Below are 140,850 nucleotides of genomic sequence, written 5' to 3' on the forward strand. Positions count from 1 at the left end.
CAGCATGAAGCTTCTTTCCCCAGCAACACCATGAAGAATGAAAGCCAAGGAACAAATGAATTGGTTCATCATTTACTTTTTAAAATATATATTTTATTGATTATTATTTTTTTTTACAGAGAGGAAGGGAGAGGGATAGAGAGTCAGAAACATCAATGAGAGAGAAACATTGATCAGCTGGATGTGCTGCAACCAAGGTACAAGCCCTTGACGGAATCGAACCTGGGACCTTTCAGTCCAAAGGCCAATGCTCTATCCACTGAGCCATCATTAAGCTGGTTCATCGTTTAAAGGCAAGATGCCTTCTCTTGATCATAATTTTCCTGACACACCCAGGAGAACAGCTAAGTTTCCAAAAGCAGTCTTTCCAGGAAGACCTTAAAAATATTTTTCCAGCCGAAACCGGTTTGGCTCAATGGATAGAGCGTCAGCTTGGGGACTGAAAGGTCCCGGGTTCGATTCCGGTCAAGGGCATGTACCTTGGTTGCGGGCATATCCCCAGAAGGGGGTGTGCAAGAGGCAGCTGATCGATGACTCTCTCTCATCGATGTTTCTAACTCTCTATTTCTTTCCCTTCCTCTCTGTACAAAATCAATAATATATCTATCTATCTATCTATATATATATATATAGCATAATACTTAGAAATATATATTTTTTTTTCCAGGGTCTCAGAAACAGATCATGAACAAACCCTTTCATGGCAAGCCCTGGGGGACAGTCAGTTTATTGACCAGCTCGTCAGCTGAGGAAAGCAAAGTTATATATTGGCTAAAATCTAAGCAATTAGTGGCAGAGACTGGGGAAGGAACTCAATTTTAAAATTACAAATCCCTACACCACAGCACCCGTGTCATTAATGTGGAAACTGTGTAGCAGTGGGGCTGTTTCAGTGCTTGGTATCATTAGGCATACTTCTGAAGAAGCAAATGGCCAACTCTACTCCCTGATTCAGGCTCTGAACCTGATCTCAGTTCTGCCGAGTCTTGGGGCACAATGGCCCTAGATCAGCGATTTTCAGCTGCTGTGCTGCAAGAGGAACACTGGTGTGAGCACGGATTTTTAACACATGCAATAACAGACTATTTAGTGAGGGGCACTGACCTCTTTTCCGTTAGACTTTTAAATAAAAAAATGACAACAGCCAATACAATAGCTGTGAATGAATCAAAGTTATAACCTTTTTATTATCAGATCGGCAAAAAATATATTGTGTGTGTGCCAGAATTTTAGTAATTACTTTATGTGTGCCATGAGATGAAAAAGGCTGATAATCGCTGCCCTAGATTAAATCGACTAGCAACCAGGCCTAAGCAGATCTGAATGAACTTTGTCCACACGAAGACAACCCCCTCTGCTACATTCCACTCCGATACATTCCACCTGGTTACATTCCACGTACCCACAGCCCAAGACACAGACTAAGCTCAGGCCAGGACTAGGACCAGCACTCCAGGCTACTCATTCACCTCCCGCGGGCAGGACCCAAGTATTGGGACCACTGCCGGATGGACCTAACTCTCAGTATCGATAATCTTTCAGGTTCCAGAGTCTCCTTGTCTTCTTGCTTGCTTCCTGCCTGAAACATTACAAATCTGGGGAGTCACCCTAAGTTGGCTACATTTCAAGGTGCCATCCTGCACGGAGCTCACCAAGGAGACCCAGGCAGCGGAACCGGAAATACTTGCTTGGAAACCCGGAAAAAACTACATCTCCCAGCATGCCCGGTGAGCCATTGGTCTGGCGTTACTGGTCAACACTGGAAAACTGGCCTGGCACTGATTGGCCGAGTTGTTCAGGTGGTTGGAGCATCTTCCCAGACACCAAGAGGGCGGCAGCTTCCATTCCCGGTCTTGTCGTGTAGGGGAGGCAGCGGATAAATGTTTCTCACACCCATGTTTCTCCCCTCCTTCCTCCCCGCCTGCCTGCCTGTCTGTCTGTCTGTCTCTCCTCCCCCACCCCCACCACCACACACACTTCCTCCAGTCCTCTGTCCTCGGGTAAGGATTTTTTTTTTTTTTTTTTTTTTTTAAGAGAAAACTGGCCCCTCCGTCCTGGCTGGGTTCGCTCAGTGGATAGAGCTTAGGCTTGTTGACCAAGGGTCCCGGTTAGATTCCGGTCAAGGGCAGTACCTGGGTTTCAGGCTCCCCGTGCCCTAGTCAGGGCTGTGCAGGAGGCAACCAATTAATGTGCTTCTCTCACATCGATATTTCTCTGTCTTTCCCTCTCCCCATTCTCTCTAAAAACCAATGGAAAACTACCCTAGCGTGAGAAAACACACACACACACACACACACACACACACACACACACACTGGCCCCTCCATGGTCACACTGGCCAACCACTTCTGGCAGCTTTGGGGAAGTTGGGAAGAATGGGAGCGTGGGAGACACAGTGGCTGGGACGTGTGGTCTCAGATATTAATGGGTCGCATTCTGCTGTTTCTGCCTGGGTAGCGGGAGGTTTTGCAAAATTATTAGTTCCAGAGCAGTAAGTGGAGCCCAGGAGAAAGCCCTTGGGTGCGGTGCGTAAAGGAGCTTTGCAGAGAAATTGGACCTCTCAGGACTAATTTCACCCCTCCCAGTCCTGACCTGAAGTCCCGGAGGAGTCTTGAAAAAGACACTCCCAAACGGTGGTGGTGTCTGCGCTCCCGACAGACAACCGGGTCGCGGGTGAGATCAGGTCCCTTCTCCCAATATTTTAGAAGAAGGTACGCCCTGTGTAACAGAGGTGTTGTTGGTGGGATGGGCTTATCTCCAAATAGCCCTTCACCTAGATGTCTCCCCCTAGGAGAAACGGCTTACCAGATTCTTGCTTTCAGAATCACCACCTGGGAGCAGGCCACATTGGAGTAGGCTATAACAGAGTACCTCAAAGTGTCTTTCTGAAATGCTGCCCAAATTACAGATTTCCAGGCTTCATTACACACCTGTTGAATAAACACAAGCAAAACTTTTACGTTGCCTGCCTGTGTGGCTCAGTGGTTGAGCTTCACTGATGAACGGTTGAATTTCTGGTCAGAGCACATGCCCTGGTTGCAGGCTAGATCTCCTGTAGGAGGCATCCAATGGATGATACTCTCTCATCATTGATGTTTCTACCTCTCTCTCCCTACCCCTTCCTCTCTACAATAAATAAATGCAAAACATGCAAAATATTTTATTTTGGACTCAGAGCTTGCAAACCACCAGAAGAGCTACACAGGAGAGGAACCTTTTAAATGTATCACATATGGCCCCTGGCCAGTGTCACTCAGTAGTTAGAGAGTCAATCCATGAACTGAAGGGTGCCGGGTTTGATTCCCAGTAATGGGCATGTTCCTGGGTTGCAGGTTCCATCCCTGGCCAGGTTGGGGTGTGTTCCGGGGTCAACCAATCAATGTGTTTCTCTGACATCGATGTTACTCTTTCACATAGAGGTTTCTTTCTCTCCCTCCCCTTACCCTTCCTTACACTCTCTAAAAATCAATGGAGCCCTAGCTGGTTTGGCTCAGTGGATAGAGCATCAGCCTGTGGATGCTCCATCCCAGGTTCCATTCTAGTCAAGGGTCAAGGGCACATGCCTGGGTTGTGGGCTTAATCCCCAGTGGGGGGCGTGCAGGAGGCAGCCGGTCAAATGATTCTCATCATTGATGTTTTTCTCTCTCTTTCTCTCTCCCTCTCCCTTCCTCTCTGAAATCAATAAAAAATATTTTTTAAAGTCAATAGAAAAAATATCCTCAGGTGAGGATTAACAATAAATAAATAAATGTACCATGTGTAGGAAATTTTTCAGGTTAAATTGCATCTCATTATTCATCAGCAAACCTATAAAAAAATCATGTAAATATAGCAAATTTTCATTATTGCTTGTGCTTCTCAATATCTATACTGAAAATTGAGAAATGATTACCCTATTTGTCCCAGGCATCGGACTAAGCATTGTATACACATTCCATGTAATATATCATTTAATTTTTACCACAACCTTCATCTAGGCACTATGATTTCTATTTCACAATCAAGGAAATATAAACAATGTCACAGCTGGTGAATGAAGCCAGGATCCTAACTCAGTAACTCAATTACTGTTCAAATTCCATTTGTATGAGCTGGAGCACGACACAAACTTTTTTAAATTTAGTTTTCATTAAAGTAAAGGTTATTGCTATAGTTCTTTTAATTTTGCTTACATGGTTTTTAAGGAAGTTTTAGAAGGAAGATATTTATTTTTATTTTTTTACTTTTTGCCCATTCTGCAGACATTACATCTAGGAAAGTAAAAACGATTGTTTAGTGAGCATGCTAGATACTTTCCATATATTACATAATTTAATCTTCAGAATAAATCTATATAATAGTTATTCTTAAAGGAGTTGGGTTTAAAAGTTTTATTTAGAGCTTTGTTGCAATAGGTAATGAATAATCTACTCACATCTCCCCATTTAACATAGAAAAGTTAAAACTAAAAACAAGTGACACTTTGCAGTAAATGCTGTTTTAAGTTTTTGATTCCTGAGATTTCATATAATTAAGTGGTATTGTTTTTTTCTTTTTAAATTTTTTTAAATTAATTTCAGAGAGGAAGGGAGAGAGAGGGAGATGGAAACATCAATGGAGAGAATCATTGATTGGCTGCCTCCTGCACACTGGGGATCCAGCCCACAACCCTGGGGCATGTGCCCTGACTGAGAATCGAACAGTGACCTCATACTTCATAGGTCAACACTCAACCACTGAGCACTGGCCAGGCAAGTGGTATTGTTTTGATAAGTCATACAACCTGAGACTACAGATTTTGCTCAAAGTAATCTGCCAATTTAACACATGTGTGCAAAGTAGGTTATAGTTTGTCTGAAGAGTCTGTTTTGAATTATTCATTAAACTTATTTCTATAGCATTTCAGTAGGAAAGTGTCTACTTTGACCATCTGTTTAAAAAGTAACTGAATGTCTTCATTAGAAATGTGTGTATGCATTCATCTGTTTTAATTTTGTAGCCTGAGAGAGCTATTGAGCTGATAACAGTATGACCGTTATCCATCTTTTCAGGCCCATCGGACTACAGGTGATTTGACTTTTATTTATTTATTTATTTATTTACTTACTTACTTATGTTACTTACTTACTAGAGGCCCAGTACATAAAATTTGTGCATGAGTGCATTCCCTAGGCCTGGCTGCATGATTGAAGTGGGAGTGTCTGGCGTGGAAGGGCAGGTCATAGCTGACCTCTGGGTCCTGGGCAGCACCTGGGCCCTTGGGCCCCGGGCCCCACCCCCCCCCCCCTCCACCTGAGTCATGGTGCTGGAGTCCCCGCACGGAGATACAGTGAGTGCGGCCAGAATCTGTGGGCAGGGGTGCAGCGTGGGCCTCTGGGCCGCCCAGCAGGGCTGCACAGAAGCCAGGCAGCTCGCTCTCTTCCAGCTGGCCTCGCAGACCAGTTTTGCTGTAGGCTGGCCTTGCCTGAGCCAGCGTTGCCCACTGGTCCACACTTCCAGTAATATCTCCACCAGACCCCTGACAGCCACCCTGAGGGGGGACCAGGCCTCTTAAGGAATGAGGCATTTATGCTCCATGGAGCCTTTGCCTTTGCTAGGGTACTCATGCTGAGAGACATAACTCAGATTTCCTTATTTAAACCTTAAGTTGAAGAAACAGATTTGAAAGGGGAACTAGAGCCAGGGTTAGATCTAGGTCTGTCCAAAGCCAAAGTTCATTCATACTTGGTGCATGGTATGAATGTTTGTGTGCCCCCAACCCTGCCACAATTCATATGTTGAAATCCTAACCCCCAAGGATGATGATATTAGGAGGCAGGAATCTTTTAGACATACTTAGTTCTTGGTGGCGGGGAGGTGGGAGAGATCCTCTCATGAATGGGACTCTTTTAAACTGTAGTTGTTTTTTTTTTGGTTTTTTTTTTTTTAATAAATTTTTATTGTTCATATTTTTACAAATGTTCCTTCCCCCCCACCACCATTGCTCTCCTCCACCAGGTTCCCACCCCACCCTCTGCCCTTTCGCCACTCCCCATTGTCCTCATCCATAGGTGCACAGTTTATGTTCAGTCTCTTCCCACATCCCCCTCTCCCCTTTTCCCCAAGAATCGTCAGTTCACTCCCATACCTCTGATTCTATTATATTTAACAGTTAATATTGTTCATCAGATTTTTTTTTATTTCCTTTGTTTTTAGATTCACTTGTTGATAGTTACATATTTGTTCATAATTTTTATCTTGATTTACTTTCTCTTCTGAAAGAACCCCCTTCAGCAATTCATATAATTCTGGTTTGGTGGTAATGAACTCCTTTAGCTTTTTTTTATTAGTGAAGCTCTTTATCTGACCTTCAATTCTGAGTGATAGCTTTGCTGGATAGATTATCTTTGGCTGTAGGTTCTTACTATTTGTCACCTTGAATATTTCTTGCCATTCCCGTCTGGCCTGCATGGTTTCTGTTGAAAAATCAGCTGACAATCGTATAGGTGCTCCTTTATAGGTAACTACCTTCTTTGCTCTTGCTTCTTTTAATATTCTCTCTTTGTCTTTTGCTCTTGGGATTTTAATTATGATTTGTCTTGGTGTGGTCCTCTTTGGATTCCTTTTGTTTGGAGTTCTGTGCGCTTCCTGGACTTGTAAGTCTAATTCTTTCACCAAGTGGGGGAAGTTTTCTGTCACTATTTCTTTCAGTATGTTTTCAATATCTTGCTCTCTCTCATCTTCTGGGACCCCCATAATTCTGATGTTGGTTCGCTTGAAGTTGTCCCAGAGGTTTCTTACATTATCATCAATTTTCTGGATTCTCTTGCCTTCTAGCTTCTGCGGAGGAGTGTCTTCTGGCTCTTTATGTTCCAACTCTTTGACTTGATTCTTGCGATCTTCTATTCTGTTTTTAGGACTCTGTATAATATTTTTTATTTCAGACAATGTATTCTTTATTTCTTGTTGATCCCTTATCATTTCTTGTTGATTCCTTATTAATTCTAGTTGATCCCTTTTCATATCCTCGTAGGTCTTATCGATCTTTTCTAGGAAATTCTTGAAAAACCTTATAAGCATAGATTTGAACTCTATATCCAGTAGTTTTTTGTCCTCCATTTCTTTCGTTTGTAGTCTATTTTGTCTCGGCATTTTCGAAGCTTCCCTGATGGGGCGGGGTTTCAGGGTGGAGCCTACAGCTTTGGCTTCCGTCAGCCCCGCCCTATGCGGCTCCTGAGTCTCAGGGTCCTTCAGTACTCGTTGCAAGTGCCTCTGAGAGAAAGGTGCCCTCGATTTTCGCCTGCTACTAAACAGTCTAGGCTCTCCGCCAATGAGCCCAGAACTGGGGTTCAGTTCAGTTGGAAGTGGAGTTGGAGGTGGTGTTCAGAGCAGTCTGGAACCCCTGTCTCCTTCCCGCTAGGCAATCCCGCGGCACAGCCAACCGTCTTTTCTCTGCGCACAATGTGCGCGCCTCCGGGACTTCCTTTCGCCGCTCCCCTGGGGTTCCGCCTTACAGCCCAGCTTCCTCTGTTTGAGTCTCGTCCCCGGGGTCTGGCCTAGAACTGGGGTTCAGAGCAGTCGGAACTGGGGCCCAGCATAGTCGGAGCTTTTATCTCCTTCCTGCTAGGGAACGCTAGCCAGGCACTCAGCTGCCCCTCCTCTCCGGCTCCATCCTCTCTGCGCGTGCTGCTTGTCTCCGTACCTTAGGCTTTTACAGCTCCTCCACTCTTCCTTCTGTTTTTTTCCTTGCTTCTCGTTGTAGAATTTCCAGTCAGTCGACTTTCCTGTAGTTCTGGGTAATGTCCATTTTATATTTTAGTTATATTTTATTGAAATTGTTGTGTGCGGCTGCGGCTAGGTGTTTACCTGTGCAGCCATCTTGGATTCTCAGTAATGTACTTTGAAGAGGATAGAGCATCGGCCTAAGGAGTGAAGGGTCCCAGGTTTGATTTCGGTCAAGCGCACATGCCTCAGTTGCAGATTCAGTCCCTGGTCTGGGGCGTGAACGCGTGCAGAAAGTGGCCAGTCTCTCCCATCATTGATGTTTCTCTCTCTCTCTCTCCCTTTCCCGTCCTCTCTGGAATCAATAAAAAGTATTTTTTTAAAATGTTAAAAACAAAAAAGATGGAGGAAGGGACCACAAGCCAAGGAATACAAGCAGCCACTAGAAACTAAAAAACACAAGGAAACAAGATTCACCTCTCAGAGACCCCAGAAGGATTCAGGGCTACTTACACCTTGATTTCAGCTCAACACAACTGATTTTGGACTTCTGACCTCTGGAACTCTGAAATGTTTGTGCTGTTCATCCATAAGAAATACAGATATAAGTAAGATTAAGAAAGTTAAGAAACACAATGAAATTGGCATGGAAAAAGGAGGTGGGGAGGTAGGAACAGAATGAGGAACCAACGAGGCCCTGACCAGTGAGAGGCAGCAGACTAGAGTACCTGAGGTATGGTCTAGGCCAGCAGTTGCTAACCTTTCAAACCTCATGGACCACCAGTGGTCCACAAACCATCAGTTAGCGACCACTACTCCAAAGGTTTCCTTAAACTAGTGTTCACCAACCTTTCAGACCTCACTGACCACCAGTGATCCACGGACCACCAGGGACGACCACTGGTCTAGGCCTAATAATGAAGATGAATTTTAATATCTAACCTAAAGTATTTGTTGGGAAAGGGACTGTGGATTAGAATCTAAAGGGTCACCAAGCATGATGAAGGCCACTGGGCTTCCATTAAGTCCACTTCTGCCCCAAAGACAAAAGGTTTCATCTACTGCATTCAACAGATTGTCACTAGAATCTCTGATTTAGACAGAAATGGGCCCCGAGGAGCCCCTGGCTCTTCAATTACTGACACTTATTTCTCTATTTCTCCTGGTGGCATATGTGCTAAGTCCAACAGCTAAAATGGTGGTACAACAGGTTCTTGCTCTTAAAGACCCTTTATCTTGTATGATACAGTTCCCCAACCCTGGAACTATTTACATTTTGGATCAGATAATTCTGTTGGGGCCATCCTGTGCACTGTTGGATGTTTAGCCGTACGCTTGGTCTCTACCCACTAGGGGCCAGGAGCTATCCCTCCTTCCTCAACAATGTTTCCACACATTGCCAAACCTCCTCTTGGGGGCAAAATGTACTCCAGTTTGAGCACCACTGGTGAGCAGAGTGATACAGAGAATGACATGCCATTAAGTCTAAGTATGCTTAGAACTTGTCAGAGAAGGATTTGCAGAGCAGGCAACTCTTGTGAAGTGAGAGAGGATGGAAGGGGGGCATGTTGCAGGCTCTAAAGGCAAATGAAACTGTATACAAATATCTGGAAGGCAGGAATGTAAGTGTGTGCACTTGACCCTTTGCTGTAAGGAAGAATGACAGCACAAGCCACAGTCCTGAGGTGACTGGCAGAGGCTTTAGGATACTGATGCTTTAGGAAGAATGCTACCTACCAGTTTTCTGTTTGAGAGTGCACCCATCGACCAAAAGTTTCCTCTCAACTGGGGGATCAGCTGGCTTGCCCAGGGTAACTAAAAACTGTATAATAATTGCATTTTAATTTCCACTATGAGAGAATAAAGGAATGGGATTAGGTAATCTCTCAGGCATAGTTCCAGGACTTTAACATCTTAAATAAGTATATTTTGTCATTTTTAGAAACCTCATTTTGGCTTAATTACATATATAATTAACCCATTTCAATAATTCTCAGTAAACATATTGAAATAATCCAGTTTTAGAACATTTTCATTTTCCCAATTATTCTGTTATTCCTAAAGCTACTGGCAAGAGAGGAAGGAGAGTCGTAAGGATTCCCTTTGACATCTGCTTAGTGATCGACATCCACTACTTGCTCCTGATTATAGCTTTTCCCTATCCCTTGGACAGGATTGAAGCAGCTGTGTAGATTTTCTTTTCCTAAATCAAGGGTGCTTTGATATAAAAAGATCCCTCAATATGTGTGTGTGGTAAGAGCATGGAAACCCTCTCCTCAAACAAGTATGTTCATATTCTCCCTTCATGTGTCCTTTGTTATGAACAGCCAGGAATTACAGAAAGAATACTAGGGTGTTTATATTCCAATGAACTTTTTGCTTTAAAATTCTTGTGCATCACCCATCTTTATTAAAGAAGTGTGTACATGAAAAAGATTGCCTGGTATAACAGCAAACGTATAACTATATATAGAATATACCTTTGAGGATAAATAAAGCAGTGCAGAAAAGATTTAACATGGGACAGGAACACCTGTAGGATCATCCTGATGCTCCTTCAGTAGTTATGCCCCACTCTCCAGCAGAGACCCTAGTTCCCTTTCAACCAATGCTCAAACCTGCCATTTCTTTACCCTGTCACCATGCAGGGTCATGTCCCCAACAGCTTCTTCTGAGATCCCTCACCAGAGAAATGTACACTATCATTCTCCAGGGACCTCTTGCGTTCCTTGTAAGTCCCGCAGACAGTCTTTATAATTTATATATAAATAAGGGAAAGGAGAAACACAAATACCTTCCTTCTGAACAAATTGGCCAAAGCTTTGCTGTCAGTCCCCATGGTGAAGTCTGTGATGCTGGTGAAGGTTTGAACTCTGGCGAAAGCTTTTCCCACACTGGCCACACTGGTATGGCTTCTCTCCAGTGTGGATCCGCTGGTGCAGTTTCAGAGTTGATTGCCGCCCAAAACAGTTGCCACATTCTCCACAGGTATAGGGTCTCTCCCCTGTGTGGACTCGCTTGTGCCTTTTCAGCTCTGAATTCCAGGTGAAGCTTTTCCCACAGTCATCGCATTTGTAAGGTTTCTTCACTGAGTGGGTCATCTGGTGACTAAGATGTTGTAAATGACTGCTCCGGCTTCTTTTACTTCCTTTACTTTTCTTCAGCTCTCTCAGTAGATGGTTTTTTAGGGGGCTACTCATATATTCCAGTTCCCTGTAATGTCTCTGGAAGTGAGTGAATGGCTTTTGAGCATTTGGGGGGCTGACTTGCCTTCGTGACAACCAGGATTCACTCATATTTGCCCCTCTTGGTTCAGGACTCTGCAGACAATTCCCTTTGAGTCTGCTGGGTGACACTGCACATGGCTTTGCTCCTTTAGCCCCTTCCTGTTGTGGATTCTCCTTGTTCTCACTTTTCATTCTGGGGGCCTCTATAATTAGAAAGATCTGTTTCATATTTTGGGCTTCAAAGAAAGAACCTTAGCAAAAGAATTATGAAATATACTGTAAGGTTTCTCAATCTGTGGCCCTCTACTGGCAACCTGCATTAGACTCAACTGGGGCACTTAGCAAACAAGCAGACTGCTGTGTCAGAATCTTTGGGGGGTGGTACCTGGAAATTTATGTTAAAGTTAGGAACCAACTTTAGGAAAGGAGAAATAGGGAAAATAAAACCCAAAGGCCTGAGTATCTACTAAGGAATAAAAGGAAAAAAGAGAGTTGGAATTTCAACTTTGCAATTTCACTCTCTCTTCATGGACATTGAATAACCACCACTTTCTCTTCAAATAATGGTAAATCCAATGAATGTGGATTTCCTTTTCTTATAAAATTGACAGCATTTGTGTTTGGAACCTGGAATATGGGTTAGATATGCATCCTATTCACAGAATCTACCGAACTTCTAACAGGATTGAGAATGAGGATGGAAATTAGCTGGAATAGCCTCTGGGCTAGTCAGAGGATCCAGAGCTGTGTTATCCCATAGAATTCTTGACATGTAGGCAATATGTGTGTTTGTGCATGTGTGCAAGTGCTATTCAATACAGCAGCCACTAGCCACATGCAGCTACTGAGTACATGAAATGTGACTAGTATGACTGAAAAACTGGATTTTATACTTTTAATTAATTTAAATAAGCAGCCCATGCAATTATAATCAATTGCTCTTTAACAAAGTTGACAAAACAATTCAATGGGGAAAGAATAGTCTTTTCAATAAATGGTACTGGGCCGAAACTGGTTTGGCTCAGTGGACAGAGCATCAGCCTGTGGACTTAAGGGTCCCGGGTTCGATTCCAGTCAAGGGCATGTACCCTGGTTGCGGGCACATCCCCAGTAGGGAGTGTGCAGGAGGCAGCTGATTGATGTTTCTAACTCTCTATCCCTCTCCCTTCCTCTCTCTAAAAAATCAATAAAATATATTAAAATAAATAAATAAATAAATAAATGGTACTGGGACAACTGGATTTCCAGATGCAAAAGAAGGAAGTTGGATCCCCACCTCATAACATATATAAAAATTAACTTAAAATGGATCAAAAACCTAAATGTAGGAACTAAACCAATCTCTCTAAATAAAACATAGAGCCAAAACCGGTTTGGCTCAGTGGATAGAGCATCGGCCTGTGGACTGAAAGGTCCCAGGTTCGATTCCGGTCAAGGGCATGTATCTTGGTTGTGGGCACATCCCCAGTGGAGGGTGTGCAGGAGGCAGCTGGTCGGTGATTCTCTCTCATCGATGTTTCTAACTCTCTATCCCTCTCTCTTCCTCTCTGTAAAAAATGAATAAAATATATTTTAAAAAATAAAAAGAAAACATAGATGTAAATCCTTATGCCTTCAAATTAGGCAATGGTAATTTATATAAGTGACCAAACCACAAACAGATATAGAAAAACAAAAACAAAAACAGATAAACTGGACTAAATTAAAATAAAAAACATTTATGCTTCAAAGAATACTACCAAGAAAATAAAAAAGATCCCTGGCCAGTGTGCTTAGTACTTAGAGCATCAGGCCAAGCACTGAAGAATCACAGGTTCAACTCCTAATCAAGGGCACCTACTTGGGTTGTAGGTTCCATCCCCAGCCCTGGTCAGGGCTTGAGTGGGAGGCAACCAATCAATGTGTTTCTCTCGCATCAATGTCTCTCTCTCTCTCTTCAATGTCTCTCTCTCTCTCTCTCTCTCTCTCTCTCTCTCTCTCTCTCTCTCTCTCCCCCCCCCCCCCTTCCATTCTCTCTAAAAATCAACAGAGAAAACGATCCTCAGGTGAGGATTAACAACAAAAAGTAAGAAGTAAAAAGACAACCCACAGAATAGGAAAAACACTTGCAAACTCTATATTAGGTTCTAGTATCCAGAATATGTAAAGATCTCTTTCAACAATAAAAAGATTAACTCAATTTAAAAATGAGCAAAGGATCTGAACAGACATGTCTCCAAAGAATATATAAGTGGCCAATAAACATATGGACAGATGCTCACTTCATTAGTTATTAGGGAAATAACTCAAAACATCCACGAGATACCACTTCCCACCTAATAGGATGGCTGTTACAAAAAAGACAACAGTACAAATGTTAGCAAGGATGTAAAGAAAGTGGAATCCCCATAGACTGTTAGTGGGAATGTAAAATTGAACAGCCTCTTTAGAAAACAGTCTGGTATTTCCTCCAAAAGCTAAACATAGTTACCATATCACCCAGTAATTCCACTCCAAACCAAGAGCAATGAAAACATGTTCACTTGTAAACAAATATTCACAGTAGCATTATTCATAATACCCAAAAGTGGAAACCCACATGTCCCATCAACTGATAAACAAAATTTCCATTAATATAATACCATTTAGCCTTAAAAAGGAATAAAGTACTGACACATGCTACAATATGGATTAACCTTGAAAATATGTTAAGTGAAAGAAGCCAATCACAAAAAAGCACATTTTACATGATGCTGGACAATGAAATGTCCAGAATAGGTAAATCTAGAGACAGAAAGTAGACAGTGGTTGTTAGGGATTAGAAAGGGAGGGATTGAGAGTGACTGCTAATAGGTATGGGTTTCTTTTTTGAGGTTATGAAAATATTCAGAAATTAGTGGTGATGTTTGCACAACTGTGTAATTATACTAAAAGACAATGTAATTATATTAAAATTCACACTCTAAAAGGGTGAATTTTATAATATGTGAATAATATTTCAATAAATAACATCTACATAGTTGCATGTGGCTAGTGGCAACTATATTGCACAGTGCAGCTCTGAAGGAAGACGCTGTTGGATCTTAGGAATGAGAAGCATGAGAATATACAAATGAAGGAAGATAGTACACACAGCCAGGTGCCTCTGCTGAGCCAGGGGAAGGGAGTGTGTGTGGTCCACTTTATTCAGGTCTACGAAGGCCATAGATTATGGGGCAGGACCTCAGCCACAGTCACAATGATTTCTATTGGATGCCCCAGTTCTTCTCCATTCTTGAGTTCTGAGAATAATCAAATCAAAGTATTCCACTGACTGTAGCAAATCTGAAGGTATCAAGGCTCTAGTTTTCTTGTAACTCTCTAACTTGCTGACTGTAACCTCTATTTACTTCACCAAGACTGGCTAATGTCAATGTCACTGCCATTCAGTTTTAGCAGTCACAGGGCTGGGTGGCGTAGGGCTGGGGAGTTATACTGGCATTGTACCAGAGATAGGTAAGGAAGTGGACACAGAAGTTTAAAGCACAGAAAATGTATTGGAGAAGGAGGCAGAAAATAATATGGAGTGGGCTTTTTCTCTAGGCCCCTTCTAAATAATAGTATAGGACCATTTTAAGTGATAAAACTTAGCTTGCATGGAAGCTCATCAGTGGTAATATTTGGATCTGTCTATGCTATATAGGAAGCTCTAAAAGGGACAGAAAAGCACTAGAACAGTCCTATTATGTACTGCATTGTCCAATAGTCATTAACAGAAAATAAAAACATAATTCTTATGTATAGTATCACTACTATTTTTTAAAAAAATATATTTTTGTTGATTTCAGAGAGGAAGGGAGAAGGAGAGAGTAATAGAAACATCAATGATGAGAGAGAATCATTGACTGGCTGCCTCCTGCATGCCCCCCACTGGGGATCAAGCCTGTAACCCGGGCATGTGCCCTGTCTGGAAACTGAACTGTGACCTTCTGGTTCATAGGTTGATGTTCAACCTTTGAGCAACACCGGCTGGGCATATCACTACCATTCTAATTAGTGAAATTTTTTCAGGCATAAAGATCTACTATTACACATAACATTTTAAAAAAATATCATCATCTCATCTATGGCTTTTCAGAACCATGAATGCTTTGATGGAGATGAAGACTGTTGAGAGGGAGAGAGGAGGCACAGAGCATTTACCTGTCCCAGCCAATTTGGTGGCTGGCTCCAGAAGGAGTGGGGATTTTTCCCACTGATGGGGGCTAAACTGGTCCAGAAGTCCTGCCTGGAAAGGCTCCTCCAAACAGTTCTCCCTAGGGTATCTCCTAGGAGTTTGCAGTTGAAAGTCTGGCAGTTCCTGTTCTCCAAGCTGAGATCCAGTTCTCTCCAAGAGCACTTTCTGCCCCTGCATACAAACAGCCACCTAGGAACAAGCCCCATGCATTAGAGGGCAGCCAGAGGACTGACTCAGGCAGCTTGACTTCTCACTGCTCTAATGACCCTTTACCCTGGGAATTCCTGACAATGGACTGAAGGTCAACTTAGATAGAGACTGCTGAATCTCTCAAAGAAAACACAGGGAAGGACATCGGGAATGACCAGAATGAGGCTGCTTCAAATCAGTCAATACTTCTTGAGTGGAGAACTCTAAAGCTTGGGCCTTGCTCAAGACCTGGAATCAAAGTCATTAAAGAGCAGGCACAGACAACAGGGTCAGTCATGACAATGGTTCAGCAGATTCCCACCCTGTGCCCACCTGCCTCCCAACTGCTAAAAACAGGCTCTGTAGAATTGGGAAGCAGTGTAGTAAGGGCTATTAAAAGCCATCTTTACCTAATAAATAGTTCTGCTCAAGGCTCTCAGAGGACTGCCCCACTCCTGTTCCCTAACCGCTTCCATTCCCCAAAGCAAATGGTTGTTTGCTTCCTGCTGAGGCTCTTGGTCTGACTTTGAGGGTGAAGGTTGAAAGGAATACTAGCCAACTGAGCTGTGACTTCCTGATCTAAAGGAAATATGCAAGACACTTGACTGGAAGGAGGTTCAATGAAGTTACTCATAAACCAAAGTCCTACCCAACAGGATTACGCTGTCTGCTAAGAATCCTGATTGTAGGAAACCTTCAAAAGGAATGGAGGGGAGATCTGTCAGCAAAGATTCGATGACCTTACTGATCCTCCACTTTGTCATGGAAGGGCCCCTGGGTGGGTTTTCTGAAAACCTGGTACATCTGGGGGTACGGGAATGTTTCCAAAACAGAGGCCAGAAAACATGTTGGAAGCCAACCTGGTCCATTCCTGGGCTCTAATTAGAGAGAGCCCAAAAACCAAACACTATCCAGATGGGGGCGGGGAGAATCCTGTGGACCAATAGAGAAGACCCGCCTTACCCATTGCTTTGGTCTCTTGGCTCCTCTGTGAAAATCTTCCACCAGAGTCACCATCTCCTTGCTGCTCATTGGACATCGATGCCTGACCTGAGCCTGGATCTCGGGGGGCAGGATGTTCAGGAACTGCTCCAGCACAAGCAGCTCCAAGATCTGCTCTTTGGTGTGCACCTCGGGCTGCAGCCACTGCCGGCAAAGCTGTCGGAGCTGGGAGAGTGCTTCTTGGGGTCCAGACACCTCTTGATAACAAAGCCGTCTAAAGCTCTGGCGACAGGCTTCGGGATTGGGGCCGTCTTTTTGCAGAACCGCCCCCCGCTTCTCTTCTAGCTTTGTTATGACATGTCTCTCTGGCTTGGAAGAAGCCTGAATGTGGGACTGACCACTCAAAGTTATTTCCATCTTAGCTGCCATTTTGGGGCTCAGGAGACAGCTTTCTTCTCCTCGTAAACAGCTCAAGCCTGAGGGATCATAACCCTGGAGAAGTCTTCCTAAATACCAGAAGCGAAGTTCTTCTGAAGATGTTGAGGACAGGATGCAGACAGGCCCTTCTTATTCACTGGCCTTGACTCCAAACTCCTGAAGACAACACAGTCCCTGGGAGTGGAAAGAGTCTGTCTTTCCGATAGTTTCTAGAACTATCCTGTGAAGGAGAAAAGTCAGAAAGTCCTCAAAGGAAACTGTAGGGGAATTACTGCTTTTATTTCACCGATGAGCGCACGAAGTCTCAGAAGAAGAAATGCGCAACAAGACCTAGGAGAAGTTCAAGTTGTCAGACAGCCGCCACCAGCTGCCTGTGTTCTGGTTGGGCAGACTCCGGCCTCTCACCGCGGGGTGGTGCCAGCAGACCGCGGCGCCCGCCGGGGCTGGGAGTTAGCGGAGGCCTCGGAGACAGGGTGGCCGCTCGTTCCAAGGGTCCGAAGGCCCAGCCGTTCCGGCCTCCGAAAGAGCCCGGCTCGGGCTCCGCGCCTCAGCTAGCCCCGGGCCTGACGAAGCTCCGGCGCTCCTGGCGCGGTTCAGCTTGGTGTCCGCGTATCAGCCCGGGCTGGCCCGGGGAAAGCAGCGCCGCCGACTGGCTGCACCCCGCGCCCACCGGCGGCGGACTCACCTCACTGAGTAACGGGAGCCAGGGCGGGGGCGGGGCAGAGCCTCTGGCCGCAGACACGCCCACAGTGCGGAGGAACCACGCTACGGGAGAGCCCCCTTCCTCGCAGCGGGATTGGATCTTCTAGGGCATGTTCTCCTGCCTATTGGCTGGTATATCTGTCGATGCTGACGAATAACGGCGTCCAGCCGTCGTAGTGCACACTGGGAGTTGTAGTCCGGTGGCACGACCCGAGAGACCCGCGAGCGTTCGCCCAGGGCAGTTAACGCCCCGCTGGAGACCTGACGTCGGCCGGCGGCTTTGAAGAGGAGGGTGCGGACGTCAGGTGAGTGCTCCGCTTGCTCCTGGCTGGGGGCCCGGGGAGTGCCCGCAGCTGGGCACCCTGTCGGCCTGGGTACCTTTTGCCTCTCAAGTCGTTTCAGAGCGGTGGAGCCAGGCCGGGGCACCTCTCGCATGCCCGGTGGTCACCTTCCTAAGTCTTGGTGCCCTGGGTGCAGCTGAGAGGACCAGGCCGGGTTCCCATCTCTGTGCCCGCGCCCTGACTCCTCCTGGCCGGTGGCCGTGACCTCCGTCTCCCTGCAGCGCGAGCCTGCGGATGTTTTCCCACTCCACGCCAGCCACAGTGCAGAACCGCTTTAGCAGCAGGTGCTCTAGGGGCTCTTAGTGCATCCTTGACAAGTGAGAGTGAATCAGTCCGTCCCCATTCTCACCCTACTTTCTGCTGAGTGGATCATCGCCAGAGGGAAACAGGTTTTTGAGAGACCAGAATTTTAAAATTTATATGAATGATGTCAGCATGTGAGGGGAGTGCCAGCTCCGCCTTCTGCATGAAATTAGAATAGCATTTGTTAAATTATTCTTTCAGATAAAGTACGAAAATGTGTTAGACAAGGAGGTGGGGGTTGGGGGGACAGGGACGGATGGCTGCAGGTTCTAGTCCCAGCCTTGCTGCTGAGGAGATATGATACTCCATTTATTTATTTATTTATTTATTTATTTATTTATTTTGTTAAAAATGACTATTAACAGCAATGCTTTTGATTCCTCTAGCTCTAGCCCAGACTGCCACATTAAAATGGAAAGACAATATAAATGAAGGCAGTTCAAGTTCTCTGGAAGAAAGGCAACCTAACCACCCCCCCCCTTTTAAGTCTTTATTGTTGAAAGTATTACATACCCCCCTGCTCCCCGCTCCCCATTTACCTCTTCTAGCCCACCCCTGCCCCCTACTCCAGGCCTTCACTATCCTATTGTCAGTGTCCATGGGTTGTGCATGTATGCATACAAGTTCTTTGGTTGACCTCTTTCCATCCACTCACCCTCCCCCACCTTCCCTTTGAGATTCCACAGTTTGTTCCATGCTTCTATGTCTGTTTTGTTCATTACTTTATTTTGTTCATTAGATTCTACATGAGTGAGATCATGTGATACTTATCTTTCTCTGACTGGCTTATTTTACTTAGCATAATTCTCTGCACGTCCCTCCATGCTGTTGCAAATGGTAAGAGTTCTTTGCTTTTTACAGTAGCATTCCATTGTGTAAATGCACTACAACTTTTTTATTCACACATCTGCTGCATTTGGGCTGTTTCCAAATCTTAGCTATTATAAACTGTGCGGCTATGAACATAGGGGGTGCATATATTCTTTCTGATTGGTGTTTCTGATTTCTTGGATTATATTCCTAGAAGTGGAATCACTGGGTCAAATGAGAGTTCCATTTTTAGTTTTTTGAGGAAATGCAATACTGCTTTCCATAATCGCTGCAGCAGTCTGCATTCACACTAGCATTGTGCTAGGTTTCTCTTCACATTGTAGCCAACAGTTGTAGTTTGTTGATGATAGCCATTCTGACAGGTGTGAGGTGATACCTCATTGTCTTTAAATTTGCATCTCCGGATGATTAGTGACTTTGAGCATTTTTTCATTATGTCTCTTGGCCATCTGTTTGTCCACTTTGGAGAAGTATCTATTTAGGCTCTTTGCCTATTTTTTAATTGGATTGTCTTCCTTTTGTTAAGTTGTATGAGTTCCCTATATATTTTGGAAATTAACCCCTTATTGGATGTATCATTGGCAAATATGTTCTCCCATGCAGTGGGCTCCCTTTTCGTGTTGTTGATGGTTTCTTTTGCTTTGCAGAAGCTTTTTATTTTTATATAGTCCCATTTGTTTGTTTTCTCCTTAGTTTCCTTTGCCCTAGAAGTATCTATAAACATATTGCTATGATAAATATCTGAGATTTTGCTGCCTATGGATTCTTCTAAGATTTTTATGGTTTCACGACTTCATTTAAGTTTCTTATCCATTTTGAGTTTATTCTTGTGTGAGTTGGTGGCCTAGTTTCTTTTTCTTTCTTTTTCTTTTTTTTTTTTTTTTTTTTTTTTTTTTTTTTTTTGCATTTATCCAATTTTCCCAACACCATTTATTTAAGAGACTGTCTTTACTCCATGTATGCTCTTGCTTCCTTTGTCAAATATTGAGCATAATGGCTTGGATCAATTTCTGGGTGTTCTATTCTGTTCCATTAATCTATATGCTTGTTCTTGTGCCAGTACCAGGCTATTTTGGTTAGAGTGGCTTTGTAGTATAACTTTATATTTGGTATCGTGATCCTTCCAACTTTGTTCCTCTTTCTCAAGATTGCTTTGGCTATTAGGCTCTTTTTTAGTTCCATATAAACTTTTTGAGTATTTGTTCTAGATCTGTGGAATATGGTGGTGTATTTTAATAGGGATTAAATTGAATCTATAGATTGCTTTGGGTAGTATGGACATTTTAATGATGTTGATTCTACCAATCCATGAACACAGTATATTCTTCCATTTGTTTGTGTCTTCCTCTATTTCTCTTTTCAATGTCTTGCAGTTTTCCTAGTACAGGCCTTTTACCACCTTGGTTAAGTGTATACCTAAGTTTATTAAATTTTTTTGTTGCAATGAAAAATGGGATTTTTTTTTTTTAGTTTCTCTTTCTGAGAGTTCATTATTTTTTTAAAATATATTTTATTGATTTTTCACAGAGAGGAAGGGAGAGGGAGAGAGAGCCAGAAACATCGATGAGAGAAACATCCATCAGCTGCCTCCTGCACATCTCCCACTGGGGATGTGCCCTCAACCAAGGCACATGCCCCTGACCGGAATCAAACCCGAGACCCTTCAGTCCGTAGGCTGATGCTTCATCCACCAAGCCAAACCAGTTTGGCGAGAGTTCATTATTGGTGTAAAAAAAAAAAAATGCCGTAGATTTCTGGGTGTTAATTTTGTATTTTGCTACATTGCCGAATTTATTTATTAAATCTAGTAGTTTTTTGAGATATTGATTGGAGGTTCTAGCAGGGGAGTGCAGCTACTCATATATCTTGACCAAAGACAGCTCCTTTCCTCTGGGCAAAGGTCATTCTCTTCAACTGAGCAAGTCCTTTTCGACTGAGCATGCAGCTTCAGGAGGGACGCACATGGATTGGTGAGGGTGGAGGGGTCACCCACCTAGTCAGCCAGATCAGCCAAATCAATCCTGGTGATCAATGGGGTGATAGATGTCGCAGCCAGATAGCCCTCACATCCAAATCTAGCAGGTTTTTTTTTTTAAGTATATTTTTATTGATTTCAAAGAAGAAGGGAGAGATAGAGAGAAACATCAATGATGAGAGAATCACTGATCATTTTGCCTCTTGCACACACCCCCATTGGGGATTGAGCCCACAACCCAGGCATGTGTCCTGACTAGGAATCGAACCTGGGACCCTTCAGTCTACAGGCTGATTCTCTATCCACTGAGCCAAATTAGCTAGGGCAAATCTAGTAGTTTTTTTTACGGAGTCTTTAGGGTTTTCTATGTACAACATCATGTCATCTGCATTTAATGACAGTTTTACTTCCTCCTTTCCAATTTGGATGCCTTTTATTTTTTTCTTCTTGTCTGATTGCTATGGCTAGGACTTCCAGTACTATGTTGAACAACAGTGGCTGATCATGTGATTTTTGTCTTGCAATTTGTTTATGTGATGTATCACATTTATTGGCTTGTGAATATAGTGCCAGCTTTTCATCCCTGGAATAAATCCCACTTAGTCATGGTGTATGATCTTTTTAATGTATTGCTAGATCCAATTTGCTAATATTTTGTTGAGTATTTTAGTATGTTCATAAGGGATATAGTTTACTTATCTAGTTTTGGAATTAGGGTAATGTGGGCTCATAAAAAGAGCTTAGAAGTATTCCTTCCTCTTGAATTTTTTGAAATAGTTTGAGGAGGATAAGTGTTAGTTCTTCTTTGACTATTTGGTAAAACTCCCTGTGAAGCCTTTGAGACCAGGGCTTTTGTTGCTGGGAGTTTTTAAATTACTGCTCAATTTTATCAGTCTATTCAGGTTGGTTTGTTTTTATTCTTCCTGGTTGAATTTTGGAAGACTGTATTTTTCTAGGAATATGTCCAGATTTCCAGTTTGTTGGAATGTAGTCATTGATAATATTTTTTAACTACTCTCTCCTTAAGAGAAAGTGACAATTGGAAAGGTGGTCCAGTTCTTGAGGGTGGAGAAGGAAAGGGACAAGACCCAGACATGAGAATGGACAGCTGGACTGCACTGTGAGTAGTTTGAAGAATTCATTAATAGAGAGAAATCTGGCTGGGAGAAAACTATATGTTTTTTTTCATATCTCTATAACGTTTTGTGCCCTTGACTTAGATTATGAAGGGAGTAAAGATAAAGGATAGAAATAAATCACAAGAAGCAGAGGGAAAGAATACAGGACAGTTTAATGTTGTATTTTTGCATTCTCCCTTCAAAGTTGAGCCCTTTCCTTTTTTAAACACACACACACTTGTTTTATTGATTCTTTTTAAAAAATCTCCTTAGAAGAATATTATAAGGATTGGAGATTTTATTTTTATTTAATTGTTTAAAATATATTTTATTGATTTTTTTTTTTTTTACAGAGAGGAAGGGAAAGAGACAGAAAGCCAGAAACATCGATGAGAAAGAAACATCGATCAGCTTCCTCTTGAACAGCCCCCACCGAGGACATGCCCACAACCAATGTACATGCCCTTGACCGGAATCGAACCCAGGACCTTTCAGTCCGCAGACCGATGCTCCATCCACTGAGCCAAACTGGTTTCGGCTTATTAATTTTTAGAGAGAGGGAGAAAGAAACATCGATTTATTATTCCACTTATTTATTGGTTGATTCTTATATGTCCCCTGACAGGGGATGGAACTTGCAACCTTGGTGTATTGGGACGATGCTCTAACCAAGTGAGCTATCTGGCCAGGGAGGCCCTTTTCAACTATGATTCTGCACATCTATGTCACTCTCACATCTCTGATTCTCTTTCATTGGTATCCAGGAGAACCACTTCCCAGTGATATGAAAAGAATGGAATCTGATCTTGCGTGGAAGTGGCAACCAGTGAGCCAGTTCCAAGCGAATGATGGCTGCAACAAAGAGTCCCCAGGCACACTCATCCCCAAGCAAGGAATCCACAGAGACAGAATCAGCCCTTCACAACAGCCTTGACTATGAAACTTCCCACCAGCTTTTCAGGCAGTTCTGCTACCAGGAGGTAGCTGGCCCCCGTGAAGCCTTCAGCACTCTCTGGGACTCTATTGACAGAGGCTGAGGCCTAAGACACTCAAAAGAGAAAATCCTGGAGCTGCTGATTTTGGAGCAGTTTCTCACAATCCTGCTGGAGGAGCTCCAGGCCTGGGTGAAGAAACAGCGACCAGAAAATGAGGAAGCTGTAGCTCTGGTTGAGGATGTACAGGGAGTACCTGGGCAACAGGTGAGAAAAGGAACCCGGAACCTTGTGGTCTTGATTATAAGAATCTGGGCTGAGGAGCACAGTATCTATTACTAGAGAGGTGCTTAGTTGAGAAATGTATACTAGCCCTCTGCCACCCACCAAAATACTAACTTTAGTTGGTCCTATGCCCTTAGTCTATGGGAAGAATTTCTCATTTGCTGAAATATCTTAGACATTCATATATTCAGTGAATGTTTAGAGACCCTAATTAAAGTGGTAAAAATACTAAGAACAGTTCTCTAAAACAAGATCAGGGAAAGAACAACTGTCCTAGTCTAAGATCAGGAAAATTAGAGAAATTGGTGAATTAAAATCTAATCTCTCTTGCTAGAAGGTACACTGAGGACACAGTGCCATGGGTAGTACACCCAACAAAGTTGTATTGGAGTTAGTCTTTCCTGTCTGGATTAACAGGGTCAGTCAGGGACAGAGTGACAAGTTTCACACAATATCCTCATGTGGAGGTAGGGACAGGTCTGAGATCCAATTAGTGTAACCACCTTGTACACTTTGGGAGGAGGGAGGTGTAAAAGGCTCAGGGGAAGGAAAAGTAAAATGAGGGTTAGGTTATGAGAGACTTGGTGGAAAAAGGCAACTGAAATCTGGATCAGAAGTCTGGGAGAGGCATAGAGTAATGGAGGATTGTGGGTCAGTGTGGTCTGAGCGGGAAGCAGCTAGCTGGGTGCTGAGTCTACATGGCTGGAATGGGAAGTAGTTATGTTTTCCAGGGAGAAGGTGGGATATAAATGAAACTTTGTAGTCTATTATGTTGGAATCGGTTGTATTAAGGTGAACATGTTTACTGTGCATAGTAGTTCTTCATGTACTTAAAGACATTAAACCCTGCCTCATCCAGCTTAATCTCCTTCAGAATACTTATTTTTATTTTTATTTCAAAGTTCTAGTTTTTGTTTTGTCTCAATTATTTTAGAAAAAATTAATTAAAAATTTTCTTGCCAAAACCAGTTTAGCTCAGTGGATAGAGCGTTGGCCTGCGGACTGAAAGGTCCCAGGTTCGATTCTGGTCAAGGGTATGTACCTTGGTTGCAGGCAAGATGCAGATTCTTTCTCATCGATGTTTCTAACTCTCTGTCCCTCTCTCTTCTTCTATGTAAAAAATCAATAAAATATATTTTAAAAAATTTTTTCTGGAGAGAATCCAAGATGGCTGCTCGGGTAGGCAACTAGCCGCAGCCGCACACAACAATTTCAATAAAATACAACTAAAATATAAAATGGACATTACCCAGAACTACAGGAAAGTCGACTGACTGGAAATCCTACAACAAGAAGCAAGGAGAAAACCAGAAGGAAGCGCGAAGGAGCTGTAAAAGCCTAAGGTGCGGAGACACGCGGCGCGCGGAGAGGACGGAGCCAGAGAGGAGGGAGGCCGAGTGCCTGGCTGGCGTTCCCAAGCGGGAAGCAGAGAAAAGCTCTGATTGTGCTGGGCCCCCAACTGCTCTGGACCCCAATTCTAGGCCAGACCCCGGGGACCCAGGCTCACCCATAGGGAGCTGGGCTGTAAGGCGGAACCCCAGGGAACGAGAGGAGGTCCCGGAGGCGTGCACAGTGCGCACAGAGAAGGGCCAGATGGCTGTGCCGCGGGATTGCCCTGACGGGAAGGAGACAGGGGCTCCAGACTGCTCTGAATGCCACCTCCAACTCCACTTCCAACTGAACTGAACCCCAATACCGGGCTCATTGGGGGAGAGCATAGACAGTTTGGCAACAGGCGAAAATCGAGGGCACCTTTCTCTCTGAGGCGCTTGCAACAAGTACTGAAGGTCCCTGAGTCTCAGGAGTCGCATAGGGCGGGGCTGACGGAAGCCAAGGCTGTAGGCTCCACCCTGAAACCCCGCCCCATCAGGAAAGCTGCCTGCGAAAATGCCTAAACCAAATAGATCACAAACGAAAGAAATGGAGGACAAAAAGCGACTGGATATAGAGTTCAAAACCATACTTATAAGGTTTTTCAAGAGTCTCCTAGAAAAGGCCGATAAAATAAATGAGACCTATGAGGATATGAAAAGGGATCAACAAGAAATGATAAGGGATCAACAAGAAATAAAGAATACATTGTCTGAAATAAAAAATATTTTACAGAGTCCTAAAAACAGAATAGAAGATCGCAAGAATCAAGTCAAAGATTTGGAACATAAAGAGCCAGAAGACACTCCTCTGCAGAAGCTAGAAGGCAAGAGAATCCAGAAAATTGAAGATGATGTAAGAAACCTCTGGGACAACTTCAAGCGAACCAACATCAGAATTATGGGGGTCCCAGAAGATGAAAGAGAGCAAGATATCGAAAACATACTGAAAGAAATAGTGACAGAAAACTTCCCCCACCTGGTGAAAGAATTGGACTTACAAGTCCAGGAAGCACACAGAACTCCAAATAAAAGGAATCCAAAGAGGACCACACCAAGACAAATCATAATTAAAATCCCAAGAGCAAAAGACAAAGAGAGAATATTAAAAGCAGCAAGAGCAAAGCAGGTGGTTACCTATAAAGGAGCACCTATACCATTGTCAGCTGACTTCTCAACAGAAACCATGCATGCCAGACGGGAATGGCAAGAAATATTCAAGGTGATGAATAGTAAGAACCTATAGCCAAAGATAATCTATCCAGCAAAGCTATCACTCAGATTCGAAGGTCAGATAAAGAGCTTCACTAATAAAAAAAAGCTAAAGGAGTTCATCACCACCAAACCAGAATTATATGAATTGCTGAAGAGGGTTCTTTCAGAAGAGAAAGTAAATAAAGATAAAAATTATGAACAACAAATACATAACTATCAACAAGTGAATCTAAAAACCAAGGAAACTAAAAAAAAATCTGATGAACAATATTAACTGTTGAATATAATAGAATCAGAGGTATGGAAGGGGAGTGAACTGATGATTCTTGGGGAAAAGGGGAGAGGGGGGCGTGGGAAGAGACTGAACATAAACTGTGCACCTATGGATGAGGACAATGGGGGGTGGGGAAAGGACAGAGGGTGGGGTGAGAAGGGGCGGGAAAGGAACATTTGTAATAATATGAACAATAAAAATTTATTAAAAAAATTTTTTTTCTTAATTTAGGTGAAATTCACATAACAAAATTAGCCATTTTCAAATGAACAATCAGTGGCATTTAGTTCATTAAAAATGTTATATAGCCTTGGCTGGTTTGACTTGGTGGATAGAGCATTGGACTGTGGATCAGAGAGTCCTGGGTTCGATTCCAGTTGGGGCCCAGGCTCTAGTTGGGGCACATGTAGGAGATCGTTCCCTCTCTTCCACTCTCTCTGAAAATTAATGGAGGAATATCCTTGGGTGAGGATTTAAAAATATAGATATTACACAATCACTACCTCTGTCTAGTTTTATTTAACACTGCATTCATTAAGCAGTTTCCGTTCATTCTGTCAATGAATTTGCCTGTTTGTTCTGGACTTTTCATAGAGATGGAATCCTATATGTGACATTTTGTGTCTGGCCTCTTTCACTTGGTATGTTTGCAGCATGTTTCACTTCATTCCTTTTAATGGCTAGCTGATATTCCATTACATGGACAGGCCAAGGCTCTATATTTATGTCTCTTTCCATTAAACACTTTAGCTTCATACATTTTTAGATAGCCTACAGACCACTGTTACCTTTTCCGCTTCATTGAAAGTTGCCCTTGCAAGTTGCTAAATAAGTTTTAAAAGCTAGCTCATCTTGCAGAAACCAGTTTTGCTCAGTGAACAGAGCGTCAGTCTGCGGACTGAAGGGTCCCAGGTTTGATTCTGGTCAAGGACATGTACATTGGCTGTGGGCACATCCCCGGTGGGGGGTACAGGTCTCTCTCTCATCAATGTTTCTAGCTCTCTATCCCTCTCCCTTCCTCTCTGTAGAAAATCAATAAAATATATTAAAAAAAAAAAAAAAAAAAAAGCTAGCTCATATTTATATAACTCAAATCCCAGAAGAGAGCATGGTGTCTTCATGCTATTGAAGACATGCTATTACCAATTTAAATTGGTAAGCTTCTGCTAATGAAAGGGGTAATTGTCTAAAAGATTTATTAACATTTGTATTTTTTGAGCAATATAAATACTCTATTAATATCTTTTTAAATGCTGCCATTTAGCATTTATGTTCTTTTAATCCTTGGGAACATCTGTGCTCTTGTGTGTGGTTTCTGAAGCTTTGGGGTCTGAGGAAAGGGGGTAGGACTCACTGTGTTCCAGTTCTGCCCCCGTCCCTCACCATGCCCACAGGTGGCTCAGATCCCAAGTGTTGTAACCGCCCCAAGTCCACAGACCTCTGAATGTCATTAAATGAACAATTTCTTTTGTAGAATTCTTGAAGGTGGGATCTGGGGAAGAATATATAATCTTGGTCTGGAAAAAAAAAATGAGGTTTGAGTTGTGGTATTTTTAAGAGTTTTTAGTTATCTCTAGTATTTGGCAGTGTGACACTCCCACCACCACCATTACTGTCTTAAAATTTTTCTATAATGTGCATGTATTTCTTTGGAATAATAATAATTTTTAAAAAGCTGTTTTGCGAATAGTAGTAATCATCCAGTAAATTAACTTCTCTACACGCATTGAGGCACTGGCTATGAAAGTCTTCCTCAGACTTGATTGTGCATCATACTCATCTGGAGACATGTTTAGATTCCCAGGTGTCATTTCCAGACTTTCTCAGTAGATCTGAGGTGGGTCCTAGGAATATGCATGTGTAACAGGTAGTGCTGATACTATTGGTCCAGGGATTCCACTTAGAATCTGTTATGTGGAAACTGCCTTCTAATAGTGGATATTTCTCCCCTAGCCTGGCTTACTCCACAGGCTACCAGGAACCATCTCCAGAAGAGGGGTCTTCAAAACCAGGAGATGTTGCTGAGCTCTGTACCACTGAGATCAGGTGAGCTGTGGTTATATCTTTTGTCTCTTAAAGTTCCCATTTCATTTTGTACAAACTCAATCTAAAACTCATTCTTTCTCAGAGATGTTAGAAAGAATTTTATGTGGTCTGTTGAGCTTTCCGTAGGTTTTTTTCTTATTCTGTCTACTCTGGCATCACATGGCTGCTTACCTACCCCCATCCTTCCCAAAGAGGCCATACCTCCCTTTCTTTTTTTCAAAAAAATATATTTTATTGATTTTTTACAGAGAGAAAGAAAGAGGGATAGAGAGTTAGAAACACCGATAAGAGAGAAACAACGATCAGCTGCCTCCTGCACACCCCCTACTGGGGATGTGCCCGCAACCAAGGTACATGCCCTTGTCTGGAATCGAACCTGGGACCTTTCAGTCCACAGACCGAGGCTCCATCCACTAAGCCAAACCGGTTTCAGCCATACCTCCCTTTCTTTGTTTTGCCTCTGACCTGATAACTATTGTCCTGACTCTGCCCCACCCCAGGCTAGAGCTGTGCTATTTTACTTAATTTTATTTATTTATTATTATGTTTTTTTAAATCCTCACCAATAAAAGTAGGGTGACCACAAATTTGGAGCTAAAAAGTGTTATAATTGGAAAATAAAATTTAGGCTTTTTATTAGCAGACTTAGTCACATGAAGAATTCAATTTAGGTATTTCATCTTCTTTTTTTTTTTTTTATAGCAAAGATGGAGATTTATTGAAGAACAAGGACAGACTCCCATGTGGGAAGAAGGAAAGAGTCCCACAGAATGGACTCCCATGTGGGGAGGGGGAAAAGTCCCCAGGTATTTCTTCTTTATGGTAGTTTAATTGTAATTCTTTCCATTGTTTTCCTTCTCTAGAGTCCAATGTAATTTTATTCTTTCAGGTTCTGAGATGAAGAATGGGATTACAAAAGACAATCTAAAATAGGATAATTCAGAAGTATTGGAAATGAATAAGGATTTACGGAGAAAGTTTAGTAGAAAACTTTTTTGGCACTTCGAATTCAAAACAGGCTAGGAGCTGAACCAATGACAAGAAAGCAACACAAACATTGACCAGGGAGAGTGAGGAGACAGCTCCATCCCAGGAGAGAATGAGTCACCAGAGATTTTGGAGTGAGAAGCCCTGGATACATCTCTTGTGTGGAAGAGAATACTCTCATAGTTCTCTCTTCTCTCATCATCAGCCAGCCACTGAACTGGAAAGAGCTTATAAATGTCATGAATGTGGGAAAAGCTTTGGCCGAGTTTTTACCTTGTTCGGCATCAGAATTCACACAGGAAAGAAGCATCACTAGTACTGTGAATATGGGAAAGGCTTCAGTGAACACTCCAACCCCACTGCCCACCTGAGGACTCACACAGGGAAGAGAGCGTACCAGTGTGGGGAATGTGGGAAAAGCTTCAACCAGAGCTCTAGCCTCATAGTTCACCAGAGGACCCACACCGGGGAGAAGCCTTATCAGTGCACTGTCTGTGGGAAGAGAGTCAACAAATTCCCATTTAGCCTCACTGGCAAGTCCCCATTGTGGAGGGCCTGTACCAGTGTGCCCAGTGTGGGAAAAGCTTCAAGAACAGCTCCCACTTCAGTGCCCTCCAGGAAACCCACACTGGGAAGAAGCCACATAAGTACTTCCAGTGTGAGAAAAGCTTCACTAAGAACTCTTCCCTCATCTGCCATCGGGATATACATAGAAGAGACACATTACAGGAAGCAAGAGATGTGACAAATATGTAGAAAACCTGATATCAACTCCTTAGGTCAACATGTGTTTCTGAGAACTTCCTTGTTCTGTGGATAGTTCTACTAGCCAATCCCTGACTCAGCAGGAAACTTGACAACTGGATCTCAAGAACCATGTCCAGGAATAGGAATCAGCCTAAGAATGCATGGGCCTATTTCTATTTCTGCTCAGAACTCCACAATCCTGTCTCACTGTGGATTTCCATTTTGCTTTGAAGGAGAGAATGATATAAAACCCATAATTCCTGCTGGGAAACTGCAGTACCCTTGTTCTGAACAAAGAACGTATAACTAGTGGCCTGAGAACTGTTTCTGAGCCATATCAGATAAGAAATACTGTCCCTTCCTGGGGAGTACATCTAGAATTTTAATAGGCTGGATCTGTTCTAAACCAATAATTGACCACTAGGTACTTACTGCTATATACAATATTCTGCAACAGAACCATGAACAAAGGAAAGAAAGGATAGGTTAAGCCATTGGGTAATATGAAATCAAAACAACCTAATCTTAAGCAAGTGTAATATCTAGGTTAATTTTGTAAGATTTCTCATCTCACCATCACTCCCAACCCAGTTTTTGTTTTTTGTTTTCTCTCATTGCATTTATACAAGTTTATATGCATTATTATCTTTGATGAAAATAAAGATATTTCTCCCTCCCCTTCCTTGGCCTATGGTTATAATTTTATCAGTTAGAAACTTTACACTCGTGTTGAAGCCTGCAGGGTTCTGAAGAGGATGTGTGTAGTATCTGCTTCAGAGCAGTAGGTCATGCAGGAAGAGTGTAAGGGGCAAGAAATAGGCACAGAAGGAATAGAATTTGGTGTGAAGGATTTGAGGTCACAGTGAAGGGAGATCAAGGGCACAAGGAAAATGTAGGGACTGTAGGAGACTGTGCCTGCAGGTGAAAGTAAGAGTAAATGTGAGGAACACTAGGAACCAAAACTATTATACAACTTACTGATACAGATCAAGGCATAGATATTCCAGCTTCTATGAACTCTCCATAGATAAAATGTAGTAAAAGATGGGTATGTTACAGGCATGATGTTAGTACCTTGGCAAAGGTATGTTGAAAAGTGAGCAAAATGTCTCTGAGTTGTTTTTTTTTGTTGTTGTTTGTTTGTTTTTCTGAGGAATTCAATATGAGCAAAACAGGCACAAATTTTTTTCTTTTTTTTTAATTTTGGGGAAGAGGAGGATGCAAAGGCAGGACAGAAGAACATTCTTCAGTATTTTCTCAGTTTGAGCCTTGCTGGAGCTACTCCAAGATTCCCTGCATACAGGGTCCTTAAGCATGGCCCTGATAACAAGCTATGTAGGTTAGTTCCCAAAGACACATAATTACATACTCTGCACAGAGGCAAAAATTAAATTTTCCAAAATCCTGGGCAAAGGCAATGAGTTAGGCTTGAATGTGACCTGCTTGGGACAGTCTGGCTTGGAATGGATATATTATTGAAGGGCTTTGGATATGAGCTTGAATGAAGTTAGATTTGATGACTGAGACAATTAAAATGCCAGGAAAGTGGAGATATTTAAGGAGGCCTCACCATCAGGGTTCTCCCACTCATGGGTTTGCAGTGGCGAGGGAAAACTGATGCAAGTGTTGCCCTCCTTGCAGTTATAGTTTGCCTCTACCCTCCAACGTACTTTATTCTCGAGTATGCTGAGCAGAAAAAGGAATACAGTACTAGACAGGTAAGAATTGGAGAATACATTCATTTAGGAAATATTTGATTGTCTTTAGTGTACCAGGTTTTATAGTAGGAGGTACACACAAAGCATTGAACAAAGACACTATCTTCTAGAACTATCCTCATTGGACACCTCAGAAATACCAGTGTCATGCCTGGCCAGTGTGGATCAGTGGTTGAGCGAGATGACCTATGAACCAGGAGGTCACAGTCTGATTTCCAGTTAAGGTGCAGGTCTATAGATAATTCTTATTATTGATGGTTCTCTTTCTCTTCCTTTCTAAAATCAATAAAAATATATTAAAAAGAAATATATTAAAAAGCACCACCTAGCCACCAACCCCCCAACATCTAAATGCCAGCTCTGCAGGGCCTCTCTTCCAAGCTTCCAATTTCTGATAAACACGGACTTTTTCTTGTATTCTCACAAACCCCTGTATGGTGCTTCCTATAGTTATGATCTCTATTAGCTTAGTGTTTATGTAGCATTGCCTAACATTGCCTCAGTGCACTACCCCACTGAGAATGAATTTGAAGTAGGTTGTATAAAAGGCAACACTCCCGTCTACAGAGTTCTTCAGACGTGTAACAATATCCTCTTGGTTTGATTCAGCCCTTCAGATGTTCATTAAGAAGCCAGGTTTCTTCCCTGTAAATTAACTACTAGGGCTCTTCATATGGTTTTTTAGTATCTCCATCACCGAAACATTTAACTAATTGGTTAAATTTTTCAACTGACACTATTCCTTTTTTTAAAAAAAAACCCACTTAAATATATGTATTTTTATTGATTTTAGAGAGAGTAAAGGAGAGGAATAGAGAGAAACACCGATGAGAAACACAGATTGGCTGCCTCCTGCATTCCCCTACTGGGGATAGAGCCCTCAACTTGGGCATGTGCCCTGACCTGGAATCGAACCATGACCTCCTGGTTTATAGGTCAACCACTGAGCCACACCCGGCAGGGCAACACTATTTCTTTTTTCCAAGAATTCCTAACCATTTCCCATAGACTAAATCAGATATGCTCACTATAACCCAGAGAAATGTAGAACAAAGCCTATTGATTGTTACCCTTTTTCCTCAGCCTAAGGTGGTGGATGGGTGGTCATAGCCAAAGCAGAGCTAGACCCCTGAAACCTCCTTACCCCTCTCTCCTTGGCTCTTGCTACCTCTTCTATGCTTCTTCTATAAAGGGGTTCTTTGCCGGTCAGTTTAAGAACAGCCCAGGACTTCCGGTATCTTGAACTAGAGTGCCCATTTTATTGCTCACAGATGAATCCTTGCTTTCATTGTTATTATTCTAGCCTCCTTGTAGTCCAGTTGCTCATCCTGGCTTGACTTCTGGGTAGAAATAAGAGAAAGACTGAGCATTCTTTTATTTTTTTTAAAAAAATTCTATTTTTAATATATTTTATTGATTTTTTTACAGAGAGGAAGGGAGAGATAGAGATAGAAACATCGATGAGAGAGAAACATTGACCAGCTGCCTCTTGCACACCCCCTACTAGGGATGTGCCCACAACTCAGGTACATGCCCTTGACCAGAATTGAACCTGGGACCTTTCAGTCCGCAAACTGATGCTCTACCACTGAGCCAAACCAGTTTCGGCAAGACTGAGCATTCTTTTAGTGCTTAATGCCAAAAGTGGGACTAAAACTCTTTTCTTAACTCAATGTTTTATCCTGTTATTAAAATTGAATAGGTACTGCAAAATATTCTCACCTAAAAATAAAGTCTCGTCATTTTTAAAATATATATATTTTATTGATTTTTTACAGAGAAGAAGGGAGAGGGAGAGAGAGGAACATCGATGAGAGAGAAACATCAATCAGCTGCCTCCTGCACACCCCCTACTGGGGATGTGCCCACAACCAACATACATGCCCTTGATTGGAATTGAACCTGGTACCTTTGAGTCCACAGGCCGACGCTCTATCCACTGAGCCAAACCAGTTAGGGCAGTCTCTTCATTTTCTTACCTCAAAAATTACACTCCTCAGAGGAAATGATTAGTACTGTGTAGAACTTTCTGGACCTTAATCTGTACTAGTATTTATACCTATGTACTATCTTTTTAAGTTTTTATTTCAATATATTGACCTCATCTTTAAAAAAAAATCACAAACTGCTGCATTTAAGTATGTACTGAAACATATTCAATCTTCAATCATTTCCCTTTGATATGACACTTTTCTTAATCATGTGTTATTCTAGATTGCAATATTCTGGATATATATTCAAGAGGGAGCTAATGAGTTGGGGTGTTTAGTGTAAGGGAAAAAATAGTGGCAGTTTAGACATGTTCTGCCTTTATTCTGTCCCCTTCATCCTTCAATCATTTCTAAATACTCGCTGCACAATGAAGGTGAGTAGTCCATCAGGATGTAAACGAAGGGAGGTGAAATGTGAAATAGACTGATACACCTCCTTAGGTTATATATCCCATTTTTGATTAAGCATAACACTGAGCAGTTTATTCTAAGCACACTTATCTACATTGATCCTTGCAACATATTTGCAAGCTATTATATTTATTTTGTAAGTGGTGAAACAGTATTAGAGAGATCCACTGACTACCATAACAGCAGGATATAACAAAATGCTCAAGTACCTTTGGCTCCGGTGTCATGAACTTTCTAGGGTACCTTGTCTCCCTATTCAGAGGGCAATGTATCTAGCTGGCTGCACTGACAGGAAAGAGCAGACTGGGAAAAGCAGCAGGGGCAGAACAGTGCTTCTCTGCAGCCCTTGTCATGTATCTTCTCAGCCACCTAGAAACATCCGCAGTGCACCCTCATGGTGTTCCTTAGGCTGCAGGTGAGAGTGGAGCATGGGTTTAATTATTGCTCCAGGGAAGGTATGGGAGGCAACAGATCATGTTTCTCAAATCGATGGGTTTTCTTTCTTCTTTCTCTAAAATCAATTTTTTTAAAAATCCCCTGGGAGGATTAAAATCAATCAGAATAAAGAGAAGGAACTTGATCTGATTAAGAAAGTAGCTCTTAGGGTAGATTTAGACAAGTGACTGCACTGAATAGTAGTCCACCACCACCACCTGAAAATTCAGGATCCAAAGCCTTTGCTTCTGTCGTTGGTTGCATTGACAGGAAAGAGCAGAGTCTGATTGTGAAACGAATCAGACTTGGTTAGCTTTGCCAAAACTGCCACAGGTGACAAGAGTCAGGCCCATGGAGATCAAGAAGATGACGTGTCACTAAGACCTTGAACTTTTTGAAACAGACCATGTTATGTAGTAGAAACACACAGCACTAATGTCTCTGTGGTTAAGCACAAGGGTTTATTCCTCATTCCCACAAAGCCCATTATAGGGCTGGGGACTCTCCAGAACAGCTGTCCTGCCATGTGAGAGACAGCATTCCAAACTGGTTTGATCTCATGGCTCCTCGCTGTATGTGTTTCCATGATTGAGGCAAGGAAAGGAGAGTACTAGAGTACCACACCAACAAATAAATGCTTCAGTCTAGAAATGAGGCTTCTGCTCATAACCCATGAACAACCTGATGAGCTAACTGCAAGGAGCAGAAAAGCATAACCATTATCCTTTTTACTCTTCACTAAAATACTAATTGCATAAGGATATGCATTCCCCCCCCCCTCCCCCCGTTTTGTTCACTACTATATCCTTGGCCTACAACAGTCCCTGCCTGGGCACATAACAGGCCCTCATCAAATTAAATGAATGAGCAGGGCTAGGAAGAAATCCACATGCATCTTGGGAGATGAGACAGAACCCCAGGGATCTAAGGCTGAGGCTGTTGGGTAAGAGCTATGCAGACTAGAGATTCAGAGCTGGCCTTGATTTAAAAATGCATGATACAGGTTTATCTTGGGAACAAAAAACAAACAAAAAAATCCCACTGAGAGCGCCAGACAGCTCAGGTGATTTACACAGAAAAGCACTGAAGACACAGATCAAACCAAGACAGCAGGCCCCTCACTACCAGGGCTCAGCTCCTGAAAGCTGCAAGAGCCACCAATGCACCCTGGCGAGTGTCACATACAACAATCAACTGTCATACCAACCAACCAAGGATTCATGAGTAAGTGGAACAATCAATTGATGTCTTTCTCTCCATCTCAAATCAATTTTTAAAAAGCCACAAATGTTCCTCTAATGTAGTCAGTCCACCCAACATGTTACTAGGGAGCAGGGAAAAAACACACACACACTGATTGAGCCAGGATGATAGGTGTTTTTTTTTTTTTCATCAACCCCTGTAATCCCCAGATCAACCCTGAGGTGTTATCTCTATTTTATTAAGAGACTTGAGAGTGTTTAGTAGCCAATCAAGAAACAGCAGTGTTTTATAAGCTAGAAATAGATACAATGTCGTTTAGGCTGATTCCATGGAGGTAACATACAAAGTCCTGATAATCCTGCCTTGATTGATCAGGTCTGACTGATGAAGATAAGTGACAGCCGACAGACCCACTAGCTATGGGGTCTTGAACAGACCAAATCCCTGAGTATTTGAGCCCTAACTTCGTTTGTGAAATAACACATTTGGAAGAGATATTTAACCTTTTTCCTAATACTACCTAAAAGCTCTTAAAGGAACAATCTGAGTCAAAGGTAAAGGAATATACTAATCTTGTCTTCCGTTCACCTACCCACGTAACACAGACCAGGTGCCCCAGTGGTTGTCATCAAGCTGGGCAATTTGGGGATCCTCCGGGGTGAATCGGACAGATCTGACTTTCCGTTGCTTGCACTGAGTGGAGGAGGTTTGTTGTAAACATCAATGACTACCTGGCAGAAGCAGCTGTGCAGAGGGAGCAGTCTGGATCTGTAATCAGAAGGCCCAGACCAGAGTCCTGCATTAGAAAACCCACAGACTAGCCATGGCCGGGTAGCTCAGTTGGTTAGAGCATTATCCTGATTTGCCAAAGTTCGGGTCCAATCCCCAGTCAGGGCATACACAAGAATAAGCCAGTAGGTGCAAGACTAAGTAGAACAACAAGTCGATATTTCTCTCTAAAACAAATTAAGAGCCTTAGTCGGTCTGGCTTAATGAATAGAGCGTCAGCCTGTGGACTGAAGGGTCCCAGGTTCAATTTCAGTCAAGGGCACATGCCCGAGTTGTGAGCTCCATTCCCAGTGGAGAGCATGCAGGAGGCAACCACTTGATTTTCTCTTCATTGATGTTTCTTTTTCCCTTTCCCTTCCTTTCTGAAATCAATAAAAATATACTTAAAATTAAAAAAGAAAACTCAAGTCTAGAGATGTTCAGCAGTCTATCAAACTCTCCCAAAGCTACTGCTAATTGTTGCACTGGAGAAAACAGACACTGGTGGACCATGCCTGTTTAATAGTTTACAGTGTAAGACAACCAACATGGGTGTGGATTTGTCCACCACTGAGCATGAGTCCTCAAGCATTTCTTTGGAAGCCTGGTCTTAGGCTGACTGAATTCCCATCATGACCATAGAACCCTGTCTACATCACACAGTCCTCTCAAACATAATTCCTTGTTCTTAAAAACAAAAGTCAGCCGAAACCGGTTTGGCTCAGTGGATAGAGCGTCGGCCTGCAGACTGAAAGGTCCCAGGTTTGATTCCGGTCAAGGGCATGTACCTTGGTTGCGGGCACATCCCTGGTGCGGGGTGTGCAAGAGGCAGCTGATCAATGATTCTCTCTCATCGATGTTTCTAACTCTCTATCCCTCTCTCTTCCCCTCTGTGAAAAATCAATAAAATATATATTAAAAAAAAAAAGTCAAATTAATGAGTAAACAAACAAAACCCTGAGAAGTTGACCATAAACTCCAATTAATTTTATTTTAGGCCTCAGGAAAGTGCTAATTTTTATAATTGTCTTGTCCTATTAACCTTGTGAGGGAAGGAAACAGTTTATTTTGCAGAAAATTCTTTTTTTACATCTAATACATATTCCATGACTAAAAATTTCAACTGTTTCCATATGATCTGCTAGAAATGTTTTATTTTCTCAAATACCACCAATGAGAGGCACAAGATATTAGTTATTTGGCAGATACTTTAGTGATGAAGTAAATCTGACTCCATCACAGAAAACTTGTGCTAATAGGATTGAAGAGCTAAAGTAGCTAAAAAGTTCAAGAGCAATCACATGATATCCAATGACGAGAGGAAGAAAGTCCAATTTGGTTCTTGGAAAACTTTACATTAGAATTCATTTCTACCCTATAGGGCTATTAAAATTATCCTATTACCCTAAAGTAATAGTATGCAATAAAACAAGGCTGTTATTGCTTTTGTTACAAAAGACCATGCTACAAATGTTTCTATCACATTTTTATGAGTAGTTGGGAAAACCAACAATATATCTGTGACCACAGATGATTGATTCATAGTTTCATGTACTATTTGAGGCTGAATTTGCTATACTGCCAGGTACAATCCCAAACAGATTTTTTCCCTCACTCAGACTGTTTTTCAAACACCTTTTGCTAAGAAGCTCCCCAAAGGCTAAGTAAAAACAGTAATAATATAACTACTACTATGTCCCCTTCAGCTTGATTCCTCTCTGTGAAAGTTTATATACCCAAATTTTCCAGATGAAAAAATTTTTATGCTTCATAAATTTGCATTTTCATGAACTTTAAGGTCAAGCTTCACTTGGTAAAATTCTTCAGACTGAAGATATTGAACAAGCTTCCCTTCATTGGTGGTTTCTGGTGCCTGAGAAGGCTTGACCACCTGCTGAAGTTTCTCACACATATGCTATAGGTGGGTTCTCTGGTGTTTAATAAGGTGGGATTTCTGAGTGAATTTTTTCCCACATTCATGGCATGTAAAGGGCTTCTCTCCAGTGTGAGTTCTTTGGTGTGTGTGTAGACTTGAAGTTTGACCAAAGCTCTTCCCACACCATGAGCATTTATATGGTTTTATCCCTTGGTGTGATTTGAAGTGCTTATTAAGATCTGAACTCCTCTTAAATCTCTTATCACACTGTGGGCATTTATACGGTTTCTCTTCAGTATGAATTCTTTGGTGCTTAATAAGGTCAGAGCTAACTCTGAAGCTTTTCCTGCATTCCTGGCATTTAAAAGACTTCTCTGCTGCACGTTCTTTCTTGTGACGATCTATAAGTTTCAGTAGCTCTTGTCTCCATGTTGAAAGTTTCTCTCTTTCCTTCACTGAAAAGTCTTGGTGACATTTCCCCACCCTGTGCATATCACCATGATTCTCTTTGACTGTTGTTTTCTGAGGAACTTTCACTCTGTCCGTTTTTGAAACTATGTCATCTGGTGTTGGCATTTCTAAGTCAGAAAGGCATATAGATCGATGATTTTCAATGTTATTTTTGAGGCTTAACCCTGTTGGAATAAACATAAAAATCAACCAACTAAATGGCAGAAAGAAACATCAAGAATAGAGACAAAAATTCAATGATCACTCAATATAGATAAGTAGAATCTTATAATGTTGTCTTTCAAATGTTCCTATTAGGGCACATTTCCTGTCTTCCCATGGTGTATTTATCTATATGCAGCACTCCAGGGCTGTTCTTGAACTCATGGCTCTTTCTCTTGCTCTAGACAGGAGATGACTTTAGGTTTGGAGAACACAAATATGGCTATGAAATGGAAAAACTGAGGTCAAGGACCGCTAACTTAACAATGTCTTAATTATAGACTATTTCAGGAACAACAAAACACACTTTTACAGTTTGTTACCCCAAATGGTTAAATGGATAGACTCTCATATCAGGTATCAGGTTGATACTACACTGCATTTGTGAATATTCAAAGTGGAGATTAAGAAAAAAAAAACTAGCTAGCTTGATTGATCAAAAGGACACAGTTCATGGGAATCTTGTGCATTTCCCCCTCTTCTGCCACCAATCATACCCCACACTTGACTGAGTTGGAATAAAACTCCAGGGTTGGAGGGAATGCAGGCTGTTTCTATCAACTCTTTAGGACTCACCCTGAATAACACCTGGTCTAGCGGGGTCAATGTAAAGGCCAGTGGGGTGGGAATCATATGCATAAGTGATTGCTGTCATAATCATACTTTTTATTTAGCAGCTGAACACCAGACACTAAACTGGTATTTCTACCACTCATATCTCATTGTTCACATCCCATTGAATGAAACAAACCAGAATTACTTAGTGGACTTTTTGTAACTATGTATTATCAAATATGAGATGTAGTCATCATTCAGTCTTTTAACATGTGTATCAAATGGCCATGGTGTGCCAGACACTCTCTATGAATGACAGACATAGTGATGCCTAAGCCAAAGTTCCCTAATCTCAGAGAATTTATCTGCTAGTGGGAGAGTGAGACAAACATGAATAATCAAATGAAATGCCAGGAAGTGATAAATGTTTTAAGAGAAGCAAAAGCAGGCAAGAAAGCATTTAAGGTTCTACTTCCCGCCCCACCAGTATGGCTCAGGGTTGAACGTCAACCATGAACCAAGAGGTCCCTGGTTTGATTCCCAGATCAGGTTGTGGGCTCGATCCCTGGTGGGGGACGATTGATGTTTCTCTCTCATTGATGTTTCTCCCCCTTCCTTTCTCTCTCTCTAAAATCAATGAAAACATTATTTTTAAAAAACACACACATTTAAAAAAAGATTCTGCTTCTATTAAGCTATTCGAGATAAGGCTGTGTGTCCTCTTTGAGAAAGTGATATTTGAACTGACCTAAAATTGAGAGTTTTGCCACATGGCAGGAAAGTGTGCTGGGTAGAGGGAAACCAAAGGTACAAATGAGCATGGTAAGTTCAAAAAACAGCATTAAGAATAGTGTGGCTAAAGAGAACTGAACAGGAGCTGAGGGCAAGGAAGTTATAGAGGCCAGCTTGAGAGAGTACTGTAAGCCTTGATAAGGAGGCTTTATTTTATTCTAAATGGATGAGAAGTCATCATAAGATTTTGAAATAAGAAAATGTCATAATCCGGTAAGGTTTTAAAAGACTCTGGTTGCTACATGGAAAACAGACTATGGGAGGGCGAGGCTGATGGTAGGAAGAGCTAATTAGAAAGTGAATGAGGTAGACCTGGTCAGAGATGGCTTAGACCCGATGTGAACAGCACAAGATGAGACATGGTTGGACTCACACGATATTGTGAATGTGGGCTCAAAAGGACTAGTGATGCCTTAGTAGTGGGATATCATGGCAAGATCGGAGTAAACGATGACTGTATTTTTCTTGCTCTGAGCAAACGGGGTGGATGAAGGTGCCCTTCACTGAGTAGAGAAAGATATGAAACAGGTTTGTGAGGGAAGAGGGAGCAGGATAAGGAATGTGTACTTAAAAAGAGCTCCGAAAAGATCTGCATTCACCTTTTCCCTGCCCACACCAAGCTAAGAACCAACTAGCTACTGGAACAGACACTCTCACAAGAGTGTGCATTCCCAGGAAGTTGAAAACATGACATATCACTCAACTTCTACACAGGGGAGAACCTTTACCTAGAGAGATGACAGTCTCATAGTTTTCCTGCATTACATCATTGTAGAGGGCCTTCTGACTGGGATCCAGTAACTCCCATTCCTCCGGGGAGAAAGACACGGCCACTTCTTCAAATGTCAACAAGCTCTAAAGAAAAGAATGGGCTTCAGCTCAGTACTGACCACTCCAGAAGCAGCTCTAACATCTGGCCCATGAACTGCATGGTAGGCTGAAGGCATTAACAGCACATGATTTTTTTGTTTTGTTTTGTTATTAAATTTTTTATTGATTGATTGGAGAAAAAAGAAAGTGAGAGAGAGGGAAAGAAACATTGATTTGCTGTTCTAGTTATTTATGCATTCACTGATTGCTTCTTGAATGTTGCCCTAACCAGAGAATTGTACCTGCAACGTTGGTATACTGGATGACACTCTAAACAACTGAGGAACCCCACCAGGGCCCAGCTCATATTTTGTTGTGTGTTTTTTTAAGTGATAACGCAGAAAGGAAGGAGGCAAGGGATCAGCAAACAGTCCATGAGGCGTCCAGTTCCCCAGGGAAAACATCTGGGCTAACATGCCCCTGGGCACCTGCTGGGCAGTGTAGGTCATGGGTAACAGAGAAAAGCTCAAAAGCATGGCTCACCTGGGACTCAGACAAGATGAACTCGGGTGCCATCGTCCAGTCTTTGGTGTCTGTCTGCTCAGGAAAGTCTAGGATCTGGTGAGCAGGCACAGCTATGGGTGGAAAAGAGCTATCAGAAATTTCTCTCACTTCTATGGGCATCCTGCACTCATTTCTAAAATAAAATCTTTTTAAAAAAAAAATATATTTTATTGATTTTTTACAGAGAGGAAGAGAGAGGGATAGAGAGCTAGAAACATCGATGAAAGAGAAATATCGACCAGCCGCCTCCTGGTGTGCCCACAACCAATGTACATGCCCTTGACTTGAATCGAACCTGGGACTCTCCAGTCCGCAGACCGACGCTCTATCCACTGAGCCAAACCGGTTTCAGCTAAAATAAAATCTTGATTCAGTAGATGGGAAACCTTTTCAAGTGTGTATGGTGACTGTAAGTGGTCTTATCATTGCTAATAAGAACCAAGTATCTATCAAATCCAGAACAGGTTGCCTAGTTTTCATGAAGTTAAAACAAAAAACCTTATTTTCCTCTTATGATAAACTAAAGGCCTGGTGCACAAATCAATGCAGATTGAAAGGAAATTAATTAGAAGAAATATTTTAATATCCCTATTTGCCCTTTCTCTATAATAGAAGTGTCAATCAAATTCACGATCAACAATGATAGATCGAAATACATGCGTGTGATTGGCGTGAAAAAGAGCTTTACATGTATTGTGCATGCGTGAGTCAACTTAGCCTTTTATATATATAGATAAGCTTGTTTATTTAGACCTACTTTCTGATTTAGCTACTTTTTACAGCCCAGTGAAGCACCCCAACTTCTCTTTCGGATAACTGTCAGCAACACTGGAATAAATATCAACACAAAGCAGATTATTGTAGATCCCATAGGGAGAACAAATGGTAAAATGTTTAACTGCAGCAGTGTTTGACTATATTCTGCACAGTGAGAAAACCTAAAGTAATTTTCAAGGTCTACCATTTCTTACTTCTTTTTAGTCGAGTTTCTAAATCTCTGTTTTCCAGCTAATAAATGGAAAATAGGATTCCACCAAGTCTCCTATTTACCTACTCCAGGACTTCTGTGAGGATCAAATGAGATGAGGCACAGGAAAAACACTTCACAGACATTTGGTTAAAGTGTAAAATGTTTGCACCTGGCTCTAAACCAAGTCATGTTCCTGAGCTGAAGAAACTCCAAGGAGGTTAGTTGCTAGGGAGAGGAAGCTGGGCGTTGCTACATTGAGTGATATCATTACCCAACACTTAACAGCCACCATTTCTGGGCTGGGTTGTGGACTGCATTTTGCACCATGGGGTCTTGGCAGTGTTGGCTTCAATTTGATGGGTTATTGCTTCAAGGTGGTGGCCAGGCCTGTGTCCCACTTGGGGGAAGCTAGTGTTGGTTTGTCAACACCAGGTTTGTGGTGCTATTTCTTTGTAAATGGCCAGTGTGCATCATGGCAGCTTCTATGTTAAGCATCTGCCTCATTGTGGTTAGTGTGTCATAGCGATCAGTCAGATGATCAGAGGGACACTTAGCATACTGGCTTTTTTTTTTCATATTAGCCTTTTTAAAAATATATATATCTTTTATTGATTTCAGAGAGGAATAGAAAGTTAGAAACATTGAAGAGAGAGAAACATTAATCAGCTGCCTCTTGCATACCCCGCAATGGGGATGTGCCTGCAACCAAGGTACATGCCCTTGACTGGAATCGAAACTGGGAACCTTTGGTCTGCAGGCTGAAGCTCTACCCATTGAGCCAAACCAGCCTGGGTGCATAATGGCCTTTTATATAGATAGATAGATAGATCCGAATTAAGAAAAATTTAATGGATTTGAAAATGAAATACTCAGGGACTCCAGTGTACAGTAGGAGATGTATTATTTATCATTTATTTATTTTCATGGTACACAATTACAGTTCACATACTGCCACTGACAGCACATTTGTGATCCCAATTTCTTCTGTGATTTGAGGATGGGATCCCAATCCGCCACTTTTCTAAGGAGCAGTGTTCATGGTGTTATTACCAGGGTCCTCTGGTTTGGATATTTCTGTACCTTAAGCCAATCCCCACCTTCACAACAGCTGGTCCATTCTAAGGCCATCTGTGAGGGGAGGGGGCAGGGGTAATCATAATTGCTAACATGACTACATCTGCACAGCCACAAAGCTGGGAACCCAGAAAGTGCCCACAATGTTCTGGCTGGACAAATTGCGAACACAGCTCCCAGCAAAGAAATTATCATGAAGCTCCTTACCCCTCTCACACATAGGCTCAGTTTCTTTATGAGTATTCCTGCTCAGCTGTTGTTCATTCCAAAATTCTTCATCCTGGGACCTGCCCACTGGCTGGGACTCTGCTGGCTTCAGTTTGAAGCCTGAGGTCTCTGCTGTTTCTCCCAAGAGCACTGCCTCCTTTCCCAGCACATGGACTGCAACCTGGAAATAATTCCCATCCATGTTACCAGAACTTACTTGAGGCTTGGGGCTTGTGGAAGAGGGAGAAGGCATACAGTCCAGATTGTGGGAAGTGGGAAAACACCCACCAATTTTCCAGAAAGTCTGTGAAATTTAAGATAAAAGGAAAAAGATGTGGCTACTGCCAGCCCTCCAAGAGTAGCCTCCACCCCTCTACATAAGGCGTAGTTCAGACCACTAGCAGGGTTGGGAGGGCCGCCTGTGTTCGTGTTGTCTTGACAGCCTCTCTCTTCTAATGCAGTGATTTATCTTATACTTTTCTCCAAAGATTAAAAATTTTAACTGTCCTATCAACTAGATTTTCTCTATAATCAGAGAATGTTGATAAAATGGAGAAGGGGGAAAAATGAACTTGGTTCCAACATCCTTCCAAATGATTTGACACCAAACATATGTTCTTCTGCCCTGTAGACTTTACATTTTTTCTTAATATACATGTATATTTTTTAAAACTTATTTGAGAGTGAGAGTGAGACCGGGATAGAAACATCAATGATGTATAAAGGCCTCTTACACAACCCCTACTGGGGATCGAGCCCATAACCCACCATGTGCTGAGTGGGAATCGAACCGTGACCTCCTGGTTCTAGGTTGAGTGTCAAGCTAGGCCTGTCCAGTTGGGCCTGTCCTGCATTCCTGACAGTAGACCGGAAGCCAGCTGATATGCTGCCACCTGCCTAAGGGCATTCCCTGGATTCCCACTCACCAGCTGAGCCAAGAAGTAACCACTAAGGAAGGGCAGTGGAGGGTTTGACTATGATATGGAAGACACTATCCCTCAACATCTTTCTTTCTTTTTTATATATTGATTTTTATTGATTTTTTACAGAGAGGAAGGGAGTGGAATAGAGAGTTAGAAACATTAATGAGAGAGAAACATCGATCAGCTGCCTCTTGCACACCCCATACTGCCGATGTGCCCGTAACCAAGGTACATGCCCTTGACCAGAATAGAACGTGAGAACTTTCAGTCCGCAGGCCGATGCTCTATCTACTGAGCCAAAGCAATTAGGGCCCTCAACAACTTTCTTATCTCAGCCACTCTTGGGATTTCCAAACCTTGATTTCCCTTTTTTCTTTTCCCTCTCTGTTATCTTCTCTCTTTTGTTCTCCAAGTATAATCCATTTTTTTTGTTCCCCACTTACTCTCCAACTCCTGTTGCACTTTGTCTTTAGAACTTAAGATCCACCCCATAGGTTAAGCCAGACTAAGTTTATTACCCTCAAACACACCCTGCTGTAAAGAGGGGGAAAAAACAATTCTTTTTCTAAGGCCATGGATTTCTCTGCCAGGGTCTGTGAAATCTGTGGAATGACTATTGCTGTATGCCTGTGGTCTCTGCTCCTGCCTTAAATGGCCCAAAGGAACAAGAGATCACTGACCTAACTCATCTTATTTCTCAATTAAATGCCCCTACGCCCCAAATATCTACTTTCTTCCTATTTCATTGTTATTTATCAGGAATTTTTCTTCTCACCCTTATCCCATTTGAGCAGATTCACTCTATGCAAGTGGTATACCAAGGCCACAGCTTCTTCAATGCTCTGTAGACGGTGCCTCTTTATGTGGGATTTGGTATCCCTGGTCAGGATGGGCAGGAACTGATAGCAGCTCCAAGATCTGCTTTTCGGAGTAGACCTCTGGCCTCAGTATAATTCCTGAAGTTGGCCAACAGCCACCTGCTTCATGACAGTGGAAGCTCTGGAAGTGCTCTCCAGCGGACTGTCCGTGTGTGCTCTACATTTCTTACTCGCTGTCACAGGTCCCTCAGCCTCCCCAGAGCTCTGGTTCTGATGCTCGGCCACCTTCAGACTTACCGTCATTATGCCCTGGAACAGTCTGCTCCTGTGCTGGACACACCACGAGCACTAACTTTGAGAACAGAGGCCCAGTCTGGTCTGGGACAAAAAAGGATCTTCTTCCTAAGTCACTGAGGGCAGGAAAAAGAACAGATAATAAGGTCACATGAACTTTACCAGTTGCTACTTATTATGAGAAAATGAAGAAAAAAACATCCTGCCTTGTCTTCTCTTTATCAATCAACTGCCAGGCTCTTTCTCTTCTTTTATTTAACTGAACTACAGCACAGCTCACTGAAGACAAATGCAGTGATGACTACTTTAAAAAGTAACTTTTCATGCCCAGCTGGCATAGTTCAGTGGTTGAGCATCAACCTATGGGCCAGGAAATCCTGGTTCTATTCCCAGTCAAGGCACATGCCTAGGTTCTGGGCTCAATCCCCAGTAGGGGGTGTGCAGGAGGCAGCCAATCTCTCACCACTGATGTTTTCATCTCTCTCTTCCTTCCTCTCTCAAATCAATAAAAATATATACAATAATAAAAGCACAATATGCTAATTAGACCAGACGCCCTTCCAGCTGTCCTTCCTTCTGGACAAAGCAGCAGCAGGTGGGGCAAGGCAGAGGCTGCAGAGGCTCCTGGCAACCAGCAGGCAGGGGCCAGGTCCAAGGCCTTTGCACACTTTCCTGCATCCGGCCTCTAATACTTTTATTTTTTAAACTTAGTCAATTTTATTTTCTTTAAACAACAAAATAGTCTTTGGTTGTACAAACATCACTAGTTACAGTCTTGCCAAGAGGTCCCGGCTGGGAAGGGAGCTGTTAAGTCAGTGGCCAGAACTTCTGAGGGGTCTCTAAACACCCAGGTTAAGACTTGGGGCCAGGGTGGCGTTGGTGCTTGCAGGGCCGCCACCCCAAGTCTGGGAAAGGGACCCGGCCGGTGGCTGCTACACAGGGCTCCATCCTCGGGCCCACGGCATCCAGTGAGGGCCTGCCCAGAAGCACCAGGGCCACCTTTCTGTCCTCCTCCTGCAGGCCAGGGCTGGGAGACGGCTCCAGGCATCTCAGTTCCTCAGCAAAATCTGGGGACAGACGTTCCTGGGGAGCTGCTGGCCAGGGGGCCAAGGTCTTCCAGGGGGTGGGTGATGGGATGGGCACTTGCTGAGAAGCATCTGTGCGCGAAGGGCGTCCTGCTCCAGGGACTTCATCCTAACGGCCCTCCACAGCACTCGCTTCTCAGCCTACAGTGAGCGGCACTCGGCAGGGGGCAGGGCCCGCTCAGGCACTGGCAGCTCTAGGCTCTGCACACACAGCCGCTCCTGATGGCGCTCAGCCGTGGCCATTCGCACCAGAGCGCTGCTTCCCAGGGGGAACAGGGACGCAGGACCAGCCCTGCAGCAGGAGCACCGGCCCAGGGAGGCAGGTCTTCGGGCTCCTCGCTGTCGGGGCCTTCCAGTCCACAAGCCCCGAGTCGGCCGCCGCCCGCAGCATCTGCACCCTCTTCTGCTGCAACTTCCTGGGCTTCTCCTCCTGGATCTTCTGCAGGTCATCGGTAGCCACCAAGGATGTGTGCTGGGGAGGGTGGGGGGGGGAGGCCTTGGCCTGGGGCACACGCACCTCCAACTCAAAGTACTTCTACCGCTCTGAGAAGGTCAGCTGCTCCGGGGAGGCAGTAGGGCCCGGCACAGCAGCGAAGGTGGAAGGTCCATAGGCTCCCTTCACATGGGAGATGGGAGGGCAGTTCGTAGGGGGAGGGGAGCTGCTGGTGGTCAGGGGAGCGAGGAGCGTACTGGTACTTTAAATACATTTCAAAACAAGTTGTTGGGTTAGCCCTGCTCAGGTAGCCAAGGTTATGGGTTCAATCCCTGGTCAGGCCACCTACAAGAATCAACCAATTAATTCACAAATAAGTGGAACAACAATGAAATGTTTTCCTCTAAAATCAATAATTTATTTATTTTTTAAGTTTGGTGGGTGTTAAATTTGGCAACCACTGGCTCCAAAGAGCTTGGGGATTAACAGAAGAGTTCATTGATGTGGCTTCTATCTCATCTTCCCAATGTCAAAAGATTTGAACATACTGAGTTCTTACATTTTAAATATGACCCTAGTCTTCTGCTTTTAGTATGAGGGTACAACTTCTATGACCCCATATCCTCTTGAGATAATGGAAGCCATCACTTCACAGAACATCGGAGATTCTCATGAACACTGACAGGAGAGTTGAGACAGTGAGACCAGAGTAGAAGGAAAATAATCAAGCAAAAAGTAGCTCTTCTTCTCAGAAAGCATACCCCAATTAAGTATTGCAATGCTCAACATTCTTATGAAGGGGCCCTAGCTGGTTTGGCTCAGTAGTTAGAGCAGGGTTGTGGGTTCGATTCCAATGTACCTTGGTTGCAGGCTCTTCTCCCCCCCTACACACACACACACACACACACACACACACACATCGAATGTTGCTCTCTCAGTCTCTCCCTTTAAAAAATCAATGGGCGAAAAGTTTCCTTGGGTGAGGATTTAAAAAATAAAAAAACATGAAGGGAACTATGCAGAAGATTTAAAACCTGTATTTTAAAATGTTTGTTTACTTCCACTAGGAAAAATTACAGCCGACCTTTCTTGACCCCATATACCAAGTCATAAAAAGGGGGAGGGTGGCAGTTGGTGATGATTAAGCTGACCCTTCTGCTGACTTTACGTTTCAAGGGCCTTTTAGATGCCGCAGAGACTGTACAGGATGCCAGGTATCCACAAACGAATGGCCGGCTCCTCGCCGTCCCCCGGCTCGGGAGGCCCGGGGACACGTCCTATGCTTCTGCGTCAGGAGAAAGTGACAAGTGACGCTCAACTAAGGTTCTCCGACTGTTAACATCAGCCCGCAACACACACACACACACACACACACACACACACACACACACGTGCACACACACAACCCCCCACAAACAAAAACAGCCAAACCAACCCAAACACGCCAGCAGAGGCGGCCCGGCCATTCCTGGCGGGCAGTGCGGCCCGGAGTTACCTGCGCCCCGGCGCCGGCGCCGGCCGCGCGGCCTGAGAAACGGCGTCTCGCCGCCACCGCCCGCAGCGGCTGCAGGCCTCCGGGACTCCGCAGCCGACTCCCCGGGGAAAGCGTCTCGGTTACCTGGGAAACTGGAGCGCGGTTTCTCAGAGGCCACTCTCTTCCTGCGGCTCAACCGCCAAACCCGCCGCGCGGCACTCGGGGGCCGCGAGGGCCGAGCTGGGCGGGCGGTCCGCTCAGGGTCGGGCGCAGGCCCACAAGCCCCCAGGGCCCGCCGGAGGCCGTTACCACTCCTGTCTAGGAACCGCCCCCCCTCCACGCTGCTACCGGAAGCGGAAGCCCAGTGCTTCCGGCCAGGCCCGGTGCAGCTCCGAGTCGACGTCCACGCCGCGACCCCAGGACCCGCTGGGAGAATCGGGCTCCACCCCCAGTTCGGCGCGGCTGCCCGGAATGAATGTCACCGAGTCTCCACGCCGCCGCGCCAGAGCGGCCTCCGTGCGGCTCGGCAGCGCGTGTCGCCCTCTCGCGGTGAGCCATTGGCGCCGCGCCGTTCACGGGGCCGCGAGGTAAGACACCGGCTCCTGATAGAAGTAGACAACGACCTCGGGGAGGCAGTAGTGGGGCGAAGACTTGTCGAGGAGACGTTTGTGCCCAGACGTTTGAGCTGGTTGTGCCAAGAGCTGTGCCCGCAGCCCCACTCTGACAGCCTCCGGTGGGAGAGGACTTTGCATGTTTGGAATAGGATGGAGGGTTTGTGGCTAGAGCTCCAGGATCAAGGAGAAGGGCCGTGGGAGAGAAAGTGAGAGAGGAAGGCAGGGCCCACGTTATGCTGGGCCTTTCAGGCTGGGAAGAGGAGTTTGGATTCTGTCCTGTGAGCAGTGGGAAGCCGCTTTAGAGTGTTAACAAGGATGGACATGATCTTGCATTTTTAAAAGTTCTACCGGATTCTGTGTAGATGAGCATGGGTTAGAGAGTTCAGCAGGTGGAGCAAAATTTCAAATTAGTTAATAGCATATTAATAGAGTGAAGAGCCGAGTAGGTGAGGAGGCGGGCTGAGAACGCAGCCTGGAGGCCCAGGAGACCTGTGACTACCCGGGGACACAGCGCGATGCCGTGGACTCCCAAGAAAGACCTGGACAGACATTTGGAGGATCAGGGAGAGTGTCCTCCATCAGCCGGCAGGGCAGAAAAATTAGTGAGGAATTGGAGAAAATCCTGGACAAATACGCAGATGGCCTGGAAAGGTCTCCTGTCGCAAAGAGAAGAAAACTATTCATGGAAGCCAATGCTTGCGTTGAAACCGTTTCCCAGAAGCTTGCAGACGGCTACAGGAAGCGGCAGGAGCAAAGGGAGAAGCTTTCCGAGGAATGTAATAATCAAGTAGAGACTGTTTCAAGAATGGAGTTGCTGTTAGAAGAGCTAAAACTGCAGGCGGACCTACACTGGGGAGAAACCTTGTCAGTGCACTGTCTGTGGGAAGAGAGTCAACAAATTCCCATTTAGCCTCATTGGCAAGTCCCCATTGTGGAGGGCCTGTACCAGTGTGCCCAGTGTGGGAAAAGCTTCAAGAACAGCTCCCACTTCAGTGCCCTCCAGGGAACCCACACTGGGGAAAAGCCACATAAGTGCTCCCAGTGTGAAAAAAGCTTCACTAAGAACTCTTCCCTCATCTGCCATCGGAATATACATAGAAGAGACACATTACAGAAAGCAAGAGATGTGACAAATATGTAGAAAACTTGATATCAACTCCTTAGGTCAACATGTGTTTCTGAGAACTTCCTTGTTCTGTGGATAGTTCTAATAGCCAATCCCTGGCTCAGCAGGAAATTTGACAACTGGATCTCAAGAACCATGTCCAGGAATAGGAATCAGCCTAAGAATGCATGGGCCTCTTTCTATTTCTGCTCAGAACTTCACAATCCTGTCTCACTGTGGATTTTGATTCTGCTTTGAAGGAGCGCAGGCTATAAAATACATAACTCCTGCCTGGCAGTGTGGTTCAGTGGGTTATCAACCTATGAACCAGAAGATTATGGTTTGATTCCTGGTCAGAGAACTGCCTGGGTTGTAGGCTCAATCCCGAGTGTGGGGCATGCAGGAGAAAGCCAGCCAATGATTCTGTCTCATCATAGATGTTTCTGTCTCCCTCTCCCTTTCTCTCTGAAATCAATAAAAGTAGATTTTTTAAAAACCTCCATAATTGCCCTGGCTGGTTTGGCTCAGTGAGTAGAGTGTAGCCTGAGGCCTGAAGAGTCCCTTGTTCAGTTCTGATCAATGGCACATGCCCGGGTTGTGGGCTTGATCCCCAGTAGGGGGCATACAGGAGGCAGCCGATCAATGGTTCTTTCTCATCATTGATACTTCTCCATCTCCCTTTCTGAAATCAATAAAAATATATATATTTTTAAAACCCACCATAATTCCTGCTGGGAAACTAGAGTATCCTTGCTCTGAACAAAGAATTCATGGCCAGTAGCCTGAGAACTTTCTGGGCCATATCAGGGAAGAAATTCTTCCCGTCTCCTGGGGACTACATCCAGAATTTTAACAGCCCAGATCTATTATAAACCAATAATTGACTTCTAGGCACTTACTGTTATGTACTGTGACCTTTAGGGAAGATCATTATTCTACAACACAGCCACCACCAAAAAAGGAACAACGGAAAGGAAGGATACATTAATCCATTGAGTAATACTAAATCTATGCAACCTAGTCTTTTAGCAAGCATAATACATAATTTTGTAAGATTTCTCATTTTACCACCATCCCCAACCCAGTTTATGGTTTCTTATCCCTTAAAAAGTTGTTTGGTTTTTTTTTGTTGTTGTTTTTTGTTTTTTTGTTTTTACAAATTTGTAAGTATTATTACTAAGACAATGGAGTTTCTCCCTCCACTTCCTTGGCCTTTGGTTGTAGTTTTCTCAATTAGAAACCTCACACTAATGTTGAAGCCTGCAGGGTCCTGATAAGGATTTAAGTATAGAACTTGCTTCAGGGCAGTAGGACATACAGAGACCAAATAAGGGACAGGAAATTGGGAGAGGAGGAATAGAATTGGGTTGGGACGGGTTTGAACTATCACCAAGAATGGAGATCATAGGTATAAGGAAAATGCAGGAACTGGGGGAGGCTCTGACTGCAGGTGAAAGGAAAGCTAGGTTTAAGGAGCAGTAGAACCAAATGGAAACTTACCAATCTACAACAAGGCAAAAAAATTTAAGCTTTTGTGAAATATCCATGTATATGAAGTGGCAGAAAGTTGTGCATTGTTCATTGTCCCTGCCCCCCATGCACATGAGCTATTAGTACCTTGGCTAAGCTATAGTGAAAAGCAAGTGACATGGTCCCTGCCTTTTTGAGGAATTAAATGAGCAAAAATAATGTACATTCTACCTCAAAAAAAATTTATTTTTTTTAATTTGGGGGCAGGAGAAGCCAAGGTAGGCCAGAAGAATATACTTTAGCCCTGACCAGATGTCTCAATCCCATATACCAAAAAATTGCAGGTTGTATCCTGAGGACTCAGAGGAGAGACTATACCAATGTGGGAAATGTGGGAAAAGCTTTAAAAAGTACTTAAGGTTTGTTCCCCAGCGGACCCACACAAGAAACTATACAAGTGACAAGTTGGAAAAGATTCAGTAATAATATGCTTGTGTACTTATTTGGAAAGAACACTACAACTATAGAGTGTGGGTAAAGCTTCAGCATTTCCTACTTGAGGATACTTCAGAGACTCCTTACAAGAGGGAACCCACAGAAAAAAATTGAGAACTTCAGCAAATAATCCGCTCTAGTACTAGAGGGAAAGGCCCTAAAAATTAACAGGTAGCCATGATCCATTAAACTGCAGATGCTCAGGAAGCACTTGTCAGTGGAGTGACTCAGTGAATGCTTAAAAATATTTTATGGAGTTCAAATATTTTGTTTTCCCAACTGTCCAGTTGGATGGAAAATGCTGCTTAGCATTCTTCTTCTCAAGCTCTCCAGAGGAATTAAAGTATTTTCACTTTTCCAAAAACGGATTGAAACCCCAGCAGTCTTAATTTTAGTTTGATTTCAAGTTCTCATTCCCCTCGTTAAGATAGCTGAGGTTCTTATGATCATCTGCAAGTTCCAGAGTCCACTTAATGGTGGGGAGAACTCTGGGTCTGGGATGTGCCCAGCACTTTGGCCACTTAGACTAGGGCAGAGGAGAGGATGAGGATTTGGGGGCTAGCCTTGGTCAATTGCAGTGTTCAAAACCAGCCTTGGAGCCATTGTGAGACTTATCTGAACAAACTAAAGCACCTTCTGGTTTATCTTAGAAATCTGGGTATGGAGGATATATTTGTGAGAATTGTGAGAACTTTAATACTAATATTGGAAACTGAATATAGGGTCATGTTTCAGATTTCATTTTTAAAATAAGCCTCAATATTTTATTTATTGATTTTAGAGGGAGGAGAGAGTGAGAGCAAGTGAGAATTGTTCTACTTATTCATACATCCATTAGTTGTTTCTGTATGTGCCCTGAGGATCAAACCCGTAACTCTGGCATACCAAGACAATGTTCTAACAACCCAGTGGTCAGCAAACTCATTAGTCAACAGAGTGGCAAACCATGTGGCTTGTGAGTCGCAGTTTGCCGACCACTGCTCTAACCAGCTGAGCTACTTAGCCAGAGCAATAAATTCAGTATTTAAGATTTATTTTATTTTTATTTTTTAGTTATCTGCTCTTATCCCAGTGACAAGGCTACAGAAGTTCTTTTAACAATTTCCACTCCTTTTGCTTGGAATTTGTCCACTCCAAATTCCAAGCATAAGGAGTTTTGAGACATTGTGTTGCTATTGGCTAAGCTAGGACATTTCCAGCAGAGACTTCTCACTCCCCAACTGGTGTCCTACTCCTGCTTTCCTACTCAAGCTTCTTCCCAACTGTCACCCCTTAGCTCAGAAAGAGCAACCACCTCCTTTATACACCAACAGGGGTGTAGGATTTGCCATATATATATATATATTTTTGGCACAACTCACAGATGGTTCCACAAGGGTACTTGCCATACCACTCCTTGAAATCTGTACTCACACGAGGAATGAAAGACAACCCCTATCTTCTCCCACCTCGTCGATCATTAGAAGCACATCTTGCGCACATGGGGCAGTGGTGTACAAAGGAACAAAGAACAAGGAAAGAGGAATGAGGCCAGAGGGAGAAGACTGCCTTGTCCACTTAAACTGACCTCCTAGGATATGTGCCCTGATAAACAGAGTCTTTTTTCAGTATCTTATTTAGTCCTTTTTGTTATTGTTTTATTTATATTTTTATTTTTACCTATAGTCTTGTAAGTTCCTAAGTGTTCCCATCAGTGTTATATCAGTTTAGTGGAGCATCCACCTAGAGGAAGCTAGATCTTTCCTGAGGGCCAAAGGCCAAATGGAATGGAAAACCAAAAATTTCAAAGCTCGAATATAAGAGCCACCTCTATTAAAAAAGGCCAGGTAATACTGCAGAAACACACAGCACACATCTCAATAGTTAAACACAAATGTTTATTTCTTGTTCTCACAAAGCCCATTATAGGCCTGGGGGACTCACAGAAGAGATGATCCACCATGTAAGGGACTCAGCATTCTAGACTGGTTTGATCTCATGGCATATGTGCTTACATGATTGAGGTAAGAAAGGAGAGCACTAGAGAGTCTTGTACCAACAAATAAATGCTTCAGCCCAGAAGTGAGACTTCTGCTAGCAACCCATTGAACAAAAATGACCTGATGACCTTGTCTAACTACAAGTAGAAAAGCATAGCCTTTCTCCTTTTTTATTGTTCACTAGAATGCAAGCTCCATGTGGGTATGCTTTTTTTTTTTCCTCTTGTTCACTATTATATCCTTGGTCTAGAACAGTGTCTAGGTGCATAACAGGCCATCATTAAATTAAGTAAATGTACTACCAACAAGAAACTCACATGTATCTTTGGAGAAGAGTCCCAGGGGTCTAAAGCTGAGGGTGTTGGGTAAAAACTACTCAACTAAAGCTTCAGAGCTGGCCATGCTTAAGAAATAATTCTTGGTGGCTTGGCCAGTCTAACTCAGTGGATAAGTGTGGACCTATGAGCCAGGAGGTTATGGTTCGATTCCTGGTCAGGGCGCATGCCTGGGTTGTAGCCTCAATCCCCAGTAAGGGGCATGTAGGAGGCAGCCAGTTGATGGTTTTCATCATTGATGTTTCTAGCTCTCTCCCTCTCCCTCTCTCTTCTGCTTTCTGAAGTCCATTAAAAATCATATTTTAAAAAAATGATTTAAAAAAATACTTGGTGTACTTCAACTTTTGGAAGAAATTCCCACTGAAGAAGCCAGACAAAAGCTAAGGTGATATATTCAAAAAAACACCAAAACCACAAACCAAATTAATTCAGCATAACTACCACAACCAGTGCTCAACTCCTGAAAGAAGCTGCAAGAGCTACAAATGCATCTACTCCTTAAATGTAATCAGTCCACCCAACACATCTGGGAAGCAGAAGAAAGGGAAAGAAATGCACATTAAGCATCTACTGTTGGCCAGGCTGGTAGGTGCTTTTCTTTCATCAATCCCTGTAATCCCCAGATCAACCCTGAGGTGAGTGTTTCTCTTTACATAGAGAACACGGAGACTGGCAGGTGCCTGAGAGGAGGGGGATGGAGCGACAGGATAAAGGTGAGAGGATTAGCTAAAGAACATATAAACATATTCCAAGATGTGGACAAAGTTTAGTGAAGGCCAAGAGATGGGGGAGGGAGGGGTGAGTGGAGGTGGGCAAATAAATGGTGGGGGAAAGGAGGACACCTGCAATTATGTCATCATTACAAATTTTTTTTAAAAGAAGAGAGAAAATGGAGACTTAAGAGTGTTTCAATAACCAATCAAGAAACAAAAATGTTTCAAAGCTGAAAATAGATATAATACAATGTTATCTAGGCTGGCTCCACAGGGGTAACATACCAAGTCCTGATATTCCTGCCTTCAGGCCTGACTGAGGAAGCCAAGTGAAAGCCCAAAGACCAGCTAGCTATGGGGTCTTGAACAAGTCCCTATATCTCTTTGTGCCTTAACTTCCTGGTTTATAAACAGATTTGAAAGAGATAATTTAACCTCTTTCCTGATACTATGTAAAAGCTCTAACAAGAACACATCTGAATCAAAGTGAGAGTTACAGTATCTACTGCCTATAGGTTTTCAGCAGTCTATTAAGCATCAACCAAGACTAATGTTAAATGCTGAAGAAAACAGATACAGGGAGACCCTGCCTAATAGTTTACAGTGTAAGACAACCAATATGGATGTGGATTAGCTCACTTTTGCCAACCACTCTGTATCAGTTCCCAAAATTATCCTTTTGGAAACCTGGTACCCTGCTGAATGGATTTCTTGGTCACCATGTACAGTAAATCACAGGATCCTGCCTGCAGCACATGTTCCAGTTCCCAGACACACGAAATCTCTCCTGATTCTTAGTAACAAAAGCCAAATGAAAAAGAAAACAAACAAAATCCTGAGAAGTGAACCCAGGATTCCCATTTCTTTTAGGCCTCAGGAAAGTGCTAATTTTTATGGCTATATTATCCTATTGACATTATGAGGAAACAATCTAGTTTCTTTTATTGCAGAAAATTTTTCTTTACATCTAATATTTTATTCCATGGCTAGAAATTCCTACCCATCCTATATAATAAAAAGGGAATATACAAATTAACCATCACTCTGCCACAAAGAGGGCAGCACCCTCAGAGGAGGTGGGGTTTCTGTAACACAAGATGGCTGCACCCACAGCGGAGGCTGAGTTCCCAGAATGAGCCTTACGAGCAATCAGTGGGACCCAAGGCTGCGCCCCTCCCACCCCTGTAGGGCTTGACAGGGGACCTCAGGATGCACCTCCTTCCTGGCAGGACTTGACAGGGAACTTCAGGCCATGCCCCCTGCCCTGGCACCAGGCCCAGGGACCTGAGGCCACCCCCCACCCCACCATGGCGCTGGGCCGGTGGGGACCTGAGGTTGTGCTCCCCACCTGGCGGGGTTTGACAGGGACTTCAAGGTACACCCCTTCCCTCTCACCCGCCTCAGTGCTGGGCTGGGGAACCTGAGGCCGCACCCCTCGCCCAGACACTAAGCCAGGGGACCTAAGGCTGTGCCCCCCGGCCTCAGGCTTGACAAGGGTGGGACAGGCCGGGTCTGGAAATAGCCCAATGGGGAGGGGGCAGCCAGGTTTGGGTCTAGAAAAATTTTGAGGTGCACATGGGTAGGCGGGGACTTGTCTCTGGGTCCTGTGGTATGCCCCAGACTCTGACAGGAGGAAGATTTTCATATACAATTTACTAATTTTCTTTCATCTCTGACACTTCTATTACAGAAAAAGGGCAAGTAGCAATATTAAAATATTTTCTCTAATTAATTCCCCCCCCCTTTTTTTTATAGGTGTATAAACTATTTATTAACAGACGAGGCCTACAGGCTTATTTCTTCTTGGACACACAGTGAGACCCCGGCGGCCTGTGATCTTGGTATGCTGGACTCGAACACGAAGACCCCAGAAGTGGCACAGCCCTCTGTGGGCCCCAATTTTCTTCAGCCGCTCCAGGTCCTCACAAAGCTTGTTGTCAAGACCATTGGCCAGGACCTGGCTGTATTTCCCGTCTTTCACATCCTCTGTCTGTTCAAGAACCAGTCTGGAAGCTTGTGCTGGCATGGGTTCTGCATAATGGTGATGACACGGTTCCACTTCGTCCTCCGTGAGCTCTCCTGCCCTCTTGGTGAGGTCAATGTCTGCTTTCCTCAGCACCACGTGAGCATACCTTCACCCTACACCCTTCATTGCAGTGATGGCAAAGGCTATTTTCCGCCGCCCATCGATATTGTGTTGAGTACTCGCAAAATGTGCTGGAACTTCTCAGGAATCACTAGAGACATGGTGGCAGCGGCGTGCAGGCCTCCTGTGGAAGAGCTAATTAATCCCCTCTTAATGTGCATGAATCTCATGCACAGGGCCACTAGTTTATATATATAATCTCATTAGAAATTACTTCTTTTTTCAAGTATCACCAATGAGATGCATAAGAGAGTGCATTATTAGTTATCTGGCAGATTCCCTAGTGCTGAAGTAAATTATGATTTCACCAAAGTAAAATTTGTGCTAATATGATTCAAGAGCTAAAGTTCCTAAAAAGTTCAAGAGAAAACTCACAAAAAGTCCAACGATGAGAGAGGAAGAAAATCCAATTAGGTTCTTAGGAAACTTTACATTAGAATTCATTTCTATCCCATGAGACTAATGAAATTTTTAAGTTTGCTACCTTGAAGACAATGGTATGCAATTAAATGAGCATATTATTGCTTTTTGTTTTGGAAGACCATGCTACAAATGTTTCTATCACATGTGTTTAAGAGTGGCTGGGCAGATCAATGAAAAACCAACACTATTTACCTCTATAACCACATAAGACTGTTTTTATGGCTTCAGCTGCCATCCGAAGCTGAATTTGATATTTTGGCAGGTACAATCCTAAAATAGTTTTTTCCATTTTTAGAATATACCTAGAACACCAATCTTGCTATGGAATTCCCTATAGGTTATAAGTAAACACAGGAAGCAGTACTACCTTAATTCATCCCATGCAGTTTCAGACTTAATTCCTTTCTGCGCAATATTCCACTGATAAAAAATCATGCTTCATAATTTTCTATTTTTTCATATTTAGTGTCGAGCTCCTCTTGGTGAATTTGTTCAGACTGAGGACATTGGACGAGCTTCCCTTCACTGATGGAGTTTCTGGTGCCTAAGAAGGCTTGACCGCCTGCTAAAGTTTCTTCTGCATACGTTACAGGAATAAGGTTGCTCACCTGTGTGGGTTCTCCGATGTTTAATAAGGTGGGAATTCTGACTGAATTTTTTCCCACATTCATGACATGTAAAGGGCTTCTCTCCAGTGTGAATTCTTTGGTGTGTGTGTAGATTTGTATTTTGACTGAAGCTTTTCCCACACCATGAGCATTTATATGGTTTTATCCCTTGGTGTGTTGTTAAGTGCTTATTAAGATCTGAACTCCATTTAAACCTCTTATCACACTGTGAGCATTTATACGGTTTCTCTTCAGTGTGAACTCTTTGGTGCTTAATAAGGTCAGAGCTAACTCTGAAGTTTTTCCCACATTCCTGGCATTTAAAAGGCTTCTCTCCTGCACGTTCTTTCTTGTGACGATCCATAAGTTTCAGCAGCTCTTGTTTCCAGGTTGAAAGTTTCTTTCTTTTCTTCACTGTAAAGTCTTGGTGCCTGTGTATATTTACCCTGTGTATATCACCATGATTTTCTTTGACTGCTGTTTTCTGGGGAACTTTCACTCTGGCCTTTTTTGATATTATATCTCCAGGAGCTTGTATTTCCAAGTCAGAAGGACATATAGGCTGATGATTTTCAGTGTCATTTTTGAGCTTTAACCCTGTTGGAATTAATATGACAATCAACCTGCTGAATGGCAGAGCAAGAAAACCACAGGAATAGAGAGGGGGATTAAAATCAAAGATCATTGATTTGTAGTAATAAGAAGAATCTCAAAATGTTAATTCCTTGCAAAGATTCCTATTAAGGCACATTTCTCTTCTTCCCATAGTGTATTTACCTATAGGCAGCTCTCCAGGACTGTTCATGATCTCTGTGGATCCTTGAACCCATGGCTCTTTCCCTTGTTCTAGACAGGAGATGACTTTAGGTTTGGGGAGCACAAAAATGGCTGTGAAATGAAAAAAACTAAGGTCAAGGACCGCTAACTTAACAATGGTTAACTAATTCAAGATTATTTCAGTAAGAGTAAAGAACACGTAACAATTTGTTATCCCCAAATAGTTAAATGGTTAGACTCTCATATCAGCTATTAGTTTTATTTTAGTTTTTAAATATATTTTATTGATTTTTTTACAGAGAGAAAGAGAGAGGGATAGAGAGTTAGAAACATCGATAAGAGAGAATCATCGATCAGCTGCCTCTTGCACACTCCCTACTGGGGATGTGCCCGCAACCAAGGTAGATGCCCTTGACCGGGATAGAACCTGGGACCTTTCAGTCCACAGGCTGACGCTCTATCCACTGAGCCAAACCGGTTTTGGCTCAGCTATTAGTTTTATACTACACTGCATTTGTAGGTTGATATGCAAAGTGGAGATTAGCTTGGTCAATAGAAAGGACATAGTCATGGGAATTCTGTGCATGTTCCCTTCTTCTGCCACCAATAACTGCACACTTGACCAAGTTGGACTAAACTCTAGAGATGTCAGAGTCATATTAATTCTTTAAGAGTCACCTGAATAAGACCAGGCCTAGTAGAGCCAATGTGAAGGTCAGTGGGTTAGGAATCATATACACGTGATTCCTACCATAATTATAGTAGCCTTTTATTTCGCTCTTCATCACCAGAAACTAAACTAGGAAAGGTTTCTACCACTCCTGCAGCTCACTGGTTCGTATCCAGTTGGATAAAACAGATCAACATCGTTTAGTGGAATTTTTCTACATATAAATTTCCAAAGATGGGGAGTATTCATCATTCAATATTTCAACAAATATGTATTAACTGGCTATGGCATGCCAAACACTTTATGAAATAGGAATATAGTGGTGAATAAGCCAAAATCCCCTGATCTCATAGAACTTATCTTCTAGTGGGAAACTGAGGTAATCAAACATCAAAAAAACGGACAAAAGGAAATATCAAGTAGTAACAAATGTTTCTGTGTTTTTTAAATCCTTACCCAAGAATATTTTCATGTCACTTTTATTTTTTTTATTTTTATTTTTTTTTAATCCTCACTTGAAAATAGTTTTCGACTGATTTTTAAAAAAATATATTTTATTAATTTTTTACAGAGAGGAAGAGAGAGGGATAGAAAGCTAGAAACATCGATGAGAGAGAGATATCAATCAGCTGCCTCTTGCACACCCCCTACTAGGGATATTCCCGCAACCAAGGTACATGCCCTTGACTGGAATCGAACCCAGGACCCTTCAGTCCCCAAGCCGATGCTCTATCCATTGAGCCAAACCGGTCTCGGCTCATGTCACTTTTAGATAGTGGAAGGGGAAAAAAGAGAGTGACAGAGAGAGAAACATGGATATGAGAGAGATACATTGACTCTCACATGAACCCTGACTGGGCCAGGAACAACCCATGACCTTTCAGTGTATGAGGTGACGCTCTAACCACTTAGAAACACCAGCCAGGGCAAGAAATGGTAATTTAAAACAAAAAAAACACACACAAAAAAACTGAAGCAGGATAAGAGAGCATCTAAGATTCTATTTCTACCCTAGCCGGTTTTGCTCAGTGGATAGAGCATTGGCCTGCAGACGAAAGGATCCCAGGTTCGATCCCAGTCAAGGACATGTACCTTTTTTTTTTTTTTTTTTTTTAAATATAGTTTATTGATTTTTTACAGAGAGGAGGAGAGAGGGAGAGAGAGCTAGAAACGTCAATGAGAGAGAAACATCGACCAGCTGCCTCTTGCATACCCCCTACCGGGGATGTGCCCGCAACCAATGTAGGTGCCCTTGACCGGAATCAAACCTGGGACCTTTCAGTCTGCAGACCGATGCTCTACCACTGAGCCAAACTGGTTTTGGCGAGGACATGTACCTTGGTTGGCATCTCCTCGGGCCCTGGCCCTGTTCAGAGGCAACCAATTGATTTATTTCTCTCACATCCATGTTTCTTTCTTTCCCTCTCTCTTCCACTCTCCCTAAAAATCAATGGAAAAATATCCTCGGGTGAGGATTAACAAAACAAAAAAGAAGAAATAAAAGAAAAAGAAAAGAAAAAATTATTCTCTTTCTGTGAAGCTATTTGAGATATGGCTATGTGGAAGATTTTATGTGGGACTAGGAGAAAGTGATATTTGAGCAGAACAAAATGTGCAAGTTTTGTCATATAGCAGAAAAGTATGTCAAGTAGAGGAAAGGGGAAAGTAGAATTGAGCATGGTTATTTAAGAAAACAGCAAGAAGCCCTGGCCAGGTAGCCCAATTATTAGAACATCATCCCAAAATGCCAAGGTTGCAGGTTTGATCCCCAATCAGGGAACATATAAGAATCAACCAATGAATGCATAAATAAGTGGAACAACAAACTAGTTTCTCCCTTTCTCCCCTCTTCTCTCTTTCTAAAATCAATACATTAAAAAAACAACAACAACAAACCAAACAGCTGACAAGAAAACCAGTGTGGCTAAAGAGAACTGAACAAGGGGCACAAGTTGAAGAAGAAGAGGCAGAAAGGAGAAGAGACACCATATTTTGAAGGGTCCTGAGAACTTTGATAAAGAAAAGTTTTAATTTTATTCTGAATATGGTGAGAAGTCATCATAAGATTTTGAAATAGGAAAATATCATAGTCTGATCAGATTTTAAAGATTCTGGCTGCTGCATAGAAAATAGACTATTGCAGGGCAAGAGTGTTTGCATGATCTGCCAGTTAAAAAGCTCCTAAGATGGGCTTGGTGTGAGATGATGCCGATTTAGACCAGGATGCTAATGATGAGACACAGTTGGACTTAGGATATATTGTGAAGAGGGAACCAAGAGAATTGTTATGTATTAGTAGTGGAGTATGATGACAAGCTAATGGGGAAGAATGACTATGTGTCTTGCTCTGAGCTACTGAGTGAGCAAAGCTGATCTTTACTGAGATGAAAAAGTTATGAGAAGAGCAGGTTTAAGGGAAAGAGACCCAGAATTCTATGTAGGATAAGGAATGTGCACTTGGAAAAAGCTCCCAGATGATCTAGACACACACCTTTTCTCTGCAAACAACATCAAGTTAAGAACCAACTAACTCCTGGAACAGACTGTCCCTCAGGGGAGCATTCACAATAAGATGAGAACATGACAGATTACTCAGCTTCTATACAAAGGGAAGGGAGAATATTTACCTAGAGAGATGACAGTCTCAAAGTTTTCCTGCATTACATCATTGTATAGGGCCTTCTGACCCGGATCCAGTAATTCCCATTCTTCTTGGGAAAAAAACACGGCCACCTCTTCAAATGTCAATAAGCTCTAAAGAAGAGAATGGGCTTCAGCTCAGTACCTGCCACTCCAGAAGTAACTCTAACATCTGGCCCATGAAATTAATAGTAGGCAAAGCACTGAAGGAATTAATTTTTTTTAAGTGAGAAGGCAGAAAGGAAGGAGGCAAGGGATCAGCAAAACAGTCTGGGAAGTATCTAGTTCCCTAGGAAGAACATCTGGGCAAAATGCCTCTGAGCACTGCGGGGCAGTGTAGGTCATGGGCAGCAGGGAAAGGCAGCCCTGAAGAGCTCAAAAGCACAGCTCACCTGGGACTCAGGTAAGATGAGCTCAGGTGCCACTGTCCAGTCTTTGGTGTTTGTCTGCTCAGGAAAGTTTAGGATCTGGTGAGTAGGCACAGCTGTAGATGGAAAAGAGCCATAGGAAAATTCTCTTGCTTCTATGAATATTCTGGGCACATTTCTAAAATATACAAGATCTGATTCTTTCAGTAGAGAAGGGACTCCTTTACAAGTGTTATGTGGTATCTAGAAGTGGCTATCAGCCCTACAATCAGTTCCCAAATTGACTGTCCTCAGTTTTCATGACTGGTCAATAAAAAGAAGTCTCATTTTTTCCTTATATTACCTAAATTATTCTGAGTTGGGCAAAAATTAGGTGTCTGAAAAAGTAGGAGAGTCCAGTGTGTCAGGTAAAGTAAGTAGGAAGGTGAAAATGAGCATATTAAGTTTAGGAAACAGCAAGACCTGTGTGGCTAAAGTGGACGGAGCCAGGGTACAAGTGGCAGGTGAGTGAGTAGGAGTTAGATCTTGGAGAAGTTTACATACCTCATAAGGAGTTTAGATATTATTCTGAATGTGAAAAGTTATTGTAAGGTTTTGAAGCAGAGAACTGTCATACCTCATCAGGTGTTTTAAAGACTGACTGCTTTGTGGAAAACAGACCATGGAAAGGTAAGAGTGGTGTCAGGGCATCAGTTAAAAAACTGATTAGAGAAGCCACTGGCTTAGACCAGAATGCTAACAGGGCAAGAGGATGAGACATGGTTAGACTCAGGCTATGATGCAAAGAAGACTAGTGATGCATGAGTAGTGGAATATGAATGGCAAGTTCAGATTAAAGCAAGCATGTGAAACTTGCAGCTGGTGGGCCGCATGCTATAAATGAGGCATGCACCCTATTGGCTATGAGTTTGACATGCTTGGACTAAAGGATGACCCAGGTATTCTGGCCTGAAATATTGGGTAAATGGTGGTAGCATTTATGGAAATGAAAAGATAAAAGAGCAGATTTGTAAGCAAGAGTGAATAGTAGGGGACAGTGGAGAATTTTAGGATAAGGAATGAGCTTTATGAACTTTGTAAAAAGCTTGAGATGATCTGGATACACTTTTCCCTGACCATACCATCAAGTTGAGAACCAATTAGCAACTGGAACCAGGGTGCATTCCCAGTAAGCTAAGAACATTAGATTATTCAACTTCTACATAAAGGACAGAGAGAATCTTTACCTAGAGAGATGACAGTCTCATAGTTTTCCTGCATTACATCATTGTAGAGAGTCTTCTGACTGATATCCAATAATCCCCATTCTTCCTGGGAAAAATACACGGCCACTTCTTCAAATGTCAATAAGCTCTAAAGAAGAGAATGGGCTTCAGCTGAGTACTGGCCACTCAGAAGTAGCCCTAACATTCATCCAGTCCACAAACTACATGGTAGGCCAGGCACTGAAGAAATAAACAATACATGATTTTTTTTTTTTTTTTTTAAGTGAAAAGGCAGAAAGGAAGGAGGCAAGGGATCAGCAGTCTGGGAAGTGTCCAATCACCCAGGGAGAACATCGGGGCTAAATGCCTCTGAGCACTGCGGGGCAGTGTGGGTCATGGGCAGCAGGGAAAGGCAGCCCTGAAGAGCTCAAAAACACAGCTCACCTGGGACTCAGGTAAGATGAGCTCAGGTGCCACTGTCCAGTCTTTGGTGTCTGTCTGCTCAGGAAAGTCTAGGATCTGGTGAGTAGGCACAGCTATGGGTGGAAAAGAGCTATCAGAAATTTCTCTCACTTCTATGCACATGTTACACTCGTTTCTAAAATAAAATCTTGATTCTTTCAGTAGTTGGGAAACCTTTATAAGTGTGAAGTGGCCTTATCATTGTAAGAACTAAGTATTTATCAACCCCCAGAACAAGTTGCCCAGTTTTCACGAGTGAAATTAATAAAACAAAAACATTAACTTTCTCTCATGACATAAATAGTTCCGAGTTAAGGAGTTAAGAAAATTTTAACAGATTTGAAAATGAAATACTCATGGACTCCAGTGTACAGTAGGAGATGTATTATTTATCATTTATTTATTTTCATAGTACACAATTACAGTTCACATACTGCCACTGACAGCACATTTGTGATCCCAATTTCTTCTGTGATTTGAGGATGGGGTGGCCCAATCCTCCACTTTTCTAAGGAACAGTGTTCATGGTGTTATTACCAGGGTGCTCTGGATTGGATATTTCTGTACCTTAGGCCAATCCCCACCTTCACAACAGCTGGTCTATTCTAAGGCCATCTGTGAGGGGAGGGGGCAGGGGTAATCATAATTGCTAACATGACTACATCTGCACAGCCACAAAGCTGGGAACCAGAAAGTGCCCACAATGTTCTGGCTGGACAAATTGCGAACACAGCTCCCAGCAAAGAAATTATCATGAAGCTCCTTACCCCTCTCACACATAGGCTCAGTTTCTTTATGAGTATTCCTGCTCAGCTGTTGTTCATTCCAAAATTCTTCATCCTGGGACCTGCCCACTGGCTGGGACTCTGCTGGCTTCAGTTTGAAGCCTGAGGTCTCTGCTGTTTCTCCCAAGAGCACTGCCTCCTTTCCCAGCACATGGACTGCAACCTGAAAATAATTCCCATCCATGTTACCAGAACTTACTTGAGGCTTGGGGCTTGTGGAAGGGGGAGGAGAAAGCAGAGTCCAGATTGTAGGAAGTATGAGACACTAAAGGAAATGACAAAAAGACTTTAAGAGATAATGGGCTAGGCGGCAAGCGTTGAGCGTTGATCTATGAACCAGGAGGTCACGGTTGATTCCCTATCAGGGAACGTGCCCAGGTTATGGGCTCAATCCCCAGTAGGAGGCATGCAGGAGGCAGCCAATCAATGATTCTCACATCACTGACGCTTCTCTCTCCCTTCCCTTTTCCTCTCTGGTATCAATAAAAAAATGTTAAAACAAAAAACTAAAAAACAAAGAGATAATAGGCCACAATTTTTCATGAAGAGCTATCTAACTGGTCTTGTTCAGTGGATAGAATGTCAAACTGCAGACCTAAGAGTCTTGGGCTTGATTATTATCAAGGGCACATACCTTGGTTGCAGGCTCTTTCCTGGCCCTGGTCAGGAGGTGTGCAGGAGGCAACCAATCGATGTGTTTCTCTCACGTCAATATTTCTATCTTTCCCTCTTTCTTCCACTCTCTTTAAAAAAAAAAAAATCAATGGAAAAATATCCTTGGGTGAGGATTAAAAAAAAAACAAAAAAAAACACACCTATCCACAAATGTGGGAAAGTCAGGATAAAAGGAAAAAGATATGGCTACTGCCAGCCCTCCATCAGAATAGTCTCCACTCCTCTCTATAAAGCCCAGCTCAGACCACTAGGAGGGTTGTGCAGGCCTCCTATTCTCATGCTGTCTTGACAGTATCTCTCTATTCACTTAGATCCCTGCTGGATTTCTTGTCTTATACTTTCCTCAAAAGATTAAAAATTTTTACTGTCCTATCAATCAGATTTTCTCCATGTCCAGGAAAGGTTTTACAGAGAATGTGGATAAAATGGAGAAGAAAGGGGAAAGAATGATTCTGACTCCAACCTCTCTTTAGATGATCTTGACACCAAACACATGCCCTGCCTTGTATTCTTGACAGTAGGCCTGAAGCCAGTTGATATGCTGCCACCTGCCCAAGGGCATACCCTGGATTCCCACTCACCAGCAGAGCCAAGGACCAACCACTAAGGGAGGACAGAGAAGGCTCTTGTCTATTGTAGGAAGGACACTATCTCCTTGTCTTTCTTCTCTGTCACTCTGTTGGGATTTCCAAATCTTTGTTTTCATTTTTTTAAATTTATCCTTTCTTCCTCTGCAGTCTTCCCTACTAACATTTTGGGTTCTCTTGCTATCCTTTCCTTTTATACGTTCTCCCTTTTTTCTGATCTGCCCATTCTTCTCCAATTTCTTGTTGCCCTTTGTTTCTTAGAACTTAAGACCCATCTCCTACACCAAGGCAGACTAAGCTTATTACTCTCAATGCATTCTGGCTCCAAAGAGGGAAATGCAACTCTCTCTATGGCCAAGGAAGTCTCTGCCAGAATCTCCAAAACCTGTGGAATGACTATTGCTGCAGATCAGTGGTTTCAGGTCCTGCCTTAGAAACAACAGATCATTGGCCTAAAGCAACAACAGATCATTGATCTAATTCATCTTACTTCTCAGTTAACTGACTCTAACCCCATTTATCCATTTTCATTCTATATCACTGTATGTTAATCAGGAATCTTCTCACCCCATTCTTCGTTTGACCAGATTCACTCTGCCAGTGGTCTACCAAGGCCACAGCCTCTTCAATGCTCTGTAGGTGGTACTTCTTTATCTGGGTCTGAGTATCCTTGGGCAGAATGGTCAGGAACTGTTCTAGCACCAGCAGATCCAAGATCTCTTCTTTTGAGTGTATGTCTGGTCTCAGCCATTGACGGCATAATTCCTGAAGTTGGCCAACAGCCACCCGGGGTCCAGCTGCTTCATGATAGTGGAAATTCCGGAAGTGTTGGCGAAAGGTCTCAGGACTGGAACTGTCCATTTGTACAGTATATTTTTTACCCTGAGAGGAGCTCTCTGTCACAGGTCCCTTGGTCTCCCACAGAGCCTTGATCTGAGGATGCAGGTACTCAGCCACTTTCAGATCTACCATCATCATTCTGCTGGAACAGTTGTTCCTGTGGGCACACCACCAGTACCACCTCTGACAACTAAGGCCCAGTCTGGTCTGGAATAAAATCAATAAAAGGATCTTCTTCCTAAGGCACCGAGGACAGAAAAAAACCAGGTCAATAAGAAAATCACATGAACTTTACTACTTGCTACTTATTGTGAGAGAAAAGTGAAAACATCCTGCCTTGCCTTCTCTTTAAAATCAACTGCCAAGCAGGCCCTTGGTTTCTCTCCTTTTCTTTATATTATTCAGTTGATCTATAAGACAACTCATTAAAGACAAATGCCAATCGATGACTTTTCCTTTAATAAGAAAATAATAAATGGGTGAAAACTGGTGGGTGAGAAAATTGGCACCCAATGACTCCAAAGAGTTTGGAAATTATCCAAAGAGTTCATTGATGTGCTTCCTATCATATCTTCGCCATGTAAAAAAAAAAAAAAAAAAAAAAAAGTATTATGAAAACATTCTGAGTTTCTCTTAAATTTTAATATATCACCCTAGCCTTCTGCTTTTAATAAGAGGCACAACTTCTATGACCCTCCATGCTCTTGTGATGATTGAAGCCTTCACTTTGTGGAACATTTGAGACTCTCCTTTACTTGCATAAATACTTGGCAGGAGACTGAGACAGTGAGACCAGAGTAGAAGGAAAGTAATTAGGGGAAAAGTAGCATTTTCTTCTCAAAAAGCATCCCCCAGTTAAGAAACTGAGATGCTAAACATTCTTTTTTGGCACTTCTTTGCAAGACTTAGTATTAAGGGCATTATGCAGAAGATTTAAACCTGTATTTTATTATTTTTATTTTTTTATTATTTTTTTGTCTTTATTTTTTATACTGTATTTTTAAATGTCTGTTTACTTCCACTAGGAAAAATCACAACCGACCTTTCTTTACAAAACGTATGTCCAAATACCAAGTCATGAAAAGGGTGAGAATGGCAGTTGGTGATGATTATGCTGACCCTTCTGCTGACTTTACGTTTCAAGTGTCTTTTAGAGTTCTAAGGGGCCTATGGAGAGTTTCATAAGCCTCCCTCTCCCAGAGGTGAAGCTGCAGAACCGGCACTGAGATTCCGTACAGGATGCCACGGTATTCACCAATGAATGGCCAGCTCCTCGCTGTCCACCCCGGCTCAGGAGGTCCGGGGACTTTGGCCTCAGGAGAAAGTGATCGCTCTTAGGCTGAACTGAGGCTCTCTGGCGGTTAACATCAGTAGTAATGGCCCCCAAGCTCTCCCCAACCCCACCCCACACCACCCAACCCCCCGGCAAAAACAAAACAAAACAAAACAAAAACACCCCAAAACCCACGCCAGCAGAGGCGGGAACGTAGACATTTCTGGAGGGCATTCGGGATTCGTGAGCACTGTGCAAGCGGGCAGCGTAGGAGCGTGCCGCCGCCGCGGGCCCGACGCTTCTGCCCGCAAAGGGCAGGAAGAGTGACCTCCGGAGCCTGAGGGCCGGCCTCGCCCGAGACAGGCTCTCGTGGCTGGGCCACGAGAAATAGCGTCTCGCCTCCAACCACCTTGCAGTGGCCTCGAGCAGAGGCCGGCAGGTCTCGGAGGCTCCGCAGCAGACGCCGAGGGGGGAGGGATTCTTAGTTACCTCAGGCAGCGGAGTTCCGTGAGGGCCGCTTCCTCGCCCTCCGACTCAACCGCACGTCGCCGCACTTCCGGCTGCTTCCCAAGGACCAAAGCTACCGGCTCGACACTCAAAGCGGGTCCAGAGCCCCGAGAAGTGCGGATTCTGGTGCGGCCAGACAGGGCCGACAGACCTACCGGACGCCTAGCCCGCCTGGGGCCTTTCCTACGCAAGTGTGTGAAACCCCGTTCCTACCGGAAGCGGAAGTGGTGTGCTTCCCGACTGGCTCCGCCCCGAGCTGAGTCAGCTGGGGCTGAGCGCGGGGGATCCAGGCTTCGCGGAAGGAACCTGCCTCCTGTGGGGTTCAGCCCCTGTGCCCGGAGGAGTTAATGCTCCGGAGTCTCCAGGATGTGGAGCCTAGAAGGACCCTGCGCGCGGCTTGGCCGGTGGGTGGCGCTGTCTCGCGGCCTGGCTGTGAGGCGGGGAGCGTCGGGTGGTCCCTGAATCCCCTTCCGGAGGCCGCGGCCGTTATCCGGAGCCCCGCCAGGTGGAGGTCGCCGCCCACTGATCTCGCAGGGTCCTCGGCCTTCCTGGTCCCTAGCACATCACGGCCTCAAGAAGGAAGACTTTTTGTTCCGTCCAGGATCAACGGACCTGAGGTTACCCGTTTTGGGCTGTGCATCTCACAATTGTTTTTTCTTGTGAGGTATGTGGAATAGGTTACATTTCTAGTTCTCCATGACAAAGAGCTAAGAAGTGACCTGCGAGGGTCACATAATTTACCATTGGCCGCTCCTAGACTGTAATCTAGTTTCCCTGTTGTCCTTTTTCAGGACAGCATGCTTCCTGTAGAGTGGGAACCTTCTTTTTATCTTGTATTTCCTGCAGTGTCTGACCGAATTACCTGATTAAGATGTGCATTCCACACATATTTACTAAATCATAGTCAAAGGAATCTGAGTATTTCGTTTTGGTTGTGTTCTAATTACTAGTGTTTTCATAGTACTAGTCTCTACCAGTCAAAGAATTATTTTTTTTTAATGGGAGAGCTCCCCATTTTCTTTTTTTTTTAAATATATTTTACTGATTTTTTTACAGAGAGGAAGAGGGAGGGATAGAGAGTTAGAAACATCGATGAGAGAGAATCATTGATCAGCTGCCTCCTGCACACCCCCTACTCCCCAGTACATGCCCTTGACCGGAATGGAACCTGGGACCCTTGAGGCCACAGGCCGACGCTCTATCCACTGAGCCAAACCGGCTTGGGCCAGTCAAAGAATTATTTAAGTCCACCAGGTGTAGTCAGTGTTACGAAGTTCATAGAACAAGGTCTTTAAATCAAAGAATCTGACAGAAGTACTCAAGCAATTTCATGAGTATCAGTATTACAGTAGGAAAAGGGAGGACTTTAGCTGAATGCTTTAGAAATTCCAAGGAAATGGATGTTGAGTTTTGGTTGGGAAAAAACTATAAAAGACCTCGAGGGATTTGCCAGCAGATGGGAGTGAGCAGAGGGTGAGGCACCAATTTTCAGCCAATGTGCTGCAAGAGTTTTAAAATATGCCAATACCTGACTATTAGTCAGGGGCATCGAACTGTTTTCCCTTACATTGTCAAATGAAAAGATGACAACAGCCAACACAAGAGCCATCCAATGTGAATGAGTCAAAATTCATTCTCCATGACAGATATTTTTTCAGATTAGCAAAAAATACACATTTTTTGGTGTGCTGTAGGATTTATGGGAATCAATTGATCAGAAATACCATTAGAGAAACTTTTTAAAATTTTTCAAGTGGAAAAATTGAGTCTTGGTTCAAATTAAACAAAATCTACACTGAAGAGAAACCAAATAAAGTCTCAAATATAAAATGTGTATTATTTGCCGAGAGAGCATCAGCCTGCGGACTGAAAGGTCCTGGGTTCAATTCTGATCAAGGGCATGTACCTTGGTTGCGGGCACATCCACAGTAGGAGGTGTGCAAGAGGCAGTTGATCGATGATTCTCGCTCATCGATGTTTCTAACTCTCTATCCCTCTCTCTTCCTCTCTGTAAAAAATCAATAAAATATATATATATTTTTAAAAAGTGTATTATTTAAAACCCTAATGTAAATTTAGGAAAACAAACAAAAACACAGATCTTTAAAATTTTTTTAACTTTTTAATTATGGTGAAATATTTATAAAACCATTATACTCACCTCTGAGAATTGCCATGATTCTGAAACTTGCTAATATCCCACATATGAAACAGTTTCATTGGAAAAGAATACTTAATACACCAGATGTACACAAAGAAGATCTGAGAAGTGGAAAGGTGCCAGTAACAAATAATTTACCTTCTTAAAGATGACTTTGTTAAAGATCAGTCTTAAGAATGTTATATTGACCACGACGGGTTTGGCTCAATGGATAGAGCGTCGGCTTGGGGACTGAAGAGTCCCAGGTTTGATTCTGGTCAAGGGCATGTACCTTGGTTGCGGGCATATCCCCAGTAGAGGGTGTGCAAGAGGCAGCTGATCGATGACTCTCTCTCTCATCGATGTTTCTAACTATCTCTCTCTCTTCCTCTCTGTACAAAAATCAATAAAATATATTTTTTTAAAAAAGAATGTTATATTGAATGTAATCAAAGTTGGATTTTATTCATATGGACAGCAGAAACTACTATATTTTTCACTTAAAAATATTTATAACTGTTACTGAATTCTCACTTTCTAGACATCCCATCTTGGAATCTATCCAGGTGGATGGGCTGCTGCCCAGTGAACACGACACACAGAGCAATATGAACACCATTTTCTTTTCTGGCAGTGAGATAAAATCAGGTACTTTTGGAAGATTTTACATCTCTGCTACATAAGATTACTCTGTCCTTGCCTTTGAAGCTTCCACATTCCCATGTTCTCAAGCACCATTAAAAAAATTTTATTAACTGATTTTTTTAAAAAGAGGGAGAGAGAGAAACATTGATTTGTTGTCCCACTTACTTATGCACTTATTGGTTGATTCTTGTATTTGCCCTGAAGGGATGGAATCCACAACCTTGGCATATTGGGATAATGCTCTAACCAGCTGAGCTACCCGGCCAGTGCCTCAAGCATTTTTTTGTGCTAATCCGAGGATATATTTTCCATTGATTTTTAGAGAGTGTGGAAGGGAAAGAGAAAGGGGAAAAACAAGAGAGGGAGAAATATCCATGTTCAAGAGGCATGTCAATTGGTTTCATGCACCTTGACTACTGGGAATTGAACCCGCAACCCAGGCACATGCCTTTGGCCAGGAATCGAACCCATGACCCTTCAGTGCATAAGCTGATGCTCTAACCACTGAGCACACTAGCCAGGATGAGCACCACTTTTTATTGAGACTTATCTCACCTGGGTCTTTACTTGTGAGCACACTTGTCTACTCTCTTCCTGTGTCTTTTTCTGTGTTGATTTACAGAGTATGCAGGTATTCCTGTTACTCCTGACTAGTTCTGCTATATTTGTCGAAGAGAAGCAGGGAGGTTCTGAAAACAGATCATGTCTTTCTTGCCAGAGTGAGAGCAAGAGGGGACTTTATTTATTTATTTATTTATTTATTTATTTATTGCTGGTTTTGCATTATTTTTTGCTCTTTCCAGTCTGAAGCTACTATCATGGGCATTTAATTATACAAATGACACTTATAAAAAATAAAAGACCAAGACACCCAGAGTGAGATGCATGGCGGACGAGGGTTGGGGGGCTGGTAGGGGTGCAGCTGGGAGCCAAGGGTCAGGGCTGGGTGTCTCCTCAGAGGAGAGTGACACCCGGCTTCGTCCCACCCCAGACCCAGAATCAGACAAGGAGCACCAATCCGCCAGCTGGAGGCTCTGGCTGAGCAGGCAGGAGGCGGGACCTGTGAGGCACCAAGGCCTGGAGATGCTGCCGGAGGTTTGCCCGTGCCACCTCCAACAATGACATTTCATTAAAAAATAATAATACTGATTTGATCATTTTCTGCTTCCAGTTGCAGGGCTGGTGCCCCAAGGGGCCACCGAAGGGCTTGGGCCAAGGGTCTGGCTGCTGGAAGTTGGGGGGAACCTCAGCTGGGAGGGTGGGGAGGGCAGGAGACTCCAGTTAAACCCCCGCCACACCCAGGGCTCTAGCCCCCACTGCTCCTCAGCCACTTTGGGGAAATAAGGCTCAGAGTTGTCTGAGGTCAGAAGAGGTGCCAGCCTCGCCACAGCAGAGAGGACGGAGGGTCCCCAGTCCCGCTATGGGCCGGGCCACGGCGCCGACCCACCGGGAGAGGCCACGCAGAGCAGCAGGGGAGACACTGTTTTCTCTGGGTTTCCAGTACGAAAGGCAAGGGGCACAAGGGACAAGCCACCGTGGGCGGTGCCCACCTGGAGAGGAATTAGCGAGGGAGGGGGGACGGGGGACAGGGATGCGGGGGCGGGCCTAGTACTCCCACAGAGTGGCAGGGTCGATGGTCTCCGCACAGGCCTTCAGGACCCTTGCCTGGTCCCCCTTCAGGTAGCGTGGCCACCTTGTTGTAGTCGCAGAACTCAAAGATGTCGACAGGGGTGTCGCTGCTGCTGGTGACCAAGGAGTCGCTGCCCAGCGTCCAATACTTGCCTGTGGAGTCTTCGATGTTGTAGGCGCCGTCGTTGAACTCGAGCTGGAAGACGTCATAGTTGGAGCGGTTGGCGTCCAGGGTGCCCGTGACCTTGCGGCAGCCGATGAAGCCGTGCTCCTCGCGGAACACGATGGGGCAGTTGGTCAGCTTCATGAGGAAGAGCTCCGTGTCCCCTGCTGTCTCCACCGAGGCGGCCAGCTGCCCGTTCTTCTTGGCCGTCACGAACTTGCAATTGGACGCACGTAGTGAGATCCGCCGGTCGCGCCACTTGATGTCAAAGTAGCAGCTGGCACTCTTGGCAGAGGCCCCCGGTGGCCGTCAGCGTCCAGTGCTTTCCCGTGTGGGTTCGGAAGGCGCACTTTTTGGTGTCGCGGTCGACCAATTGGAAAGTCTCTTGGTCGGTCTCTTCGTCCTGATTGGCCGACAGGTCCATACCCTGTCACGTGGATATGTTCCTTCCTCTGGTTGGCGTCCTGCAGCACGGCCTGGGCGCAGCTCTTGGTTGGTGGCCTTGCCCGCGTTGAGCATGCCTCTGGGTCCCGACGGCGCCAGGTAGCGGCCCTCGCAGTGGCGGAAGGCCACCTTCCCGGAGCGTGTAGCCCGTGGCGAGCTCCGGGCGCCCTGTGTGGCCAGGAAGCGTAGCCAGCAGTCGGCACGCAGTAGCGCTGGTCCGGGAAGGCCAGCCTGATGAGTGAGTCGGCCAGCCGCGCGCACGCGGGTCAGGCTGTAGATGTTGACCTGCGGGTGCATGGCGATGTGCACGCTCCACTTCTCGCTGGCGACACCTGGCGACACGGTCTGCGCGAAGCATGACAGGCGGTCCTCGGTGCCACCGAAGTAGCACCGGAGCACCTCGGACTGCAGTGACTAGCGGCCGTTGTGCGCCACGATCAGGAAGCGGCAGTTGGCGCCTCGCGCTCGCAGGTCACGTGGTCGCTCGCAGGTCAGGCTGCTGTCCTTGTCTGTCGCCAGGTAGCGGCACAGGTGGCTGCGCAGGCACACGGCCGCGCTGCCCGCCTAGTCGGGCGGCTGCTCCAGCGTCCAAATCTGCTGCTGCTTCTTCGACTGCGGCCGACGCGTTCACCTTGAACCCGAATGCCTGGGCCGTCAGGTACTTGTTGCCGCAGTTGATGAGGCCGAACTGGATCTGCACCGCCTCGGCGTGCCGTTGTCAGAGGGCAGTTATGGTGGCGGCCGGCGGCAGGCCCCGCACGGCCCAGGAGGTGGGTGGCGGGTCCCCGCAGTAGCGCCTGGCTCCTTTGTTTCCCCAACAGCAGCCCCCTGCCCGCCGCAGCGCTCCACCAAGAGAGGACTTTAGCAGTGGCAACTTTCTGAGTTTATAGGACCTTTACCTCTAGACCAGTGGTCGGCAAACTGTGGCTCTTGAGCCACATGCGATTCTTTGGCCCCCTTGAGTGTGGCTCTTCCACAAACTACCACGTGCAGGCACGCACATCCAGTTCGATTAAAACTTCGTGGCCCATGCGCAGAAGTCAGTTTTTGGCTCTCAAAAGAAATTTCAATCGTTGTACTGTTGATATTTGGCTCTGTTAACTAATGAGTTTGCCGACCACTGCTCTAGACTAACACTTCAATTATGAACCCTTATCCCTTTAGCTCATTACCCTTCGGTACAAATGCCTGTGCCTTCTAGGGCATTAAGCTAGTTTTGGGTTTTTTGTTTTGTCTGAAGACATCATCAAGCCTGCCTGTCAATATCAGACTGCTCCCTGAAGTTCTCCCAATGTAGTCTTACAGTGACCTCAGCACCAGAAGACAGTCCTGCAAGTATTATCTGACCACAGATGGCACAAATAGGTGCATACATTCTATGTGCTAGGCACTGTGCTAGTGTTTTTTACATGCAATAATTTGTGATATCTCATGAAAACAAGGCCAAGAACAACTATGCATCTGAAATTTGCTAGAAAGGGAGCTACACTGGGACTGAGTAGAGGCTCCTGTTGGAAAGCCTTTCAGTGCCAAAAGCAAATACCTGGGAGTCCTATAAGCCTCAAGCTGCAATGCTCCAAGTAGGAGCAACACCAGTTAGACAAATCATAAGATTAGGAGCGAGAACAAAGGGGAGGGGCACTTCCTATTCCTGTAAGATTTACAATGCATACAGGTTACGATCTTAACCAGAGAATGCTTATTAACATCAACTTGGCACTACTCACCCATTTCATGGCATCAGCAACCACATCAACCCTGTCCCACTCCTACCACTGTGGATCCTACACTCATCTCTCAAATCCTTAAACACCTTCTTCTCCCCCCGCCCAGCACACACACACACACACACACACACACACACACACACATCACCACTGCCCTCTTGTAGGTCAGAGAAAAGCAGAGAAATAAGAAACTAAGATTTTTAAAAACTGGCTCAGAAAACCAAGGAACTCAATTCCAAACTGAGGCAGGGCTGAGGTAAGACTAATAAAAATGGTTGGGGCAATAAACTGATGAACCAAAAGACAGATATAAAGACAGTAGAGCAACAAACAGACTGTCAAATTATAGCGGGGAGGGGAGGGAGATTTGGGGGAGATAAGAGATCAATCGAAGGACTTGTACACATGCATATAAATACAACCAATGGAAACAAAACTCGGGGGAGCGAGGGTATGTATGAGGGGGGGCAATGTTAAAATATGTACACAGATAATAATTTAATTTAAAAAAATGGTTGGGGCATATAGAGTTTTTTTCTCACTTGGTAGCTGGTTTCCTATGGAATGTTTTATCCTTGTTTCCCAAACAACTGCTAGTTAGATCTTTTCCTGAGATGTTTTCCTGGTTTCAGAATGTCCTTCTCCTAGAATATCTCCTCCTTTTCTCTCTTTCCCATAGGCACACTCTCCTAAAATTCCTATTCCTGATTATCCATTCTAAAATATGCTTTCTCCTAATAATTTTGTCCTTTCTCCACTAAGGGACAATAATTCAGTTATAGTAGGACCACCTCTTCCTGGGAATCATTTGTAAGACCAAAATATCCTATCTCTGAAGAGCCTGGTCTTCCTTCAGCTACTTTATAAACAAACAAACAAAAAAAAATCAGATACTTTTACTGCTGTACACTACAGAAGAAAGAAAACCTCAGAGACCATTATGATATCATCCCAAGCCCCCTGGGCTTGACCCTCTGTTACCATGCCACACCCTACCTCACCCTGTTTGCTGCCACCTTGGTGGAACAACTTCTCGACCAACTCAGCAAGACCACAAAGAGAAAGCAGGTCCTCCAAACAGATCAACAATGGAAGCCAGGGCACTTTCAATGAAGAGTCACACACTTTCACGTTTCTTGAAGGTATTTATTACCATCCAAACATATTTCCAAGAGGGAAAGGCATGATCCCTAATTTCCTTAAGATCTGTGTTTTTCAAAGTCTCCTAGGGAACATTTCTTACATAACCCTTTGAAGACTCCAGAGTTCTGTTTATCCTTCTCTGACAGAGGTGGGGGAAGTCTTAATCTCGGTACAGATTAGACTAATTCAGATTCTAGTCCCCTGTGCCAATTCCTAGGCTGACCTGCAAATCCCTTCTTACTATTTCCCTTAGGTCTCTGGGTCCTGTTAGTCTGAGGTGACATTGATGTTCATGGCCTGCCAATGGGCCTTCCTGTGAGGCCATTGAGGTGTGCTGTGGCTTCCCTGTCAAGGCCTTTTGGAGAGCTACAACTAACCACCAGTCTTTCCTTGCCCTCAAGCTGGTTTCCCAGGAGATTCAGTCTCTCTTCTTTGGTCTCAGGAGTTCAAATACTCCTGCTGAATGTCCAAAGTGAGGAAGCAGTAACAAAAAGTCATAAATTCCCAAAGTTGCTGGGAAAGACAAGACTAAGGCATCCAAATTACAACATGGCCAAATGTACCAACGGGGTAGGCACCATGAGACAAGTGGACTTCATAGAGAATTTTGCCTCGATCAGGTGACCTCAAAGACTTAGCATCCTCACTGGTTCAGACAGAATTCCATTTTAGATTGATGCTAATCCTTTGCTGCCCCTGCTTCTCCCTTGCAATGACCTCCCCCCACCTCTCCCACATACACCCATCCTTGTTACTCCTTATAGTAATTACCTCAAAAACATATTTCACCATCTGTATGGCTCAGTGGTTGAGTGTTGTCCTATGAACCAGAGCTTACAGTTAGATTCCTGGTCAGTGCACATGCTGAGCTGTGGGCTCCATCCCCAGTGGGCTGGTGAGCGCAAAGGCAGCCAATCTCCACAGATGTTTCTATCTCCTCTCCCTTCCTCTCTAAATCAGTAACAAAATTTTTTAAATAAAAGAACACAAATGATTTTGGTCAGCAGGGCAAGAAATACCTGCTCTCAACAGCAGAACCCTCTGAATATGCCACCTTTATCTGTGGTGATATGAAATTCCATTGTTTCTATCTGGTGTGTGTTCTCTGATGACTCATAAGGCGTGAACTCCGAGAAAAGCTTTCTCCACATTCAGAACATTTATAGGGTCTCTCTCCTGTATGGGTCCTCAGATGACGAATCCGATTGGAGCTGTGAGAAAAACTATCTCCACACTCATGACAGGTATAGGGTTTTTCTCCCGTGTGAATTCTCTGGTGCCTGATTAAGTTGGATCTATGAGAAAAGTTCTCCCCACAAAGGGTACATTTATATGGTTTTTCCCCTGTGTGCGTTCTCTGATGTCTGGTGAGGTGCATGCCCTGTCGGAAGCTTTTCCCACAGGTCAAACATTCAAAGAGTTTCTTCTCTGTTTTGTGGGTTCCATGATTTGTAAGAAAGGGGCTGCTGTCACTCATTGCTTCCCCACACTCGGAGAAGGGGTAAAGTTTCTCTTTCTCATGAGTTCTTTCATGTATGACAAGGTGGGAACTTCGAGAGAAACTTTTTCCACACTCAGCACACTTATAGGGTCTCTCTCCTGTGTGAATTCTCTGGTGCCTAAGGAGATTGGAACTGTGGGCAAAAATCTCACCACACTCAGGGCACTTGTAGGGCTTTTCACCGGTGTGTGTTCTCTGGTGTCTGTGGAGATTGGAGTTGCAAGAGAAGCTTTTCCCACATACATTACATTGATAGGGCTTCTCGCCTGTGTGGGTGCGTTGATGGCGAGTCAGGTGGGTATTCTGACTGAAGCTTTTTCCACATTCAAGGCACTTATGGGCCTCCTCTCCAAAGTGTGCTCTGGGTAGTGATAAAAAGTGTGGGCTCCCACCAAAGATTTCAGCACACTCTACACCCATACACAATCTTTCTGCTGCATGTATTCTCTGGTGCCTAATTAGATTTGAGTTATTAGAGAAATTTTTGCCACACAAGGGACAAATATGGAGCTTCTTTGGCTGCAGTTCCTTTGGCTGGCCTGCTTCTCTGCAACTTGTGGCCCCCACTCTGGACTGCTCCATCCGATCCTCTGGGAGAGGCTCCCAATGCCCTTCTGCCCTGTCCCCAGGCGGTGCCTGCTCAGGACTCCAGGGCACCTCCCCTCTGGCCTGGCCAGTCAGAAGCACCTGCAGATGGATGTTCTCAGGAGAAATAGACTGAGTACTTTCTTCCCGACTCTCAAATTTCTCTTCTCCTGGTAGTGAGAGAAACCAAACCCTACATTATTTTTACCCTAAAGAAAATCCAATATGCCCACTACTGCCAGTATGTCAGAAGTCCAGAAAGGCTGGCTGTATCTGTTTTCTATCTTCCCCATACAGGGAAAACACTATAGAGAGATATCTGGATAAAAGGTGGGGCCATTGGTCAGGAACCAGAGCTCAGACCAGTCTTGTTCCCTTGTAGGGGCCCCCCTATTCCTCTTTAACTGAGCCTCTGGTTCTTCTCTTCAGAAATGGGTGGGATGCAGCAGGGCTGAGACTGGGATGGGCAAATGAGCCCAGGAGTGAATGCTTCCTTATGTTTTGAACTCTGGGTGCCTTGCCTGCCTCACCGGGATGGAAGCGGGCAGTGGGGACACAGGACTTTCCTGGCAGCAGTGATGGGCTAGCCCACACCCAAATCCTCAAATGCCTCACTCCCAATGGGGAAACTAGATGGGCAGGCTCCTCAAGTTCCTTACCTGGAGCTGGGTTTCTGGGGCTCAGTCCCTCCTTGCAAATCTGGACACTGGGATCCCATAGTTTTCTTCCTTGTTCCACCTGGATGCTCAGGGCTTCCTGATTGGGAACCTGAGACTCTGTTCACAATGAAAGATATAGATTTTTGTGTCACCACATTCCTCCACCAAGCAGGGGAAGTACAGACAGTCATGTTCCCTGTCCTCTGTGAGTAGATACAGAGAACAATAAGTCTGAAATATACATTAACAAGCTAAACTGTTCCCAATGGTTACCTCTAAAGAAAGATATTTGGGGAGACTATAGCTTTTTTCTTTTTACACTTTTGTAGTACTTGGGATTTTTCTGCAATGAGAACATACCACTTTTGTAACTAAAACTACCAAACCAAAATGGTCAGAGTGGTCAGTTCTTTAAGTTACCAGTTTGTAAAGAAACCTTAACTCTTATGTATAGTGAATAGAACTTAATCTGACTGGGCAACTCCAGAAGAAGAAACTATAATGTGGTGGACAATCAGAAAAGGATCTGGGGGCTCTAAAACAACCTGAGGTCGAAATCAAAACGTGCCATTCCTATGCTATGCTAAAAACAAAAACCTCACTCTAACTCTTGCAAATGTGGACTTTAAATAGTTTAGTTCTAAGAACATGTGATCTGAACATCTCTTCCTATTTAGCACTGTGCTCAACTTAGGCACCAAACCACAGCAGAGTAATAGGGAAGCTGGAGAAGGTCCGAATGAAGGAAACCAAACCCAGCAGTGACCCCTTTGTAGGATTAGTGCAAGTGAACTGATAGCTGTGCTTCTCTTTACAAAAACCTAATTTATGAAAACAAAGTGGTGTGACTCTTCTATGGTGTGAGTCAATGTAGCCATAATTGTAATGGACACATTGCTGTCTTAGGTTGTTTTTAAAGACTTACCTCAACTTTTATTATGAGAATTTTCATACATACATAAAAGTTGAAGGAATTAAACAATACCTGTACACTCTTCACCTAAATCCTAGTTTTTGTGCAGTCTCTATCTAAACACTCTGTTGTTTTTTCTTTTTTGGTCATATTTCATAGGCCTCATTTAAAATCTCTGCATAATAGGTCAACACACATATGCACCTTAATTTATGCTTGATTTATTTAGCTCCAGTTTTGAATACAGATAGTCCTCGGATTACCTCGGACTCGATGTATGTTGTTTCATGGTTACATCACCATCTCCCATTTATTAAAAAAAAAAAAAAAAAAAAAAAGGTCCGTCATTTCGACGTATATACATAGGTGCTTTATGTTTTTTATTATTTATTTACCACAAGTAAAGGTGAGAAATTGTTATCTACCTTTTAAATTTGGTTAACTGTTTCACTTCATTACTGCTCCATGTGAGTGATGTAGGTGCTTATGTAGGTGGGTTCTGACTTACAGTGAAAATCATGTTATGTTGCACTGTAGGAACGAATCTCCAATGTAACCCGAGGACCTATGGTATATATCATTTCCAAATTTCCATAAGGTCCTCCCTACTTCCTGAATTTTTAAGGGCTGGGAGAGCTGCTAAACTGGAATGCTGGTGCCACTGCCCCTGAAATTTGTGTCTCTGGGGAAGGGCCTAGAAATGCTAATGAAGTATAGAAAACACAAGTGGGATCAGAAGAATAAGGATTTCAAAAATGCAAGTCATCAAGAATTTTATAGTTCCATAGCATCCTAGGACACTGAAAGGTGTCATGCATGGAAGGGGGTCAGTCACTGGATTTGATTTGCTCTGCCTTGAGAAGACCATTATAGCTCAGGCTCCTTGCCTTCAGCTCTGGCAGCTGGGGCCTTTAAGTGTGCCAAATGTTGACACTTGGAAGATGTTTAACTGATCCTAGCTGTTTTTAACTGATCCTAGCTCCGGGGGATCTTATATAATAAAAGCCTAATATGTTAAGTGTCCGGTCATCTGTTCAACCAATCAAAGAGTAATATGCTAAGGATATGCTAAAGCCACTCAACCGCTCACTATGACGTGCACTGACCACCATGGGACAGACACTCCAAATGGTAGGTTAGCTTACTGGTGGGGTCTAGCTGATTGGGACTGAGTGAGATGGGCCAGACTTGCCCTGGAGCCCTCCCACAGTCCCTCCCCGGCTGGCCAACCTCCCACGTCCCTGTCCAGCCCGGATTGTGCACCAGTGGGGTTCCTCGACCTGGCTTGTGCCCTCTTGCAATCTGGGACCCCTCAGGGGATGTTGGAGAGCCGGTTTTGGCCGATCCCACAGGTCAGGCTGAGGGACCCCCACTGGTGCACAAATTGGTGCAACAGGCCTCTACTTTTAGAATAAGGGAGGTGAGTGGCTAAGACACAGGAACCTGGTCAGAAATGGCTCAGTCTTCATCCCTAGAAAAGAAGTCCTTACCCAGTGAGTCCACATTCTCATAACTCTCCTGCACCGTGTCCCTGGAGAGGGCCCTCTTACTAGGCTCCTGATGCCCCCACTCCTCCTGGGAGATGTACATAGCCACGTCCTCTAAGCTCTCAGGCAACTGAAACAGTACAAGATCTCCTTTAGCCCCTGAGGCACCAAGAACAATTCAAGCAAAGTCAAGGGTTAAAGGGGCAAAACCCGGGAGTGCCCAGAACACATTTCATGGGGAGTGAGGTGAGGCCTAGGAGTGAGGTGAGGTGGAGGCATCTAAAGAAAGTAGGGGACACACATTGGTGAGGAAGAAAGAATCCTCTCCAAATGACCAAAGGACCCCACCACCACAAGAGCAACACAGTGTGTATGGGGACGTGTGTGTGCTGAGGGAAGACATTGGGAACTTCCACATCACCTGGGGCCCAGTCATCTTGTCTTCCATGTTTCCTTCGGGAGGAAAGAGAGAAAGCCAGGGAGCAGATAATGCTGAAGGTGACAGAAATCATGATGAGAATGGCAATCCTAATTCTTGGTAACCCAAGGATTATTACACAGTAACCATTCCCCACCACCCAGTCTCTGCTCTGAGGACTGAACACTGAACAAAAGAAAGCAAGAGAAGCACAATTAAGCTACATCCAAAATGACATCCTAAATGCAGGGGTAGGATTAAGAAATATCACTAGTCTGTCTAGCATTCAAGCCCTCAGTCATTCATTAGCTCTAAATGTCGCTGTTCTGCAAGCAAAAGAGCAAAGAAATCTCCCTCCCTCCTCCCACTTCCAGAAGAACCCAACCACCATTTCTACGTCTCTCACTCCATTCTGGGAACCCTGAGCCAGAAATTCCCTCTCCCTGGCACAGGTGCTTCATCCTGCTGTCAAAGGCAAACCCCGACCCTCCTCCCTCCCACCTACCCAGATAACTGTTCCTCACCCCTCTCCTTTACAGCCTGGGGGTCCCTTTTAGGGCTGGGGCCTAGCAGCTCCTGCAGCCTGGGACCAGGGCTTCGCTCAGTCTCCATTGGCTCCAGCTTGAAGCTCGGTGACTTTCGTGCTGTTTCCAGAGACAAAGGCTCCTCCAAAAGCACTTCTGTTCCCCGCCCATGGTTTGTGACCTGGGAACCAACCCACATTACTCATCATCACAACAGGGTCCCACAGGAAGGGAAATTAGTACAGAACTCTGAGGGCAAGCCTTCAGCAGTGAACCTCTGGTACATACCTTTGGACCCCGCTAGAGAAAAGGATGGTTTCCACTACAGGTTTTTCTGATCCCAAGTGCATGAGAGAAAGTGGGGATGGAGTGTTGGTGGGGGGAGAAGAGTCTACTCCTTGAGCACACCTGCCCATGTAGCTCCTCTGGACACACCTCACTCCCTCTTGCTTTCCCCTACCTTTTCTAGATGCTTCCATTCCTCACTCACTACTGGATAAGTTAGAATTGGGTGTCTCTGGGGGCACAAGTGCGCTCAGAGTCTCAGTGACAAAGTGCACAATTCACTCCCACCCAGCTCTGTACAGGAGACCAGACTGCTGACCCTAATATAACAAGAGCTAATAGCTATTACGCACTAACTATAAGCCAGTAGTCTGATCTAAACTGCATGGCCCTGGCCAGGTGCCTCAGTTGGTTGGAGCACCAGTGGTCCGTTGAGGTCAGAAAGGTTGGCGAGACCTCTGGGTTGGAGTGTCATCCCAATATGCCAGGGTTTCTAGTTCCATCCCCAGTCAGGGCACATACAAGAATCAACCAACGAAGGCATAAATAAGTGGAAGAGCAAACTGATGTTCTCTCCCTTCCCCCGCCCTCCCTTTCTCTCTCTCCAAAATCAATTTTTAATATTTTTTTTTATTGATTTTTTACAGAGAGGAAGAGAGAGGGACAGAGAGCCAGAAACATCGATGAGAGAGAATCATTGATCAGCTGCCTCCTGCACACCCCCTACTGGGGATGTGCCCACAACCAGGGTACATGCCCTTGACCAGAATCGAACCCGGGACCTTTCAGTCCGTATGCTGACGCTCTATCCACTGAGCCACACCGGTTTCGGCCCAAAATCAATTTTTAAAAAAACGTATGTCTGAATGTAACAACTTGCTTGAGTGCTTTCACCAGGCAAAATAAAAAATACTGATGTGAGATTCAAAAAGTAGTGGGACTGTTTAAAGCAGTGATTTTCAAACGGTGTTGCAAGAATTTGGAGGGGAGGGGACACACTACATAATGCTCTCCCTCTAACCTAAAAGCAACACTAGAAAGGTATTCCACTATTCACACTTTACCAGTGGCATTTCTGAGACTAATAAAAAGGTTAATTTGCCCTAGGCGGTTTGGCTCAGTGGATAGAACATTGGCCTGCGGACTCAAGGGTCCCAGGTTCGATTCCAGACAAGCGCAAAAGCCGGGATTCTGGGCTCCATCCCCAGTGTGGGGTATGCAGGAAGCAGCCAATCAATGATTCTTTCTCATCATTGATGTTTCTGGCTCTCTCTTCCTTTCCCTTTCTCTCTGAAATCAATAACAATAATAATAATTATATATATATACACATATATATACATATATATGAGTGTGTGTGTGTATATATATATATATATATATATATATATTTTAAAAGGTTAACTTGCCTAAAGTCACAATGCTAGTATGAAACGAGTTTTGATTTAAACCCTGCAAATTAAGTTTGGGGCTCCCACTAATGCAGAGACACTGCCTCCACATGGAAATAGGACCCTCTTCACTACTCACTCTGTCCACGGGGTAAAACCTGGAAGATAACTAACTGTTCCTGACTGAACTACAAAAAGGCCTCTGGCCCATTTAAGGCCCATTAAGGGAAACCAAGTAAATCGGGAAGTGGGCCGGCACGCTGTCCCAGTCATAGGGTCCAACAAACCGCAGATACAACAGCTCTTTTTCTCACCTGTTGCCTCAGCTTCCCAAGCTCTCTCTGCATATCTTCTACAAGGGTCACTGCTTCCTCGCCGCTCTCCGGATGCAGCTCCTGCACCCTGCTCTGGATCTCCTGGGGCAGGATGATTAGAAACTGCTCCAGCACCAGCAGCTCCAGGATCTGCTCCTTGGTGCGCATCTCAGGCCGCAGCCACCCATGGCAAAGTTCCTGGAGCCGGCTGAGGGCTTCCCGGGGCCCAGCGGCCTCTTGGAAGCGGAACCGTCTGAAGAGCAGGTGGGAGGCCTCCGGGCTGGGCCCCGGGTCTGGCGGGAGCAGCTCCTGGCTCCAGGCGCAGTCCTCCTCCAGTTTCACTATGAGGAGCCCTTCCCGATCCTGGGAGCCCGGGCCCGACGCCATCGTCAGGCCCTCGGAGCGCCCTACCCGGGAAACCAGCTGTGCCCGCCTGGAAAGGGGCCCCCAGTTTCTCACAGGGATGGCCGGCTTCAGGTCCCAGCCGAAGAGCAGCCACTTCCGGGGTCCTCGCCCCTCAGTCGGACCCAGGAGCCGCCGCGCCAGCCGTCGGCCCAGCACTCCCTAGGGAAGGACCAGGGCGCCGCGCTTTTCGCCGCGTCGCGAACTCACGCAGAACTCGGCGCTCCGCTCCCCCGCCGGAAGTCTCAGCGCGAGAGTTAGGCGTCCACAGCCAACGGTGCCAGCTGGGGACCAACCCCCAGGTCACGTTCTGCGAACTGCAGCGCCCATTGGTCCAGATCTTGCCGCGGAGTCAGCGCCGACCAACCAGGAAGGGAGATTCATCCGCCGGGACGGGGCGCGCGAAGGGCCAATTCTGGACGAGAGGCGGAGCCACCCGACAAGCCCTGAAACCCTGAAGGTTCCTGGGGTTGGCCAAGGGACAGGATGGGTTCGCCAAACAGATTTGTAAAAAAATGGCCCTAAAACGGGAGTGACTGGCGGGCCACCTGGGTCAGAATACCGCGGGAAGCTTACTAAGATACACGCGAGATTCAGTGCGTCAGAGTGTCAGGGTGGCTCGGAAATCTGAATTGTTAACATCCTCCCTCCCTCCCCAGAAATTCTTCACCCATTAGCCAAGTGTGAGAGGCATTTCCTAGTCACCACGGATTAAAGACGGTCCCCACCCGCTCCAATAGTTTAGGGTTGCAGGAGGGGGAGCCATCGACCCGGAGGCTCCCGAGCGGGTGTCACCGAGCCAGCTTGGCGGCACCTCGGGGAAGCCCGGAAGCGAGCTTGCCCCGCCTAGGTCGGCGTCCCCGCAGGGCCTGCCGGGAGGTGCGGTCAGCGGTGCTGCAGGTGACCGCACCGACCCCGCGTCCAGTTTTGGGGGGCTGGATGGCCTGGAAGGCCGCTAGGGACCGGCCCTGCGCCACCGGCTTCCTGTTTTAAAACGGAGTTTAAACTTGTCTGAACGTGTCCTTCACTCTCCAGCCCTGCAGAGGCGGGATCCTGTCTCCCCCTAGCTCCGCCGTGAACTTTCGTGGTGAGAGGTGAATGGAAGCTAACCCGTAGGGTTGTTTTTCTGGCCGAGCAGTTGGGTGCTTTGCGCCAGTGAGGGGAGGGTGGCCCAGCTATGTTCAAGGGTCGCCCCGCTTCTCCATTCCCTCCAGCAACGGTCCGACCCGTGGGCTCCGGAGATCGAATCGTGACAACCAGTGCCGTTTATTAGTGCCTGCTTACATGCTGCGGGAGACTCACAACACACAAAACTGTAGGAAGTATACACTATTATGTGCATGTTCCAAATAACGGTCAGTAAGTCACTTGCCCAGGATCACACAGCTAATCTGTTGGTGAAGTTACAGCGACATGATGGTAAAGGATATGAGGATGCAGAGAAAAGTTACGGAGTATATTTTATTTTCTTATTCCACTCCGGGGAAAAAGTCAGGTCCACAAACTGTTGTGGCAAATGCAGATCCAGGGGCCTCAGTGCGCTTGCAGGTATAGGTCCATTTAAAAAAACCATGTGACCTCAGAGTCCTATAAGACCATTCTCAAGTTTCAGAGTGACTGTCGATTCTAACCTTATGATCAGTTCTCTGGCATTTACTCTGGTATCTCAAACAAGTTATTAAATCTTGTTAAGTCCCAAACCTCAGTCCCCTTGTCAGTTTTGGATAATTCTATACCCACTGTATAACATTGGATGAAGATTAAGTAAGCTAACATATAGGATGCTTAGAATGGCACCTAGCACTTAGTTACAATAAAAGTTAAAAAAAAAATTAGCTGTGCCCTACCCTGTTTGGCTCAGTGGATAGAGCGTCTGCCTGCATATTGAAGGTGCCAGGTTTGATTCTGGTCAAGGGCACATGCCGGGGTTGCGGGCTTGATGGGCAGGAGGCAGCCGATCAATGATTCTCATCATTGATGTTTCTATCTATCTCTCCCTCTTCCTTCCTCTCTGAAATCAATATATATGCCACTTGGATGATTATTGTAGAATGTGTATGGGAATGTTTGCAAAACTACACATAGGAATTAAAGGTGAATCATTTGCTGTGTAAGTTCCTTTTGACTTCAGGTTATTAATGGGTACTTAAAGTTAGATGGGCTTTCAGAGTTACTCAGAATTACTTTTAATATCCATCGGCCATCTCTTTGAGGCCCATCTGTGTTCAGACAGAAAAGAGCTGGTATTTGGGAGTGGGGTTATAGGCCAGCATATCTATAGGGGTTCATTTAGGACAGAAGTTCTTAACCTCAGGTTCATGAAATTCTAGAGCAGCACTGTCCAATAGAACTTGATGAGATATTATCTTTTGAGTATTTAAATTGCAGCTAGTGTTGCTAAGTGCTACCTTGTGGCTACCATATTAGAAGTTCTAGAAGGTAGAGTAGATAGATTTAGAATTTCTGTAAACCTTTTTATATTGTATACAAAATTGCAGGTGTATGCATATTTTCTAGGATATGGATCTATGACATTAAGTTCTTAAAACCACCAAAAAGATTACAAGCCGCTCCTTTAGGGCTTTGGTGAAAAGTTAAGGGAGGTAAGTATGCCTCCCTCACTACTCTGTCTTGATTCTACTTTCTTGTCCTCAGCTGTAGGTGGCTCCTTGACTATTATAAATAAAAACAATTTGAATTTCAGATAAAGAACCCCTACCAATCCTGGTCTTAGTTCTCATAAGCGCTAGAGTCTGTCTCTAGAGCTGCTTTTAGTCTACCCAGGTCTTATATATTCCCTTATACTCAGGTGGGCAGTTGTCTGTGCCTGGTTTTCAAATTGACATTTGATGAAACCTAGTATTAAGACTTTCAAGTCTGTTCTCTTTGACAGGGGAACAGACCAAGGAGCAGTTCCTATCTTTCTGAAATGCTGCTCACCTTAGGATAGTCTGACCTCCAGGCTTCTGCCACCCTAAGCCTTAGCTATTTGCTTCTCCCCCCAATTTTGGTTTCTCCCCAGTTTACTAGACTACAGCTTTCCTGTGATCTACGGCTTAGCATTTATTTTTAAGTGCACCATATTACTCTTTGATTCAACTCTTAGCTTTGAAATCCAATCATAAACAAAACAGTGACTATAATTGGCATTTCATATGAAATGCATTTTATTTTATTAATCTGAAATGATTGCCTTTTCTTCATGAAAATATCAAATAAGGCATTTTGCATCACTTCCTATATTTTAATAAAATGTTTTGGAATTTAAGTTTGTCTTCACATTAACATCAACCAAACTAACTTGCATTAATATTGTTTGTTAATGTTGATATTGAAACATTTTTCTCTGTTTGAATCTTAAATCACTATTTACCAACCCACGTGTTATTGCAGTCCACTAAGCTTGGTCTGATTAGCGGAGGGAGGAGAACGGGACACATGAAAAGGGTGTAAACCATAACTGGTCTCAGTGAGGGAAGGAATGATAGGACATGGAGCAAAACTGAGCTGGAGAAAATTTTACTAATTGTCTTTAGATTGCTAGAAACACTGTTAGGTAGTTGTTTTCATTGATTCCAAGACTCATTCCAAGACTCCAGCTAAAAGAAGCATATAACCCAGTTCAGATATCAATTTTTAAAAACTTTAAAAAATAATTTTAGTTTTAAAAATTTTATTGATTTCAGAGAGGAAGGGAGAGGGTGAGAGAGATAGAAACATCAGTGAGAGAGAAGCATTGATTGGCTGCCTCCTGCATGACCTCAACTGGGGATTGAGCCCACAATTCAGGCATGTGCCCTTCACCAAAATCAAAACCGGGGCCCTTCAGTCTGCAGGCCTACGCTCTACTGGGCCAAACCAACTAGGGCCAGATATCAATTTTTATTTGAAAATCCCTTAATTGAAATTATCCAGAACATAATTCCAAAACTCTCTTTTACCTTTATCTTCCTTTGGAATCCAGTAACCTAACTTAGATAATTCTATTGTCAAAATATTAAAAACATTGTCCGGCCAGCGTGGCTCAGTGGTTGAGCATTGACCTATGAACCAGGAAGTCACGTTTCAGTTCCTGGTCAGGGCACATGTCTGGGTTGCAGGTTCAATCCCTTGTGTGGGGTGTGCAGAAGGCAGCTGGTCAATGATTCTCTCTCATTATTGATGTTTCTATCTCTCCCTCTCCCTTCCTCTCTGAAATCAATTTAAAAAATTGTTTTTAATATATTATTGATTTTTTACAGAGAGGAAGAGAGAGGGCTAGAGTGTTAGAAACATCAATGTGAAAGAATCACCTATCAGCTGCCTCTTGCACACCCCCTACTGGGAATGTGCCCGCAACCAAGGTACATGCCCTTGACCGGAATTGAACCTGGGACCCTTCAGTCCGCAGGCTGATGCTCTATCCACTGAGCCAAACCGATTTTGGCTTGAAAAATTTTTTTTAAATAAAATTTTTTGAAAAAAGAAACATAATGTAAGACTAATTTAGTGCATTACTTTAACATAGAATTAATTCATTTCTCTTCTATGAAAGCACAATAGCCTTAAATTAAGCACAAACGGAGTTTCCCCCTCCTTTTGGTTTTGTTTTAATATTGAAAAACTGCCTGGAAAGAGGCTCCAGGTAAAATAATCCTAAAAAGGAGATAGATATAAAGGCTGTCTGCCCCAGAAATCAGCTTGAGTTCAGGCAAAACTGATGGTGATCCAAATATTACCCTTTCAGTCTTTCTTATGACCTCAATTTCCAGTACCACATCCTGGCCTGAGCTTCCCAGTGAAGCATAGAGATATCACATGGCTAAAGGAATTGCAGGATTTCCAGTAAATGAAACAATTACTTGACTTTAAAATAAGTGAGTGTTCATTAGATATGAGGGAAGAAAGAAAAGAAAAAATCAGCCTTAATTGGAATAAAAGCTTTGGGATCTACATAAGTTTCTATGATCCCATTATTGGTTTAATACAACTCTTTCCCCTTGGAACAGGATAACATGTTCAATTTCTATTTTTTTAAAAATATATATATATTTTATTGATTTTTTACAGGGAGGAAGAGGGATAGAGAGTTAGAAACATTGATGAGAGAGAAATATCGATCAGCTGCCTCTTGCACACCCCCCTACAGGGGACGTGCCCACAACCAAGGTACATGCCCTTGACCAGAATCGAACCTGGGACCTTTCAGTCCGCAGGCCAATGCTCTATCCACTGAGCCAAACCGGTTTCTGCTCAATTTCTATTTCTTTTCTCAAGTCACAGCAGAAAAAAATGGAAACTCTGCATCCATTCTTTGTTCATTTAGAGGAGAATGCTGTCTATGGTTTGTTTTACTAAAAATGTTTATAAGCCCTAGCAAGTTTGGCTCAGTGGATAGAGTATCAGCCCTCGGACTGAAAGGCCCTGGTTTGATTCTGATCGAGGGCACATACCTCGGTTGTAGGCTTGATCCCTGGCCCTGGTCAGGGTGCATGCGGGAGGCAACCAATTGATGTGTCTCTCTCACACCAATGTTTCTCTCTCTGTGTCTCTCCCCTTCCCTTCTACTCTCTCTCAAAATCAATGGAAAAATATCCTCAAGTGAGGATTAACAATAACAACAAAAAATGTTTACAAAATCAATGTGGAAATCCCCAGATTTAGCAAAGCTTCTAGATCATCATAACCACTCTACAGAGAGAGCCTGGAGAACTTCAACCTAGAGGAGCGCATCAATGTTAAACTTATTGAACACCAGAGGATTAATTTAGAAGAGAAAACTTGTAAGTGCCCTGACTGTGGGAAAAGCTTCCTTCTCAGACCTTGATAGGCACCAATGCCTCCACACAGGGGAGAGATCCTAGGAATTTACTACATTTTATGGAAATCAATTTGACAGTGTGTTTGAAGAATCTCAAAACGTTGCTCCTCTTTGATCGAGCAGTTCCATCTCTGAGAAACTATGCTGAGAAGAGAAACCAAAGCAAAACAAAATAGCAACAAAAAAACCTCCATGATGCAGGCCCTGAACTGGCAATAAGCACTGCATGTGATTCCTTCCCCTTCCACCCCAAGGCAGAATAACTTTCTTCTGGGTCACCAGTGCTTTGTTTGGGCCTCGTTTTCAGCACTTAACACAGTTCACCTTAGCTAGGCAGGTCAGTTGCAATCATACTATGACCTGTGTTTTCCTCTGCCCTTATGCTACATCATCACACACAACTGGAGTATTACAGGGTCGAGAACATCTATTATTCATATCTTCATCCCACCAAGTGCCCTGTACATATTACACATTAATAAGTGCTCATAGCATTGAGTCAAGAAATATAAAATAGCTCTTGGCAACTAGGAACATAGAACATTGCAATAGATAGACTCGGTATACTATTCCGAGTATTTTGAAAGGGGCAAAAAAACAGTGCTGCCCTTATATTATAAAGATCAAGTGAAATATATTTATTTTATTTTATTTTAAAATATATATATTTTATTGATTTTTTACAGAGAGGAAGAGAGAGGGATAGAGTTAGAAACATCAATGAGAGAGAAACATCGATCAGCTGCTTCTTGCACACCCCCTAACTGGGGATGTGCCCACAACCAAAGTACATGCCCTTAACCAGAATCAAACCTGGGACCTTTCAGTCTGCAAGCCAATGCTCTATCCACTGAGCCAAATTGGTTTTGGCAGGTGAAATATATTTAAATGCAGGCTCTTTACAAAATAAACTCTCAATAGATATAATTGTATTTTATTTCTAGTCTTTGTTGTTTAATGATTAAAAAATTTATAACTTTCCTCTAAGTACAGCTTTGGTTACTTCCCATAATTTTTATATGGAATACTATCCTTATTGGTGATTTCAATTTCATTTGTCATTGCTGTGGTGTGTTTTTATTTATTGATTTTTTTTTTTTACAGAGAGGAGGGGAGAGGGATAGAGAGTTAGAAACATCGATGAGAGAGAAACATCGATCAGCTGCCTCCTGCACACCTCCTACTGGGGATATGCCTACAACCAAGGCACATGCCCTTGACTAGAATTGAACCTGGGACCCTTCAGTCCGCAGGCCAATGCTCTATCCACCAATTCAAACTGGCTAGGGCTGTCATTGCTGTTTTTTTGTTTTGTTTTGTTTTTGTTTTAAATATATTTTTATTGATTTTTTTACAGAGAGGAAGAGAGAGGTATAGAGAGTTAGAAACATCGATGAGAGAGAGTCATCGATCAGCTGCCTCTTGCACACCCCCTACTGGGAATGTGCCCGCAACCAAGGTACATGCCCCTGACCGGAATCGAACCCAGGACCTTTCAGTCTGCAGGCTGACGCTCTATTCACTGAGCCAAACCTGTTTCAGCTCATTGCTGTTTTTAACTTACTTCATCTTTGAGCCAAGAGTTGATCAACTGATTAATCTGGTCAAGAAAATTTATTAAAAATTTTTAACTGTATTGATTAGAAATGAAGTTCATTTTATTTCGGCTCTGAAAGTCTATTTAGATTTTTCTGGTAGACTTGTTTAAATATTGTAAAAAGCTCTAGGAAACAAGGGCTCTATTTATAAAACAACAAATCTAAAATAGCCTTGGCTTCTCAAGTACTCTTGTATGTTTGGAAGCATCCTTCATGCTTAAGTGAAGGGGAAGTGAGAAAAGTTTGAGTTGCTTCCCATTTTTGTCTCCTGGGGTTTTGTTTTGTTTTGACTTCCTCTTATCTGTTAAAAGTTTTTAAAAACAACCACTATTCTACATGTTTTGTAAAGCAGTTATTAATGGCTGCTTAGCTACTTAATGCAGTAAAAATAGGAGGCTAAAGGACCTAGGAAAGAACTCATCCCTAGCTAAGATAGTCCTCCTAAGATGCCATAGTTTGTCTTCTTGAAAGCAAAGGGGTCATATTACAATTTTTGCAATTGTGACCTTCCAGAATCTCCATGAATTCTTTCACAGTGTGATGAGGATGTTGTGTAGACTGAAATCGAAGAAATGAGGGAATAGACTGAATCAGCTCCCAAGGAGCTCACAATACGGTGGGGGTTGAGAGACTCTGCTTTCCCTCCTGCACTTGCAGTCACCTTCACATTCCTGAAAAACCATCCTAAAGATCAAGATAATTATTGATCTTTATTTCTAACCTAGTGCTCTGGGCTGAATAATCTCAGAATCAACTAACGCTTAATCTTCAGCCTCCTGGCCTGACTCTGCTTTCTCTCTCTTCAAGTTCCCCCTATAAAGATGAGCAATTGGGGGGGGGGGGCGGGAAGGAGAGCGCACCTCTTGGCCTCTCCTTAACACTTACAGTCAGTTTAACCAGCCCCCAAATCTGAGCCTTTTAACAACTGAGATGTTGAGATTTTTCTCCCTAAAGTGAGAACTAGTGCTAGAGCAGTTTACTCACAATCTCCAGGGGCGAGGAAATTTTTTATCTTTATAATATCATTCAAGGAGCATACAAAATTATCAACTTAAAAAGCAGCCTGATATATTTGGACAAACATTAATTGGCAGGGCCAGACCAAATGATTTCGAGGAACTTATACAGCCCAAGAGCCAGATCATTCCCCACCCCCGAACCATTGATTCTCAGCTCTGTGCATATTGGAATCACCTTTGATGCTTTAAAAAGTTTTGATGCTTAGCCCTGGCTGATGTTGCTCAGTGGTCAAAGCATCAGCCCATGCACCAAAGCGTTGCAAGTTCAATTCCTGGCCCAATAAGGGCACATTCAGGAGGCAACCAATGGTGTGTCTCTTTCACATCAATATTTCTCTCTCTTTCTGTCTTTCCCTCTCTCCTTCCCTCACTCCCTCCCTCTCTTCCCCTCCTTCCCAAGTCAATAAAAAAAAATATATATTCTCAGGTAAGGATTAACAAAAAAACAAACAGTTCTGATGACTGGTGTCTTAGTCCATTGTTTCCCAACCTTCTCTCATGATGAGAATCACCTGGTGGAGTTGTTAAAACACAGATTCCTGAATCCCAACTAAGAAGTGCTAAACTAGAATTTTTGGGAACATATAGGTAAAATTGTATACTTAACTAGTGCTCTAAGACAGATTTTATATACAGAGCACTAAGTTAGGTATGCAATTTTACCTATATGTTCTCAAAAATTCTAGTTTAGCACTTCTTAGTTGGGATTCAGGAATCTGTGTTTTAACAACTCCACCAGGTGATTCTCATCATGAGAGAAGGTTGGGAAACACTGTCTTAGTCTATTAGGGCTGCTATAACAACATATCACAGTCTGGGTACCTTATTAACAGCAGGTGTTTGTTTTTCACGGTATTGGTTATTGAAATTCCAAGATGAGAGTGCCAGTATGGTTAGGTGAGTGCTTTCTTACAGAATGCATACTGCCAGTCTCTGTGTTCTCCCTCACATAGCGGAAGGGGTAGGGAGCTCTATGGGGTCTCTTATAAGAAGATTAATACCATTCACGAGGGCTCTACCTTTGTGGCAAGCCAATTCCCAAAGGCTCCACCTCCTGATACCATCACATGAGGCATTAGTGTTTCAACATAGGAATTTTGAGGGAACACAAAATAATAGCATGTAGGTTTCACCCCCTAGAGATTCTTCAAACAACAACAACATATTTTTAAAAATTGATTTCAGAGAGGGATAGATAGAAACATCAATGATGAGAGAGAATTATTGATTGGCTGCCTCCCGAATGCCCCTACTGGGGATCAAGCCCACAACCTGGGCATGTGCCCTGGCCTGGAATCGAACCCTGACCTCCTGGTTCATAGGTCAATGCTCAACCACTGAGCCATGCAGGCTGGGCTAGAGATTCTGATATATTTGGTCTTGGCATCAGGATTTTCCAAAGATCCTCAGATATTTCTTTTTTTCTTTTTCTTAATATATTTTATTGATTTTCCACAGAGAGGAAGGGAGAGGGATGGAGAGTTAGAAACATCGATGAGAGAGAAACATGATCAGCTGCCTTCTGCACACCCCACATTGGGAATGTGCCCGCAACCAAGGAACATACCTTTGACTTAATTGAACCTGGGACCCCCTCAGTCCACAGGCCGACCCTCTATCCACTGAGCCAAACCGGTTTCGACGATCCTCAGATATTTCTAATGTGCAACCAAAGTTGAGAACCACTGATCTAGACATTAATTTGAGCAATAGCATAAGAGCTCACAATCCAAGCATGTTCCCTGGCCGGGAACCAAACCCTGACCCCCTGGTTCGTAGGTTGATGCTCAACCACTGAGCAACACCAGCCAGGCAATTAAGTTTTACTTAAGTTTTTGTTATAATAATAGTGAGTAAAACATGAAAGCCTTAAAGTACTCTAACATTCTTGCTGTATTTTCTGTTTTGCCTTATTTTACACTGAAAATGTATTCACAGATTATGTTTCATGTGCCATAAAATGTTTAAATATATACTAATTGAAAAAAAATATAGAGAGCATAAGAGGGAAAAGCACAACCCTTACCCCAATTCTACTCTCTAGAAGTTGCCATGTTATTTCTTTTAGAATGTTTTTCTATTATTTATATACATGGGATTATACTGTCACATTGTACTGTAAACCTGCTCTTTTACTATATATTGACCACCTTTGCACACTAATATCACTGCATTGTTTTCAATGGATGCTGTGCAGTTCATGGAATAGATTCACCACAATTTACTAAGCTGGTACATGGTGATAGTCATTTAAGTTGTTATAGTTTCTAACTGGCAAGTGTGGCAGGCAGGAGAATGCTCCAGATGGATGACAAGGATTTAAGTAAAAAGGTGGCCCCCAGACTGTCACGAATGTGAATACAATCTAATTATGTTTACCTGATATTGGAAAGTAGTCTTGCCCAACCACGTTGGCTCAGTGGTTGAACATCGACCTATGAACCAGGAGGTTATGTTTGATTCCCCATCAAAAAACATGTCCGGGTTGTGGGCTTGATCCCCTGTGTGGGGCATACATGAGGCGGCCGGTCAATGATTCTCATCATTGATGTTTCTATCTCCCTCTCCCTTTCTCTCTGAGATCAATTTTAAAAAATCTTTTTTTAAAGAAAAAGAAACTAGTCTTATGGTGATCCCTGGTGGCACACAGGAAGGCCAAAGGAGGCCTCAACCCAAACCAGATTCTTGTCCCAGAACAAGAAAGGATTCAAGAGCATGACAGAAGGATTTGGCAAAGCACAGTAAATTTATTATGGATAGTATTTACTCAAGGAAAAGGTTTAAAATGCATCCCAAGAGCTTCCTATTTTCACATTTCTTCATTTTAAAAACTCACTGGAACCCGAAATAAATGGAGGCTCTGTGAGCCTCCGTGGCGTCAAAACATCCTTTTCAAGAAGTCCTTTCCTCAGAATTGCCATTGCAGAAGGTGTCACTGCAATTGCAAAAGAGCCTGCTGCCGACTGGAAAACCCCGCTTCCTATCAGTTGTCCTAGGTGCTTCAGTCTCCACTTAGAGGAGTTTCCTGGCCCGACAGGACAAGGTCAGAGACCCAAGGGCACTGCGGTCATTGCACAGTTTCATCAGTTTTGCGTCAGCGGTAGGAGGCAGTTGCGTTTCTTGAACTGGTCCTAGAAACACCCGTCAACACCCTTCTGGCCCAGCCTGGGAATTTCACACTCTGACATCTACACTGGAAATGTACATTTGGGTAATCCATTTTTTAGGAAAAATGTTGGGTTGGGGGTTATTTTCTCAGCAGGATCCAGAGAATGGAATCAGCTGTTAAACCAAAAGCACTGAATGCTCTGTAAAATACAAACCAGAACTCATTGAAGCCTTGGTCTTAGGGAGGTCACAAACACACCTATTTGTTCAGCCAGGCAACCTAAATGACTACCATGTACCGGCTTAGCAAACTGGTGAATCTATTCCACGAATTACCCAGCATCCATTGAAAACAACGCAGTGGTTCTCCATGTGCTAGTGTGCAAAGGAGGTCAGTATATAGGCAGGGAACCACAAACCTTGCAGGGCTGTATTTGCTGCTCCCTATTCTCACCATTGCTTTGGACGGTCAATAAAACCCCAAGAGTCTGGGGAACAGTGGCCAGAGGGGTTGACCCTCATCATGGTCCTCTCCAGCATGGGACCAGGGACTCTGGTTCCCACACCCCAGCCCTGAATCTTGGAAGTAAGAGAGAGGGAAGCATCTGAGTGCCTGCTGAAGGATTAAGAGGCTGGAATCCAATCCCAGACCCCGTCTCACAGATTTACCCAGCTCTCTACAACCCATCCTTGGAGGTGAGAGCTGGGGCACTGGAGGACCACATGTGTGGCAAGGCATTGAGCCCTCCCAGCTGGAAAAGCCTCTGAATCTGCGACAAAGGGGACACAAAGCCAGCAGTGACTCTCCTAGCCTCAATTCCCACCGCAAAGCATTTCCTGTTCCTTTTCCGTTATTTCACAAGCTGCCTCTTCTCACTTACCTCCTGGTAAGTGACAGAGGGCCTTTTCTCCTCCCAGAAGCCAGACAGCTGGCTCTGGCTCTGGCCTCTCCTGGTCAACACCATGGCCAAGACCCCTAGTGACTATATTTTGTACTCCCTGGAGGAGCTGGTGCCCTATGACTTTGAGAAATTCAAGTTCAAGCTGCAAAACACCAGCCTAGAGAAGGAGCAACAACGGATACCCCGAGGCCTGCTCCCCTCAGCCAGGCCGGTGAAGCTGGCCTCTCTTCTGCTCAGCTACTATGGGGAGAAGTGTGCTGTGCAGCTGACCCTGCAGGTCCTGAGGGCCATGAACCAGCACCTCCTGGCAGAGGAGCTCCACAGGGCTGTGGACTTGGGTAAGCAGACCCCCATGTCCCCTCCTCTGCTGGCTGTTCATGAGGTGGGGTGGAAGGTGCAAGAATGAGCATGTGTTTGGACCAGTGCACTCTGACTTGGGGACTAGGAGTCCCGGTCTAACAAGATGTTAGTGACTTTGGCCAAGCAAGTCTTTCCCTGCTCTGGTCTTTGTAGCTGGATTCATAAAGCTAAGGTTCCCAGTGGCTTTAAAAGAGCAGTGGTGGGAGTAGGCAGCCGAGATTCCGACTCAGGGAAGGATCAGGAGAGGCAGGAGCTAGGTGACTGTTCCCAGAGGATTCCTCATGAGATCTGTAATTACATGATAAGTCTCTGGGCGAGCAAAAGTGGCTTGCTAATGAATCATATTAACAACAAATCTTTTTATTGTTACCCACATAATTTCAGTTTTGATTTTTTAATAATTTTGTATTGATTGATTTTGAGAGAGAGAGAAATATAGACTTGTTGTCTTAGTTATTCATGCATTCATTGGTTGTTTCTTGCATGTGCCCTGAATGGGGACTGAGCTCATAACCTTGACATATGGGAATGACACTCTAACCAACTGAGCTACCTGGCCAAGGCGTGAGTTTTTCTTTTTTAAAACAAGCAAGCAAACAAACAAACAAACAAATTCCGTCACCAATTATCCCCCCTATATCTTCTTTCACCTCTACCTACCCTTTTCCTCCTGAAATTGAGTTCTTCATCAATACGTTTTACAAAGGCATTTTAAATTTGTTCAAGAGGACTTTCTCCTTTTTCTTCTTTTCCTTCCTCTCTTCCTTCCCTACCTTCCTCCCTCCCTTTTTCTCCCTCTTTCTCCTCTTCCTTTCATCTTTTCTTTCCTCTTTTCCTTCCTTCTCCTGCTTCTTCTATCTTTTGCTGTACTTTCCAAAGTTGATACAAAGTGATGAGCTAATGTGGCCTATTTGATTTCTGCTATTAAAGACTTTTTAAAGATTTTGGAAAGTGGCTAACACATGATCATTTAAAAATATATTCTTTGATGTTTGAATTTTTCTATTTCTACACTTTAAGAATACATTAGACGTTATTTTCATGTGTTTCTATGTGGTATAACAGTTTAAATAACAAAAATTGCCCTGACTGGTTTGGCTCAGTGGATAGAGCATCAGCTTGTGGACTGAAGGATCCCAGGTTTGATACCAGTCAAGGGCATGTACCTTGGTTGCGGGCACATCCCCAGTAGGGAGTGTGCAGGAGGCAGCTGAATCAATGTTTCTCTCTCATTGATGTTTCTAACTCTATCCCTCTCCCTCCCTCTCTGTAAAAAATAAATAATTTTTTTTTTAATTATCTGCTCTTTGAAAGAGTGACACAACTAAATCAACTGTAATCTGAATCCAGAATTATTTGATGCATGAAATTTTTAAATTACTTTTTCATGTTCTAAAATCTGGTTATCAGCATCTTCAAGATTTCTCACCAGTTCTAAGTCAGTTTTGATAACTTATGTTTTCCTACAAAGCCAACAGCAAAGTGTCTTAAACAACTTTGAAGTAATTTCTGAAGAGCTTCCTCAAACCAAATATTAAGATGCTAATTACAGGGTATCTCATTTCATTATTAGAGTAGTGGTTTTCAAATTATAACTGAGGGTGATATTTCAGGGATTCTTAGGATATTAGCAAATACTTGATTCAAATTTCATTAAATTTGTAACTAAAAAGACAAATTCATATTAAAATGTATCAGTAACAAATTTTAAAATACTGAAAGCCACCAGTGTGATAGTTCATGCTGTACTTAACTCCTTTTTATGTAAATCTTGGAATTAAGCCTTTCCTGACATTTGTTTTATTAAACAGTATCCTGAAATTTCCAGGCAAGCTGTATGTTGTTTTTTAAAATTACCATTTACATTTAATCTGTGCGATTTGTGATTTTTTCACCTCATGAAACCAAAGAAAAAACAGAAATAAATTACTTCCTAAAGTTTTAACTGTCCTTCATAACCTGACTTAAAAATTTTGTGCCATACACTTTAATGATTGTTCTCTGGTTCTATTGAGAAATAATCAACATATATTACATATAAGTTTAAGGCATACAGCATAATGTTTCATTTACATATATTGTGAAATGTTTACCACAAAAGTTAACACCCATCTTCTCATCTGGTAAAATGGGAACTCAGGATTTATTCTCTTAACTTTCTAATACATCATGCAGCAGTGTGGAAATTCCCACCCTGACTGTCTGGGGGCAATGCCAGCTCTGATCCCCTTCAAATGAAATTACTCTCTTGAGGTCTTTTGGGCATGAATGTGAATTCGGGCTGAAGCATAAAAGAGAGTAGTGTTTACAAATCTTCAGGAGAGATTTTCTTTTTCTGCTCTATCTGATGTCAATATCTACAGGTACACGTCCTGCTGTTCCCTTCTGTATGGAAGGTTTTCTTTAAAACCTCTAAATATCGCCGAGGCTGGTTTGGCTCAATGGATAGAGCGTTGGCTTGGAGACTGAAGGACCGGGGTTCGATTCCGGTCAAGGGCATGTGCCTTGGTTGCGGGCATATCCCCGGTGGGGGGTGTGCAAGAGGCAGCTGATCGATGACTCTCTCTCTCATCGATGTTTCTAACTATCTCTCTCCCTTCCTCTCTGTTCAAAATCAATAAAATATATATTTAAAAAATAATAAAAAATAAAACCTCTAAATATGAATTTTCAAACTCACAGGAGAAGAGGATACTAAGATGAAGTCTCTTTGTACCCATCACCCTTCAATGATTACCACTATTTTGCCATTCTGATTACTTCTATTCTTTCTCTTGCCTACTGTTATAATTGAGTTTTGTTTTCCTGGAGAGTTTTGTTTGTTTTTTATTAAAGTAACATTGGTTGATAATATAAATTTCTCTTATACATAATTTGATAACTATATACTAGAGCAGCGTTTTTCAACTGCTGTTCCGCGGCACACTAGTGTGCCGCGAGATGTTGCCTGGTGTGCCGTAGGTGCAGACAAGACAAGAATTTTATAATTTTTCACTATTTTGTTTACTTAATATTTCATAATAAAGTAATTATAAAATACTTTCTTTGTGTTTATTTGATTCCTATTCAAGAGAATTACTTTATATATAGTCAATATAGGCACAGAGTTAAATTTTTTAACATTTTCTAATGGTGGTGTGCCTCGTGATTTTTTTCATGAAACAAGTGTGCCTTTGCCCAAAAAAGGTTGAAAAACACTGTACTAGAGTGTGCTCATCATCAAAAGTCTAATTTCCACTTGTTAATCTTTATTGATTGATCTTTTTTTTTATTGATCTTATAAGGGAATTCTTTACTGATTGATTTTATAATCACAGACAAATTTATACAAATAAACTAGGATTTTATTTATGTATGGAGAGTTCTGTTTTGGAGATTCTTATATTGGAAACAAATTCTCCTGCCTAAAAAGTTCGAAAGCACTGTTTGAAAAATATGTAGCAAATAGTATGTTCTTATTTCATGGTAATTTACTGCTATTGATGTTCTGAACTTCTCTAATTTTTGAGGGGATTCTCTCTTCTTCCCCCCAACCCTCATCCTGGGCCCTAAACACCTGACATTTTCATGAGTTGCATCTCCTTGTCTTTTCAGAATACCTGAGACAAGAAAGTGGCACTGACTGTCCAGCAATGCCTTGTTCCTCTGGGGAGAATAAGCCCAAGAGCCTGAAGATACCAGATGGCCTGGAAGGTGACAGACAGCCGCAAAGTGGCGATGGAGTAGCCAGCCAGCCCCAGAAGAAGCCTCCGGGCAGACGGAGAGATCTGAAGGGCTTAGAGGGCCTGGATGTGCAGGGCAAGCCAGGGGCCAGGGGTACGACTCTGCCTCCCAAGAAAAGTCCACTCCCCAGCAAGCTGCAAGGGGAGAAGGGCAGTGATTCCACTGTCAGGCTACGCAGGAATGCCAGCTCTGCAGGCAGGCTCCAGGGACTCTGCAGTGGGTCATATGCTGGGTCCCTGGGAAGGAAAGAATGCAAAGCATCTGAAGCAGGTGCACCTTCAAAAAAGAATCGGCCCAGAAGCCTTGAACTTACCATTCCTTCCAGAGAGAGGGCTCACTCCAATCTAGAAACTCATCTGCCTCAAGAGAAAGTGAGAAGTGAGAATCTGGACTCAGCAGCTGCCCCCACCCTGGATGTAGGGGCTACTATGGCTCTGGAGAAAGGATCCAAAAATCCAGAACATTCTGTGATCATGAGTAAGGGAACATTGAGGAATACACTTTCCAATGTACTGTTGAATGGAAAGGAAACGACCAGGGAGCATCCAGAATACACAGCACATTCAGAGAAAAATAGAATTGAGGGTCCAGAGACACCTAAGAATCTGGGGGAGGCAGTAGGCACTGAGCTTCGAAATCCAGAAGTCCCTCCGTCTTCAGGTAAGAAAGAACCCCCGAGTCCAGAAGACCTGGGATCCGCAGGAATGGTAACCTCCACACACCTCCCTTTATCCCCCACTGTGGTAACTGGACCCCTGGTTGCCTCCTAAGGTCCCCAACCCTTTGAGAATCGTTTGGAAACTGTAAATCCTGAAAAAAATCTATATATGCACATCTTCACAAACTGTATCAAATTTGTTAGTTTTTACACACTCTGAAGTGCTTTAGAATTCCAAGGGCTTTATGGACCCTAGGTTGATCAGTGGATGTGTGAGAGGAAGGCATAGGATTTACAGCAAAAGGCCTTTCTTTTTTCTTTTTTTTTTTTAAATATATTCTATTGATTTTTCACAGAGAGGAAGAGAGAAGGATAGAGAATTAGAAACATCAATGAAAGAATCATCGATCAGCTGCCTCTTGGAACACTCCCTACTAGGGATGTGCCGGCAACCAAGGTACATGCCCTTGACCCAAATCGAACCTGGGACCTTTCAGTCCGCAGGCTGATGCTCTATCCACTGAGTAAAACCGGTCTCGGCAAAAGGCCTTTCTTTAGGATAAGTCCCCAAGAATTCCAGGTCTCAGGACTGTCATTGAGATCTAGCACTTAATTCAGTTCCAGGGACTTGTCTGCTGCCTATTGGAGAGCAATCAAGGGGGACAAGCTAGGAAGTGGCCACAGTTCAATGGAGAACTCACGAGTCCCAGGCGTGGGCTCTTTCTCTGCTGTGCCTTTGCATCACCCCTTCATAACATCCCGGGGTTACCACTCAGGGGATTTTTCACTGCTGTGTTCCCAGGGAGGCCGCAGGATGAAGCTGTGTGTCCCCTCGGCCGGGCCCAGAAAGGAGATCTGGTTGGTAGCACTCTTGTGCATGGTTCCCACAGCTGCTCCGCTGCTTCTAAGGATCCCAAGGCCTCAGATGGTTGCTTGCCCAACTGCCTCAGGTGTCAGGTCTCGCTCCCAGGGAAGAGCTCTGGAGGCATCGAGCAGCAAGAGGACCCACCGATGGCCAGCGTGAGCCCCACGCTCCTGCCGCAATGTATGCGCCACAGGAAGCAGGTCCAGCTGCTCTTCTGCGAGGACCACAGGGAGCCCATCTGCCTCATCTGCAGCCTTAGTCAGGAGCACCGGGGCCACCGCGTACGCCCCATGGAGGAAGCTGCCCTGGAATACAAGGTAGGGCTTCCTGCCTGGGCCTTCTCCGCTGAGCACTTGGTCATGTGGGGGCTGGCTTCCTTTTCCCAATGACACTAGGAGGTTGGTGCATTAGCTGCCACTCTTGAGCTGTAAATGGCAAAAACACAATATAAACCAGGGCAGCAAAGAAAACATTTACCAGCGCATGTAGCGGAGAGGTCCAAGGGCCTCGCTTCAGGTGTGGCTGAATGCAGGTGCTCACAGGAGGTCTTTGGGAGTTCTCTTCCTCTTGGCTCTCTTCCCCTAGTGTCATGGATTCCTTCTTTCTCTTTCCTGGGCATCCCTCCCTTTGCTTTTGGCTGCAGCACCCTCAGCTTTATTCCCTAAAGCAGATTTCCCCTCTAGAGTTGGCACCAACTAAACATAGCTGGAGCCAAGTTTAAGCTTCAACAAATGCTCTTTGTCCAGGAGCAAATTCAGAAGCAGCTGGAGCATCTGAAGGCATTGAGAAGCTCCGGAGAAGAGCAGAGATCTGAAGGGGAGAAGAACACTGCAAACTACCTGGTGAGGCAAACGGTGTTCTGTGGCCGGTCCTTACTCAGGTTCACCCCTGTGGGAGGGAGGCACAGAGAGTAAACAGGGTTCTATTCTGGTTCGCAGGGAAGCAGAGCTGATCATATATTTAGAATATTTAGAATTATCTGCTCTTGGCTGCGGGGATTGGGGGGAGGGAGGGAGAGACGGGGACGGGGGTTTGTAATTCCGGGTGTCCAAGGATGAGCTCATCCCTACAGAGCTGGGAGGGAGGGCATCTCTGAAGACTGCTTGCTCATCCTCACCACAAAATGGTTTAGAAAACTAATGTCAGTGACTGTGGCTGCGGGATGGGACTGAGGAAAAGGGAGGAGAAATTTTTCAACTTTGAATACTTCTATTGCCGCCTCCTCTGGAATGCAGGCCTCTGAGAAAGTCTGCCTACATCCATCTCTAGAAGGTTGACTTCTGGGGATTCCCTGGGCGCACACATCCACCTTATTTTTAAAAATATATTTTATTGATTTTTTACAGAGAGGAAGGAAGAGGGATAGAGAGTTAGAAACATTGATGAAAGAGAAACATCGAAAAGTGCCTCCTGCACACCCCCTACTGGGGATGTGCCTGCAACCAAGGTACATGCCCTTGACCGGAATCGAACCTGGGACCCCTGAGTATGCAGGCTGATGCTCTATCGACTGAGCCAAACTGGCCAGGGCTCACACCCACCTTATTGCACAGACCCCTTTACCTTTCTGTCCCGTTTCCAGAAACAAACTGAGATCCAGAAGCAGAGAGTCAGGCACCAGATAGAGCAGCTGTGCCGGTTCCTGGAGCAGCAAGAGCGGCTCTTCGTGGCCTGGCTGGAGAAGCTGGCGCAGACCATCGTCCAGGTCAAGGAGACATATGACACCCAAGTGTCCAGGGACATCGCCCTTCTCAACGAGCTGATCGAGGAGCTGGAGACCAAGCAGTGCCAGCCAGAATGGGAGCTTATGCAGGTGAGTGTGGCTGGACCTGGCCTTGCCCTGCCCGTTGTGCCCAGTATGATGACATGGATTCCTAACACAGACATCAGCTCTGCCCCAGGCTGGGGGTGAGGTCGTTAGGCCCAAGGGTGGGACCTGGTCTTGGTGACCCACAATGCCTCTTGTGCCCAGATCCCTTTTGTAAGCTCTTAGGAGCCCAGAATGGCCCAGAATGAGGGGATCTCCCGGCATCTCCCAGAAGAGATCAGCAGGACTTGGGTGCAGTTCTGTTGCAGGCCACAGCTGGGCTGCCACCTTGGGGAATTAGAATTAAAATTGGGAGAGGTGCCCCAGGTTTGCTGATGTATGGAACTCAGGAAGAGAGGCCAGTAGTTAGTGCAGCCCCTAGGAGATTGGTAACAGAGAGCTTTCCTCTTTTGTCTCCTAGGACATCGGAGCAACCCTGCACAGGTACCGAGAGCTCCCCTGGTGATCCCTTGGGTGTCCTGCAGGAAGCATCTGGGAAGGCAGTCCTGGAAGGGAGATGCTCCCAGGCCTGGGACTGGGACTCCTTCCTGGGCTCCTCCCATCTCCTGCTGCTACCTAAGGCCTTTCTGGATTTGTGTAGCAAAAGCAGGAGTGTGATCAGGAGGAAGAAAATGGGGTTGGGGACCGGAAATAATGAATACAGCCTGCCTTGCTGGTGGTGGCCTCCTGAGAAACTTCCCTAATAGATTGTGTCCCATGCAATTCACCTCAAGAAAACTGTTCCTGCAAAGTGCTTGTAGCCTCAGGCGGGAAGCACTTTTCTGGAGTGGAGCTGCGAATGCAGGCAGGGGACCAAATGGAAGGGAGGAGGCTGGAAGTTACACCCCCTGAGCTTTAAAAATCCTGATATCCAGGCCATGGCTGGTGAATTAAGACTGAAGCTTCAGGAGTGTAACTCAGGAATCAATGTTTGAAGTCTTTTTTTTTTTTTTTTTTTTGTGGTGGTGGTGGTGGTAAAATATACATAACATGAAATTTACCATTTTAATAATTTTAAATGTATGTGCAGTGGCATTAAATACATTCACATTATTATGTAACCATTACCACCATCCATCTCCAGAACATTTTCATCTTCCCAAATGGAAATTCCATATCATTAAACAACTCATTCCCCTCAACCCCAGACACTGGCATTCAACACTCTACTTTCTATTTTTGTGAATACTCTACTTAATGTAAATGGAATCAAAAAAATACTTGACTTTTGTATTTGGCTTATTTCCTTTAGCATAATGTCTTCATGCTATAGCAGGCGTCAGAATTTCATTCTTTTTAAGGCTGAAAAATATTTCATTGTATGTATATACCATATTTTGTTTATCCATTCTTCCATCAATGGACACTTAGACTGCTTCTACCTTTTGGCTATTGTGTGTAATGCTGCTATGAATATTGATATAGATCTATCTGAGTGTCTGCTTTCAATTCTTTTGGGTATATCCCAGATATGGAATTTTTCTATCATGTAGTAATTCTATGTTTAGTTTTCTTGAGGAACCACCATAACATTTCCCACAGTGTCTGCACAATTTTACATTCCCACCAGCAATGTACAAGGGTTCAACTTTCTCTACATCCTTACTAAAGCTTGTTCTTTTTCTATCTATATATATATATTTTTATAAATTTTAGAGAGGCACATTGATTTGTTGTTCCACTTATTTATGTATACCTTGGTTGATTTTTTTTTTAAATATATATTTTATTGATTTTTCACAGAGAGGAAGGGAGAGAGATAGAGAGCTAGAAACATCGATGAGAGAGAAACATCGATCAGTTGCCTCTTGCATACCCCCTACCGGGGATGTGCCCCCAACCAACATACATGCCCCTGACCGGAATGGAACCTGGGACCTTCCAGTCCGCAGACCGACGCTCTACCACTGAGCCAAACCAGTTTCGGCTCCTTGGTTGATTTTTGTACTAAGGATCAAACCCACAACCTTAGTAAATTGAGATGACACTTTAACCAACTGAACTACCTGGCCAGGGCTATTTTTTCTTAACAACAGCCATACTAACGGGTGTGAAGTAGTATCTCATTGTGTTTTTTCCTCATCTATTATCATTTTATTTCAATAAAAAGAAAATTACTGAGGAAGTATAATTAATTTGATATAGATAATTTTGAGCTGAGCATTTCAATATCGGAAGATTTTTAAGGCCATTATTAAAACTCATTGTGGTTTTTTTTTTAAATATATTTTATTGATTTTTTACAGAGAGGAAGAGAGAGAGATAGAGAGCCAGAAACGTTGATGAGAGAGAAACATCGACCAGATGCCTCTTGCACACCCCCTATCGGGGATGTGCCCGCAACCAATGTACATGCCCTTGACCGGAATCGAACCTGGGACCTTTCAGTCCGCAGACCGATGCTCTACCACTGAGCCAAACCGGCTTCGGCTCATTGTGGTTTTAATATCAGTGTTCTTAAAAACTCCCCAGGTGAGCCCAGCTGGCTTGGTTCTGGTTGAGAGCCGACCTATGAACCAGGAGGTTTGATTTGATTCCTGGTCAGGACATATGCCCAGGTTGTGGGCAGCTGATCAATGATTCTCTCTTATCACTGATGTTTCTATCTCTCTCTCCCTTTCCCTTCCTCTCTGAAATACATAAAAATAGATTTTAAAAAATAAAAGCTCCCCAGGTGATGCAAATTCATGGTCAAAGTTGAGGACCAATGTTTAGAACTTGAAGTCCAGGGAGGACTTTTATGCAAAGCCCAGGTGTGCCCTGTGGAGGCTGCACCTCCCTCCATTTTATGGGAGCCTGGGCCACTCCTTATTCCAGCCCTCTCTGGACAATATCTTTATCTCTAGAGCCAAGACAGTGACTGTCCCTGAGCCATGGACTACCCCTCTAGAGGTGAAAGAGAAGATCCACCTGCTCTACCAGAAATCAGAGTTTGTGGAGAAGAGCATGAAAAATTTCTCAGGTAGGTGGGCTTGGGGGAAATAGAAGGTGCCCGCTCACTTCCTCCCAGAGATCCATGTAGGCCAGAGTCCCCGGGCATCCCTTCTGCATCTCTCATAGTCTTCTGACTCTGCCTTCAGCCTCCTCCTGACCTGTCCCTAGCGGGGGAAATTAACTCTACTTCTCTTTCTCCTTTAGGAACTCTGCGTTCAGAAATGGAAACCTTCAGTGGTAAGTACTGTGGTGGTTTTGTGCTGAGCAGGAGTTATTGTGATAGTCCCTTGTACTGTTGATTTCTGGGCATTTAGAAGAGAGTGAGAAAAATACCTGTGACAAAGGCAAGAGAAAGGAGTTTCTGTGTGAAACTCCTTTATCTGGGCCAACTAATCAGACCAGAGGGGCCCTGGTGCCTGGGAGGAATGGGGTTATATCCAAGCAGAGGAATCAGGTCCTGAGCATGTGGGTTCTTGTCTTTCCTTGTGGGGATCCAGGTAGATTTAGCCCTCTGAATGGGGAATGATCAGGATTTCCCCTCTCATCTCTCTTTTCTCTATAGTTCCAGAACTGATTGATGCTCAGGCACATGCTGGTAAGTGCCAGATCAAGGCGAGTGGGGTTCCCTGATGGATCCCTGTCCGTGTTTCCTGGAGGTGGGGTGAACCTGAGGGGATGTTGCCCACTGACTCCCAGCTAGGAATTCTAATTCTTTCTGCAGTTAATGTGACTCTGGATGCAGAGACTGCCCACCCCAACCTCATCATCTCTGATGACCTGAAGAGTGCTAGACTTGGAAACAAGTGGATCCGTATGCCTGACAGTCCAGAGAGATTTGATAGCTGCATTTTTGCTCTTGGCTCTCCGAGCTTCCTCTCTGGCCGTCATTACTGGGAAGTGGAAGTGGGAGACAAGACAGGGTGGGTCCTGGGCATCTGTGAGGCATCCACAAGCAGAAAGGGGAACATGACCCTGTCGCCGGAGAATGGCTACTGGGTGGTGATGATGATGAAGCGGAATGAGTACCAGGCATCCACCTTTCCCCCGACCCGCCTGCGGATGAGGGAGCCCCCCAGGCGTGTGGGCATCTTCCTGGATTACAAGGCCGGAGACATTACCTTTTACAATGTGACAGCCAAATCGCACATCTACACATTCACCAGCTTCTCTTCCTCTGGGCCCCTTCAAGCTATCTTCAGCCCTGGGACACATGATGGAGGGAAGAACATGGATCCTCTCACCATCTGTCCAGTCGGTGACCAGGGGCCTCACTGAAAACTCTACACTTTGCATCTCTCTTCCAACTCTCAGCCTTACACCTTGAATTTATACTCTCACCAGTTATTATTGAATATATATTGAGTTCTGGGTGCTTTGGGAATATGATAAATCAGAGAATAGTCCTTGTGACTCAAACAATGGTAAACCAACGGCGAAGAGAACACATGCTGATGCCATGCCATGTTTTCTTCAGAATAGAAAGTGCCTGGCTTAATAAACCCTTGTATGGATTAATATCCTGAGATGTTCCTGAGACAGAGATTCCACCATCATGTTCCCTCAGTACCCATGGAAAGGATATGTCCCCTTATTTTATTCTCCCCCATCCTGAGGATTTGGGAATTCTAGGGGAGGAAAATAAGCAAAGTGCCTTGCTATAATTTTTTTTGTGCCTGGATCCATGAACTATGGTTTTTAAGAGTATTGGCTGTGCCTGATAAATAAATCGATTAGGAAAGTTGACAATTCCATTTGCTGTCACTTGATTGATTGCTGTGAGATACCATTTCCCCACTAAACACCATGAAAGAGATGGAGCTACTGTGGTGAAAAACATTTGACATATATCCTAAGTGTCAAAGTTTCTGTTCTAATCTCTGTCTGAGAATCTGGGGGAATATTAGATGTATTAGTTCACAGAGATCCCTTTATCATCCCCCATTTAAAGACATATAAAGAGAAGGGATGTAAGGCGGGGAAGGGGGGAAAGGGTCAAATCAAGATTAAACTCCAATTTCTTCCTACCCACCTCCTCTTTCCACATCTTCACACTGGAGCCTAGATTGTACTCCAGGTCTCCATGGTTATGACCAGACCACAAAACACATGCTTTGCTGTCTTTATGGAGCTTTGTACTATGTGAATAATCTATATGCTGACACAGTTCACATGCCCTACTTGGTTAGCTGTTCCCTATGGTTGGTCATTTGTTACTTCCAATTATCCCTTAGTAATAACATTTTCACAAACAGCTTTGTATACATCCCCCCCCCTTCCCATATACTTAATTCTTCTCCTGTTATTCCTAAAATGGTTCTAAAATATAAACTATTTGATAACACTTGCTATAGTAGCCAGACAATCCTTCAGAAAGATTTAAAAATGTTTCTGCCCAAAGCAATGTTTGATTTTTTTTTTCTGATTTAACAGAGATGTAATGGGGTTATACCTGTGTTTTATTTCATTAGTATTTATTGAGGCACTGAATTTTTCCAGGTGAATTTCTATTTTTCCCCCTACTTTTTTGAGTCTAGATACTTAACTTTTTTTTATTTGTAGCATTTCTTTATAAATATTTTAGATACTAAACATTTGTATCTGTAAGATGAAATTTTTCCTGTGTCTGGTCTTTTTTTATTGTTATATAATTCACAAACCATACAATTCACCCTTTTAAAGTACATAGGGCTTCCTATTCTTACATGCTTGCCTTCTCCCACAACCACATCAAATTACAACTAAATTACACAACCACCCTTGAGAACCATCTGAAGAATCGCTGAACAAAACTCGTACAACTGAGGATATAAATAAGAAGCCTCACCAAGACTGGTAGAAGGGGCGAAGACATGAAACAGGCTGGTCCCACACCCACGTGTGGTGATAAAGAGTTGGGAGGGACATTTCAGCCGTGGAGGTCCTCCCTGTGGAGCCAGGAGTCCCAGGCCTACACTGGGCACAGACCATAGCACCAGTGCCAGGAAAAGGATTCTCCATACATCTGGCTGTGAAAACCAGTGGAGATTCTGTCTGGGTGACATGGAGGGCTGCTGTTGTCCCAGGTATTCCTCTTCAAGGGCCTGTGTACACACTTGCTGACATACTCACTCACTCTGATTACAGTTCAAGGATAGCACTCAACAAATTGCAGGGAGAGAATGGATGAAACTGACTTGTCTGGCTTTAGGACGGCTGGAGGAGCAGCTCTCTCTGGGACTAAACTGCTGCAAGTACCATTCTTCCTTCGTTGAGCCCTCCCTGCACATACACAGCCAGCAGATACAGGCTACCAAATCTGAGTTGCCATCAAACTCACCCCACACTGTTGATTCCCTGAAACTCACCCTATTTAGCTCATGCACCAACACAAACCCCTTTCAGTGGCTGTTCCTCACAAGCTGCCAGTCTCGGCCCATGCTGTGGACTTCCACCAAATCTCTAAAAAGTCCACAAACTCCAAACAGGCAGCAGTTAGCCTGGACATGACCTCTACCCCTGGCTAAATGGCTCCAGGACTAGTGGCAGTAGTCCTTGGTCTGCACCAGAGCCTCTCTCAAGCATTTCCAAGTGCAGCACAGGCACCACCAAACATAGATCACTTTGTAGATCACATCACTTGTCCCCAGACCAGGCACAGGCAATGGCTGATCTGGGCCTGTCATGGAGTCCCTCCCAAAAGGCCTCAGAACCAACACCCCTGGTGGCTGGCTTCAGATCATATCAGAGCATCACCAAACTAGCTCCATAAATGACACACACAACCTGTAGACTCCACAGGCAACAGAGCTCCAGTACAGTGAATAACACTCCATGGAGTCAACCCCCGCACTCTAGCTCATCCACTATAGCCACAGCCAGTCCATCTTAGGGTCAATCCCACCACTGACATGTCAATGGCAACCAAAGCTCAACTACAACACACAAAACTTATACCAGGAACACCACTGAAGCACACAACTCAGGTGAGCAGAGAGTCTTCACCATTGGGCCCCACAGGACACTTACTAGAAAGATCACCTTGCCAACACTGGGAAAGATAGATCTACCTAATACATAGAAATAAATACAGGGAGGCAGCCAGAATTAGAAGACAAAGAAAGATGTCCCAAATGAAAGAACAGGACAAAACTCCAGCAAAAGAACTAAACATAATGGAGGCAAGGAATCTACTGAATACAGAGTTCCAAATACTGTTTAACAGGGGTCCTCAAACTTTTTAAAGTGGGGGCCAGATCACGGTCCCTCAGAGAGCTGGAGGGCCGGACTATATGAACTACTAATTCCTACTGTAACACCTCGGCTGCGCTCACTGCCCAAAAAACCTGGCGGGCCAGATCAGACTCCTCTGCGGGCCGCATGTGGCCCGCGGGCCGTAGTTTGAAGACCCCTGGTTTATAATGATACTCAATGAACTTACACAAGAAGGAGAAACAATTAAAAAGAACTAGTCAGAAATGAATACTAAAATAACGGAAATGAAGACTACATTTGATGAAATCAACAGATTAGATAAAGAAGAGAATCAAATCAGCAATTTGGAAGGCAAGCTATTGAAAAACACCCAATCAGCCCTGGCTGGGTGGCTCAGTTGGTTGGAACATTATCCCATGCAGACAAAATTTGTGGGTTCAATTCTTGAAGACACATATCTAGGTTGTGGGTTCAATCCCCAGTTGGGGCACGTATGCGAGGCAATCGATCAATGTTTCTCTCTCACACATTGATGTTTCTCTCTCTGTGTCTCTCAAATCAATAAAACATATAGTCAGGTGAGGATTAAAAAAAAAAAAAACACCACCCAATCAGAACAGCAAAAAGAAAAAAAAAAGAATTTATTAAAATGAGGATAGTTTAAGGGACCTATGGAATAACTTCAGGCACAATGACATTCACATGATAGGGGTACCACATTAAAAAGAGAGAGAGAACAAGAGATTTGACATGGGCATAGAAGTCCAGGAAGCACCAAGAGTCCCAAACAAGATAAATCCCAAAGAAGCCTGCATCAAAATGCATCATAATTAAAATGCCAAAGGTTAAAAACAGAGAGAAACTTAAAAGCAGCAAAAGAAAAACAATTGGTTACCTATAAGTGAGCTCCCATAAAATTGTTCAGTTGACTTCTCAATGGAAACTTTTCAGGCCAAAAGGGACTGCCACAAAATAGTCAAGTGATGAAAACTGGACCTACAACCAAGATTACTCTACCCAGCAGGGCTATCATGTAGAATCAAAGGAGAATAAATAGCTTCCCAGACAAGAAGAACCTAAAGGGATTCATCACCAACAAACAAGCATTAAAGAACTGTTAAAGGCCCTTCTTCTTTTTTTAAAAACATATTTATTCAGAGAGTAAGGGAGAGGGAGAGAGAAACATCAATGATGAGAGAGAATCATTAATTGGCTGCCTCCTGTATGCCCACTACTGGGAATCAAGCCCACCACCCGGGCATGTACCCTTGACCAGAATCAGACCCAGGACCCTTCAGTCCTCAGTCTGGTGATCTATCCATTGGACCAAATCAGCTAGGGCAGCCCTTCTCTAAGAAGAATCAAAAATAATAAATAAATAAAAAATGAATAATAAAATGTCAGTAACTACATATTTATCAACAATTACTTTAAATGTAAATGAATTAAAGGCATCAATCAAAAAACATGGGGTGGCCAAAACCAGTTTGGCTCAATGGATAGAGCGTCGGTCTGAAAGGTCCCAGGTTCGATTCCGGTCAAGGGCATGTACCTTGGTTGCGGGCACATCCCTGGTAGGGGGTGTGCAAGAGGCAGTTGATTGATGATTCTCTCTCATCGATGTTTCTAACTCTCTATCCCTCTTCCTCTCTGCAAAAAATCAATAAAATATATATTTTTAAAAACAAACCATGGGGTGGCTGAATGGATATATATATATATATATATATATATATATATCTTGTTTCCTTCTTGCCTACAAAAGTCCCACTTCCAATCAAAAGACTGAAACTAAAGGAATATAAAAAAAAATTTTCATGCAAATATAAGTTTAAAAATCTGGAATAGCAATACTTATATCAGACAAAATAGACTTTAAAACAAAGGCTATAAAAGAGACAATGGTGGACATTTCATATACAATAGTCAATATATGGAAGCAGCCTAAGTATCCATCAATAGACAACTGGATTAAGAAGGTATGAGAGACTGCTCAGAGAGGCAAAAACCAGCAAGACCCCAAATGCCTGTAGCTGACACCTGCCAAACCAGCTCCATGGGGGAAGGAAGTACACCCAGAACAGGGTCAATCAAGGTGTGAGACCCAAGGCAGACCCAGCCTGTGGGCTAAGGAGTCCCTGACCACTCACTGGACAGCTGGCAAAAAGATATTAGGGTTGAACCTCACTGGCAGCAAGTCAGAGGAGAGACCCCTTCCACAAATAGGACATCAACAATCAAGTCCCAATTTCAACATGAAAGACAAAACAATGCACACAAGGGGCATTTAGAGAATCCAACTCAGGTGAACAAAGAGATTACACCACTGGACCCCTCAACACACCTATATAAGGCCATTCTACAAAGACTGGGCATAGCAGTTCTAACACATAGAATCAAATATAAAGAGCCTGTTAAAATGGGAGACAACAAAATAGCCCCCAACGAAATAGAAAAGAAGGGATCTCCAGAAAAAGAATGAAATGAGATGGAGGCAAGCCACCTATCAGAAATAGAGTTCAAAGCAATGGTTATAAAGATGCTTACAGAACTTCGTGCAAATTACAACAGCATAAGAAATGAAATAAAGGCCATTCACAGGAGCAAGACAAAAATGAAGAATGATATATCTGACATGAAGAATATATTGAAAGGAATTAAAAGTAGACTGAATGAGATAGAGGATTTGGAAGACATGGTAGAAATTAATACCCAATTAGAGCAGCAAATAGAAAAAATATATAATTAAAAAGCAGGAAAATAGTTTAAGGAAGCTCTGGGAAAATGTAAAATATAACAACATCTGCATTATAGGAATATCAGAAGGGGTATGGGATGAACAAGGAACAGAGAACCTGTTTAAAGAAAAAATGACAGAAAATTTCCCCAACGTGGTGAAGGAAAATGCAACACAAGTTCAGGAGGCACAGAAAGTCCCAATCAAGATGAACCCAAAGAGACCACATGTAGACACCTCAAAATTAAAATGGCAAATGTTAAAGACAAATAATCTTAAAGTCAGCAAGAGAGGAAAAAAATTACATACAAAGGAGTTCCCATTAGAATGTCAACTGACTTCTCAAGAGAAACACTTCAGGCTAGAAGGAAGTGGCATGAAGTACTTGAAGTAATGAAAAGCAAGGGCCTCAATCCAAGACTACTGTATCCAACAAGGCTATCATTTAAAATTGAAGGTGAGCCAAAACCGGTTTTGCTCAGTGGTAGAGCGTCGGTCTGCAGACTGAAGGGTCCCGGGTTCGATTCCGGTCAAGGGCATGTACATTGGTTGGGGGCACATCCCCGGTGGGGGGTCTTTTGATATTTGGCTCTGTTGACTGAGTTTACCGACCACTGCACTAAGCCAAACCAGGTAGAGCACTAACAAGGTTTTCAATAGTCAATGACCAGTTAGCTTTCCTGCTCTGTTGAATGACTTCATTACCTTTGCCTTCATCTTTTGTCAGTTGGTAGGTATTCTTTGTATGTTGGGAATGTCTAATTCTTTATCTGCCTTTTTACAATTATTTTCCAGCCTATTGTTTGACTTAATATTGGCTTTTTTTCTGTTCTATCATAAAACTTCGTTGAGCCGAAACCGGTTTGGCTCAATGGATAGAGCGTCGGCTTGGGGACTGAAGGGTTCAATTCCGGTCGGGGGCATGTACCTTGGTTGCGGGCATATCCCCAGTAGGGGGTGTGCAAGAGGCAGCTGATCGGTGACTCTCTCTCATCGATGTTTCTGACTCTATCTCTCTCCCTTCCTCTCTGTAAAAAACCAATAAAATTTAAAAAAAAAAATTTTGAAATTTAAAATAAAAAAATAAAACTTTGTTGATTCTAAACTTATCTCCATGTTTCCCACAAATAAATCATTTAATCTTGTGTTGAACTTCCAAATTTTACAATAGGATTCACACTGTCAGCTGATTCACTCTTGCAAAATGAACTAAACACTTCTGATTCCAGCAATTGAATGAAAAATTTTGAACGATTAGCAATAGTTTTAAAAAACTATTTCATAATAATATTTTTGTTTATATTTTATTTTAAAGCATCTCAATTTCCCATTTTGTTTCATCATTAAACTTAATGTTCTCTTATGTGTTTTTATTGATTAAATTCCATTTTTTTAATGTAGTATAAGGACAGGAGTCTTACTCTTTTTCAGGACAGTTTTTGCTAGCACCATCTATTTTTACACTAAGTTGAAATGCTGCCCTTTCATATAGGTTCCCATATATTCTGATCAATTTGGGCACTTACTAATCTTTTCTACTGTTCTATTTATGTACTCTTAGTTAAAACCATAGTGCTTTGATTAAAGGAGGGTTTTTGTTTTGTTTAGTTTTTTTTAGTAATGCTGATGTCTGCAAAGGCAGGTAATCTTTACTTTTTTAAAAAGTTTGGTGCTACAGTTTTGACACTAGTCTCTCTATAACATATTTTAAACCATGGCTAAGTGAGTCTCCTATAGTTAGGGATAAGAAAAGACATTCAGCCCCAGCCCTGGCTGGTGTGGTTCAGTTGGTTGAGCATCAACCTGTGAACCAGGAGGTCGGGGTTTGATTCCTGGGCAGGGCCCATGCCTGGGTTGTGAGCTCCATCCCCAGTGAGGGGCGGGCAGGAAGCAGCCCATGGATGAGTGTCATCATTGATGTTTCTACAGCTCCCTCTCCCTTCCTCTCTCTGAAGTAAATAAAGGCATTCATTTATATATTTATTTTCGTCATCCTGCTGGTGGCCAGTGGACAGAGGAATAAGATAATCCCTAGGGTTATTCCCATCCAGATCAGTGTATGGAAACAATGCAAAGAGAAAAGACGCTGTTGGACGTTAGTGAGAAACAAACTGAGAGCATAAATGGCGTGGTCCGGGAACAAGTAGGATGCCTTATATAAAGTAAGATGTGTTGGAAGTTGGCAAGCAGAGAAGAGAAGGGTCGCCAGGCTCTGACCTACTGGCCGGCCCTGAAAGAAGGGACCCAGGATCTGGCAGAAGCCCTAAACCACCCACTCATTTAGGCTCACCCCGGATGAGCCACGGCGACTGAGGCGGCGGGGAATAAACCTTCCGGTCCCAGAGACAACTCGCTTCCGGTCTAGCCAGGGCTCTGCCCCGCCCCAACCGCTGCGCTTGGAGACTTCCCATTGGCTGATTGGAGTTGAACTGCATTTCCCAGCAATCCTAGAGTTAGCCCGTACCTGGAGTGGCGCCAGCCGGGCATGGAGGACTGGAGCTAGCCTTCTGCTTCCCGTCTTTCAGGAAGAGACACAGCGAAAGCGGCTGTCTCCGCGCTGGCCTCCCTCCAGCCCTGTGAGCTCCGCCGGTCCGCCTCGAACCTCGCCTCAACGGCAGACTGCTCGCTCCGAGGAGGGAGACCAGGTCCTCGCACCGGAAACGAGGCACCGGGCGTGACGTCACAGATGCCGAGTTGCCCGGGCTCCCAGAAGGCACCGCGTCCTGTCGTCTTTCCTAACTGACGTATCGGCGGACCAATCGTCTCTGGCAGATTCTGAGGACACTCCCAAGGGCGAGGGGCGGTCTCGGCTTCCCGCGCCTAAGTTTCCCGGTCTCTCCTCCAGCCTGGGTCTCCGGGCTGCCCTCAGCGAGCGCCCAGGGGTGGCAGAGCCTCCGACAGGTGAGGTGCTCCGCGAGGGCGGGAACCAGGCTTGTGGCAACGGCTGGGGAGCTGATCGCGGTCCGTTGTTGGAGGAGCTTGGCTGGAGAGGGGAGCCCGGAGCTGGCCCCAGGCAACGCCCCCGCCGGGCTTTGCGCTAAAGGGAGCCCTTGCCCAATGGGAGAGGTTCTAGTGTGGGCTGGGACTGGTGGTCCTCCTGCGATATGTCACCTGCCGCTTTCAGTAGAGCTCTCTCGGCATAAAGGAGGCCCCTCGTGCGGCTTTGTGTTTTCTTCTCGAGCCGTCGGCTGTCCCTCGAAAGGTATCCGAGGGATCTCCGGTCAGATTCAGTCCAAAGCTGATAGACTTCTATACAGATACACTCGGTAGATGGCCCCCAGATTTCCTGTCTTCTAGCCCAGCGGTTGGCGACCGCTGCTCCAAAGGTTTCCTTAGGTTGGCGACCCCTCTTCTAGCCCGTTGCTCTACCATACATGAGTTAAACAACTCTTCCCAATGGAATTTGTACTCTGTATTTCTTAGGATAATAGCCCTCGGTCTAATGTCGGGTGCCTTTGCTCCCTTCCATTTGGTCCTTGCGGTTTGGCCATCCTCTTCTAGCTTTCATTCTCAGGATCTTCCTTTCAGGCCTTGCTAAAAGAATCCATTTCATCGATGAATTCCCTATCCCCGCTTATCTTTCTTCTCTGACTTAGATCTCACGTGGTCTCACTACCCAAGCCACACGTGTAGACATACCCTGCCTGATCTTGTGGGTAACCGATGATACCTCTTGTCTGCAACTTTCTGGCAGATTTTCTTCAGTAAGAGGTGGCTTCTGAAGCTCTACACAAAGGAGCGTGGTGTGATTTCAAGGCACGATGGCTGCAAAAGTCTTTCCGATGCCTCCGAAGCCAAAGCAGTCCTTTATACTGAGAGTTCCTCCAAACTCCAAGCTAGGCCAAGACCTACTTCAAGATGCTACTAACAGGCCCAAGACCATCCACCAGCTGGTTCTGGAGCACTTCCTCACCTTCTTGCCCAAGCCCGGACTAGCCCAGCCCAATCAGAATGCCAAAGAGACCTTGGTTATCATGAAAGATGTGAGCTCAAACTTTCAGAACAGCGGTAAGAACACTCTGCTTTACTGGAAGAGAAGGGGATGGTGCCCAGGGGCTGAGATAGTCTTTCCTGCTAGTTAGGAATCCCAGTTAGCATGATGGATATTGGAAAAAAAAAAAAGTAGTTGATTTTAATAAGTCAACATGTTGAGGAGAGGGAGTCTTTTTCTCAAGCTGGAGCTTGAGTGGTTTGATGGGTGTGGGTACAGCCATAGGATAAGCAGTGTGTCTCTTTTCTGTAGTGTCAATTTTTCATTGGGAGAAGAGAGTAGGCTATATATATCTAGCCTACGCTTACCCAAGGATATTTTTCCATTGATTTTTAAAGGGGAAGACAGAGAGAAACATGGATGTGAGAGAAACACATCAATTGGTTGCCTCCTGCATGTGCCCTGACCAGGGCCTGTGCCGAGGAGGAGCCTATAACCGAGATTCATGCCCTTGACCGGAATCGAACCTGGGACCTTTCAGTCCGCAGACCAATGCTCTATCCACTGAGCCAAACTGGTTTCGGCAAACAATATCTTTTTTAAGATAAATGAATGTGAATGAATGATAGAATTGATTTTAGATTATGTGGTGTTTTGGAAACTTTGTGCTTGCTTTGGGATTCTTCAGACTACCTTCTCCCAAACCCCTCTTTAGTAGTTGTGGAAATTTTAAAAAGCACTTAGGGGAAATCATTCTTTTCATTGAGGGGACACTATATAATAGTTTCAAGACGCTGTGATTTATGGCTTGATCTCTGGTCTCACAGGACCAGAAAAGACCATGAGTTGCCTGCCAAAGGAGTGAAGATAGCCTGACATTAGGGTGTGTCCGTATTAGACTCACTGACTTTTCCAGTAACTGCAGTTTCCTCTTTTCCCAGTGCAACCTGGTCCCCAAGTGAAGCTTCTGACTAGAGAAGGAATCCAGCAGGAACAGGAGCCAGTATCTTTGTGCTTGAAAGCTGATTCTAAGGTGGGTATGGTTTTCCCATTCATTGTTTGAGTGTATCACCTTCTCTGCTCTTTATTTTAAATATGTTTTTATTGATTTTAGAGAAAGGGAGAGGGATAGAGAGATAGAAACATTGATCGGCTTCCCCCTGCACTCCGCCTACTGGGTTATCATGAGCCCACAGCTTGGACATGTGCCCTGATCTGGAATCTAACCAGTGACTTCCTGGTTCATGGGTGGAGGCTCACTAACCCAGCCCTTCTCTGCTCTTGCTATCCCTCCCAGCTCAGCCAATTTTATATAAAAACATACTCATGGAAGTCAGCTGGGAAAACGGGCTTGTTCTTCACTTTCTCCTTAGATCATTTTCTTCTGCTTGTCTTCTGGCTCCTTTCCTGACTGGCTGCATCTCTATGGGACTTATAAACCCCTTTCACCATTCCTTCGTCATTGGGTCTCAGTATTTCTTATCAACAGGGCTCTCAAGGAACCTCTGTTACTAAGAGGAAGGGGGGCCTGTTGCTCTTTCAGGATCTGGTGGTTTTTGAGGACTTGAATGTATTTCACTCCCAAGAAGAATGTGTGAGCCTGGATCCTATGCAGGAGCCCTCCTCAGAGAAGGAAGAAGACAATATTGGGGAGATGCTGTTAATGGGTAAGAAACCAAGTCCCTTGTGTATTCAGATTGAATGCTATGGGAAAATCATGTTCTACTTCATCTCAGACTTTTTCGAGACACCATTCATACCAACTAAGCACATGCTCACACATGTGTTTAATTTTTGTCTTGTCCCATGAGCCAGAGCCTGCTTCAACTGTGGGTGGCCATTTTCCCTATATCTTGGGGCAGCCAAGGCAGAAGGTCCTTCTCTTGGTAAGCAAGTATTACAGCTGATGTATTAATATCAAGCATTCAAGCAGATAGAAAATGTAGGCAGACATTCTGTATCTATTTTTTGGATCCAGTGCTATTTCCCAGCAGGTATATTATATTATGTTACATTATGTTATATTTATTATATATATATATATATATATATATATATATATATATATATTTTTATATTTATTTTTGTTAATCCTCACCTGAGGATATTTTTCCATTGGTTTTTAGAGAGAGTGGAAGGGAGAGGAAGAGATAGAAAAACATTGGTGTGAAAAAAGACACATCAATTGGTTGCCTCCTACATGGCCCCAACCAGGGCTGGAGATCAAAGCCCACAACTACATGATCTTGACCAGAATCTAACCCGGGACCCTATAGTCCCAGGCTAATACTCTATCCCCTGAGTCAAATCTGCTAGGGCCCAATAGATATATTTTATTATTTTCTTAAAAATATATTTTATTGATTTTTTTATAGAGAGGAGGAGAGAGGGATAGAGAGTTAGAAACATCTATGAGAGAGAAACATCGATCAGCTACCTCCTGCACACACCCCACTGAACAAAACCAGTTTCGGCCCAACAGGTATATTTTATTTTATTTTTTTATTTATTTATTTATTTTTAATTTAAAAATTTATATATCAATAGATTTCCATCTTTTTTTTTTTTTTTCCTATTCAACAGGTATATTTTAAATCTGTGTTTTCATTGGACACATGACACATTGAAGATCCATAGCTGTGAAACCTAGTGTAAAAGAAAAGATAACCAACTATTGGTGGAAATAATATCTGCTTAAAAGCACTTATGTACTAGGCATTAGTCTAAGTACTTTGCATGCATTTATTATCTCTTGTAATTCTCACAACTGTACTGTGGAGTATAGAGTTATTACCATTTTACAGATGATGAAACTGGAGCAGAGAAAAGCTACTTGTTAAAGGTCACACAGTAGTAGGTAGTGGAGCAGAGATTGGGGTCCTGGGAATCTAACATCAGATCTTACATTCTTGACCCAGAGCTGTACTGTCTCCTTGCTGAATCTCTCATAATTTTGTCAGTGAATTTTCTGTATGGTTGGTGAAGGGCCCTTCTTCATCTGTACTCATTTTCCAGTAAGGGTTAGCAGGTATCCTCAGTGATACATATTAACTCATCTGGCCGCAGCTTAACCTTAGAGATGCTTCAGCTTTTCTCTACAAGAACACTGTTTCTGGAGAGCAAGGGTGAGTCTCGAGAGCCATAAATCATTTGGTTTGGCCCTGCCAAGGCAACTACAGGCAGGACTCGAAATTCAATAAATCTAGTTTTTTTTCATAGCAACATAAATTTATATTAAGTCCCTGTTCTCTATTTTTTTTCAAGAAACACATTCACATTGCTGCTCAGATTTTGAAATTTACTATAATTGTCAGTTCAAAAAAATAAAAAATAAAAATTTATATTAAGTGAATTATATTAAGCAAAAGATGTTGTAAAATATCCAAATGGCCCTCATCAGATAAAAGGTCCCCCACCTCTGTCATAGAGTCAGGGGCCTTCAAAAATCATTTAGCTGAGTGCCTAATACTTTTACTTGATTTCCTGGCTGTTTGTTCTGAGGCTGAAGTTGAGCAGAGAGTAGGTGTTGTGAGTTGCCTAAGATGACAAAAATCCATGACTATTAAACTCTGTATTTTCTTACACATATGGTCAGGGTAGTGGGCCAGGTTAATTTCCCACAGATTATTCTGTTTTCTTTATTTTAGGAAGAAGTATAGACAGATAAGATTTGTTATATGAGTTTTTTCCTGACTCTTGGGCAAAGCTAGCATTTATTTTGGATGATAGGCTGGTGGTTATGTTGCCAACACCAGGAATACTTTGGCCATGCACCTTCAGGTCTAGAGACCCAATGCTCACTCTCCCCTCCCTTGCCCATACCCTAAAATTGATTATTTAAGCTTAGAGTCAACAATAAATAGCAAAGATATACATATGATTTTTTAAAACACTTAAGTCGCCGAAACTGGTATCAGTGGAAAGAGTGTCGGTCTGCAGACTAAAAGGTCCCAAGTTCGATTCCAGTCAAGAGCATATATTGTACATTGGTTGCGGGCACATCCCCAGGAGGGGTTATGTAGGAGGCAGCTGGTCGATGTTTCTCTCTCATCGATGTTTCAAGCTTTCTATCTCCTTTCCTCTCTGTAAAAAAATCAATAAAATATATATTTTTTAAATATAATAAAAAAATAAAACACTTAAGTCACCCTGGCTAATGTTGTTCAGTGGTTAAAGTATCAGCCACGCAATGAAGGGTCTTGGGTTTGAGTCCCATTCAAGGTCACGGACCTGAGTTACAGGTTCAATTCCAGACCCTGTCAGGGCACATGCGGGAGGGAGCCAATCGATGTCTCTCTCTCACATCAATGTTTCTCTCCTCTCTGTCTCTCCCTCTCTCCCTTAAAAAAAAAAAAAAATTCTTAAGCCGCTCATCAATATTTAGTAAGTGCCCCTTGTTTCTTTCCTCAGGCAGGGTTGGGTTCTGGAGTTGATTAAAAATATACATATTACTTGCCGAGACCGGTTTGGGGGGTTGTGCAGGAGGCAGCTGGTCGATGTTTCTCTCTCATTGACGTTTCTAACTCTCTGTCCCTCTCAATTCCTCTCTGTGTAAAATCAATAAAATATATTTTTAAAAAAACATATATATATATATATATATATATATATATATATATATATATATATATATATATATATACACACACACACATATTATTCCAGTCCTGCCTTCTAGGACTTTCCAATTTGTTCTGTAAGGTAAATCATTCACATAAAGAGATAAGCAGTGTGAAACCATTATAACTATATATAAAGAGATGTGACAAGATAGAGACAGGATTTAGACCCAAGAGCAGAGTTTGGAAGAAGATGACTTTTCTTTCCATAGAAGAACTAAAATGAGATTATCCTCTGGGCACTGGGACATTGGGGGTTGGGAGTCAGATGTAGACGTGGGTATTTGGGAAACATCAGCATACAGCTGGAAACAGTAACATCTGGCCAGTTTGCAAAGGGAGAAGTGCAAGGGAATGAACCTGGGGGAGCCAGCAATCAAAGAAGAGTTGTCAATAGAGGGGAATAGAATGTGTGTCTCTATCCAAGTGAACATGAAAACAGTTAGAAATGTAGAAACTTAAATTCTCAGTGAGATAGTTCCTATAGCTATATCTACTTATACTGTGGTAAGAGAACATATCTTGCCAAAACTGGTTTGACTCAGTGGATAGAGCATCCGCGGACTGAAAGGTCCAAGGTTCGATTCCGGTCAAGGGCATGTACATTGGTTGCGGGCACATCCCCAGTAGGGGGTGTACATGAGGCAGCTGGTCGATGATTCTCTCTCATCGATGTTTCTAGCTAGCTATCCCTTTCCCTTCCTCTCTGTGAAAAATCAATAAAATATAAAATATATTTTTAAAAAAAGAACATATCTTTCCAAGATACATACACACTGACTCTCCTCCCTGAAGCAAAGAAAACCTTAGTGGATTCCAGAGTAGAAATAACAATAGGATCTACCCAGTACAACTAGAAATTAATAATGAAATGGGGGGAAAGTTCCACCTGGAAATTTTAAAAATTAATAAATTACCTGAGTCAAAGGGGAAATACAAGTTAAAGTTATATAATTTTTAGAAAACTGTGTGTCACAATTTATGGTATAGCCTAAAGTGGTACTCAAAGATTATGGCTCTAAAAACATGTAGAAAAATAAAGTAATTAAGCCTATGACTCAGAGTTAGGAAAACAAAGTATTCATAAATACTAAATTAGAAATCAGTAAGTTAAAAAAACAAGAATAAGAAAGATTTTTAAAAAATATATAAACTAATTTATATGAGCAAATTGAAAATTATAGAAACTAGCCCCCATCAGAGAAAAAGGACCAGCTTCAGTTTCACAGAAAATTCTTGAGTTCTTTTTTTTTAATTAAATTATTAACTGTGTACATATTTTAACATTGCCCCCCCCCCATACATACCCACCCTCCCCAGAGTTTTGTGTCCATTGGTTGTACTTATATGCATGTATACAAGTCCTTCGGTTGATCTCTTATCTCCCCCAGATCTCCCTCCCCTCCCCGCTCTAATTTGACAGTCTGCTTGTTGCTTTACTGTCTCTATATCTATCGTTTGGTTCATCAGTTTATAATGTTCTTTATTATCCATAAATGAGTGAGGTCATGTGGTGTTTCTCTTTCATTGACTGGCTTATTTCACTCAGCATGATGTTCTCCAATTCCATCCAGGTTGCTGCAAATGATGAGAATTCCTTCTTTGTTATGGCAGCACAGTATTCCATTGTGTATTAGGGGTGTCGAACTCAATCAGAGAAGGGGCCAAAATCTAAAATCCAGCCTAAATCGCGGGCCGAATGGTTTACTGAACAGTCATAAACTGACAATGTCATAAACTGACAGCGGAGTGCAGTGATGACAGCGCGGTGCGGGCCACATTGCAAGGCCTGGCGGGCTGGATTTGGCCCGCGGGCCTTGTGTTTGACACATGTGGAGATGTACCATAGTTTTTGGATCCAATCATCTGCTGACGGGCACCTAGGCTGTTTCCAAATTCTGGCTATTGTAGATTGTGCTGCTATGAACATAGGGCTGCATATATCCTTTCTGATTGGTGTTTCTAGTTTCTTGGGATATATTTTTAGGAGTAGATTACTGGGTCAAATGGGAGTTCCATTTTCAGTTTTTTGAGGAAACTCCACACTGTTCTCCACAGTGGTTGCACCAGTCTGCATTCCCACCAGCAGTGCACGAGGGTTCCTTTTTCTCCACAACCTCGCCAACACTTGTCGTTTGTTGATTTGATGATGTTGGCCATTCTGACAGGTGTGAGATGGTACCGCATTGTTGTTTTGATTTGCATCTCTCTCTTGTGAGTTCTTAAAAACTAGACAATTCAAATGCTATGAAAAATTCCAGAGTACAGAAAAAAAAATGTTCAAATTATTTTTATGAAATTAGTGTAACAAAGATACCACAACCTGATAAAACTGCTGTGACCAGCCCTAGCCAGTTGCTCAGTGGTTAGAGCATCAGCCCACGGACTAAAGGGTCACGTGTTTGATTCCCGGTCGAGGGCAGGTACCTGGGTTTTGGGTTTGATCCCCAGTCTGGACGAGTGTGGGAGGCAACCATTCGATGTGTGTCTCTCTTTCTCTCCCTTTCTCCTCCCTTCCAGTGTGTCTGAAAAATCAGTGTAAAAAAATATCCTCAGGTGAGGACTGAAAAATAATGATAAATTTAAAAAAAATTGCTGTGACCAAATAAAATTTATTCCAGGTATGCAAAACTGGTTTAATACTAGAAAGACTGTTAATATATTCCATCTTATAATGAAGGAAAAAATGCAAGATCATTTTCATAGTTACTGAAAAGGTATTTAACTAAATACCCCTGCTTCATAAGAATACTTAACAAAATAGTACTTAGTGAACACATCCTTAATAAGGTACTTATCTTTTCAGCCAGCATCACCTTAACAGGAAATACTGGGGGCATTCCCACTAAAATTAGGAATACAACAATGAAGCCCACTGTCACTACTTCTGTATTTAATATTATATTTTGGGTATTTGGCCAGTGCAGTTAAATGAGAAAGAAGTTAAGTGTATAACAATTTTGAGAGAAAGATAAAAGTACATCTGTTTACATATGTTACAACTGTGTAACTAGAAAACTGTAGAAAATATCTGAAAACTTACTATAAATAAGAGCATTTGGTATCGCATTGGATTGTAAAATATTACAGTATATGGAAATCATTAGCTTTCATATGCAAACAATCAAATAGAAGATATAGGAACAAAAAAAAGATTAAACACCTAGAAATAAACTTAAGAAATGTGCAAAAATTATTAGGAAACCCTTAAAACACTTGTAAAGGACACAGAAGCAGATTTGAATGAATGAAAAGAAACACCATGTTCTTGAGCAGGAAGATTTAATGTATAAAGGTCAGTTCACCCCAAGTTGATTATGAATTCAAATCTCATTAACAATACCAATAGGATCTCTCCCACCTCCTGCAATTAGACAATCTGATACCAAATTCAAATGGATTTGAAAGTCTTAAAAGAAAAGATCAATAAATTAAATACATAAAAGTGAAAAATATATGTAAGTTTTAAAAGGCAACAAATTGGAAATATTTATAACTCGGACAAAAGCTTAATCTTCCTAACTTATAAACAGTTTCTAGAAGTAGGGAAGAGAAAATCCAACAGATTCACATAGAAATACAAATTACCTTTAAATGCAAGAAAATATGTCCAGTCCTACTCATAATTAGAAATACAAATTAAACCTCTACTGAGTTACCATTTTTTAAATATATATTTATTGATTTCAGAGAGGAAGAGAGCGGGAGAGAGAGATAGAAACATCAATGATGAGAGAGAATCATTGATTGCCTGCCTCCTGCATGCCCCCTATTTGGGATCAAGCCTGCAAGCCAGGCATGTGCCCCTGATTGGAATCAAACCCGGGATCCTTTATTTTGCAGGCCGTCACTCTGTCCATCGAGCCAAGTCAGGTAGGGCCTGAGTTACCATTTGTTAAAATCAGATTTACATAAGTCAGTATTGTAGCAACACTTTGGTAGTGAGGTTGTTGGGAGACAGCTATATTGCTGGTAGGTATACGGAATAGTACAATCCTATGTATGGGAATCTGTAATTATCCATGTTACAGATGCATTAACTCTTGGATCCAGCAGTACCACTTCTGGGAATCTGATCTACAGGTCACAGCAACAGTACATATTCAAAATGATGTACGTAGTTATTCATTGTGGTGGTGTTTCTAAAAACAATGGTTGAAAACAATCCAGGTGTGTCTGCAGAGTTGATTATGATATGTCCACACATCATATTGTGATAATCTCTATATACTGGAATATAGTGATTGAAATAAAACAAGCAGAAATATATAGTATACTATCTTTTATATAAGAAAGAGGGAGAGCTCTGACTGGTTTGTCTCAGTGGATAGAGCACCAGCCTGTTGACTGAAGGGTCCCAGGTTCGATTCTGGTCGAGGGCACGTACCTTGGTTGCAGGCACATCCCCAAAAGGGGGTGTGCAGGAGGCAGCTAATCAATGTTTCACTCTCATTGATGTTTCTAACTCTCTCTCCCTCTCCCTTCCTCTCTGTAAAAAAAAATATATATATATATATGAATGAGGGAGAGAAAGAAAATGTATTGCCTAAAGAAACAATGGAAGATTAAAAAGAAACTAATAAAAACTGGTACCACTCGGAGAGATGAATAGAATGGATGGGGATAGGGATTGGATTAAGACTTCTCATTGCATACCGTTTTATGTTTTGATTTTTGAGCAATATAAATATATTAGCTACTAAATTTTTTAATTTTAAAAATTAGTACATTAGCCGAAACCGGTTTGGCTCAATGGATAGAGCGTCAGCTTGGGGACTGAAAGGTCCCAGGTTCGATTCCAGTCAAGGGCATGTACCTTGGTTGCGGGCACATCCCAATAGGGGGTGTGCAGGAGGCAGCTGATCGGTGACTCTCTCTCATCGATGTTTCTAACTCTCCATCTCTCTCCCTTCCTCTCTGTACAAAATCAATAAAATATATTTTTTTAAAAAATTAGTACATTAAAGAAAAACCATGAATGTCTATAAATTGTCCTCAAAACAGTCCTTTAATATAACCAAATATGTATAATCATTCATAAAACACTGATGGTAATTCCTTACAACAGAACAAAATAAAGAAACCTGCTTTCACTATATCATTAACTAGGTTTTCTAAAACAAGAAAAAGGGGTTAAAAAGAATAAATATTGCCCAGCTGTGGTGACTTAGTGGATTGAGCATTGTCCCATGGACCAAGAGGCCCTGGGTTTGATTCCCAGTCAGGGTACATGCCCAGGTTGCAGGCTCGATCTCCAAGAGGCTGCAAGAGGCAGCCAATCTATGAGTCTTTTTCATCATTGATGTTTCTATTTCTCTGTCTCCCTTCCTCTCTAAAATCAGTAAAAATATAGAAAATGATAAGAAATATTGGAAAGGGAGGGAATCAATAAAATATATATATTTTTAAAAAGACCTGTGATGAAAATTGGCATAGGCTTTACCCAGCATTTTCATTATCCTAAGGAAATAAAGGGAATAATTAAAATAGAATAAATCCATTAGTGTGTGAAACTACTAAATCCAGTAGAAATTCACATTCCAGCTTTTGGGTCAGCCACATATCTTTTTTTTTTTTTTTTAAATATATTTTATTGATTTTTTTTATAGAGAGGAAGAGAGAGGGATAGAGAGTCAGAAACATCAATGAGAGAGAATGATCGATCAGCTGCCTCTTGCACACCCCTTAATGGGGATGTGCCCGTAACCAAGGTACATGCCCTTGGCCGGAATCGAACCTGGGACCCTTCAGTCCGCAGGCCGATGCTCCATCCACTGAGCCAAACCGGTTTCAGCTCAGCCACATATCTTAAGTAGTTGATTTAAAAATTGATTTCAGAGATGAAAGAAGAGGGAGAGTGAGCTAGAAACATCGATAAGAGAATAATTGATCAGTTTCCTCCTGCATGCCCCACACTGGGGATTGAGCCCGAAACCCGGGCATGTTCGATGCCCTGACAGAGAATCGAACCTTGACCTCCAGGTTCATATGTTGATGCTCAACTGCTGAGGCCTAAGCATTTAATTTAACCTTTTTAATTTATTCTCAGTAAGTTGGCCAGAATTTAGAGGTCCCTTGTCACTCAATCTATTTTCAGCATAGAGTTTTTCACTTCGCTACCTAGTCATTATAATCTTATCTTACAGGGTTTTTGTTGTTGTTTTGAACTATAATAAAAATTCAGAAAAGTTTACAAATAAGTGTATAACTCAAATTTTCACAAAACATACACATTTGTCTAACTACCACCCAAAATTGACTTCCTACCACTGCAGAAATTCCTATTGTGCTCCACCTAGTTACTACTACTACTTTCTTCCTCTTCCCAAAAGGCCACTGTTGGCTTCTACCATAGTTTTATCTACCATAGTTTTATCAGTTGTAGTAATCACTTTGATTCCCAAGTAATAATCTATTGTGTCAATGTATTACATCTTCTCTATTTTAGGGTATTTTAATTGTTTATGGTTTTTTACTACATGGACATTGTAATATTATCTAATGCTATAATATTGTAACAGTTAATGTAGTGAGAACCTAGAAGTAAGTCATCTTACCGTTCACTTATTGACCTAAAGATTACCAGTGGTACCCTTCAATATTTATGTTCTTCATCCCCTAGTACTTAGCTCAATGCTTTACACATATAAATTCAATATGAATTCATTGAGTGAAATAAAGTCTTTTAGTATAGTCTCATTTTTTCTTTCACATAAAAAGAGTACTGTGTGCTTATATTGTGGGATATGAAAAGATTTATTTCTCATGTATCCGACCCTTAATAAGAGTATAAAAGGAATGTTGGTGGCAATTATCTACCAGTCCTCAGATTTGTGATTTTTAATGTTATTTCATGAGAAATCAAACTTATTTTTTCCCCTCCTGGTATCATGTCCCTCAAAAGTTACTAAATTCTCTTCTTTTGTTTTAACAGCCAATGGCAGTAATCCTGAGGGTGAAGATTATAGAGAAGATTCTTCAGATTGTGATGAAATGGATTGTTCTGTGGTCTCTGAGCAATCTCCAGATTGCCATAAAGAAAAAATAATAAATACATCCATTCCAAATGAAAGGAAAGTGAGAAATCTTTTAATTACCATTGAAAATGATACTCCACTAGAGGACCTCTCAAAATTTGTGGATGTCAATATTATTGCGCTTAACCAAAATCGGAGATCAAGAAGATGGTACACTTGTCCACTGTGTGGGAGACAGTTTAATGAAAGTTCTTACCTTATTTCCCACCAGAGGACTCATACTGGAGAAAAACCCTATGACTGCAGTCACTGTGGGAAAAGCTTCAATCATAAAACAAACCTTAACAAACATGAGCGAATCCATACAGGAGAGAAACCTTATTCATGTTCAAAATGTGGGAAAAATTTTCGTCAAAATTCTCACCGTAGTCGCCATGAAGGAATCCATCTAAGGAAGAAGGTATTTAAATGTCCAGAATGTGGGAAAACCTTCCCAGAGAACAAAGAATTTGTGCTTCATCTGCAGAGTCATGTGGCTGAGAGGCCATATGGTTGCAAAAAATGTGGGAGAAGATTTGGTCGGCTGTCAAACTGTACACGGCATGAGAAAACCCACTCAGCATGTAAGACCCGAAAGCAGAAGTGTGATCAGGAAAGGTCTGATGGTCCTGCCTCAACATGAAATGTTTCATAAGAAATCCTGAATTTCCATGCTGTCTGGAAAGATACAGATATTATGAAACCCTCATAATAGCCCAAATTGAATAAATACCTATCTTGGTTAAACCTCAAATTTTTAGAAAATTCACAGGGAAGAAAATGTCCCTATACCTCAGATAGCAGCCAGGCTTTTGAGACTTAGGCGCTTTCCTTTGTGAGCTTATACAACAATGTACAAGTCACAGATCTCTTTCCTATGAAAAGATCCAAATATGAGTGTGGAAGTTGTTTACCTGCAAAGTGAACAGAGTAATTCTTGTGTACTGAAAGTATATCTACTTTTACACACTTGAGAAAAGAGAAATAATGCAAAGTTCCTTTTCTGGACTGGTATTCTGAAAGACCCAAACTACTGATTGTTAAGCCAACAGCTTATATTCGTGTAATCTTCTAAGAACACCCTCTCAAAGCTTGAGTGTTGAAAGAGATTGTTAGCTTTAGAATATAGGAAAACATAGCAATTGAATATCAAAAAGGCTTATTATTTGTGATCTGTCAGTTTGCAATTTATGGGGGAAATGGGCTTTTATAAAAATGTTTTTCACAATGTAATTTTAAAATGTCTACTACTTTTACTACTCTTGTTCAGCTAGCAATTGCTCAAACTGCACTTTGATGCCTTTCCCTTGCCAAAAACAGAAGTTTGGATCACTGATCCAGCCACCCAAACCCTCTACTGGAAAACCTCTTCAGAACCTTGTTCCTCTGCTGAGCCAAGAAGACTTACTAAGAAGGAAACCCCAAGAGCCTGGAAAGGAGGAGGAACACGTTGGCTTGGGTCCATGGTGACTCAATAACCTCACCATATGCTTAATTCCCCTCTAAGCAGTTATCAGAACTTTGGCAATGAGTGGTCACTACCTCACAAGCAAAGTGTTTTATTTGTAGAAATTAGGTCACATGGTCCCTCAAGAGACAGGATTCCTGTGTCTTCACTGTCATAGATATTTGTTCTCTTTGGCCTGATATCAAACTTTCCTGACTTACCTTCTCAAAGCAAGGCCTGTGGTGCCTTCATGGGACTGATCCTGTGATGTGTGAATTTAAGGATTCTTGTTCAGTTTTGCTCCTTTTGGTTTCCCTAAAATTTTCCATTGGTATTTTGATTGAAATAAGTTAATCCTCTTCTAAACTACTTAGAAAAATCTGTTTACAAATTTTGTTTCCCAACCAGAAACATGTGTTTTCACTTAAAGTACTCTGACTACATTTTTCTCATTTTGTATTGTAAATAGTTTTTTATTATATTTTTCTAGTTATTGCTCTTATATAGGAAAGTTATTTTTAATTATATATTTGTGAAACTAGCCACTTCACTGAATGTTCTTAATTTTCAGTAATTTCTCAGTTCTATTTTGTGGTTAAAAATTATACCATCTATAAGTAATAGTTTTGTTTCATCCTTTCTGCCTATTGCTCCTTCTTTTGTTATTTTTTTTAAACACATAGTTTTAAGCTTTATTTTGGTACAGAACATTTTATGATACAGTGCAATCCTGAGTCCTAATTAAAAGACAATAACAGCCCAGCTGGTGTGGCTCAGTGATTGAGCATTGACCCATGAACTGGGAGGTCATGGTTCTATTCCCCTGGATTTCAGGTTCAGTCCTCAGTAGGGGGCATGTAGGAGACAGCCGATCAATGATTCTTATCATTGATGCTTCTCCCTCTCTGAATTCAATAAAAACATCCTATATAATAGAAGGGTAATACAAATCGACTGAACGGCTGTAAGACCAGTTGCTATGACACACACTGATCACCAGGGAGCGGGCAATGAAGGAGCTGCAGGCCAACCTCTCGGTCCCTTACCCCAGTGGCAGGTTCTGATCGCCTGATGGGGGTGGGTGGTGGCAAGGTGATGGGGCTGGCTGCAGGCAACCGGGGAAGATAGCCTGATCACAGGCCAGGCCTCATTAAAAATAAAAACCAACACTTAAAGGGCCACAGCACAGTTATCCTTCATTGATTTGTATTTCAAGCCTATAGTACTCATTAACACCAGTGACAAAACTGGCTGCCCATGTTATTCTCCTATTCCTCCAGAATTATTGCCTGGGTCCACCAGCTATTGGCACCAGAGGACTGGCTCGCACACCTAGAGTGTACTTAAAGACTGCATGCAGGGCAGTGAGGAGAAGAGGTGGGCCATCTGGTCCTCAAGGCCTGTGGATGGGTGATGCTCACAATCTAAACAACCTCCCACACCTGGAGGTTCCTCTGTCTCCAGAGCCCCAGTGTGGTGAGGGCCAGCCAGTGCCTACTCTTCCCAGACGGCAGTGCCTGGACTGGCCCAATTTCCCGGGCCTTCACCCTTGCCCAGGAGCACAGCACCAGAATGCCCCCAAATGCAGATAGCACCAGAAAGCTCTTAGATGAGTAAAGTGCTCATCTCTCTGTCTCTCCCTCTCCCTTTCACTCTCTCTAAAAATCGGTGGGAAAATATCCTCAGGTGAGGATTAATAACAAAAAGTAGAAAACAATGAAATTTAAAGCAATCAATAAAACCAAAATCAAAAGCTGGTTCTTTGAAAAGATCAATACAAATGATAAACCCCTAGCCAGACTTCCAACAAAAGAGAGAAGGCACAAATTACTGCTAGGAAAATGAAATGAAAAAGGAGCCATCACTATAAGTCCTATGGACATTAAAAGGATAATAGAAGAATATTATGAACAACTCTATGCCCATAAATTTGATAACTGAGATTAAATGGACCAATTCCTTGAAAAGCAATCTACCAAAATTCAAGGAAAAATAATCTGAATAGGCCTATATTTAACTGTGAATAATTAATAACCTTCTAAAACAAAGTACTGGGCCCAGATGCTTTTACTGCTGAATTCTAAAAAAAAAAAAAAAAAAAAAAAAACATGTAGGAAGAGATTATGCCAGTTCTTTACAATCTTTACCAAAAATAGAAACAAAAGGAATACTTTCTAACTCATTCTATGAGACCAGCATTATCCTAATACCAAAGCCATTACAAAAAAGGAAGTCTATTATCTCTCATGGACATATATGCCAAAATCTTTAAAATATTAGCAAATCGAATCCAACAGTTATAATAAATGTTTGATGTTAGTCTACATACAGTTCAGCTTTTGGTGTGAAATTCTTCAGCTGCAAGAAAGAACATTTGGTTTATTTCACTAGTAGGAATATCTCTTAACGCTGGGATGGCCTCTTTTGTATTTCTTCTGCTGTTGATTTTTAGCATAGTTATCTATGGTTGTGTGAATAGAATTGAGTGGATAGGTACTCATCATGCTTAAAAGTACATACCTGATTGCTCTAGAATGAGGAGGCAGACAGGTAATGCAATTGCCCAATACTTTTGGGACCATAGGTTAAGCCTAAAGAGTTTAGCCAAAATTCAGAAATAGAAGCCCACATGAGATATAGTAGAAAACTATCATATCAAATATAACATAAAAATAACACACAGGCACATACAGAGCCCTTCTCTACCATTATCGATGTCTCTTTCAGAAGCTCATAGAGATAAAACAAACAAACAAAACAGCCAATTATTCCTGAGTTTATCTCAAGCTCAGCTGATGGATTCAGGACTCTTATTATTCCTAGATCTGGAAGGAAGTTCTTCAAAGAACTTCACTCACTAGCAAAGAAATATTGACAGCTCCACTGTTATGATCTTGTTATGAGGAACTGGCCGATGCTTCTCTTCACTATAAGGTTTGGAAAGTCTTGGAAATATAGGTAGTTCCTGAGCAAATAAGGAGCAGAGGTTCATGGCCGTAGCCCTCTGAGCAGGAAGGATGTTGGGGAAATTAGAGATGGGTATTTATTGTAGCTTCCAAGTCCGTTGGACCAAATTCCCTGAGAACCTCATTAGAGATAAGCAAAAAGAACTGTCCCACCTACACTCTGGTCCCTGGGGACTCAACAATGATGATGAAGTGTATTATCAAGTCCTAAGTCAGAAGTTGGAGATAAAGCACTCTAGGTAGAGACAGGTCCCAGAGAAAATTTCCAAGACCTCATTGCATCGTCTTGTGGATCTAGGCTTACGTTTATAGATTTTAAAATTCCATTAAGTTTTTTTTTCTTATTTTCTTAGTTCAGAAACTGGGATTACTGTAGTTCTGAGTAAACCTCTTTTTCTCTCTCATGTCTGGTCATTTACTGTGTATAGAGTTAGTGATGTGTTTGCAGAGAGGGATGCTGGGGGTGGGGGAGGGGCAATGGCATTACAGAGTTGTGCTTAATCCTTTAAGGCATTTGGTGTGTAGGATAACCTGTTTGTAATTACGAGGAGAAATGTATCAGAGAGATCACAGCATGCCATGACTGAGAAACTCCTGACTCCTAGAGTAGATTTCTTTTGGGATATATTCTCAGCTCACAATGAGTCACTTTTCTGAGAATGAGAACCTTAGGGCTGTGGGCTCCAATTGCACAATTTATACTGTACCACCTCCCGCCCAGGAAGGACTCATGATTGGAGGCGAACTAGGGACTGACACTGAGGGGTCGCAGGTCACTCTCAGTCTGACTTGGTCTGGATACTTAGAGCCAGATGTTTACAAATCTCTCCTGGCTGCTCATAGATGGAGACACAAGTAGGGGAAGAAAAGAAAAAAACAAAACAAACACAGAGAGAAGCAGAAAAGGGCTAGAGAGACTACTGATGGAAATCCTAGCACCCCGCTAACCAGGAAGGGGAGAGAGCTGGGACAGAGATGGGAGCTGGTGGAATGCGGCCAGTTGTTCGGGTTTGGCGGGCACTCTTCATGCTATTTCAGGTTAGAGAGTCTCAGGCACTTACTGCCCAGCAGCACCTCCCCCACGTGGGGAGGGGAGGGAGGACGAAAGGAAGAGAGGGGGGAGAGGGGGGAAGAGGGGAAAGGGGGAGGGGGGGAGGGTAGGAAGAGAGAGGCAAGAGAAGGAGCCGGCTCGGAGCTGGTGCCCGCCACCTCCAGTGTCATTGGGCTGGAGCAGGCGGGGAGGAGAGGTCGGTCCGCTTTTATTGGATAATTAACGGAAGAGCGCGAGGGGCGGGGCAGGAGAGCCCTGAGCCGCAGCCTCCGACCGGTCCGGCGACCGTCCCTCCTTTCCTACCTGGTAGCTTAGCGGACTGGTCCTCCCCGGGGCGGGAGACGCACGTGGAGAAAGTGGAGGAGGGGGGATCTTAAAGGGGGTCCCCAAAAGTTAGTACTCAACAAATATTTCAATGCAGTGGTTTATAAAAATCAAAATGAATGCAAAAAAAAAAAAAAAAAGTCTTTAAACGAAATATCAAATAGTTAAGATGGAAGTCCACTTACTATTACTGGAGAAACTGCCAAATAGGGCAATTCTTTCGGTTGAGACCGAGATAGGCCAAGAAGTAGATTTTGATTGATTTACTTCCACTAAAGCTGGTGTGAAAATAAACCAACAGGGCGTTCATTGAAGCAGTGACCACCGATGTTAGTCAGTGACTACTGACAGAGGGGAAGGAGCCGAGCCCCAGGACCACTCCCGCGGAGGCGATGGCATTAAGGGAAACTGAGGGCGTGGGGAGGAGGAATGGCAGGGCCTTAGCACGCAGGAAAGAGGAATTTCACAAAAAAGTGGGAGGAGGGGTTTGGTCCCTGTGAAATCCCTCTGGGTTTGCTCTTAGGAAAGTTCATCTCCCGTCCTCTCCGGGGACAGGCCGCCGCCTCCCTCTGCGCTGGGGCCACAGGAGCCTCGGCCCGCAGCCCCCGCGCCCCCCCCCCCGCTCCCCCGGGCGCCCTCCCTGCGGCGCGGGTCCCCGGTCGGTTGGGGCAGGAGCGGGGCGACGGCGCGGGGACGCCCTGGAGCCTGGTCACTGGGACCCCGATTTGGAAAACGCCAACCCCCATGTGACACCCAGAGGGCGAAACAGCCGGCCGCCCTGCTCCTCCCCCTGCCCCCCCTCCTCCGGCCTCCCCGGCTCCGCCCGCCCCGCTCCGCCCCAGACAAGATCAGAACCAAGAACACGCGGCTCCCACCGGGGCCTCCCGCCCGGAGGCTGGCGTTGAGTCGTTTTGCTCCAGGAACCAAAGCATCCGGCGCACAGGCCTGGCCTCCGGGCCCGCAATGCCGGCACCGGGAGAGGATGGCGGTCCGAGGCTGTCAGCACCAGCCCTCCGGCTTTCGGCTTTCGGGGTGCAAAGCCCCACGCGCCCTCCGACCCGGGGTGCTCATTCCCCCGCGCTCCCAGCTGGGCAGACCCGGGGCTCGGGCGGAGCGGGCGGAGCTGAGCCCCGCTAACCGGCACCTTTAGTCGGAGTCGGTGGGACTCGCCCAGGACCCGAGCGGCTCTGGGCTCCAACTCCAACAAGAGTTCTGGTTCCCATAGCAACCAAGGACGCAGTCCCTTCCTCCCGGGAGCCGCCCGCATCTCCGGAGTCTCCGCTGGGAACCGCGGTGGGTGGGTGGGTAGGCGGGATCCCCAGCACCAGGGGTGCTCCCTGCCTTCCCAGGCCCCCCACCCTGGTTGTGCCAGCTCATCCAGGTTTGGTGAGCCTAAGAGGGGGCGGTGAAGGATGGAGAAAAGACAGACAAGAGAATGAAAGCTGGGTCTGGGTGGGACGCTGTCCTCTCTGATGGAGAGACAGCAACCGCGCCACGGCCTGCAAGCCTTCTCTTTATAGCCGGATGCCACCAGGCAAAGGAAGGGCGTGGTTACAATGTTCTCTTGGGTTTCCAATCTACTCACTTACATGCACCTGAACTCAAGCCCACTTCACTCAGGCAAGTGGGACCATAGGTCAATCTGACAACCACAGCTGTTGGCTCTAACGGTGCTGGGGGGGCTCTGCCCTCCGAGCTGGGACCTGCACGTGGACTGTCCCCCTCCTTAGTCCGAGGCTGGCACCTGTCCAAACACCGTAGCCGCTCTCCACACTTGGCCCAGCAGGTCTCCTCTGTATTCCGCTGAGGACAGAGGTAGGGGAAGGGGGGCTCGTTCTGGATTTCAACCCGGGCCACTGGCACCCGAAGAGCAAAGCAGACCCCCTAGACCAGCAGTCTTCAATCCGAGTGCCTGGGGCGGGGGCTAGGGTAGGAGTGGGTTTGAAGAGGCTAATGGTGGGGAAGGGGGGCATATATGATACTTTCAACAATAAAGATTTTAAAAAAACATGTGATACCTTCCCAGCCGCTGTGGCTCAGTGGTTGAGCTTGGCCCTACGAACCAGGTCACTGGTGGATTCTAGTCAGGGCACATGCCTGGTTGTGGGCTCCATGCCTAGTAGGGGGAGTTCGGGAGGCAGCCAATCAATGATTTTCTCTCATCATTGATGTTTCTCTCCCTCTCTGAAATCACACACACACCATGTGATACCTGACTAGTCAGGGGCACAGACTTCTTTCCCCTGAGATTGTAAAAAAGAGCCAATTGGCTATGAAAATTTCCCAGTGCAAGACTTCTCCGGGAAACACAGAGTTCTCCATAGACTGGGGTTCAGGGATGGAATCTGTGCAAGAAAGTTTGGCTACATGGCTCTGGGACAGGAGTTAGCTCTGTGTGTCTACAGTGTTCTAAAGTGGGATCTGAAAACTGGGGGGCAGGGCCTCAGGCACCAGGAACCTCCTCTCTCCACCATCTCCACTCTCAACCTCTTTTTTCTCCATCATAAAATAAAGGGTCCAGCATTGCACACACACTACAAGAATGTCCGGTGCGCACGGGAAGGGCTTGTCAGGGGTTTGAATCCCGGGCCTCTCACTCCCAAAGCCCGTAGAGGAGCCCAGGTGAACACAAGGTCAGTTTCTTTACCTCTCTCTCCCTTTCATGGAGGAAAATGGTTTCACCCCCTGGTTCTGTGGGGGCTGTGGCCATCCTGCCTCTGTAAGTCACCGGCTGAGTCAGGCCGTGGGCTGGGGACACAGCGAGCACCAACCTGTCCGGGGACCTCGGGGGTCTCCTGCAGGCCGGAAGGAGCACTGCCGTGCTGGAGCGGGGGAGGTGAGACTGCCTGCCTTTGGGGAGGGAGGGCAGAAGGCCCCAGAAATCGGGGTCATGTCAAACACGTCTGTGCCTTATTCCTGTTATTGTCCTTGCTGACACTGGGGCTCCCGGCTTCCTCCTGTGGGGGAGGGGGAGGGTGGCTGGCTCCTGTGAGTCTAACGACAGCTTGTCTGGAAAAGGCCAGGAGTGTCCTCTGGGTCCTTATGTGATGGGTTCCCGTTTGCTCTAGGCCCTGTAATCAGATGTCAGATTTGCTCAAGCGGGGAGCCCACAGTTAACCCACAGGCTCGGGGCCATGAGAGGTGGTCAAAGGTGGGGTGCTGGCCAGGTCCCCAAGATAAGAGCCTCAGCTCAGCCGAAGCTGGTTTGGCTCAGCGGTAGAGCGTTGGTCTGCGGACTGAAAGGTCCCGGGTTCGATTCCGGTCAAGGGTATGTACCTTGATTGCGGGCACATCCCCAGTAGGGGGTGTGCAAGAGGCAGCTGGTCAATGTTTCTCTCTCATCGACGTTTCTGGCTCTCTATCTCTCTCCCTTCCTCTCTGTGAAAAATCAATAATATATATATATATTAGAACTCTCATATATATATGGGAACAAGACCTCATTTGTTTATATATATATATAAACAAACAAAAAGAGCCTCAGCTCAGCACTCCCCACCTCTCACTGCACAACCCTGCATGTCAGGCCCCACTCTGCCTTCCATATTCAGACCACCTCCCCCCCAATTAACCCTCCAAGCACAGGGAAGGCATCACCCCCAAGTGTGGTGCTGAGGAGGAGCCGGAAGCCTTTCTTGTGAAGATCGCTAACCAGTTAGTTGTTGCAGAGCCTGGAAAGCCCACGGAGGGACTCCCGCATGGGGAGAGTCTCACATGCACACTGGGATGAGCCGGCCAGGCTCCCTGGCCTTTGTTCAGAGGCCTCAGCTGACTTGGTTGCTGAAGTTCCAGCGCTGCCACCAGAGGAAACGAGAGCGGAGGTGGGGCTTCAGCCCCGACAGCAGCCGGACCGGGCTGATGCGCCAGAGCTGCCCGG

The 140,850-nt window shown here is 43.7% G+C and overlaps 6 protein-coding genes, 1 long non-coding RNA gene and 2 pseudogenes across 27 annotated transcripts; 3 read left to right on the forward strand and 6 right to left on the reverse strand.

Moving 5' to 3' along the window:
* Positions 1–10,076: 10,076 nt before the first annotated feature.
* Positions 10,077–17,415, reverse strand: ZNF174 (zinc finger protein 174). Of its 2 annotated transcripts, none has more exons than XM_084882416.1 (3): positions 16,255–17,415; positions 15,069–15,291; positions 10,077–11,110 (listed from the first exon to the last, which is right to left on the reverse strand). In XM_084882416.1, the coding sequence occupies exons 1-3, from the start codon at positions 16,660–16,662 to the stop codon at positions 10,509–10,511; spliced, it is 1,233 nt and encodes a 410-aa protein (XP_084738542.1). In that variant the 5' UTR covers positions 16,663–17,415; the 3' UTR covers positions 10,077–10,508. The 2 variants fall into 2 exon arrangements, with proteins under 2 accessions (XP_084738542.1, XP_084738543.1); XM_084882417.1 differs by lacking the exon at positions 10,077–11,110 and adding an exon at positions 11,255–11,292 and having other exon boundaries at positions 16,255–16,665.
* Positions 17,416–18,129: 714 nt separating this feature from the next.
* On the reverse strand, positions 18,130–49,206 carry LOC311621904 (zinc finger protein 75D-like). Of its 8 annotated transcripts, none has more exons than XM_084882448.1 (6): positions 49,015–49,199; positions 45,882–45,994; positions 43,844–44,024; positions 41,572–41,663; positions 40,947–41,073; positions 18,130–18,176 (listed from the first exon to the last, which is right to left on the reverse strand). In XM_084882448.1, exons 2-6 carry the CDS (start codon positions 45,885–45,887, stop codon positions 18,145–18,147), a joined length of 438 nt encoding a protein of 145 aa, XP_084738574.1. In that variant the 5' UTR covers positions 45,888–45,994; positions 49,015–49,199; the 3' UTR covers positions 18,130–18,144. The 8 variants fall into 8 exon arrangements, with proteins under 8 accessions (XP_084738574.1, XP_084738572.1, XP_084738575.1 ...); XM_084882446.1 differs by lacking the exon at positions 18,130–18,176 and adding an exon at positions 26,207–27,534; XM_084882449.1 differs by lacking the exon at positions 18,130–18,176 and adding an exon at positions 30,937–32,855.
* Positions 18,609–30,478, forward strand: LOC311621961. 3 transcript variants are annotated; one of them, XR_014794910.1, is made up of 4 exons: positions 18,609–23,140; positions 27,971–28,063; positions 28,766–28,869; positions 28,953–30,478. It is a non-coding gene; the product is annotated as an uncharacterized lncRNA (long non-coding RNA). The 3 variants fall into 3 exon arrangements; XR_014794911.1 differs by having other exon boundaries at positions 18,609–18,854; positions 21,851–23,140; positions 28,766–30,478; XR_014794909.1 differs by having other exon boundaries at positions 28,766–30,478.
* An 8,011-nt stretch (positions 49,207–57,217) lies between the features above and the next one.
* Positions 57,218–57,897, reverse strand: LOC311621940 (small ribosomal subunit protein uS13-like; annotated as a pseudogene). The gene has a single exon. The product of its transcript is annotated as a small ribosomal subunit protein uS13-like (transcript).
* Positions 57,697–71,240, reverse strand: ZNF75A (zinc finger protein 75A). Of its 6 annotated transcripts, XM_084882313.1 has the most exons (9): positions 69,530–71,240; positions 67,495–68,005; positions 65,648–65,828; positions 64,863–64,954; positions 64,440–64,566; positions 63,238–63,329; positions 62,833–62,959; positions 59,536–59,646; positions 57,697–59,355 (listed from the first exon to the last, which is right to left on the reverse strand). In XM_084882313.1, the coding sequence occupies exons 2-9, from the start codon at positions 67,903–67,905 to the stop codon at positions 58,673–58,675; spliced, it is 1,824 nt and encodes a 607-aa protein (XP_084738439.1). In that variant the 5' UTR covers positions 67,906–68,005; positions 69,530–71,240; the 3' UTR covers positions 57,697–58,672. The 6 variants fall into 6 exon arrangements, with proteins under 6 accessions (XP_084738439.1, XP_084738442.1, XP_084738441.1 ...); XM_084882316.1 differs by lacking the exon at positions 62,833–62,959 and having other exon boundaries at positions 69,530–71,239; XM_084882315.1 differs by lacking the exons at positions 64,440–64,566; positions 64,863–64,954.
* Positions 71,241–76,304, reverse strand: LOC311621745 (fascin-like; annotated as a pseudogene). The gene is made up of 2 exons: positions 76,296–76,304; positions 71,241–75,271 (listed from the first exon to the last, which is right to left on the reverse strand). The product of its transcript is annotated as a fascin-like (transcript).
* A 1,116-nt stretch (positions 76,305–77,420) lies between these two features.
* On the reverse strand, positions 77,421–86,416 carry ZNF263 (zinc finger protein 263). Of its 3 annotated transcripts, XM_084882306.1 has the most exons (6): positions 85,516–86,394; positions 83,526–83,706; positions 83,005–83,075; positions 82,587–82,713; positions 80,184–80,300; positions 77,421–79,694 (listed from the first exon to the last, which is right to left on the reverse strand). In XM_084882306.1, the coding sequence occupies exons 1-6, from the start codon at positions 85,900–85,902 to the stop codon at positions 78,526–78,528; spliced, it is 2,052 nt and encodes a 683-aa protein (XP_084738432.1). In that variant the 5' UTR covers positions 85,903–86,394; the 3' UTR covers positions 77,421–78,525. The 3 variants fall into 3 exon arrangements, 2 of the variants coding, with proteins under 2 accessions (XP_084738432.1, XP_084738433.1); XM_084882307.1 differs by lacking the exons at positions 83,005–83,075; positions 83,526–83,706 and having other exon boundaries at positions 85,516–86,387; XR_014794876.1 differs by lacking the exons at positions 82,587–82,713; positions 83,005–83,075; positions 83,526–83,706 and having other exon boundaries at positions 85,516–86,416.
* A 10,999-nt stretch (positions 86,417–97,415) lies between these two features.
* On the forward strand, positions 97,416–111,839 carry MEFV (MEFV innate immunity regulator, pyrin). The gene is made up of 10 exons (XM_084882286.1): positions 97,416–98,682; positions 102,299–103,087; positions 103,888–104,267; positions 104,697–104,792; positions 105,533–105,763; positions 106,179–106,201; positions 108,604–108,719; positions 108,896–108,928; positions 109,254–109,286; positions 109,413–111,839. Exons 1-10 carry the CDS (start codon positions 98,406–98,408, stop codon positions 109,964–109,966), a joined length of 2,532 nt encoding a protein of 843 aa, XP_084738412.1. The 5' UTR covers positions 97,416–98,405; the 3' UTR covers positions 109,967–111,839.
* Positions 111,840–118,385: 6,546 nt separating this feature from the next.
* Positions 118,386–135,302, forward strand: ZNF200 (zinc finger protein 200). 2 transcript variants are annotated; one of them, XM_084882424.1, is made up of 5 exons: positions 118,386–118,520; positions 119,216–119,627; positions 120,492–120,583; positions 121,094–121,217; positions 131,104–135,302. In XM_084882424.1, the coding sequence occupies exons 2-5, from the start codon at positions 119,381–119,383 to the stop codon at positions 131,826–131,828; spliced, it is 1,188 nt and encodes a 395-aa protein (XP_084738550.1). In that variant the 5' UTR covers positions 118,386–118,520; positions 119,216–119,380; the 3' UTR covers positions 131,829–135,302. The 2 variants fall into 2 exon arrangements, with proteins under 2 accessions (XP_084738550.1, XP_084738549.1); XM_084882423.1 differs by having other exon boundaries at positions 118,387–118,520; positions 119,314–119,627.
* The last annotated feature ends 5,548 nt before the right edge of the window (positions 135,303–140,850 follow it).

This window comes from Pipistrellus hanaki, assembly GCF_964339955.1.
Source record: "Pipistrellus hanaki genome assembly, chromosome: 4".
NCBI classification, from domain to species: domain Eukaryota; kingdom Metazoa; phylum Chordata; class Mammalia; order Chiroptera; family Vespertilionidae; genus Pipistrellus; species Pipistrellus hanaki.

Excerpts from the sequence above, each read along its gene's own strand:
- ZNF200 (XM_084882424.1), top strand. The coding sequence starts at position 119,381 with ATGGCTGCAAAAGTCTTTCCGATGCCTCCGAAGCCAAAGCAGTCCTTT. Across the intron at positions 119,628-120,491 it reads CTCAAACTTTCAGAACAGCG|TGCAACCTGGTCCCCAAGTG; the intron begins GTAAGAACACTC and ends CTCTTTTCCCAG. Across the intron at positions 120,584-121,093 it reads GCTTGAAAGCTGATTCTAAG|GATCTGGTGGTTTTTGAGGA; the intron begins GTGGGTATGGTT and ends TTGCTCTTTCAG.
- ZNF174 (XM_084882416.1), bottom strand. The coding sequence starts at position 16,662 with ATGGCAGCTAAGATGGAAATAACTTTGAGTGGTCAGTCCCACATTCAG. Across the intron at positions 15,292-16,254 it reads CCAAGAGACCAAAGCAATGG|GTGGCTGTTTGTATGCAGGG; the intron begins GTAAGGCGGGTC and ends GCTTGTTCCTAG. Across the intron at positions 11,111-15,068 it reads CACCAAATTGGCTGGGACAG|AGGCCCCCAGAATGAAAAGT; the intron begins GTAAATGCTCTG and ends TTCTAATTATAG.
- MEFV (XM_084882286.1), top strand. The coding sequence starts at position 98,406 with ATGGCCAAGACCCCTAGTGACTATATTTTGTACTCCCTGGAGGAGCTG. Across the intron at positions 104,268-104,696 it reads AAGCTGCCCTGGAATACAAG|GAGCAAATTCAGAAGCAGCT; the intron begins GTAGGGCTTCCT and ends CTCTTTGTCCAG. Across the intron at positions 106,202-108,603 it reads ATCGGAGCAACCCTGCACAG|AGCCAAGACAGTGACTGTCC; the intron begins GTACCGAGAGCT and ends CTTTATCTCTAG.
- ZNF263 (XM_084882306.1), bottom strand. The coding sequence starts at position 85,902 with ATGGCGTCGGGCCCGGGCTCCCAGGATCGGGAAGGGCTCCTCATAGTG. Across the intron at positions 83,707-85,515 it reads TTGGGAAGCTGAGGCAACAG|GTCACAAACCATGGGCGGGG; the intron begins GTGAGAAAAAGA and ends GTTGGTTCCCAG. Across the intron at positions 79,695-80,183 it reads CCCCAGAAACCCAGCTCCAG|GAGAAGAGAAATTTGAGAGT; the intron begins GTAAGGAACTTG and ends TCTCACTACCAG.
- ZNF75A (XM_084882313.1), bottom strand. The coding sequence starts at position 67,905 with ATGATGATGGTAGATCTGAAAGTGGCTGAGTACCTGCATCCTCAGATC. Across the intron at positions 64,567-64,862 it reads TCATCTTACCTGAGTCCCAG|AGCTTATTGACATTTGAAGA; the intron begins GTGAGCTGTGTT and ends TCTCTTCTTTAG. Across the intron at positions 63,330-64,439 it reads TGAGACTGTCATCTCTCTAG|CTGTGCCTACTCACCAGATC; the intron begins GTAAAGATTCTC and ends TTCCATCTACAG.
- LOC311621904 (XM_084882445.1), bottom strand. Across the intron at positions 41,074-41,571 it reads TCATCTTGTCTGAGTCCCAG|AGCTTGTTGACATTTGAAGA; the intron begins GTGAGCCATGCT and ends TCTTTTCTTTAG. Across the intron at positions 38,835-40,946 it reads TGAGACTGTCATCTCTCTAG|GGTTAAGCCTCAAAAATAAC; the intron begins GTAAAGGTTCTC and ends TTATTCCAACAG.